The sequence below is a fragment of the Peromyscus leucopus genome, chromosome 4 (assembly GCF_004664715.2).
Source record: "Peromyscus leucopus breed LL Stock chromosome 4, UCI_PerLeu_2.1, whole genome shotgun sequence".
In the NCBI taxonomy this organism is placed as follows: domain Eukaryota; kingdom Metazoa; phylum Chordata; class Mammalia; order Rodentia; family Cricetidae; genus Peromyscus; species Peromyscus leucopus.
In genome coordinates, this window is record NC_051066.1 from 84933334 (window position 1) to 85077512 (window position 144179).

At 38.6% G+C, this 144179-nt stretch overlaps 2 protein-coding genes and 1 long non-coding RNA gene across 5 annotated transcripts; 1 reads left to right on the forward strand and 2 right to left on the reverse strand.

Annotated features, from left to right (window-relative positions):
• Positions 1 to 33255: 33255 nt before the first annotated feature.
• Positions 33256 to 70737, forward strand: LOC114702108. Of its 2 annotated transcripts, XR_005091371.1 has the most exons (4): positions 33256 to 34549; positions 41175 to 41223; positions 60148 to 60252; positions 70601 to 70737. It is a non-coding gene; the product is annotated as an uncharacterized LOC114702108 (long non-coding RNA). The 2 variants fall into 2 exon arrangements; XR_005091370.1 differs by lacking the exons at positions 33256 to 34549; positions 41175 to 41223 and adding an exon at positions 57928 to 57969.
• Bbox1 (gamma-butyrobetaine hydroxylase 1) lies at positions 41391 to 92037 on the reverse strand. 2 transcript variants are annotated; one of them, XM_028882383.2, is made up of 8 exons: positions 91514 to 92037; positions 82585 to 82838; positions 81298 to 81412; positions 66902 to 67100; positions 52734 to 52839; positions 46721 to 46917; positions 44588 to 44754; positions 41391 to 42113 (listed from the first exon to the last, which is right to left on the reverse strand). In XM_028882383.2, the coding sequence occupies exons 2-8, from the start codon at positions 82801 to 82803 to the stop codon at positions 41953 to 41955; spliced, it is 1164 nt and encodes a 387-aa protein (XP_028738216.1). In that variant the 5' UTR covers positions 82804 to 82838; positions 91514 to 92037; the 3' UTR covers positions 41391 to 41952. The 2 variants fall into 2 exon arrangements, with proteins under 2 accessions (XP_028738216.1, XP_028738217.1); XM_028882384.2 differs by having other exon boundaries at positions 82585 to 82841.
• A 42980-nt stretch (positions 92038 to 135017) lies between these two features.
• Positions 135018 to 136926, reverse strand: Fibin (fin bud initiation factor homolog). Its single transcript, XM_028882385.2, has one exon. It carries the CDS (start codon positions 136512 to 136514, stop codon positions 135861 to 135863), a length of 654 nt encoding a protein of 217 aa, XP_028738218.1. The 5' UTR covers positions 136515 to 136926; the 3' UTR covers positions 135018 to 135860.
• Between the last annotated feature and the right edge of the window lie 7253 nt (positions 136927 to 144179).

Here is a 144179-nt window from a genome sequence, read left to right on the forward strand (position 1 = left end):
CTTTTTTTTTTTTTTTTTTTTTTTTGGTTTTTCAAGACGGGGTTTCTCTGTGTAGCTTTGTGCCTTTCCTGGATCTCGCTCCGTAGACCAGGCTGGCCTCAAACTCATGAAGATCCGCCTGCCTCTGCTCCCAAGTGCTGGGATTGAAGGCGTGGGCCACCACCGCCTGGCCAGACACCATGCATTTTCACACAGCATGATGTGTCAGCATTGAAGAAGAAGCATCTCCTAAAATAACTCACAATAGAATAGGAAAACATTGGGATTGGGTTATTGAGCCCAGCTTATAAGCATGAATTTCACTTGGGTGATGTTAAATGCCTTCCCCTGTAATCTGCACAAAGACTAATGCTACTCAGATTTTATTCCCAGATGGCACCTATTCTTGAAGTTTGGAAGCTGTTTTTTGTTCTTTTTATACATCTAAAGTCAAAACAATGAGGTGAAACCACTGCCTGTTCTACAGTAGTTGTCAGATGAGGAGCAATCTCAGAGGTGTTCTGATGTTAAAAACAAAGAAACAAAGGTGTATCAGGCACTCATGCTGGCACAGGCCTATAATTTCTGCACTTGATTGAGGCTGAAGCAGGAGGATTGCTGTGAGTCTGAAGTCAGTCTCAGTTATAAAACAAGACCCTGTTTCAGAAAACAAAGCAAAACAAACAAAATAAAATGTGCATCTTGAATAATGAAATACGGATGAGTAGCGTGTGTGTGTGTGTGTGTGTGTGTGTGTGTGTGTGTGTGTGTGTGTGTGTGTGTGTTTCAGGGGACAGGGTTGGGTGAACAAGTAGCTGACCATTGTCAGTTCAAACATCTTTAAGACCTTTTTTCTTTACCTTTAAGGTGTTAATTAAGCTAGTAAGGATACCAATCAGAGGAAGGTTAGCTTTTGCTGATGGGATAACCTTCCATAATAAGTATGGAAGAGGCTGGATGGGAGCTAGATGAGGTTTAGAGAAGACAGGCCATAGAGGACTCCTACTTTGTGGATGGGTTTTCCATAACTGCAATCTTGGCTGCTAGCTCTGCCCTAGTTTCTAGGAAAATATGATGACCCAGGGAAATGACTGAACACAGACTCCAGGCTTTTCACCCTGAATAAGTATCTCATATAACCAAGATTTATTCATTGAATAGTTGCATTCTCTTTCTGATGATGGTATCTTTCAACTTTATACAAATGTACGTACTTTCTTACACTAAAGGCTGTTAAATATACAATGTTACTTTAAATTGAGGTATGTAGTTAACATTATCAGAATTAATCAAAGAACTGATGTGCTGAATTTCATAAGGTTATTATGAATTACTTAAAATTTGCACTTGTATTTTTAAAAGATAAAACTTAATATGTATTTCTCATCCTCTGATTTTCAAAGGATGTTTCTCTTTACGATTCCATTGTATTTTCACAGCATCCTTGTGTTTCCTGTCAGACTCCCCCTGAAGGAAATGCTAAGATGAAGTTAAAAGTTCCAGAAATTTATATTTATTGAGGGAAATTCCTGCCAAAGATGAAGTGGAAGATTTTATCTATATCTATCTACCTTTATCTATGTGTGTATTATTTCTTTGAGAATTTTATATAGTGTATATTGATTATATTCACCCCAACTCCTCCCCCTAACTCTCTCAGATTTACTCCTAACACATAACTTTATGTATTTTTTTTTTTAATTTTAAAACAACCCATCAACCCCAATTTGTGCTGGTCATATAGTTCTGAGTGGGGCCATGCGAGGAAGAGGGGAAGACTGCCAGGGGATACACCCTTAAACATAACTGATCTTCCCTGTCTAGAAGCCATTGGTTGTCCATAGCTAAGAGGAAGATGTGTTACAAAATCGTCAACATTTTTAGTCATCATAGAAAGACAATTGTGATGATTTGAAAGAAAATGGCCCCCAAAGAGAGTGGCACTATTAGGAGGTGTGGCCTTGTTGGAGGAAGTGTGTCACTGTGGAGGCCGGCTTTTAGGTCTCTTCTGCTCAAGCTTTCCTCAGTGTGACTGTCAGTCCCTCTCAGCTCCAGCACCACATCTGCCTGCACACTGCCATGCTCCCCTTCCTGATCATAATGGACTGAACCTCTGAAACTGTAAGCAAGCCAGCCCAGTTAAATGTTTTCTTTGTAAGAGCTGCAGTTTTCATGGTGTCTTTTCACAGCAGTAAGACAGCCAATTAAAGTCACAATAAAATATTACCTCACACCTGTTAGGTTGGCCTCTATCAAAAAGATGAGATTTGGTTGGAGTGACAGTTCGGTCAGCAAGCTTGAGGATCCAAGTTCAGTCCCGGGAACCTGAATAAGAAGCCAGGTGTGGCGGCTCACACTTGTAATTGTGTAATCCTAGCAACTGGGAAATAGTGACAGGAAGGTCTCTGGGGCCCCCTAGACAGCCAGCTTAGCCTCATCAGTGAGCCCCAGTTTCTGGTGAGAGACACTGTCTCAAAAAACAAGGTAGATGGTACCTAAGGTTGACCTTTAACCTACACATGCACGTGCACACAAGTATTCACAAATGAACACACACACACACACAAGATGAGGATCTAGAGAAAAGAAAAATCATGTAATACTTTTGTATTTGTTGAAATGAATATTGGTACAGACATTGTTTAGAAATCAATGTGAAGATTCCTCAAAACCCTTAGAATGACTACTATATGGTCCAGTATTCTCACCAGCAGCTCTTGAAGGGATCTCTGCACTCTGCACAATAGTCAAGATTGGAAAACAATCTAAATGTCCATAAAGAGATGAATAATTAATGTGCTGGTTAGGATTTTTTTTTTTGTGTGTGTGAATCTGGTACAAACTAGAGTCATCTGGGAATCTGAGAAGAAGAAAACTTAATTGAGCATTTTTCTCTATTGAATTGGTCTCTTGGCAAGTCCATGGAGCATTTTCTTTCTTTCTTTTTTAAAATTTATTTATTTTTAAAATAGTTTTTTTCATTCTACATACCAAACCAAGTTCCCCCTCCCTCCCCTTCTCCTGCCCCCACCTCTCCCCATCCCACCCCCATTCACTCCTCAGAAAGGGTAAGACCTCCCTTGAGGAGTCAACAAAGTCTGGCATACTAAGTTGAGGCAGGACCAAATAAACAAAAGAAGTGAGTGCCATGTGCTGGGGGAGACTCTGCCTCAAAAGGCATAGGTGATAAGTAATGAAAGAAGACACCCAATGCCCTCTTCTGGCCTGGGCATACAAACACATGTGCGCACACACACAGCAAACAGACAAATAAATAAATCCTTAAAAGTGCGAAGTGTGAAGGAGACCTCTACTTCTCCTTGGAAGTATTTTCTTTTTAAGGGAAATTTTTTAACCCACAGTTGTTCTCATCCATCTTACACGGTCACACAGAGCAGGCTCTATTATGTGATGTAGTGGCATATTTTAGTTTTCTTAGTTGTCTTTTTTTCAGGGGGGAGGGCACAAGTCTCTGTATAACTCTGGCTGGACTATGTAGACCAGGATGGCCTTGAATTCACAGAGATCAGCCTATCTCCTCCTCCCAAGTACTGGGATTAAAGGTGTTCACCCTCCATACCTGGTTTTGCTTGTCTTTTAATGTAGTTTTTGAAGTATTTTTGAAAAATCATTGGTGATGATGATTTAAACATGGATACCACCTATAACCTGCTTTGCTTTGGATCAGTCTGGGTCTCTGGACTAGAGGTGGAATACATTGGTCCTCTTCTGAAATCAAGCTAGCTCCATGCTTTACTTAGACCAATATGAACCAACTGAAGTATCATCCTATTGGCTTTAAGAGTTTAGGCAACTTCCACCCTTCCCTCTGATATTTCAATTATGACAGATCATCAGACAAAATCAAGTTTAGAAGCTGTGGTAGTTTGGATGAGAACACTCCTTACAGGTCCCATAGGTCCCCATATATTTTAATACTTGGTCCCTAGCTGGTAGAAATGTTTGGGAAGGATTAGAAGGTGTGCCTTGGGGGTGGGTTTTGTGGTTTCAAAAGCCTGGGCCATTCTCTGCATCATGCTTATGGATCAGCTACTTTGGCACCATGCCTCCATGCATGTTGCAATGCTCCCTGCTATGATGGTCATGGACTCTCATTAAACCTCAGAAACTGTGAGCCTCAAATAAACTCTTGGTTATTTAAGTTGACTTGGTCATGGTGGCTTTCACAGCAATAGAAAAGTTGGTAAGACAGAAGCATTCTGCAAAATAACTTACTAGTATTTGTTAGTTTTAAAACCACAAAAGACAAATTTGATGAACTATTGGAGATTGGACGAGATAAAGGGGGAAAACACTACTAAATGTAATGTGGGACCTTGAATGGGATTTTGGGATAGAAGAATGATCATTAGTAGATTAACCAGTGGATTAAAAAATGTCTGTAGTTAATAGTACTATGCCATCCTACTGTCTTAACTATGATGAGGTATTGAAGTGTTGAGGTATTAATATTAGTGAAATCTGAATGGTGTGTGTGTACAGAACTTCTATATTATTTTTGTAACTTTTGTTTTTTAAAGATTTATTTTTTTTAAATTATGTGTATGTCTGTATGTCTGTAGGAAGTATGTCCATGTGTGAGGATAGGTACCCAAAGAGTCCAGAAGAGGGAGCCAGATCACCTGGGGCTGGAGTTACAGGCTGTTGTGAGCCACCTGACTTGGTTACTGGGAACTGAACTCAGATTTTCTGCAGGAGCAGTATGTGCTTTTAACTGATGGGCTATCTCCCAAGTCTCTATTTTTGTACTTTTTTTTAAAGTCTAAAATTAGTTTAAAAAAAAAAAAGAGTTTAAAAAAATCCTGACTATCTTAATACTATAGTGCTAAGAAGCCTAAGTTAGGTTTAGAAAGAAAGCCTTAGAGAAATGAACCATGGGAGGTACCACATGGATGAGTGAAGCCTTTTTGGATCATCTAGCCCAATATAACCTACAAGTGACTCCACCCCTTGCAGTATGGGCCTCTCAGTTGAGCCTCACCTGAATTCTAGGCTGCAGAACCATGAGAATTTATGTGACAATTGCCAAGGTGCTGGTTTAGGGATGCTTTGTGGTGCCACTATAGATAGCTGGGTCATTAGGGGACCAGCGATAACAGCTCAGATAATCCCATAGAGTTCCTTCTCCATGGACTGGGGCTGTTGGAAAACACGGCTCATCTCAACATTTGAAAAATGATGGCTTTCGCTGTGATATTACTTGATGTGGTCAAAGGACTTTTGGTTTTCCAAGAGCATCTTTACTGACTTATCTCAAGCTAGGATGCCCATCCTTCAGGTAATTCATTAAGGCAGCACCAACTGAAGGAAGTATCTGTAGTGCCAGTAGCAATAGTTTTCAGAGGTCCTCTACAAATAAAAAGGTATGGTTAAGTCTGTTAATCAGTGAACAGATTCGTATCAGTCAAGATCCTTAGTTATAAATAGCAGAATCTATTGTAGGAAAAGGATGTATTAAAAAGACATCCCCATTTAAGAGAGCAGACCACTTCCTCTCTCCGGTCCTGGAAGACAGCCAGAGAACTTGTTTTGATGCAGGGATGGAGCAGGTCGTCAGGAGACCTTCCAACAGTAGTATGGATCAGCTACAGGAAATCCCACTGCTAATAATGTCTGGCTTGTACCTCCTGTGTTGCCTGAGCCTTAATCTTAGAAACAAGAACCTGGTTCTTGTCTTTAGAGCATGGCTTCTGCACTATGCCACACTATTTTGTATCTCCTCTGCTTCCTAAGATTTGGGTGAAAGTATGTCTCCAAACTACAAGATAGAAGATGCTGTCTGTAAGGAATTCTGGGAAATGTATTTTCCCCACTTTTGTAGCCAATACAGCCCATCAGAAAGTTTATTTATTTGTTTGTTCATGTATTTATTGTTTCAATATGAGGATAGAATCCAGGCTGTAGCATGAATCTTAAAAGTTCTTATTAATAAAATCAAACTTGAGCCAGGTATTGGGGTGAACACTGGAAGATCAAAGAGACACAACAAGCCACAGCTAACCTCACCTGGCCAACTTCTCAGCTGATCATGTTTCCTCAGACTGGAAGCCTCTGTGTCCTCATACCCAAATGGCTCTCAGCTGAACTGTGCTGCTCAAAACCTAAAAGCTTAACCAGCCAAATGCCTCTAGTTTCTGGTCCTCACACCTTATATACCTTTCTGCTTTCTACCACCACTCCCTGGGATTAAAGGCTCACTTTCTGGGATTAAAGGCTTGAGTCACCATGCTTGGCTGTATACTTGAACAGATGGATTTCTGCCTCTGGAATGCTAGGATTAAAGATGTGTACTACCACTGCCTATCCTAAGTATCTAGTGACTTTTCTGTTCTCTGACCCCAGATAAGTTTATTAGGGTACAAAATATTTTGGGGAACACAATACCACCACACCAGGCTTCACAGATTCTAGGCAACTCCTCTATGACTAAGCCACACCCATAGCCTGAAGTGGACCTCAGAACAGATTGTGGGTAAATCAGTTTGTGGCGGTGGTTGCTACATTGCCTTGTCTTCGTTTGACACATGGGGTTAATTTCACAAAATGATGACAATTTTCTTTCCCATTTCTTCATAAGACTTAAAAACCATTGTTTATATACTGACAAAATAGTGATAAAGTGTCTAAAACTATAATAGTAATAAATAGCACCATAAACCATCACACTATATAATATGTCCACCATGTTATTTATAAGACAACTATTGCATGCTAAAATTGAATGCTAAGGCAATACAAATCAATGCTAAAAATCCATTACTTAGGCAAAATAAAATTCAGTATTGATGTCAATAAAAGTTAACATTCTAATTGGACATAATAATATTTGTTTTTTTGTTGCATAATATGTAACAGTATTTGGGTTCAGTTCATTTCCTCTTAGTAGCCAAGAACTTACTCAGGAGATAGACTATCTGGCTCCACGCAGACTTTCTAAGTGATACCAGGTTAGTTTAACAATGTATTTGCATTTCTTCTTGCAAATCGAAGATGATAGTGCTATCTACCATGTAGAACTGTTATGAAGATTACATGAGCAAATACAGGAAAGTCAAGTGCATAAAGTATATGTACTTATCCTAGTCCATTTAGCATTGTTACAACAGAGATCTGACACTGGTTTGTTTATAAAGAATAGAAATTTGTTTCTCACCATTATGGAGCCTATAAAGTTCAAAGTCAAAGAATTGTCTGATGGCTACATCTTTCACACTGCAGAAGAAAGAGCCCATTCCCACAACTCCTCCTTGCAGAGGAATTAATCAGAGTCCTCAATATCTAACACCTCAAATACTGCCCTGCCTTCCAACAATGTTGCTTTGGGAGATTAAGTTTCAAACACGTAAGTATGCAGACACAGGTTTGGAGCACAGCAGCACTCCATAAATGGTAGTTTGCAGTTGGAGAGAATCGGAGACTGTCAGTGAAGTCCCTTATCTTCCTGAGGCAGGAGGCCTGCCTTTGTTACTCAGCTTTTTAGGGCCGATTCTTTGATCTCTCTATTTATTTCCTGCTGTGTAGTCATCTCTAATTAGAAGGATGTATGATTAATTTCCACTTTAGGATTGATCTCTACTTATGAACACACAGTTTAGGATTTGTGTTTTTGTAGGATCATGAAGTTCTTTCTACACTCTTGATTTTAGGAACTGGACTTCACTTGAGCTCAGGGGTCTGTCTTAATTACTACTTCTTGGTTGTGGCTTTACAAAGGATAGATACAGTCTTTAGTACTAGGCAGAGGTGGGATCAAATATTGTCTCCATCATTTACTGGGTTTGACTCTAAGTAAATAATGTTGCCTCTGCAAATCTTGCATTCACATGTGAAAGGGGGTTGTTAATACTCTGTTCAAAAGGCTTGAAAACCAAGTGATACTGGGTGATGTCCCACACCACCCTCAGGTCCTAACAGTGTATTTTTGTGAATTCCACCCCATGCACTGTTTTCTCTGCCAAGGTCAATGTTGCCTTTTTCTTTGTTCTAATATCATGAGGGATGGTAAGGAGTGGAGCCTGGACTTTGAGTTGGTTCTGGCCCCAGGAACCCCATGGATGTTGTTGTTTCAGTCTTTGTTTTAGGTCGAGGAAAATAAATTCACCTTGTTCTCACGTGTTTATTTTCTCAGAAGCTGACTTAGCTCAGATTCTTGGAACAGACTGTTCAGCTTAGTGATGTTCTGCTTGAGAAGTTTAGCTGTCTCTCTCCATTGAGCAGGTTCCTCCTAGGTCTCTTGCATGGGTAGATACTTAACTTCTTCCTAATAGGTTAACAAATACATTTCTCCCAGGGTGCTGAAAGACTTTGTATAACTTGCAAGACTCCAAATGGAACCCTAGTATGATTGCTTAATTAAAGCATAGTAATTATTATAGTGCTGGTGTTTACTATTTAGTTTTAGTGCAGAGACCTTGAGTTTTGGTGCCCAACAAATTTACATTTACATCCTAAACTGTGGAAAATGGAGAAAATTGTATCCAAAGTTTTAAATGTGCCTTGAAACTAGTCACCAGTGCCTTCAACTTTTGCTCCACTGAACAGTGCCAGAAATGGTGGTAACACCCTCTTATATGATTTCCTATGGTAGTAATGGCAGTATTTTCATAATGGTATCCTTTTATACTTGTACCTTGACATAAACCTTGTATTCTGTATTTATAGAATGATGATAACAATAACATTTCCCTCACAGTGTGCTATGAAAGCAGAAATAATGGGCATATACAAAGTGTTCATAACAGGACCTATCACAATAATCTAAATAAACAACTGTTGTTAGAAGCAATAATTTGAATGTAACTATTATCTATAAAGGGGGTTAATGGATATTTGTACTATGGATAATATTCAAATATTATATTATTTGTTGTTCACCTCAGCCGTGGCTGGTTAGTGCTCTTCCGGGGTGACTGCTGCATATTTTTAACATTATTTTGTTTTTTGTGCTCTCTCTTACTTTTTGCATCAAACTTAGCTCCAGGCTCACCTTGTGTTTTCTCTGCCCTAGCTCTCGAGTCAGCCAGTTTTTGAAAAATCTTCATTTCCTCTTTGGAGAATGCTGTTAGAAATCAAGGAATAAGTTCTGGATGACACTGTATGTTGTTTCAGAGACTTCTTTTATTATGTCAGCATTTGCTAAATAAATCATTGACCTGAGTTCGTCTGGGAGGCACCAAACAAAATGTGTGTACTGGATGGAGCTTGCTTGCTTATGCCCCAAAGGATACCCTGGGGAGAGGAATCAGTAGAAGAGATGGAGGGTAATTGTATAGATAGTGTGAGGCAAAGATTTTATAATGAGTAACAGTCAAATGATTCCTGGCTTGTTTAGAACTGTTTAGCCTTTCATTGTGTTTTTAGATACAGCTATGAAACAAATTGTCCCAGAACTGACTAGTTTATGGGATGATAGTTGTTTATCACTCTTTTGTTTAGAGTGGGTTAATGATGTAGGGAAAGGCTCAACTAGCGGGTTCTAGTGTCTTTCATGCAGTTTTAGGCATGGCTAGGTACAGTAGGATCTTACTTTGTTGGGTCCAGATACATATCTTTCCCTCATTTCCTTTCTTCCTGTAGTCTTAGGGCTTCTCCATGCATTCCTTTGTGTGGCTAGTTTGGCTTCCCTGTCACATGGCAGTCTCAGAACAGTTGGTTTGCTTGCTAGTAACTCAAGGCCCCAGTGCAGGCCTCCCACTGGATGAAGAAGGGGGGACTCCCACCTTTTCTGATCTAGCTTTGAAATGTGTTTGTACAGGAATCTGTTGGTGATAAGTGAGTCACAGGTGACTGCAGTTCAAGGAAGAGGGCACAGACTCATCTATTGATTGGTGGAAGATTTGAACAAGTGTGTGGGAAAGTCTTGTTTTAGTCATCTCTGGGGGAAAAGTTCTGACCCAAGTTCACCCATGCTTCCAAAACTTAACAGCATTTGGAAATGTTTTCTGGACTCGTAAACGTTGGAATCTGATGCCCTGAAAAGGAACAGTTGCTCTCTGCTGTCATTATCTAGGCCCATTTCTCCATCTTCACTCTCAATCCCTTTCCTGTACATAACCATTCTTCTGCTTCTTTGTCTCACTTTTTGTTTCCTATTGATTTGTGTATGAATTTTGGCACAGGCCTTTAATCTCAGCACTTGGGAAGCAGAGGCAAGTAGAACTCTATGAATTCCAGGGCAGCCTGGTCTACATATCAAGGTCTAGGCTAGCCAGGGTTACGTAGTGAGAGCCTGTCTCAAAACAAAACGACCAAAATGAAAAATAAAAAAAGCTGTTTGCACTTAGTCCGGTTAAAACATTCCAAGTAAACAAATAATAAGATGAAAAAACAGAGATCCAAGTGAATGAGAGCACAAGGGCAAATGGCCAACGGTGGGAAAGCCAGCCGGGGGCAGTGAGTGTGTGAGAGCACACACAGGGGACTAGAGAAGGTTGCAGAGTGACTATGGGAAGAGAGAAGAATGGGGAGCTGCCCTGGTGTGCAAGCGCTCACAGAACATGGAATGAGAGGTGAGTGTGGCTTAGGGGTATCCCTAAACCACCAAGAGTGCATATAAGAGGCTTCCACAGCACTTGTCAGACCTGTAGTGGGTCATGTGACCAAAAAAACCCCTCCCAGTCACATGCTAAAGAGACTTCTGGTTCTGGAAAACTTGCTCACAGCCACATTCAGGACTCTGGCAACTTGAGGCCACTCATTCATTACTATAAATTACCATAAACTAGACTTGATATCTGTGGCCTTTTGTCCACACTCTTGTTTCTGGTTCTGGGAACTATTATGGGGTTCCTTTCTTATAAGGGTGTCCCACTAGCATTAATTCATTCATTCCCCTTTTTTTGTGCCTTCATCCCCTCATCCTTAGTGTTTTCCAGTGACACACACACACACACCACACCCCTCAGAAAAAAAGAGAAGACCAGTGGGCTTTGTTCCTTTGATCCTTAGGAATCTCTGCTTATGGAAGCTTCATAAAGCCTCTGGGCTAATTTCCTACTGCAGCCGCTAGATGGCGACCCTGCCTAACGAACGCACTGAAAGGCTTGCACCTTCCAGTCTGTTCCTCTGTCAAATGCAAATATCACTTGCACTCCAGGCAAACCCCACCTCAGCCTATGCAAAGAAGCTTCCAAAACCCCTTTTGTCTGGGGGCACACAGCTTCAGTAGTTTCCATTTTCTTACCCAAGGACTGCCCACAATGGTTCTCTCTGTGTCCTTCCATCCCTTGCATTAAATAGCTATAGGATCATCCCCCCTTCCCTTTTTTCCCCTTTCCCTTTCCTGCTGAATGTCTGAATAGCTTTTTCATTATCTCCCAGTTCTCCAGCTTGCAGTGCTGTCTGTCCTCTCAAGTGCTGTTTGCTCCTTGATATAATTTGTTGTTGTTGTTGTTCCAGCAATTTATTATAAATTATAAACAAGTACTTCTGGAATGACATAAATTTAATGCTGTGGTTTGTAATTTGGAATATATATCTCTGTCCTAATAATTTATCATAGGCTACTGTAAATAAAACATGTAAGGGAATCTTGCAAATGCACGTACTGCTGGTGGCATGGGCTTTTGAACATACACAGGCAGTAAACACATACTGACAGGTCTGAAACGAGCTAGCCTTGCTCTCTGGAAGTAGAGTTGTTTTTCTAGCTGTTTTTTTTTTTTTTCCATCGTGGGTCAAGTCCTATTTTTATTCTGAGGACTACTGGTCACCAGTGTCCATTTACTCTGCAAGGAAAAGACCATTTGTGAAACCTAATGTATATCAACATAATGAACTATAAACTCACACATTTATTTGCAAACACAGCCTCAAACTTGAGATATATAGGCTGACTAATCATTCACAGGTTTTCCTTGGCTCGTTTTCTTTGTCTGTAAAAAAAGCAACAGATTTGCATTTGACAAAGAACGACTTGTTTTCTAGCTCAGCTAGATGGAACATTGAGCTAGCTTATGTTAGCCTTGGGAAAGCTAGATGTTGAATAGCCTCGGGTGTTTGCCTTTCTGGACTGGGGAAAGGTCAAGGCAGCTGAAGGAAAGTTTTCTCCACTACATCCTTAGCACTGGGGTATGGGGTCCTGCCGTTGTTTAGCTCTCCTTTGTCTCTGCACCTCTTGCATCTGGAACAGATGATGTTTGTCTGTCTGACTTCTTGCCCATATGCTGTTATCCACCCCCCAAACACACTCTCACCTCAAAGGGGAGGAGAGAATTTAATCTGGAGCCGAATATGCGTGGCCACAGCAATGCAGCCCAGGAACGCAGATTTAACTTGCTTCAAACTCCATATGATAACAGTTTGATGAAATTTCATAGTTAACAGAAAAAAACAACAAATTTCAAATGCATTGATAGAAACACCAGTAAAACGGGGCAATCTATTATAGGCTGCAAGGGCTATCTGACCACACTTTTGTTTGGTGGAAGTCAGTGGTCTGTGAAGTTAATACATCCCAAAGGGTTTCACCCAACGGTCACAAGGATGCTAGGTTAGACACAGGTTGAGCAAACAATGCCTACTAAGGAGGTTAAAGATAACCCAAGATAAGCTGTAATTAGGCTCTGGACCTGTAACATTCAAACCTCCACAAACATTGAGTTCTAATAGTCAATCAGCCTTACAGAAGGCTCAGTGTAAGGTTCATTCGGTTTCTGGGAATTTTTGTTCACATTGTCAAAGACTAGAGGAGGACAGTATACTGCCATCTGGCTGACTGGTCCAGGGGTGACTGTACCACTATTGACCATTTCTCATAACAAAGTAAATTAAAGCATGGGGAATTTAATACAGGTAATTAGAACTCAAGGAAGAGAAGAATTGTGAAAACTCAGAGGGCAATCAGGCAAACCAGAGATTTACAGGGGCCAGGGGTCATTATTTTCCCTAGGCTAGAGGGAACGAAGGAAAGAAGTAATATTTGAGCCCAGGAGCTGACATTCAGAGCGTGGGCACACTGGAAGACCTGACTTCATCAGCCTGGGCCACAGGAAAAGATGTTCTCTAGCTGAGATGCTCCAGGCACAGCAGGAGGGAGAAAGTCTGGCTTTCTGAGGCACTGGCTTTCTTTCTAGCCATCCAATAATGTCTCCATCAGCCACATTCACCAGAAAGTAGCCATGGGAGCTTGGGAAATACTTCCTACAGAGACTGCCCTAGATACAAAGTAACTAGTGTTGAGGCTGGAGTCCGAAGGTCCAGATTTACAGTTCTGCTTTACCGTTCACCAATCATATTAAACTCTAGGCCTTATCATCTTCCATCACAAATTCCTCACCTCTTGCACAGGGAAGTCGCACAGCTGTTAAGAGGTTTGGGAGACTGCTCTTAGCATTATTGTGTCCACTGCTGATTTCAGAGCTTCCCTCTTATCATTTTAAGCTAAAAACTGTCCTTTAAGTCAGAAATCACGTCACCATTTCTCGAACCTGTTGGATGCTTCCTAGGCCTCTACTCACCAAAGCCTGAGTAGAATCCACTTCCAAAGAGGTAGAAGCATTAAGTACTGTGGTGGTTTGAATGAGACTGTCCCCGATGAGCTCAGGCACTTGACTACTTAGTCCTCTGTAGATGGGATGTTTGGCCAGGCTGGGAAGGTGAGGCCTTGCTGGAGGAAGCATGTCACTGGAGGTGGGCTTTGAGAGTTTAAAGCCTCATGCTCTTCCAGTCCTCTCTCTGTCTACTCCAAGCTTGTAGTTAAGGGTGAGAACTCTCAGTTTCCCAAATAGATAACAAAGTTTATTTCACTCAGAAAATGAACTTCTTTTTATAAAAACTAGAAATTAATGGTGGTTGGAGACCCTCCTTTGTAATTAAAACAGGACAGTTCATCCACTTCTCTATTTCAGGACACGATGTGTCTTTGCAGGTGTAAATCCAATGTACCAACTGCTTCCGATGGAACCAGGAAAAAAAACTACTTCAACATCCATTTCTTAAGTTACAATAGTGCACATCAATTCTTAGAGTTTTTTTTATTGTTGTTAACTTGGAATATATATATCCAGGTAAAGTGTTATTGGAGTATAGTACTTTGGTCTAGTCCTATGTCACTGGTATGTTTCTACATATTTTCTCCATAGTCTTTTTTTTAAAATTTAATGAAAAATTCTTCATGGTCTTCAAAGTTGTATTTTATAGGTAACAATTATGACATCAGCTTTTACCTGATGCCCTCTTTATCATAACTGTGAGGTGATGTCTCTGTCCCCAGAACTTAAGCCCCCTGGTACTAAGAGAGACTGTTTTTGATCTTTTTATAGCTTCAAGACCAGTTCCTATGGATCGAATCTCGTACTTCCCATGCACTCTGCCAGTGAGCAATGAACCTGGCCATACCATTCCTAATGCTTACCACTACTTGGAAATTATTCAGGGGGCAAATTTATTGTTCTATTCTATTGCTTGGATTCTGGAGTTGCCTGTAGACTCTTTATTATTTTCCATTGTGTAACTTAGATTAACAGAGTACCAACAACAACCTCCACAAAACTTTGCCAGAGAAAAATTATAAAGCAATTAAATTAAAACATGAGAAGTTAAGTGGAATAGAATTAATACAAGAAAAATGGAATTTTTGAAGCAGTGTACATGATAAATAAAGAGGTGAGACAAACAGACAATAACAAACAAAAGAGTAGAAGATACTCTGAGTGTATCTAGCTGAAATGATTCTAAAGAAAGTATGAGTTTAGGTTCATAAAATGAAACCAATGAAAGAGAGTGTGACCTTGGCAGCGGCAAGAGTTTCATGCCTCACTTCATGATGTGAAAACAATCTTGGCTTTACTGGCCATGCCAGACTTGTAAACTCTAAAGGCTCCAGAGCCATCTGTGGGAAGAACTCCAGTGCAGAAGGCCTCACTGCTGTGAGATAAAGGGTGAGAACCAGCTTAAATCCATTTTCCTTAAAGCCTCCTCTTAGACATGAGTATTTAAGGCACAAATCACCACACAGTAGATGGTCCCTTAGAAAAAACAGAGTCCAATTTCCTTTCTTTAGATCTGTAAATTTAGATTTTGAGGAAAAGCTATAATTTGATGGTGTGATAGAGAGAGATGGAGTTATGGGGGTTCTTTCTTGGCAGCACATTCTAATGAGGAGGTCTATCCAACTAAAGATCGCACTCTCTAATTACTGAACAAGTCTCTTCCTTAAATATCTGGCTTAAGAATTGACACAGGTATATTTAATCTGTTCTAGGAAGTCACTTATCTTCCTTGGAACTATTCCTTAGTTTTTTTTTTTTTTGTATATTGTGGTCTGTCATGTCATGTGTATGTCATATATATACATATATATATATATATATATATATATATATATATATATATATGACTTCTTCAGTTGCTCTCCACATTTTTTTTCAAGATTTCCTTTATTTTTTAGCGATGGATGTTATCTTTGTGTATGTGAATATAGGTGTCCATGGAAGCCAGAGATACTGAATCTACCTGGGGCTGGAGTTGCAGGTGGATGCTTCCCTGATGTAGGTCCTAGCATCAAGCTCCAGTTCTCCATAAGAGTATTGCAGGCTTTTAACTGCTGAGCCGTCTTCTTAGCCTTCCACCTGACTTTCTGAGACAGGGTTTCTCACTGAACCTGGCACTCAATGATTTGGTTAGACTGGTGGGCCAGCAAGCCCCAGGAATCCTTTTGTATCTTCTGTGCTAATGGTAAGATGACAGGCACCACTGTGCCCAACTTTTGTGCAAATGCTGAAGATTAAACTCGTGTCTTCATGTCTGCACAGCAAGAACTTAGCCAGCTGAGACGTTTCCCCAGTCCCTGTTTGAACGAGCTGAGCTTCACGGCTGAGATGAGATGAATGGTTTCTCATTAAGGATGTAGGAAACATTGTTGACCTGGGATGAATCAAGGTGGATACACAGGAGATGGTACTCCTACAGTACCTTGTGGGGTTTGGTGAATAGCTGGGGAAGCTCAAAAGGAGGAAGAGAAGAGCAAATTGGACCACAGTCTTGGGTTGGCCCTATTTTCTGCTGGTTTCTGGGTGGTACCTAAGAATCTTTTTATAGCTCTCTTTGGGAAGAGGACACAAGCACTAAGATTGTGGTGTGAGTCAAGGCATCCTTGGTGAAACTCTGTGAAGCCTTTAAGACATCTTCAGTTGTGACAAGTATAAGTTTAATGACTTTAACCAATATAAATATATTGTCTTACAGATCTGGCTATCAAAAGTTTAAACTAGGTATTATGGTGCCCAATCAAGGTATCAACAGAACATAAGTTCCTTCTTTAGGATCACAGGAGCTCTATTCCTTGCCTTTTCAAGGCACAGTATATGTTCTTTGGCTCTTAGCATCTTTCTCCATCTTTGAGGTCAGTAACATTTTCACACTCTTCTTTTTGTATTAGGGTTTTTTTTTTTTTTTTTTTTTTTTTTTTTTTTTTTTTTTTTTTTTTGGTCAAGCTAGAGTTATTTGCAAGGAATAACCTTAGTTGTGAAAATTCCTCCATCACATTGCCTGTAGGAAAATTCTGTAGATCATTTTCTTAATTGATACTTGATGTGGGGGTATCCTAGCTCACAGGAGAGTGGTGCCACCCGAGTGCAGGTGCTGCCCCTGAATCTTATAAGAAAGCAGGCTGAAAAACCATGGGAAGTAAGCCAGTTAGCAGTACTCATCTATAGCCTCTACTTCAGTTCCTGCTTTCAGGTTCCTGCCTTGAGTTCCTGCCCTAGACTTCCATCAGTGATGGGATAGCCTGAGAGTTACAAGTTGAAACAAACCCCTTTCCCTCAAGTTACTTTTGATCTTGGTGTCTTATCACAGCAATAAAAACACTAACTAAGACACATTCATAGAACAGTTCATTATTCCCAACAGTGTCCTTGATGGACCACACATGATGATGGTTTCCAGCTCTGGTTCTGACCACTTGTGTGGTGGGATGTATAAGCATGTGCTGTCTTGTGGCTTTGCTAAATGATGAGTGTTTGAGGGAGCAACTTGAGGACTAACTGGAGAACATATTTTCTTTTGCACGTCTTACCAGCTTAGGCCTCTGGCTGGTCAGAAAGGAGGTTACAGGATGTATGAGAATCTCATAGTACCAGATAGTTTCTTTCAGCAATTGTATACTTACTGGGTGCAGAATACTGGGCAACACACCTTACTCATTGGTAACACCTACTGCTCTGGGATGTCCTTGACTTTGTTATTGACTGCTTTTCATCACCTTTATTAGAACCTAAGCTATTTCACCACCACATATATAAAACTAAGCTCTGTTGCTCAAACTCTTGAGAGTTGATGGTAAAATTCTCACACATTTTTGACAGCTAATAAGGACAGCTATAATATTTGACTTTAGTAAGCTTATTGTCTGAGGAGAAGATGACAAATTATAGACCTCTGCTTGTTTTCTTCACAAATAGCATTTTTTCCACAATACGACCATACACATTCATTTACTGTCTTTTGGTTATTTTGTGCCTAAGACAGCAGAGTTGCATGGCTGTGATGAGCTTCACTGGTTATAATTTGGGCCTAAATATTTACTGTCTATTCCTTACAGAAAAGATGCATTATCTTTTGGGCAGGTGGATAGCAACTATATATTAACATGACAGTATCCCAATAGATTAGGAGAAGGACTGTAGAGGCTGTAGAAGGAATGACGTATCTGTCAGTTGTGTCACTGAGAACCTGTTCCCCTGGACTTCATGTTCTTTTTTATCCTTCAGATTGATTTGGACCCTTTCTGGTCATCCATGAAAACAATTGCTAAGGTGGGAATTCTAGTACTGTTTGGGATTCAGATTCTTGGGGTGGGCCTGTACACAGAAGTTTCTCTGGTCCCACCCAGCCCCATGATCCAGAAGTCACTTATAAAATAATTACTCAGAGGCTTATTTTAATTATAAACTGTATGGCCTATGGCTTTCACTTCTTGCTAGCTAGCTCTTTCACTTTAAATTAACGCATTCCTATTAATCTGTATGTTGCCATGTGGCTGTGGCATTACTGGTCTGCTGGCATCTTCTTGATCCTTTAGCAGTGGGCTGTCATCTCTCCCGACTCTGTTCTTCTCTCTGTATCTCTGCTTGGATTTCTGGCCTGGCTGTAAGCTTTCTTGCCATAGACCAAAACAGCTTTATTCATATCCAAAGGGAGCCACACATATTCACAGCATAAAGAAAGACATCCTACAGCACTTCCCCTTTTCTGTCTAATCAAAAAGGAAGGTTTTAACTTTAACATAGTAAAATTATATATAACAAAACAGTTATCAAGCAAGAATCAAAGTTATAGTATCTAGTCTATTTGTATTTGGCAAAATTAAAGAAAATATTCTATCTATCCTATTTTTGTGAGTCTAAAGTTTTATATCTAATTTATCTTTTATCATGACTAAGGAAAATTATAGTTACAATTATCTAGTCTTGAACTCCATCAAAGACCTCAGAAGGGTATAATATTACCTAAGTAAACAGGAAGGGCATTGTAAGCAACTTCCAAAATTCTGGAAATGACAGAGACAGTAGGCTGTCTGGACAGTCACCCGAAGTTCCTCTGCAATGTTGAGGCATCTATCTTCAGCCTATATGGCTAGAGTCTTTGGCAAAGCTTTCAGTGAAGCAGGAAATTTTAAAGACTGTTTCACTCATTCTGGCAAAGTCTGTCAGTCGCTTCTCTCCATGTCCTGTAGCATGTCTGGCAGTTTCTTCTGTGAAGCAGGAACCTGAAGGACCATCTCACCCTGCAAAGTTCATTGGTTGCCTTCCTATGGGTCCTGCATGTCCAGTTTACACAGCATCCTGTCAAGCAGTCAAGACAAGGGCACTCTTTTGCCCAGTGGCTAACTTTTGCCACAAAGAAAGCAAACTCCATAATGAGTTTATTCAATTCCCATCATTCTTTTTGAAGTAATTGGTGGTGCCAGGAACAGATGTGTCTGACTGTCCAGAAATGTCTAAGTTCTTAAAACATTTTAAATGCCACATTCTGTAGGTCTTTGAAGTGTTTGAAGATTACCTATCTAATTGAAATATATCTATGTATACCTAGAAAACTTAATTAACATGACTGTAAGTTTAATTATCATAGGTGACTAATTATTAATCTGTATTTCTTAATTATATATTATAATTTTAAATGAGTTGCATAAACATAATACCTTAAACAAGAGTAAAAATTACATATAACAAGATTAACTTTAAATTTGTATCAATAAGCCAAAACCCATACCAATGTAAAATATTTTGAGATTAACAGTTGTTTTGTGGATTAAAGTAGATTCAATAATCTACCCTTTTTCTCATAATTTTTATATCATATCCCCCTTTCTTCTTTTAGAAAGAGATTGACTATGACCAATAACAATTTGTAACCCTAAACAAAGACAAATATCCATAATCCATTTTTTGGGGGAAATGTGGGCGTAGTCCTCCAGGCTACTTTCTGCTGATTGGAGGCACTGTTAATCTTTTGGGAATCCTGAGAAAATTTAGGACAATAGTCAAGTCCTGGGAAGACCAGCTATAACCTTTGCTGATAGATACCATCTGTCAAGGTTCAGCAGGTCTCACTTGATCAAATCTGATTCATTTTAACCTGGAACAAATCCACAGCCTCTTGCTTCCTGTGGAAACAAAAACAGAGCCTCCTTTCCAAAGCAACATATACTTAGATCAAAATTTTGAAGTCAAGATACACTTAAAAAATATATATATGTATATAGGTTTAACTCTGCAGCCTTTACAATCAAATGTCTCTCTCCAGTTAAAAACTCCAAAGACAATATAATCCAGACTCTGTGTAATTTCTATCTTTATGTGGCTTATTATAGTTTTTATATATTATTTTATTTTTTAAGATTTTATTTTATTTTTATGGCTCTCTATATTCTTTCTCTTCTCTTTCTCAAGCTGATGTATCTTTTACATACATTGTAAACCATTTAGAGGTTTATTCCATCTGAATCTGTCTTATTGTGTACCTATAATTTTTTCTGGCCAGGAGAGAATTTATATTGTTAAGCTTTGTGCCTAGGATGACAGCAGCAGCTCTGGCTGCTAATTCCGCCCTCCTCAGCTTCCCAACATGGCAGAGGTACACCTACTAGCAGTTCTGGGAGCCATACTTACCTCCAACTCTGTGAAGCAGTGGGTCTATGTCTCCATCAATCGGCGTGTAGCCCAGAAACCTTTTTTTTTTTTTTTTTTTTTTTTTGTCTGTATTAGCAAAAGCTAAATCCACCATGTAGTGTGCTGCATGGCTTGGAGATGTCACTGTATACCTCAGCTGGAATCTGCCATGCTGCTTAGCTCATGGAGGCTGGTGGCCAGCCCCATCTTATAGGCAGCTGTTGAAAGATGAGTCTCTGTGCTGCTGCTGGCATAATACTGTGATGCTAGGAAGCCCAGTGTGGCTCTGTTTCTGTGTGTTCAGAATCTTTAAGCTTTCTTTATAGGTCTATGTGGATCAATACCCAACAGTGAGTGCCAAAGGTAGACATAAGTTTCTCCAGTCCCGGCCCTGTGGTCCCACAGGGGCTTATATTAATTACAAACTGTGTGGCCTATGGCTTTAGCTTCTTGCTAGCTAGCTCTTTTATCTTAATTTAACCCACCCCTATTAATCTATATATTGCTATGTGGCTGTGGCATTACCGGTCTGCTGGCCTGCTGGCATCTTGTTAATCCTTTGGCAATGGGCTGGTGTCTCTCTTGACTTTGCCCTTCTTCTCCCTGTATGTCTGCTTGGATTTCTCACCTGGCTGCAAGCTTTCTTGCCATAAGCCAAAATAGCTTTATTTATTATCCAATGGGAGCCACACATATTCACAGCATACAGAAAGACATCCCACAGCATGGCCCATTTTGCCTTCCTTCTAAGGTCTCTCACTCTTCCTGCTAATGTTTTAGGTATAGAGTTTGGGTCCCTATCATTCATAAAGTTTTCTATTTCTTATCAATATTTTTATCAGCATTTCCTGTAACTTCTTCAGTCCTGCTGCTTCCAGGTCATCTAGGAATTAATATCTCCAAAGAAATTTGGAGACCTACAAAATATCTCAGATTCTAATTTTCTTTCTCTGGGCAAGGAATTCTAAACCGTGGCTACAGTTTGAAATGAGCACTAAATAGAAATGAATATAAAAGCAAGAATTGATTATCTTAGAATTGCATTGCCTTCTCTGTGTTGCTGAGCAGTTTGGATTATATCCTGAGAAGACACATTTTAAGTAAGATGGTGTTTTTAAATAAAGAGTGACAGGGTTAGCTATCAGGATATTTGATGCATAGTAGTATACTACTAACTCCAGAAGCAACCACAACTGGTGGACATACCTAAATACTGTTATAGTCAATTAGAGATAACCATATCTTCAACTCTGGTAACTTTTGGGGAATGAAAGAACCAGGATTATATGGTGTGTACTAAGATATTAGTTACTAGGGGAAAGAATGAAGGATAATGAACAAAGACTAGGGATTAGTATCAGAACAAAAGAGAACAATGAGGAAGGAAAAGACAATAGAAAAGGGGTTTTGGGATGCTTTCAATAAATGGAGTCTAAAGATGACTTATGCTATAGCCTATATCCTTTGTGAGGCACTAGGATACACCTGACTAACAGCTTGAAAAGAGGTTTCCCCATGGCCAGTACTGACCTGTTGCAGATGCTGTTGGTTACCTCCCAGAGTTTGAAGGTAAGGCCCTGTTGCTGAAGATAACACACATTTTGGACAGAGGATTTAGAGGACTTGAACTGGAATTGATATGGAGGCCTGAGGATTGGTGTTCATAATCTCAGAAAGTACTAAGGGAGAAGAGCAACTAATAGTCCTACTCAGTTGTGGAGCTATGAACCACAGCACTGACCAGCACACCAAACTATCTCCAAGGGTGCAACATTAACATTTATATCATGGGAGTAATCAACAGTTGTCAGATTGGAGTTAAGGTCAACTCAAAAAGAGGTAATTCATGCCTGCTTCTGTAAACCAAGCCAACTATCTATGACTGGCAGTATTATGGACTGTAGAGGAGAACCTGTTGGAGCCTCTTTTCTAAGCCAATACAATTTACAACTTCAGTTTAAATAACAATCTTTACATCCACAGATAAGTGTAGCTCTCACTAATCAACAAAGAGCCTCTTCTTACAGTAGACAGGTATTAAAAAAAATCCAGAACTGTCCAAATTCAGAGATCAAATTGATCATGGGGTGCCCATCTGTTATACATTTATAACAGAACCCCTACATCTAAGGCTCAAGGATCATCATAGAAAAAGGAGGAGAAAGATTTTAAGAGACAGGGACCAGGAAGTCTCCTGAGATAGTGTCTACTTTATATGATAGGGAGCCACACTCATGAAATCTTAACAATGTGGCTGTCCAAATAAGACTGACACTATAATAATACCAGTCGACATTCTAAACAGATGGGGGAAATCACAAGGCACCACTCTTAGATGAAGACCTATAGGCAGTTAATGGCTAGGCAGGGGGTGGTCTGAGAAAATGAATATCAGTCTTCTCTTAGGATAAGGCCCTCGGCAGGTTATCCAACCCCAAGTGATCAGTCTTAAACACATATGCATATGAGTGATATTGAATATTCTCAGCAGGTTGTATTTATATGTGTGTATGTGCAACAATAATAAAGAAGAGGTCATGAATTTGAGAGGGAGTTGGAGAATGTGAGAGGAATTGGTCAGAGGAGAGAGTGGGGTGGAAATGCTGTGTATATAGTTCTCGTATGAAATTCTTAAAAAATTAAAATACATATAAAAGGATCACTTATGCTACAGAAAGCATAGTTAAGAAGTAGTGGGACCAGGTCCTGTGCTCAGTGCATGAGTTGGCTGTTTGAAACCTGGGGCTTATGCAGGGACACTTGGCTCAGCCTGGGAGGAGGGGACTGGACCTGCCTGGACTGAGTCTACCAGGTTGATCTCAATCCTTGGGGGAATCTTTGCCCTGGAGGAGATAGGAATGGGTGGTGGGCTGGGGGGAAGGGGAGGGGGAGGGAGGGGAGAGAACAAGGGAATCCGTGGCTGATATGTAGAATTAAATTATATTGTAAAATAAAATAAAATAATAAAAATGTAAAAAAAAGTAGCTATAAGAAAGAATGGGGGCATGAGACAAAGGGAAAGTGAGGTAGAAATGAAAACTAAATTTTATGGGTTATAGGTAAGAAAAATAGTGGACAGAACAGAATAGAATGAGTGAAGAAACTGAGAGAAAAATCTTAAAGTTCGAATAAACAATATAAAATGGAAGCATGAAATATTTGTTCTTGAGTGCATTTTTAAAAATTAAAAGTTAAAGTAACATAAAAGTAAAATAAAAAGTGTTACTGTGTCAGCCTCTCTTTCTTCCTTGCTGGGATTCTTGTTAGATTCCTCCCCTTCCTGAAATGTTTGTGTTTCCAGATTGTATTAGTCAGGGTTCTAGAGTCACAGAGTTCATGGAATGAATCTCTCTCCATCTCTCTGTCTCTCTGTCTCTCTTTCTGTCTCTCTCTGTCTCTCTCTCTGTGTCTCTCTTTCTCTCTCTATATATGTATGTATGTATATGTATGTGTGTACATACATACATACATAATATATATGTACACATATAAAAATATAAATTTATTGAAATGACTAACAGGCTGCAGTCCAACAATGGCTAGTAATAAATGGAAAGCCCAAGAATCTAGTAGCTGCTCAGTCCCATGAGGCTAGGTGTCTCAGCTGGAGTGGCTGTGCTGACAAGGTGAGGGCAAGCTGGGAAAGAACAAACTGTTTCTTCTCCCATGTTCTTATATAGGCTTCCAGCAGAAACTAGATTAAAGGTGTGCCTTTCTGCCTCAAGGTCTGAGTTAAAGGTGTGTGTATTCCAGCCTCAACATTCAGATCAAAGGCATGTTGTCTTCTTGCTTCAAGATCCAGATCACAAGTGTGCCCTCCATTTCTGGATTGAAGTTCATTCCAGGTATAGTCAAGTTGACAACCAAGAGTACCAATCACATAGACCAAATCTTAGACATATCTTCAGATGTCTAGAGTTTCTCTGGAGTTCCAACAGGCTGTTGGCAAGGTTGAGTTCCTGTTAGGCATCAACAGGAGTCAGAACATGTGAGTTTCTTAGCATTCTAGGGAACTGGATACTTTGGAGTATCAATGTTTTGTTCCCCTGTGTGCCTGATGGGATGGTCACCTTTCCTCCACATGAATGTTAATGTTCAAGGCTGTCACATGGTTTTCTGGGTACATTCAGTATGCCTGTGCTCAGGTTGCCTGTTTGCCTGTGCCCATGGCCATCAGTAGATTTGTTCTATGAAGTCCTAGTTCCAGTCATTTCACAGGAGGTGTTCATACAGTTTTGTGGTTCTCTTGGTATTATGTTCTTGTGGGTGGAGGATGAGCTTTGGCCTTTGAAATGTGGTTGTAGAGTTTCTTTCTTCCCAGCCCTCTTCCCAGCAGTTTCTCTTGGGTTTTTCTTTCTTCTAACCACAGTAGTTTAGGCAATAATACTGGATGGCTGCCACTGGGTAATTTCGTGGCACTCATCCACTTTGTGGATGGTTTGGGTCTTTCAAGATTAACTTTACTTTAATTAACTACTTAATTACTTAATTTTTTCACTGTCTTTGCTTCTGGACTTTTCTTTTTTCTTTTTCTTTTTGAAAACTCAGAACAGGTAGTGTAGTTGGACTTTTTCTGTCCTGCCAGCCAGGTCCCAAATAACCACACGGAGATTTCTTATTAGTTATAAAAACTCAGTCGATAGCTTAGGCTTGTTTCTAACTAGCTCTTATAACATAAATCAACCCATTTCTATTAATTTACATGCTGACACGTGGCTTTATTACCTTTACTCTGCACTGTTCATGCCACTTCCTCTGAGTCCTGGCATCTCCTTGCAACTCTGCCCTTCTTCTTGCCAGCATTCTCTCTGCCCCAAAAATACTGCCTAGCTATTGCTCATTCAGCTTTTTATAAAACCAATCCAAGTGACACATATTCACAAAAAGATTATTACACAACAAGGTAGAGGAAGGATTTTCCCAGTATCCTCTGCCTTTGATTAGTGCTCTGGGATAGTCTGTTGTTTTTTCTTTCAAATATAGCATTCAGTATTCCTGTATTATCTAATTTCCCACAGTCTGTTGATGACTGTCATTTACCTTTCCATGCTTCTCCCTCTGTCTGGATTTAAAGATCAAATGTTTTCTTTCAGATTCTTGGTGATATAGAAGAGAGATGTTTGTCTATATTCTGTCATCTTTTTTTTCACAAACAAGAATTTTTAAATTTTTAATTGAAAAATAACACAATAAGATAATGTTAAAATACAACAAAAATTATTTTATCAAGAAAAAAGGGGAAAACATGTGAGGCACAAAGGAAGAGAAAGAAGTAAAGCAAAAGAATAAAATTGTTAATGAAAAATTGCACACAGAAAATTAGAGAAATGTACAAGGTGAATAAAAAATATGAAATGTAAAGACATTGTTAAAAGTATATAACATTCAAGGGATATGTGAGATAAAAGGGTAAAAAATGGAAAAAATATAACAGAAGAATAAAGGATGAGTTGTTGGACCATGTCTTTTTCTAGGTACTTGGAAATCTTGGTGCAAGAGATTACAGGTTGGAGCAGGAGAGAGGTCAGCTGCATTGTGGACTCCTATCTTGCCTACAATTATGCTGGTATTGAGCCTATATTGGACAAATGTTAGATGTCTACCAGATTGTGTTCTCTTTAGTAGCACACCTCCTTACTAAGCAGAGGTCACTGCTGGCCATTTTTAGCTTTGCAGTCTATGGATTGGACAGGTTTTTCCAGCCTTTCAAGGCTTCATCACAATGTGCAGCTCCCTGGGATATAGTTTAGGGCAGGGAAGTAGTCCAGCTGGAAGGTGTCTCTCACCCTTCTAAGACTCCCTCACACTGTCATACTTTCCAACCCCTCTAACTATTGATCAGACTGCCCGACAGATGCAGCTGTGGATGTTAAATGTTCCACTGGAGCATCAAAGTTCTGGGACTCTGTAACAGTGACTATAGACATGCTGTTATGAGGTTGATCAAACTGCTTATCTCAGGCTCAGCACTTTAAAAGTCCTGGGTGAATATCAGTTACTTGATGAGTCTGCCTTTCTCTGTGTGCATCACAGCCCTGGTGACTCCTGCTTCCTTAGTTTCTCAGTCTTCTCCCTTCCGACTCTCCACTAGTGCCTCTCAGGGCTATAGCAGGTTAAATTTGGCTTCTGTGGCTTGTGGTTGTTCCTCAGGGTAGCTCAGTTTTAAACAACAGATTTCTTCTTAAAATGGCTCCCAGACACTGTCCTCCTTGTCATACAGATTGACAAAGTAGATTCTTGTCTACAGTTGTCCCCTTGTGGGAGAAATCACTGTTTGACCCAGACTCACAAATGGGTTTGGAGTTTGTGAAGCTTATGGCTCCTTGTGTGTTTTTACTGGGGCTACATGGTTTATATTTTCAATGAGGCTTCTGCTTTCCCTTTTCAAACTGGGAACCCTTCGGCTGGAGCTGTGGTTGGCCTGATTTACTTGTTTTCTGTGTCTGTCTTCTCCTCTGTTGTTTTCAGGTAGCCTGTCACAACCTTCCTGAATTTGTAAAGCTCCTTCTCTTTGTTTTTTATAATCTGTTTCTTCTTATTTGAATGTCCTTCACTGGATGGCATGAGGACAGCTTCCTGTCCTTCATCTTTACCAATTCAACATAAATCACTGCCAACACTGCAGAATTCTGCCTCCTGCTTTAAGATGTGGAAGCATTTCTATTCATGTTTTCTTTTCTTTTTTTTTTTTTGCCACTTCAATTTCCATAGTATGTCTATGTCCCTGAGAGTTTGGATCTGCAGCACCTTTATTCTAAGTCAGGGTGCATCTATGATTACTTGAACTATAGAAAAGAATGGGATGGACGATTTCCTCCTCTTCTAAAATGTTTCTGGAAGGAAAATGGGTCAATTTGATAGGCAATAAGGCCTATCATTAATGAAGCAATATTCATTACCTCACAATATTTTGTTGTTGGAGTAACACTAGATCATATAATCTAAAGTCCAGGTAATTTCTATGTGAAAGTGATATGTTTTTATTTATTTGGCAGATATTTATCATATATTTAGTATAATTGAGGCATTCTGCTAGAGTAAAGTTTCACAGGGACTAGAATGTGGATATTCATGTGCCAGGCTAACAATTGCTCACAGGAAGGCAGCCACGCTAGATGAAAGGGGCTAAGGAAGTTTTAGTCCGAGTTAAGAGGCTAAGAGTAGTTTTCCAAGGAAAGATGGGACAATAACTTTCCAATTGAAAGAATAGAAGCAACATGGAGACCAAGTCAGGTACAGACTTCCCACTGAGGAGAGCTGACTGTCACTGCAGTAGAAGTTGGATGCTTGGCCTTAAATCAGTATAGTAACATCATCATGGTATTTGGACAAATAAGTGACCTACCTTTCTATATTGACCTCCACTAGTGAGTCTCATAACAGCACTTATTTCATTAAACATTATGAAGATTAAATGAATGTATAAACATACAGCAGTGTTTCCCCAAATTTCTCAGATGATAAGTCACACACCCATGGAACTTGGAAAAAGTACAGCTTTCTAGACAACTCCCTGAAGATTATGATTCAAAAGGTCTGGGATGAGGACCAGACTTTGTACTTTTAGCAAGCACCCCAGGTGATATGTATCATTAGTAAAATTTGGAAAATGCTGATACATAACATTAGCATAGTTCCAGGCTCAGGGTAAGGACTCAATATTTTTATAATGACAGAGGTTATATAGGAAGAGAATGCATGAGGGTGATAAGGGTATATGAGACTAGAGATGAGACAAAGCCAGGTCACTAAAAGACTAAATGCATTCTACACTATGGGACTAGTATTTTATCTTAAAAGAGAGGAGAAGTCATTTAAAAGTCTAAAGTAATGAAGTTCCTTGACCTGACACTCATTTTTAAAAGATCCATGTGTCTTCATTGAAGAAAGAGTTGTAAATGAACGAATTCAAAGCCATAAATCTACTTAAAAGATTGCTTCAGGAAGCTGGATTTAAAAATCAAGAACTGAATTCAAATGCTGGGAAATGGAATGGAGAGATACTGGAGGTCCAAACAGAGACTTGGCTCACTGTGTATAAGCATGAGGGAGACATCTAGGCTCTCACTCAGGTCAGGTTAGGGCAAAACTGTTGTACAGAAAGAAAGAATTCACAATGGCAGAGTGACAGTTGTCCAGTGAGAAATAATTACATTTTGAACAAACTGAGCTCAAATCATTCTTGTCTGAGCCCATTGGGCAGCTGGAGATTAAACATATGGAGCTTGGGACAGAGGTTTGCATTGGGGATCTACATGTAGAAAACTTAGAGATGAGATGGTAGTTGAAATCATCACTTTTCCTCATGACATTTAGTCACCATCCAAATGATCTGACAATAAACTGATGTTATTGGCCTAGCTTATGGAATCAATGAAAGGAAGAACATATTCAGTGTGGGCTCATGTTAAAAAAAACATACTAATATCTGACATATTGTATTGTGTCTCCAGAAGATGGTTTTCTAAGCTACCACTCCATAACCTTGTGCTTTCCTCCTGGCTAAATATTCCTGCTCTGGAAAAGAGAGATAGAGAGATTGAATGTAGTTGCAAGCATTTTCAAAGTGTTATATACGACATGACATATTGTGGGCTATAGCAGTTGGTTCTGAGTAAAGATGATTAGGTTTCCTGGATATAATCATCTAAAGAGTTGACTTCCCTCCAAACTCTTAATAGATTTGATGTAGCTTGGATTAGACTTCACCCCTATTGGCAATAGAGATGCTCACTGTATTCCATTTCTCTTCTTTGACTTGGAGAATGTTAACTGCTTGGCTAGTTAATTGGAATGAATCCACAGGTTACCAAAGTGCTAGACCATATGATCCCCTCATCGGTCTCTATTTCTTCTTCCAGCCAACCACTAAAAGGTGAGTAAATGAATACTTGTAGAGGAAATTTAAGAGAAAGAAATTATATACAAAGCTAATCATCACTGACAGGAGTTTTTCCTTGGGAGACTATGAAACAGAAGATATTTTATATTTGTAAACTCTGTGTGTTAAACATCATTTGGGAGATAGACCTGAACAGAATGTTCTTACAATTAAAATATTATGTGTTGGACTTTGCAATCAGTGCATACTTCTAAGTCTCTGCACATTTTTCCAGCTATCTGAAATACCCCTTTCTATTAATTTTTATGTCTAAAAATTCCCATTCTTCCTTTTAAATTCAGTTCCAGATTGGCCAACAAGGTGGGGGATAAGGTCTTCCATTCATTTCCATCAAAGTGTAATACTTTTACAGACATCATAGACCAAAGTGCCTTCCTAAGAAGTTTCGAAACCATGTAGAAGATAGCAAAGTCCCAATGAAGCTCAAGACCAAATGGAACTATTTGAGAAGGTAGATTTAAACCAGATGACACGATTACCAACTATGACTCTAGCTACAGACCCAGAAACAAACCCATCACCTTTTTGACTCCAATATGAACCTGTGTGACTTTGATTCTGCCATGAGTATCATATGCAACTGGATCAAGAATGTTTCATTCTCCTCTCTCCCATGCATTAGAAAGCAGGCCTGCCAAACTTGATCCATAGGAGGATCGGAAATGGCTCTCAGCTACAGTCCAAGGGCTTTGCCTACGCAGTGACTCAAGAGGAGAAGCACTTGCCCTGCTCCTCAGTGTAGACATGCTCATCTCAGAGTTACACAGTCAATCCTGAAACAGTTTTCTTATTTAGCTTCCCAAATGCAAAAATAACCATCAACAATTTCACCAAAGTGTCAGGATACAAAAACAACTAAAAAATCAGTAGTCTTTCTGTACACCACCAACAAACACATGGAGAGAGATAATGGAAACACTTCCATCTGCAATAGCCTCAAAGATTATAAAATATCTTGGAATAAACCTAACTAACGAGGTGAAAGGCCTCTAAGAGGAACACTCCAAATCTCTGAAGAAAGAGATAGAGGCAGACTTTAGAAAATGGAAGGACATATCCCCACATGTTAATGGATCAGTAGAATTAATATTGTGAGAATGACAATCCTACCAGAAGAAATTTACATATTCAATGCAATCCCAATAAAAACACAGCAAGATTCTTCACATAAATAGAAAAAAAGATCCTAAAATTCATATGGCATTAGAGAAGACCCTGCACAGCTGAAACAATTAGTAAAATGGATAATACTGGAGGGATTACCACTCCAGATTTCAAGATATATTATGGAGTTATAGTAATAAAACCAGTATGGTACTGTTACAAAATCATAAATGTAGACCAATGGAACAAAATAGAAAACCCAAACTGTATTTTACTCTAGTAAAAGACTTAAATGTTATGAACATTGACTGTAATAACTATAGTCATATGATATTCTACAAAGATGCCATGAACACACATGGGAGAAAAGAAAGCATCTTCAACAAATAGCACTGGAAAACTTTATGTCTACACACAGAAGAATGAAACTGTAATTGCATCTATCACCCTGAACAGAAATTAACTCCAGGTGGAACAAAGACCTCAATTTGAAACCCCAAACACTGAAACTGCAAGAAGAAAACATACAGTACCCTACAAGATACAGGTGTAGTAATGGACTTTCAAAATAGGACTTCACTACCCAGGCCAACAATTGACAATTAGGACCTCATAAAACCAAAAAGCTTCTGTACAATTGAGGATAAAAAATTTGTTGAGTAGAGACAAATTTTTGGAATAATTAGAACAGAAAATCTTTGAACCTATGATCACTATATGGAAGAACATGTCATGCAAGACCAAATGGATGATGTGCTGGCTAGTTTTATGTCAGCTTTATACAAACTAGAATCATTTTGAAGGAGGAAACCAAATTGAGAAAATTTCCACCTAAAATTGGCCTGTGGACAAACCTATGGTTCATTTTTAAAATTAGTGGTTGATGTGGGAGGGCCCAGCCCATTGTGGGTGGTACCATTTTAGGGGAGGTGGTTCTGGGGTATATAGGAAAGCAAGCTGAGCAAGCTATGGGGAGCAAGCCAGTAAGCAGCATTCCTCCACAGCCTCTGCATCAGCTCCTGCCTCCAAGTTCCTGCCTTGAGTTTCTGCCCAGACGTTCCTCAGTAATAAGAGTGTCACCTGAGTGTTGTAAGATGAAATAAGCCCTTTTCTCCTAGGTTTCTTTTGACCATGGTGTTTTATCACAGCAAGAGAAACCCTAACTAAAATAGATGACATAATCAGAAAGATGGAAACTCACAGAAAGAATCAAATAGAAATGCTGGAAATAAAAATCACTACATAACAGAAATCAAAAGCCTCATGAGTTAACAGCAGACATGACTGGGGGAGAAATCTCTCATGTACAGATATGACAATAGAAATTCTCCAAATGAAAATGAAAGAAAGGAAAAAATCAAAACAGGAACTGTGGAACAACTGAAGCAATGCTTGAAGCAACAATTACTGATAACTCTAAAGTGAATGTCAGACATTAGAGGCAAGATGCTCAGAGACCTACCAAAGTAGGACTGATAGCAAAACCAGAACCAAAAGAAAATCTGGACACAGCATATTGAAGCTTCAGAAAAATAATAACATTAAAAGCATAGTGAGTAGATGCACCCTCACTACAGAGAACTAATGATGAGCTTCCTCTCAGATTTAAGAAACCATACAAGCAAATAAAGACAGTAGGACATTACTCGAGTAAAATATTTAAGACATTAGAACAAACTCCTACCAATCTGGTATTCCACACTCTAAAAGAATAATTTTTCAAATGTGTGAGAGAGAACTAGACTTTTTTTCAGACAAATGAAAACTAGAGGAATGCTATGTAAAAATATGTGTTCTGTGCAGTCTACTGTGGAGACCCACCGGGAACTTAGGTCACCTGTGAAGAGGTGGCCTGGAATGGAGGAAAGGTAAGTGCATGCTGCTCGCCCATTCCCCAGCCTCCCTCTTACCCAGAGACAATCTGCAGTGGGGAGTCAAGTCAAGCAAGAACTCATTTATTGATAGGCAGTAAGCTTCTTTTATACTAGAAAACCTCAGAACCCTAGGAGGGGGTGAAGGAACCAACCAATCATTTTAAAGGTCACCCTATTTACAAGTTGTTTATGTCCTGACACCATCTCTTGTTTTTTAGTATCTTATCTTAGCATAAATAACTTGAGCTAACTTCCTTTCTCACCATTTGTCTTTAATCTCCATACAAACAACCCAAGCTAACTTTCTTTTAGCCATCCTTTGTATCTATTCTCTGTACAAACAGCTTAAACTAACTTCCTCTCCACATCATCTTTTGTATCTACTCTGTTCATAAACACCTTAAAGCTTAAGCTCTATTTGTCTCAATTTCTCTTAGCACCCTCTTTGCAGCCCATGTATGCCCCACAGTCTTCTTAGGAGACCATGATACAGCAGATTCTCAGTTAACTGAGATGGCCTATAAACAGGTTAATAACTTGATTTTGTTAGATATTAGGATAGCTACACCAGCTTGCTTCTAGGCTGAGCTTCAGGAATGCTGCTGAAGGAAGGGAGGAAGGAGGGATCAAGGACATCACAAGAAAATCCACAGAAACAACTAACCTGGCTCATAGGAACTCACAGAGTATGAACCAACAACCAGGGAACCTGCATGGGACTGATCTAAGCCCTCTACGTATATGTGATATTTGTGTAGCTTCGTCTATTTGTGGAACTCCTAACAGTGGGAGCAGGGGCTGTCCCTAATGATTTGGCTGGCTCTTGGGAACTTGCTTCTCATGCTGGATTGCCTTACCTAGCCTAAATGCAAGAGAAGTGATCAGTCTTACCATAACTTGATATTTCATACTTTATTGGTATTCATGGGAAGCCTTCCCCTTTCTGAATAGGAACAGAGGAAGAGTGGATTGAGGGAGTGCTGGTGGGGAGATGGGGAAAGGAATGGAGGAGAGGAGGGAGGGGAAACCGCAGTCAGGATGTAAAATTATAAACAAAAAGGTTGATAACTCTTTCTCTAAAGTTCATGATATGCTCTGAGAGGAGAAAAAACCAAAAACCAAAGCAAAAACTACCACCTTTTGTGTTTTCTCCTTTTTAAGCCTTTCAAAAAAAAAAAAAATCCAATCCACTGAGTATTGTGGCATATGCCTTTAACCCCAGTACTTGGGGGGGGGCAGAGTTGGGGGGGAATCTCTGTGAGTTCAAGGCCAGCCTGGTCTACAAAGCGAGTGCCTGGACAGCCAGGACTATGCAGTGAAATGCCTGTTTCAAAACCCCACAAACTAAAACTTCTAAATCCATTACCAAGATCTTGCTTATTTTTATTACGGGTGTCTGGTAGAGGCAAGGTTTGCTCAACCAACCGTGTTCTCAGTAGAAGAGACACTATTTTCTTCCTGTTTGTGGAGCACTGTATTTCAATGAGAGGGGGCTTTTATCCATTTTGAATACTCCTGGTAAACAAGGAAATAAATCTTTTACACAGCAGGAGTTATTCTTTATGGTAGCCAGCTTTTATACCCTCACCATGAATGAACCAGTTATTTTCTTATTCTGTACACAGAACCACAGCATTATTCCATTACTGATAATCACTGTGGCTAATCTTGGTGGAAACTGTTCTCATTTTTCTTCAAAGGTAAGCAGTGTGACTAGAATAGCTTGAGACCTAGACAGCAGCCCCAAATTAGAAAGCTCTTCTAGAAGGTACTGCTGTGAAATTACTCACCACAAACACCCACTTCCCAATATTTTTCCAACACCAACAACCAGTAGCCAATGTACAATGTGTGTAATGTGAGCTGACAGAGAATTGCACTTGTACTAAAACTGTAATTTTTGCCTAATTCTAATTTAGTTTTAAAGGTTTGAAAAAGGAACAGATGGGACTGGCAGATGTAATTAAGGGAGAAAGATATCCATTGCTTTAGACTGTGTACATAGCAGAATCATTTAACTAAATTGTTGAGTACCATTAAAGGCTAATTTTTGGGAGGAAGCACCCTTATTATTTTTTTTTAATAACTGTTATGCTGGGAGTTTTGCCTGATAATTACCAAAAGCTGAGTTTTCAGAAACTGCTTTAAAGTCTGGACTCCATTTGCTCCTTCCAAAAATAATGAAACAGCACCGCAATAAGCACTCTGATTTATTTTTAAAAAGTTGTCCCACACAGCATTCAATTCCCTATTTCCTACAGTACAAATAGCAATGGTATCTTCAACAGTAGATGAGATTATTTGAGAGCTTCTGAGATAGGCTTTAAGAATGTTATACTGTTTGTAACTCATTATGGTAAGTGGTGTTGATATTCCACTTCTGGAAATCCAGGGTTTGCTTGCAGGCAGTTCATGAAGCACACTTTGCTCTGATCTCCCGGACCAAAGGAAGCATTCCCTCCTGCCTGAAGCACCTCAGAGATGTTCAACACAAATGCGCTATCCATTCTCGCTTCATTCAGTGATGATTTCCCCTATTTTCCTGTGGTTCTTCAGTAAGTACCAAAGAGAAGACTTAGAAATGGTCTCTCTACCTTATTCTGCCTAATTAGGACTTGGCAAACAGATCCCTCAGTCAGCCCCAGTAAAGTATTTCTTTCTCAGCGTCTTGCCTTCCTCATGTTTTCCTTATAAACTAAATCTTTCCTGGAATCACTGGGCACAATTGTGTTAAAATTTTTCTGCATTATTAATTTCCTGTCTTTTTTTCCTCCATGGGTAAATATATGAACATTTGTGACATTATAGTCACAGTGCATTGTGTGCATGGTACCCAGCCAACAGTCATCAAGGAGTTGCCAAATTAAACAAGCAAAACATCATTTTGGGGTGCAGATATTTTTTATTTGGAAATTATCCAAAAATTGTAATTTCTGAATAGAAGAGAATGAATTTTCCCGTACTTTTATTCTTGGAGAAAGTGACATTTCCAGTGTTCATCCTGTTATATGGCCAGATATATACTAGTTATAAATGTTTTCAAATAATTGAAATCAGTATGATGAGAAGACATTAGCAGTGAGTACAAAAATATACTAAGGGCTTATTTTATTTTATTTTTCCCTTATATATTACATCCCTTGACTCCTTCCAGCCTTCCATATGGGAAGCCTTCCATCCACTCCTCCATTTCCCTTCAAAAAAAAAGCAGGCCTCCCATTGATATCTACTGAACAATGCCTAACAAGTTAAAATAAGACTAGGCACAAACCCTCATATCAAAGCTGGATGAGGCAACTCAGTAGGAGGAAAAGGGTCTCATGAGCAGGCAAAAGAGTCAGAGATACCCCCCTGACTCCCACTGTTAGGAGTCTCAAAAGAACACCTAGTTACACAATCATACCATATATGAAGAGGACCTAGCTCAGACCCATACAGGGTCCCTGGTTGTTGTCTCAGTCTCTGTGATCCCCTATGAGCCCTGTTGAATTGATTTTGTGGTCCTTGTTCTGGAGGCCATTCCTCTGGCTCCTATAATCCTCCCTTCCCTTCAGGGTTTGTTTATATATAGGGCAAGTGAAAGTTTGAGTTAAACTTTCCATTCTTAGGAAGCCACACTGAAAACAACCATTGTCATTGATGCTTTGTGTACCCAGTTGTCACTGTGGTTTTCCTAAGAATTTGTACATATCTACAGATGTAAATCACAAGGTTTCTCTTTCACTAGTTTGATGTAGGTTTGCCAGTTTTTACTTCAAGAGTTGCTCTGGGTTAGTCATAGAGAGATATACATCTGTTTGACTGATGGGAGATGCACAGATACAGAAGATTCAATAAACATGGATATGCCATTTTATTTTAGGACACAAACGTCTTATTTCCTGTTTCATACACCTATAACAAATTTTAATTCTTACCACCAAAATTGATTTGAAATACACCATGCATGGGAAGATCTCATAGTCCACTGGTGGGGCTACTCCATCTGACAGAGGGCAGATCTCCAAAATACATAAAGAACTCAAGAAACTAGACATCAAAATACCAAATAATTCAATTGAAAAATGGGGCACAGATCTAAACAGAGAATTCTCAACAGGAGACTCTCAAATGGCCGGAAGACAAAGAATTACTCAACATCCATAGTTACCAGGGAAATGTAAATCAAAACAACTCTGAGATACTATCTTATACCTGTCAGAATGGCTAAGATAAAAAAAACAAAAAAAAAAAAAAAAAAAAAAACCAAAAAAAAACAGTGATGACAGCCTATGCCAGAGAGGATGTGAAGTAAGGGGAACACTCCTCCATTGCTGGTGGGAGTGCAAACTTGTACAACCACTTTGGACATCAGTATGGTGGTTTCTCAGAAAACTGGGACTCAATCTACATCATGATCCAGTAATACCACTCCTGGGCATATACCCAAATAATACACATTCATACCACAAGGACATTTGGTCAGCTATGTTCATAGCAGCATTATTCGTAATAGCCAGAACCTCAAAACAACCTAGATGCCTCTTAACAAAAGAATGGAAAAAGAAAATGTGGTACATTTACACGATGCAGTATTACTCAGTGGGGAAGAAACAATGACATCATGAAATTTGCAGGTAAATGGACGGAACTAGAAAAAAAATCATCCCAAGTGAGGTAACCCAGACTCAGAAAGACAAACATGGTATGTACTCACTCATAAGTGGATATTAGATGCAAAACAAAGGATAATCAGGCAATAATCCACAACTCCAGAGAAGCTAGGTAACAAGGAGAACCCTAAGAGAGACATGCAAGGATTCCCCTAGGAAGGGCAAGTAGACAAGATCTCCTGAGTAAATTGGAAGCATGGGCTCGGGCCGGGGGAGGAGATAAAGGAAGGTAGCAAGAGAACATAAGGGAACAGGATGGTTGAGTTGGAGAAGGGACAGAGAGGGAGAGCAGGGAAAGAGATATCTTGATAGAGGGAGCCATTATGGGGTTAGGGAGAAACCTGGTGCTAGGGAAATTCCCACGAACTCATAAGGATGACCCCAGCTAAGACTCCTAACAATAGTGCAGAGGGTCCCTGAGCTGGCTTTGCCCTGTAATCAGATCAATGACTACTCTAATTGTCATCATAGAACCTTCATCCAGTAACTGACAGAAGCAGATGCAGAGATCCACAGCTAAGTACTGGGTAGAGCTCCCAGAGTCCAGTTGAAGAGAGGATGGAGGGATTATATGAGCAAAGGGGTCAAAATCATGATGGAGGAGCCCACAGAGATAGCTGACCTGAGCTAGTTGGAGCTCACTGACTCTGGACTGGCATGGGACTGAACTAGGCCCTCTGAATGTGGGAGACAATTGTGTGGCTTGGGCAGTATGTGGGGCCACTGGTAGTGGGACCAGGATTTATCTCTAGTGCATGAACTGGCTTTTAGGAGCCTATTCCTTATAGAGGGATACCTTGCTCAGTCTCATTACGGGGGAGGGGCTTGGTCCTGCCTCTACTTGATATGCCAGACTTTGTTGACTCCCCATGGAAGGCCTTACCTTCTCTGAGGAGTGAATGGGTGGTGGGGTGGAGGGAATGTGGGGGAAGTGAGCAGGAGGAGGGGAGGGAGGGGAAACTGTAGATGGTATGTAAAATGAAAAAGAAACCTCTTTTAAATAAAAATAAAAATAAAAAACTAACAAAAAGAATGCAATGATTCTAAATATACACATAAAAAGAGAACATATTTCCCTATTTCTATTCCACTCCCTGTACAAATTTGCTTTCAGACTTCAGGCTGTGTATTTAAAATGTCGGATGCACTAGAATGACATTGGAATGCTTGTGACAGCTATCCGTAAATGATGTCTGAAAAGTTTTGACCTTGTTCCTGATCACAGCGGGAAGTATTGATGGTAGAAAGTAATGTTCCTTCTTTCCAAGAATCAAAGCAAGTCTTGATGCTGTCTTAAAGAACACATGCCCAGAGTGATAGGAATTCCTGTAGGAGTTACCTACTAAAGAAACAGAATCATTACCCACTCCTCAATTTTCTTTAGATAAGACAGTATCAGATATGATTTGCTTTCATGTATTAGTTACTGTTAACTATGTGGCTTTTAAAAACAATGAAGCAGTCATGTCACACAGAAGATGGGGGGTAGGAGAAATCACGGTTCTCTTCACTCCTTTTCAAAAACGTAGATAGCTAGCCACACAAATGTTCAGCTCTGGGGGAGCTGAGGAATGCTGTGAAGAACACAGGGGGCCAGAGGAAGAGAATAACTTCAGACAAAGAACCACTGGGCACCCACCCACACAGCAGAAGTCTAGAGATGGATAGAAAGAGCAAGAATGCCAGTGACTGCATGTGCCGCAGGAAGAGTGCCGTCATGGTAGGTCACATGTCGTCTGCTCTGTGGAGGCAGATGTGTCTTAATAGCCCCATAAACTTCATGGACTCCCCATACTTCTCACGGTGTTCAACGGTGTTGTCCCCATGGCTTGCCCTGTATAAAGTACCAGGAGCTTTCACCAGTGAACCCCTTCTGCACCTCCCTGGAGAAGGAGATGCCATTGTTCCCCCTTCACACAGAAATGTTCCATGACCAGGACTACCTGCCATCGACAACTACACTCATGCTCCAGATGCCATGGCGGCACACTAAGCATGTGCATTTCAGATGATTTTACAGCCACCTCTAAAACAGAGCATATTCTGGGCTACAAGTCTTAACAACTACACAATAATTAAAATAATTTCTTATAATTCATCAGACTAAACTAAAACTAGAAACTAATAGAAGAAAAACTATAAAAACTATGCAAGTATTCAAGGATTGAATAATGCAATTTGAATATCCAATTGATTATTGAAGAAATTGGGGAAGAGATTAAAAAAATAATCCTAGAGGCAAATGAAAAAAGTACAATTTAGGAGAACATTTGAGATATGACTAAGGCATTCTAAGAGAAAAGTTTATATATGTAAGTGCTCACGTTTAAAAAAAACAGAAAATGTTTCAAATAAATAGGCTAATGATGCACCTTAAGGGTCTAAAAGGCAAAGAAAAGCCAAGTCTGAAAAATGCAGTAGAAAAGGGGTTGCAATATGGCTCAGCAGTTAAGAGCACTTCCTACTATTTCAGAGGACCTGAGTTCAGTTCTTAGTACCCATGTCAAATGGCTCACAGCAGCCTATAACTCCAGCTCTAGAGAATCTGACTTCCTCTTCTGGACTCCAAGAGTATGGACATGCACTTACATGAGCACATATTCACAAATAGATACATACCATAGAAAACAAAATAAAGATCAGGGTAGGAATTAATGAATTGGGCACTACTCAAATTCATAACACTAGAGATGGAAAGAGGATTGTTACAATAGATTCCAATGAAATCAAATATTGCAATACCTTTGGCATTGTGTCAGACATTTGTGGCCTTTTGTGCTTCCATATCAATTTTAGGATCCTGGTGAAATTTTGATAATTCATAATCCAAAAATACCTTGAAAATTTAAAAGAAATGGATGAATTCTGAGACATATATGACATACCCAAATTAGATCAATAGGATATGAAGGTAATAAGTTATGAGGACCTTAAACAGATCCATAGGAAGGAAACGGTTGAAGTGGTAATAACAAGTGTCCCTGTAAAGAAGAGCTCAGGGCTAGAAGGCTCTGCTGAATTCGACCAGAAGCGAACACTAGCATGTCTCAGACTGTAGCCAGGTTACAAAAGGAAGGCAAGCTAAAAAACTCCTACTAAGCCAGCACTATCCTGATGGCAGAACCAGCTAAGAACACAGTAACAACAGATACATAAACGACCAAACAACAACAACAAAAACACCTAGAGACTAATTTTCTTGATGAACATAGATGCAACTTATTAATAAGATAATTATAAACTGAATTCAAGTACTTTTAAGAAGATCATACATTTGGATGAAGCTGGTTTTGTTGTGGGGATACAAGGATGCTTCCAACATACACAAATTGATAAAATGTTAATACAGCACACAAATAAGCTATGGCAGAAATCACAGGATCAACTTATTAGATTCAGAAAAAGGCCTATGTATTCCCTCATGATCAAAAGCTGGAAGGAACTAGGAACAGAAGAAATGTACCCCTGCATATTAAAGGCTAGATATGATGACCTATAGCTAACATCATATTTAATGGAGAAAGACTGAATATCTTCTAAAATCAGAAATGAGGCAAAGGTGGTCAGTCTTTCCATTCTTACTCAATATCGTGCTCAAAGCCTTAAACAGCAAGATGGGAGATGAGACAAGACATCGGGAAAGCAAATAAGGAGAAATATGTGTAAAGATGGTGTTATCACAATGAAACCCCCTATTTTGTATGCTAACTGAAATTAATTTAAAAAGAAATTCAAGAAATGGCCCCAGCTAAGACACCTGGCAGCAGTGAATACACAGTGTGAAACAGCCATTCCCTGTGCTCAAATTGGTGACTACCCCAATTGTCAGTGGAGATCCTTCATCCAGTGACTTATGGAGGCATATTCAAAGCCAAACATTGGGCCTAGCTCAGGGAGCCCTGCTGAGGAGAGGGAAGACAGATTGTAGGAACCAGGGGTATCAGGAACATTGGAGGAAAACCCACAGAAATGGCTAGCCTGGCTCATGGGGACTCACAGAGTCTGAACCAACAACCAGGAAGCCTGCATGAGACTGACCTAGGCCCTCTGCATGTATATGTCAGTTGTGTAGCTTGGTCTATTTGTGGAACTCCTGGCAATGGGAGCAGTGGTATCCCTGGTGCTTTGGCTGTCTCTTGGGAACCTACTCCTCATGCTGGATTGCCTTGCCCAGCTTGAATTCAGAGGAAATGTTTGCCATGCTTTGCTTTTGCCCATGGAGGCCTGCCCCTTTCTGTTCAAATACAGAGGTGAGGTAGATGGAGGGAGTTTGATGGAGTGGATACAGAGGTGGGGAGAAGGAGTAGGAGGAGAGGAGGGAGGGGAGCCTGTGGTTGGGATGTAACATAAATAAATAATTTGTAGAAACGAGAAGTTCACACAGATTCAAGTGCATACAAAATGAAATCTGTAGGTGATATCAGAACCTCTGCAAATTGGAATTTCAAAGCTCGTTATTCCACTGGAGTGGGAGGCTCAATAGGCTACAGCTTCATGCTGCACTATGATTTCAGTGTTTCATCACCAGGGCAGTGGCCATGCAGGAAGCTGAGACCAGCAGGTGAGGCTGTCCAGAGGTGAGTGAACGTCTTGTCCACTGAAGTAGGTTGCTTGCATCTCTGAAGAATTTATGAGTTGAAGGCAAGGAGGGAGGAGGAATGACCCGTCCTTAGGTGACAGTAATGCTGAAAGTCCATGGGGACATTTCTTTAGCCAAGACAAATTTAGGGAGACTAGACTTTTATTTTAATTTGACATACTTGGGTTTATTATCTCGACTTAAGTATTACAAATAATGTCAGGACTGTCAAGTGAGTGGATCTCTGCAAGCATGGGCAACAAAATCCTGCAGTATGAGTGAATCAAACAGATCTTTGAAAATATGAAGACTTTTCCAAGCATGCTAAGGATCATGATATGCAGTCATGAAAAATGAGACCATGTAGGCAACTGAGCAGGACATGTTTTAGCACCTTTTATTTAAAACACTATATATATAAAGCTTTATTTGTCAGAAAGAGTTGTTTGATACTAAACTATCTGCAGGTGTTCTGGTGACACCCTTGAAAGCAAAAGAAGTCAGAACACACATCCCACAGAAGGGATGCTTTAAAACAGCCCCCTATCATGACATCTAACAAGTTGACATTGAATGTGATTCCAAGGAAGAATACTCTGATGAGAAAAATCGCATGTTCAGTTTTAAATTAACATGTAAATGATGTTGATTACAATAAGAGAATAACCAGGTTATAACTAGTAACATTCAGTCATTGACCTTGCACTAAAATCTAAGGTCAGGAAATTTAGATCCCATTCTTGACCCTCTGTCTTAGAATACGAAGCCTTGACATCACTACATCCCAGTCAGCATAAGCTCCTTCCAGATGGCGGGATATCTCAGTTCCTGCCTCATAGCTACGTCGTCCGTGGAGCAAGCGCCAGTTGTCAAAGATAATCACATCACCTAATTAGGAGAAATTTTCAACATGAATAATTTGTGTTTAAATGATTTACAAAGATAGGAATTATTATTTACAAGATAGAAATTATGCTTTTTGTTGCAAATAACAAAATTTCCATGGTCAGATTGGTTGCTTACCATAGTGACTATAATTAGTAATAATGTACTATATTCATTAAGAAAACAAATACCAAGAAAATGCAATATGCGAGATGTCACCACTACTCAGTTCACACCAAAATAGAACATTTCTTTTGTAAACAAAATTACACACCTACTTTTTTTTAACTAATTAATTTTGTTCCTGGACAATTGTGTACATGTAGATAATGTATTCTAATTACTCTCTCCCTCCACTTTCTCATATTTCCTTTCCATGCCTATCACTTCTCACCCCCATCACATCCAGTCCCTTTCCTAGGTTCTTGACTTTTGATTTCGTGACCTCTCTAGTTTTTCCAAGGTCATCTGTATGACTACTGGGTTGGAAACAGATGACTACTGGGTTGGAAATATCCACTGGAGTTTGTTAGGACCATCTGTGGGCACACAACCATAGGAAGTGGCTCCCCATATGCACAACATTTAAACTTCATAGCTTGACAGGCTATCGTGGACATGGTTACATAAAAGTTTTCTTTGTGTAAAGCTTTTGTATTGTTCTACTTTGGAAACATCAATAACAGATATTTCTTCTCAGTGTAAGAGCTTCAAGTAATTATAAGGATAGTGCAGTTTTTGGCCGATATCCTACATTCTTCATATTTTATATACACCTTTTTAAAAAGGAAATACTGAAAAGACAGCAGAATTTCATCTCTTCATCTATGAGAAAACTCAATTTGAGGCATTTATCCAAAGCTACTCTGTTACTAAATGGTGAAGCTTGGATTCCAACCCCTATTATTATTTTTTCCCATAGTATTTCTGTTTTATATGGTGTCACTCTTAAGATCAATGCACTTTGACCGCATGCCAAAAGCTTTAAGGAGTTATCTAGTTCTATTTATTTATTTATTTTGTCAAAGAGTGTTTCTAAAAATAACTCAACTAGGTGTGGTATGTGTGTGTGTCTGTAGGCCCATCTACTTAGGAGAAAGAGGTAGGAGTATTGCTAAAGTCTAGCTCAGGAGCTAAAGATGAGGTTTTATGATCTAGCAAGAAGGGTAGGGTAGGGGGTTTGTGTACGTGTGTGTGTGTGTGTGGGGGTCAGGGGCTGGAGAGATGGATCATCAGTGAAGAGTATGCTCTTCCAGAGGATGTTTATTCAATATCCAGCACCCACATGGTGGCTTACAACTGCCTGTTACTCTGCTCCCAAGAGATTTGATGTCCCTTTCTGGACTGTGTGGGCATTGTATGTGTTTAGTGCACATAAATACATTCAGGCAAATACTCATATGCATAAAAAACAGAAATAATAAAATCTCAAAAATTAAAACAATAAAAAGTTCAAATTGGCCAAACCAACAGCAAAGAGAAATTATGCCTTTTATTGCAAATAACATGCAGAACTTCATGTTCAGATCTATTGTTCAATATGGTAACTATAACCAATAAGGATATGCTGTAATCACTAAAAAGGTAGTTCTTATGTGTTTCCTTCATGAAAACTGATAGATATGTAAAATAATGTATGTACATTGTTAATTAACTAAATTTAGCCATTCCATAATATATACATATCTCAAAATATACACATGATAAACACAATTTTATTGTTAATAAAAAAGCCAATAACAAGAAAAATTTCTACATTTTGATGACACTTTAATTAGTAGAGATTGTCTAGAAAAATTATCCATGTTTCCTTATTCATTTTAAGCCACTGGAATAGTCTGAGTCCTGCTTTATTTTACTATTACTATCTTTGTGAGTAAGTTTTATCAATAAACATTACCCATGTATTTTAGAGTGGGAATTACAAAGATAATTTTGTTTAGCAAGACAGAAGAATTTAAAACAAACTTCATTTGTACTCTCTATAGTTTTCACTATCTCGAGAGGAAGTGATGCCTTTTTAGGATGGTGGGTGATTTTCATGTTGTAATTTCTATACTATCTCTTAGAATCTAACTTGTAGATTAGATGATACTGTAATATAACACAGCATTTGTTGTAAGGGAAGATAGCATCCTTTTTTGGATTGGAGCCATGATAGCTTTAATAAGATAAGGAAAATCACACAGATGACAAGAGTTTTCAAAAAGCTTATTAGGAAGGTGACTATCAGTACAGAAATGTAAAACAGTCTTAATATTAGACATAAGCTTCATCCAGCCTCTCTTTAAAGTATCCTTGGATTGGAAGCTTTTAAATTTCATGTGCTAGGATTTCCATGACAGTTTGCAAAAAGGACTATTTTTTAAGTCTGGGGAGTCCACAGCCTAGAAGTGGAGATGGCAGGAATCTTCTACTTAGGCTAATCAGTGCTCATTAACAGTAGGACAGTCTGGATGTCATTTTCTTCCACTCACCTGGATTCATCTTGAAAGTATACTTGTATTCTTTGCTGCTCATGAGGTCCACAAACTCTTTCAGAGCAGAATAGAAAGGCTGAACTCTTTCAATGGGGACATCGAAGACCGTATCTCTGGTTGCATTGTTGAAGTTGATGCGAATCACTTGGCCTTTATCATCCAACCTGTTTTATTCAATAGGCAAAATTAACATCTAATAAGGGTCAATTTATCTTAGAAGATATGTCTGAAATATAGCATGCATAAAAACATACAAATTAAACATAATGTGATGTTTAGATGTATGCATAATTATGCATGTTGTAACTGTTTATATCAAATTAAAATCCCAAATAGCATTTTTTAAAAGTAATGTTTGAATTTAACTGTGAAGTTATACCTAAGACTCTTGTGTTGCTGAGGACAGCCGTACATGCTTGTCAGAAGTCTGAGGCATGAGTATCTCAGGGTGAACACAACATGAGCTGTATAGAGATACCTTATCTCCAAAGGGGATAAAGTCTCATCTCACAGTTACCAAGGAACTCCTTAGATTTATTTTTATTTAAAATTTATTCCTGAAACTTATCTTTTCTCCACATTTTCCACTCACCTCCTCCAGAAAATCATCTAGTTCTACCCATAAAATATAGGTCAGGCAGTTTGCTGAAATCTCAGTCAGGAAAGTTTGACAACCCAAGTTTCATCCTTAGAAAGTCACATTTTTTTAAACATCAATTATAATTTGGCCAAAAAATTTAAAGACCCCCCCCCATTAAATCTAAGTTCTATAAAGCTTTTTTTTTTTTCCCAGTGATGCTTCCCAAATACTGAGCAGTTCCCTGGTTCCAATAAACATTTGCTGAAAGAAGGAATGAAATATGTATGTGTATATAAATGTCATCTGAAGGATTTGATATCTACTAAATGACTTTATTTCTATACTATTTAGTTATTTCTTCTGAAATAATACAGATTGATTCTAAAGTGTAACCCTCCCCAGTTTTGACTGAGATATAATTAAATGCATGACATCCTAAAAACACAACAATAAGGGAATTCTCAAATGAAAAGTTAAATCAGTATCCTTTTTATGTTCAAGAAAATCATGATTAAATAATGTTAAAAGAAAAAAATAGGATGGAGGACATAGCTCAGATGGTAGTAAAGTGCTTTTTGCATAAGTGTGAGGTTCAAGGAGAGACTCTGTCTCAAAATACAAGGTGAAGAACAATTGAGAAATATGCTCTAGCCTTCTCATGAGCATTCACATATATGCATCTGTATACACAGGCACATACATACATACATACGGAGAGGAAGAAAGTTAATTGAGTATGTGAAAAAGAAAAAGAAAACACAAAGAAAAGCATTATAATTAAGAATGAAGGACCAACCTTGTCAAGGAAAATAAGATGTTTCTTACTTATCATGTACTCACACCGAAGTCAGAACAAGGATAGTATAAAATGGTCTATGTAAGACCATTTTATGATTAAAATGATTTCTATTGACTTGGCACTTTCTGAGCAATGTTTCATTCTTAGTCCATGTGGCTAAAATAAGACAGATTCTGCTCTAGAGATGCACATGGGATCTAGCTATGGCCAAGCAGCATTCTGCAATCCCCTGGTAGGTCATCCTGGTGATTGTCTCATGGACAGACTTAGACAGCACTGGGCAGGGAGTCATTCAGATGTGCCATAGTTTTTGAAAAACAAATGCTATCCTTGTGATGTGGTTGCTAGCACGAAGGATGATGAAATATTTGGAGCATGTGAGAATTCTTTGAAAATGAAGCCAAAACAAGATGACAAAGTTAAGAAGAAAAAACCGACAGCTTCTGGGTGTCAGGACTTAATTCCTGGACCTATCTATTCCCCCTTATATTCTTTCACTCCCAGCTGTAAACTTTCTAATAGCTATAATCACATTGAGAAGGCAGAGTTTATACTTAATAATGAAGTATGGATGAATTCTTAGTTACCCAAAAATCTAATATTGATTGATAAAAAATTTCATGTCATTTGGTAACTTTTTTATGCATTTTTTTCTTCTAGCAATATATTAAAGCAAAGCTTCAGAGTTAATCAAAACTTTCTGCTGTTTAAACCTCAGTTTCAACTATAGGAAATTTATAGGACTACTCACTCTATAATCTTGTGTTTAGATTGCACAGAGAAATCACAGTAATCCACTCCAATGTCTGTAAAATCCACGAAGGTGGAGGATAGAATGTGGAATGCCTGAGGATTCTTCTCCTTGAGCTTTTGGCATACATTAAACCCATCTACAATTTCAGAATCACCTCCTGTGACTGTTTGCTTTATACAGTGCAGAAGCTGAACCTATAAGGAGAAACAGAGAAATAGGTAAAGATAATGGCACTCACTTAAAAAAAACTACTATGTTAAATATTCAAAAAGATACAAGTAGATAAAAATTAATAAAACAAAAAACATCTATTCTCTGATTCAGTATGGAGAGGAAGTAGGGATGAAGAAGTTGCCTACAATAATGTGACATAATTCGAGTCTGCTGCAGTTGAAGACATGGACGTAGGAATAAGGTTCACAGATTATTTACACCAGCCGTAGGCAGGGAGCAGAGCATGCTGCTACAGGCAGGGAAGGCAACAGAAGAGACAGTTTTAACCTGGGCAGAGGAGTGTGGGTAAGTCTTGAGTTCCATAAAAGAATGAGGACATAAATAGGTGACTGTGCTGATAGGTCTGAAAAATATATAGCTTACTGAATAATGAAAAGATTGGCTATAACAGAGGGTTATAATGGGTGGATTGAAAGGATACCTGGGCTTTTGTCATAAACAATCTGAAATGTGAGATGAAGGATTCTTGTACTTTCTGTTGTGCATAAAGGACATTGACTCTGGAGATCACATGGGCTGAGCTGAAGAATAATGTGTCAGTCCAGTGGTGTCCCACAGGCACTCTAATTTTAAGATGGGACCAAGTTAGGCCATAGCTACCTGCGCCTCTAATGAGACAGTTCAGGCTTGAAGACGTCAAGAGACTGAAGTAGGCTGTGACTGGGGGAGGAGGATGAGTAAATACAAGAAACATTGTAAACGGTGACCAAATGGGGAAAGCTTTAATGTAACTATGTTTTAGCAGAACATGGTGAGCATATTACAATTTGACAATCAAATCAGAAAAACTGAAAGAGTTGTTTTGTGAGTAGAGTTTTCATGGATTTTGTGACTTCTTTTGGTAGGTTAGTTTGAGTGATTCTAGATACCTAAATTTAGTGCCTGGTTTTCTGCTTGAAGGAACTAATGGTGTTCTCTTGGGAAAACTTCACTTTTACTGGTTATAATACACTTTAAATTATTTTCTCACTGATTTCTCATAGAATAAAAGAATAAAATGTGATATCTATACTTGGGTGGATATCAGTTTTAGTGAGAAAATATTCATTTAGCTTGGTTTTTCCTCCATAGCTGGTCTAGAACAGTGGTTGTCAAGACTTTCTGCAGTGATGGACTTGCTCTTCTTTGTTATGTAATACAGTAACCACCAGTTCCACATGGCCATTGTACACTTGAAATATAGTTATTGTAACTAAATAATGTAATTTGAAATTGTATTTAATATTTATTTTTTGTACATGTCTATGTGGTGTGTGTGTGTGTGTGTGTGTGTGCATGTTTGCATGCATGTGGGTACATATGCATGTGGTATATATGAGCATGTGCACATGTGTGCAGAGACACAAGGCTAGCATTGGGGATTTCCCTCCATGGCTCTCCACTTTATTCATTGAAGCAACATTTCTTAGTTGAACCCAGGTCTCACCAATAAGGCTAGCTAACAATGTAGGTTGATCAGGAGATCCCGTGTGTATGTTTTATAAGTGCTGAAATTACAGGAGGGCTGCAACATGGGGATCCAAACTCTGGCCCTCACACATGCCTGGCAGGTGTTTTATCCACTGAGCCACAGGGGTGTTTGCAATTTTTATGATTTTATACACAAGTTGTTCTCAAATGATAATTGTGTAATGTATGTTACTATTTTATAATAGTACTTAGAATTTGATAAATTTATCTTAATTTTGTAGATGGAGTGATTGAAATACAGAGGTGTCAAAGTTCACAATTAAAAATTCAGTTAATATGTGATAAAGATGTCATTCAAACTTTGACACATTGGTCACAAGTCCCAAACACAGAAAATTCCTTTCCTTTCAGGGAATCCATTTATAGAGCTCTTAGAAATCCAGTCTCACTAGGTGGTGGTGGTGCACGCCTTTAATCCCAGCACTTGGGAGGCAGAGGCAGGCAGATATCTGTGAGTTCAAGGCCAGCCTGGTCTGCAGAGTGAGTTCCAGGACACCAGGGCTACACACAGAAACCCTGTCTCGAAAAAAAAAAATCCAGTCTTAGGTGTTCATTTATATACATATATATGCAAAAAGTCAATTGTTATTTCCCAATGTTGCACAATAACTCAAACAGATTAACAATGACTACATCTTTAAATGAAGGTAAATTTTAACATTGAAAAATACGTGCCTTAACTGATCAAACCATTTTAGAAAATCTCAGTAGGTCAGGAAGAGATCAGGCTACACTGACGAAACAAAGGAGAAAGAGCCATGTCAGCTGCAAGTCTGCAGAGTTCCAGCAAACAAGGACACAGCATTGTCCTCAGGGGAATCACAGCAGTTAAATTATTTTGGATTTTGCCATAATGATCCCACTGATTCAAATGTTAGTTTTAAGATGGCCAATTGGTATCTTTTTACATCTGGCTAGGCCAAATAATATCTCCTTTTGTATAGTTATATTTTAACACAATCTTATAAAAGAAAATAGATTATGAAGCCTGACAATATTTTTACCACTAATTCAAAGGCTAAATATACTCCTGTCATGTATAAAACCCAATTTTATTTCACATAAATCATTCAGAATAAAAAAATTCCTTTCTAAATATTTCCTTATGGAAGCATGTGACTTTTGGCCCAGAGAAAAAAGTGAGCAAAGTCACATCTGTGTATCATTTAAGATATGTTTCCTCATGCTGATCAAGCTGAACCCTCACTAGGAAACTCATTTTCCAGATCATTTTAAATATACTGAAAAGGACATTTACCTTTTCCATTTGTTAAAGCAAAGATCAAACTTTGGTATTAAAAATTCTTCATAATTTAAAATGGAAGCTGCACAATAAGACAGACAGCCTATGTGTGTTTATCTGTTAGGATGAAAACATACCAGGGTTCATTACTTAAAGACCATAGAAAGTCATTGGCTCTGGACACCTCCTTTGCCATTCCACACTTCATGGCTTCTCTAGAGCAGATCTCTCATGTCTCTATTTGTGCACAAGATGCTTTAAATTTTGACATATAAAGAAGTACCAGGTCCAGTTACTGTCCTTGAAGAGTTTTGTAAAATATGACAGTGTATGCAAATAACCTATCACACCACATACTATGGAAGTTAGTAACTCCAGTTCTGGATCATACTGGTGTGTTAAAAATGTAGGCAGAGATGCATGTCCAAGTCCAGGTTCCTCATTAATTAGTTGTCATCCTAGAAAAGCCTTCTGCTTTATGTCCTCATCTACCACTGCAGGGCATGATCAAGCTTGTCAACCTTAAAGGACTTCTAGGAGAGATCACGTAAAGAAACTGAAAACTCTGAGAAAGTGTAAAATGCTTTGTTGTTATACTTCAGTTATATTTAGGAAGCCATTTAATCATTTTTCCTTGGGATTTCAGTTTTAGCTTAGATTAAATTCAGAAAGAGCAAAGCACAATTTAAAAGTTCAAGTAAGACATGTAGTTATTCAGCTCCATTTTTAAAGTTGCTCTACATTCAATATCTCCAAGCAATCGTTAGCAGGCAGGATGTGTTGAGTGGTTTGGCCTCCCTGATCCATGTTCAGAACAAGCCTCACTGTTCCTCTCCTTCTCCATCTCCCACCCATAAAGGTGATCAGAGGAGTCATCTCTCTGTCATCATTTGGTTCAGAGAAACCATGTGGTGTTTTACAATCAGTATAATAATTTAAAACATATGAAGCCAAATACTAGACCATCTTAGCTAACTTATTCTGGCAAGAACAATGTGTAAGAAGCAGGGCACAGGGAAAACACGTTCAGTTAAGATGATGACCAAAAGGAATTCATTTTGAGTTTTGGCCCATTTATGCTTAATTAACTTGAGAATTGTCCAACTTCTTATCTACATCTGAGGATACAGATTTGTATGCGGTTGTTTTAGCTCAGTTCAATTTAGCTAAAAATGGAGAGCTACACTCTCTTTAGTCTCCTGACCATCTGCTTTTTGGTTTAAGAAAATAATGATTTTGTAAAAATGTATTTGGTTTGAAAGATGATGATTTGTAAAGATGGAGACAGAAAGTGTCCAGTCAGGATTCTCCTGGGTAAAACTGCTATGCACAATGCATCTTCTTTGGCAAGGAAACTTGTGGGTAGGATAGGAGAGGACTTCCAATACTAGCATGGTTAATTTGCTCCTTTGCCGATATCCCTTTACAGTGCATTTTTGCAGCTTTTCATGTGAGCATCCCACTTTCTTATCCCCTCTGTCTGGGCTAGCCTCACTAATTGCTTAGATCAATAAAACTTCAGGGACCTTATGTTGATTTCTGGCCAAGGTCCCAAGAACTCACAATGCTTTGGCTTCCCCATGGAAAATGTTGCCAGTTGCCATGTGAGAAAGCCTAGGCTAGCCTGTTGGAAGATGATAGACTAGGGGGAACAGAGGCAAACCATCTCAGCATCATCTGAAGTGAGCTCTTTTCTAGCCAACCTAGCAGCTGCCAAGAGCCAGATGATTGAAAACAATAACTGCTTAGCCGAGTGCAGCCCAAATAGTAAAAACACATGTGCTGAGTATCTAGCTGTTTATTATAATAATAATAAGTATTCATTATTATTCTTTGTCACTACCAAAGATTGAATACAGAGCCTGATGTATGCTGGTCAAGAACTCTTACCATTGAGATACATCCTCCCCAGTAGTATTTTGTTAAACTTTTAATTTCATATGTACTGTTCATCAATTCAACTTCATGCTTGCATGATGCATGCATTCGATGTGAAGGTGTACACATGCCCATGTGTGTGCATGAGTAGGCTGGATCAGGATGCCAAGTAGTCTTTAGTGAATAGGTGTGTGTGTGTGTGTGTGTGTGTGTGTGTGTGTGTGTGTGTGTGTGTGTGTACACCACAGGTCAACATTGGTTTCTTCCTCAATTACTCTCCTGTAGTGGGTAGCCGTTCCAGCTTTGACCTGGAAATACCACCCCCTTTGAGGCTTCGGTAATTGTCATGCCTAAAAGGTGGAGCCGAGAGAGGACCCCTGAAGACCCGAGATCCGATGGGAGAGCTCGCTTGGTTCTTGGACCCTGGACTCTGGAGGTAGACCCAGCAGAGTTCTCCAGAGAACACCGCTGGACTAAGCTACACCTGTTCCAGATCCTGTAACCAATCCGTTCACTTGTAAGTTATCCCACAAAATAAACCTCCCTTTTAAATATGTGGAGTTGCCTTAATAGTTTCACCAATACTCTCCACCTTATTTTAGGGACAGGGTTCCTCACTGAACTTGGAGCTCACCATTCAGTTGCACTGGCTGTCTTGCATGCCCCAGAGCTGGGATTACAGACACACATACATACCTACACCTTTTCACCTGGGTGACAGGCATCTAATGCAGACCCTTACATTTGTGTAGCAAACACTTTTATCAATTGAGTCAGCTCAAAAACCCTGAACTTGAAAAGGTTTTAATTCATTTGCTGATACAAATGATGGGCATGTGACTTCACACTGTGTTTTCACAGTTCATTCTTTTTTAACTCTTGTGGGAGTGATATATGTACAGAAACATCTCAAGATCTGTCTTGGCAAAGCAAAAGTGCTCCAATAATTATTTCCAAGAAGAAATAAAGAACTGATTTTCAAAAAGATGAGTGAAAATATCCCTTTCCTTTTAAAAAGTGAGGATGTTCAGGACTTAGGCATGAGATGTTGGTGAGTTCAGATTGTTTTTCAGAAAAGAAGATGTACGTAAGACAAATCCAGTGGTGAGTTATATAATCTAGACAGTCCAGAAGAACATTTTCCTTTGGCCTGGCTTGTGGAAAATGTGATGAAGCTCACCTTACCCCAGGTGGATGGTGGAGAGCTGGGTAGTCAGTGTGGAAGCTGAGCTTCCCAGTTGTATAAGCCACATTGTTGGCATCAATTTTGTCCTGCACTTGCCAAGTGTGTCTGCAAAATACAAGAAACATGTGTTTTAAAAGGTTGACACTAAGCCAGAGGAAATGTGTTACAATGCATTTGCCCTGTGAGGGGAAATGGAAACTTTCCATTTTATGAAATAATTAACATAATGACTGAGAGCCAGAAAAAGTTTAGCCTTTCTTTCTCTTAAGTGACTCTTTCAGAACCAGCATTTCTATATTTCTCCTGTCAAGACACAAAAGAACAATGCACAAACTAGTCTCTCCTAGAGGATTGGTAGAGAGGTGTATATGTGATTATGAGTCATTTTTAAAAGCTTAACCCATATGAGTCACTACAGAAAATTCATACAATATAAAATGAACAATCAAAAATGAACGAGTTCTTGGCACTTAGTACCTCTAAATGGTAGCAACACTATTGTGCAGAGCTAGTCTAAAAACATTAGGTCATTCATAGCTGAAACTGTGTAGTGGTTTGAATGAGAATGTCCCCCATAGGCACAGATATCAGAACACTTGGTCCCTCATTGGTGGTGATATTTGTGAGGTTTATGAGGTATGGTCTCATTGAAGGAATTGTTACTGTGGTAGACTTTGAGAGCTTAAGACCTCACTCTACTTACAATTTTCTCTAAGCTCTCAGCTTCTTGTTCCTAATACCATACCTGCTCATGCTGTCACAATGGATTATTAACTCTCTAGAACTGTAAGTCCAAATAAACCTCTCCTTCTATAAGTTGCTTTGGTCATGTTTTTTATTATTACAGCCATAGAAAAGTAGCAGTTTAAAGCTTTTATTTAGTGAATAGTTTCTTCCCATTCTGCTCTCCTCTAGATCCTTGAGAATCACTGATCTGCTCTCTGTCTTTATGAGTTTACCTATTTTGAATATTTGATATATGTGAGGTTGTACAGTGTTTGTCCTTTTGTGCCTGACTTCTTTCACTCTGATAATGTTTTCAAGATTCACTCATGGTGTTAAAGTACATCTTATCACATCAATTCCCTTTATACCTGAAACATTCTACTGTGTTCTGCTGGGTGGTTGAATTCTGTACTGTTTGTATGCAGAGAACATAATGTGCTTATCTATTTTTCATTGGTGTGTCCATTTGGGCTGTTTCTACTTTTTGGTTGTTACAAGTAGTGCCAGTCTGGATGTATGTAATGTACTTATTTGAGCACCTGTTTCTATTTTTAAAATATATCCATAAGAGTACAATGGAAGGTCATACACTTGTTCTGTGTTATATTGTTTGAAGAATGGCCAAACTGTTTTCCATAACAGCCGTACCATTTTAATTTTGACTAGCAAGGTTTGGGGTTTTCAAGTCCCTCACACCCACACTTAGACTTTACAGTGTCTGGTTTTAGAAACATTGTTATTATCGTATACCCAGTTAATGTTGTGTGATTATGGTTTTGATTTTTATCTTCCTAATGACCAATTATATTGACTATATCACAATGTGTTTGCTGGGCATTCATGTGTCTTTGTAGAATTATCTACCCAAATTCCTTATTTTTAGATTGAGTTTATATTTTTGGTTGAATGACAATAGTTCATTATATAGCTAGGATATCAGACTATTGTCATGATCTGATTTGTGAAAACCATGTATTTTATAGTTTTTTCATTTTCTTGTAATTTTGAAGATGACTGATTTATATTACACATATGAATGCATTCCTGAGTATGAGCATCATATGCATGTGGTGCCAGAAGTGGATATCAGGTACCCTGGAATTTGAGTCACAGGTCGTTGGGAACCTCCTAATGTGAATGCTAGGAACTGAATCTGGCTCCTTGGCCAGAGCTGCTACTATTCCTTACTGTACTGCTCTCCAGCCCCATGAGAATGAGTGTCTTTTGATGCTCATAGGCCTTTAATTTTTGTGAAATCCAACTCTTCTGTGTTGGGCATGCTTTCGGTGTAATAGTTACAAACCCATTACCCAAGCCATGATCACTAAAATTTACCTGTGTTTTTTTTCTAAGAATTGTATTGATTTATAGCTTTTTTTTTTTTTTAGCTCATTGATTCATTTCAGTTAATTTTTTTGTATGTAGTCTGATGTAGAGGATCCAATTTCATTCTCTTACTGGTGGACACCAGGTGTCTAAGCACCCTTTACTGGAGACACAGTTATTTCCACATTGAATATCCTTGATATCTCTGACGGGAGTCAGTTGGCTATAAGGAATAGGTTTATTTCTGAACTCAATAATTCATCTGATTTATTTGTCTGCCCTTATTCCAGCAGCACCCCCATCCATAGTGATTATTGCAAATTAATTTTGTCTACTTGTAGCCCCTTGAAATTTATATAAACTGGGTTTTCAATTTATAAAAGAGAAGGGTAATTTTGGTGGAGATTTAATTGATTCTGAGACAGGCTTGGGTAGAATTAACATCTTACTGATATTACATATTTCTATAAGAGCACAAGTTGTTTTTTTCATTTATTTAAGACAATTTATTTCAAGGATGCTTTATATTTTAATTGTATGATTTTTTCTACCCCTTGATTGCATTTATTATTTGATATTTTATTCATCTGGATTCTATCCTAAATTTCAGTAGTCTTAATTTACTCTTCATATTGCTCGTTGTTGGTATATGTAGCTACAAATAAGTTTTACTTGTTCGTGTACCCTGCAACTTTGCTGCTTTGAGTTATTAGTTGTGGCAGCAGTTTTTGTATCTATCTATCTATCTCTAATCTATCTATCTATCTATCTATCTATCTATCTATCTATCTATCTATGTAATCTGTTCTAGTCTACCTATCAACATCTATTATTGATTTATCTATTTATTTATAATCTACCTACCTATCATCTATCATCTATCAGTATATATGTATATATCATCTATCTGTATATATCTATATTCTATTTATCTGAAGCTACCCAAACTATATTTAATAGTGGTGGCAATAGCTAGCATCTTTGATTTATTCCTTTCCAAATGGAAAATGATCAACTTTTATTACACTACTGGAATTACTACTTAGGAGATGAAATAAAAATTGAAACTCTTACACATACCCTGTCTCAATAATAATCATTTTTCTTCTTTCCAGACCACAACTTTAATAGTTATCACTTTTTGCATTTTACTATAGTATCATCACCCAAATATACATCCATCAACACTGTGCTTAACCTTTCTCAGAAAAATACTTGTTATGTTGATTGTATCTTTTAAGTATCTTTCATTTTTTTGCATGTGTGTCATTTGTGTATGTGTGCATACATATTCAAGTGCACGTGGGTGGACATATTGTGCAAGTGCATGTATATATGTAGAAGCAAGAGGTTGACACAGGGAGTCTTCCTTGACCACGTTCTGCCTTGTTCATTGTGGAAGGGTATCTTACTTGAGCCCATAGCTTGTTGATTTTGCTGATCAAGTTGCCAGCTTGCTCCTGACTTCACCTTCTGAGCATCAGAATTGCTGAGCCATTGTGGCTACCCAACATTCATGTGGATGCTGGGATCTGAACTCTGGCCCTTGTGCTTACACAACAAGAGCTTTATCTACTGAGCTGTCATCCTTGCCCCTCTTTTAAGTCTCTTAATCCACAGGTTTTCTCTTCAAACTGTTCTCTCAGTTTAGTGTTTGAAGAACTATGGGATTTTGACCTATAGAGCACCCCAGTTTGGACTGGAATTTAACTGCATCGTCGAGGTGAATTCATGCTGCCATTCAGCACATTCCCTTGTTTTCTGTGCCACTGGAAAATTAATGACTAAATACAGAGGCTTGGGATTTAAGACAAAAGCATAGGCTGACATGGGAAATGTATGGCAAGAAACACAGTATCTGGCTTTCTTTTGGGGTGCAGCCTTGTCTGCATAGATCACTAACAGATATTCACTGTTAATGAGGTAAGTCAGTGCAGAGGGATGGCAGTAAAATGGGGGGAATCCTCTTTCCAGAATACTTGAACTTAAGAGGTCCACAGCATGGTACAGGGTCAAGTAATCATGAATTTTAGAAATTAACTCAACAAATCTCCAGGCATGACACAGCTTCTTTCTGAAGAGTGGTCTCCACATTGAGCAATGCATCATCCACAATGGCAAAGTGGTGACAGTTCAGGAGAAGAACAAGCGATTCTACAGAGCTGTGAGTTATAGCATTGAAATGGAGCTTTAAAACCATAAGTTCAGGTTTCTAGAGTATCTCTCTTTGTCATTGTTTTTTTTTTTTTAAATGCTTTGTTTTGTATGAAACTAGCCACAGAATATTGTGAGATTTCTTAGGAAGAAGCAGTAAGATAACAGAGTACTGACAATCTCTGCCAGGTGGATATGGCCTCCCAAAGGTGGAAAATTTCATATTTTCCTATTTTTAAAAAAGTTTTATTTTAGCCAGGCATGGTGGCATACATCTTTAATCACTGGACTTTAAAATCAAAACCAGAATCTCTGAGTTGAAGGTCAGTTTGGTCTACATAAGTGAGATCATTTCTCAAAAGGGAAAAAAAAAAAAAATACTTGTTTTAAATAAGTAATAATTTTTTTTATTTATAGATTTACTGGACATTTTAATATATATATTTTTATTGAATTGTCAAATGTTAATGGACTAGACATCATTAATGTAAGTTTTGGCTGTATATATATATTGTATATATTGATAGTTTTTCTTGTATAGTTATAAGCTTTAATTTAGACAAAAAGAGAGGAAATGTGGTGGTATTGTGTTCCCCAAAATATTGTGTACTCTAATAAATTTATCTGGGGTCAGAGAACAGACAGCCACTAGATACAAAGGCTAGAAAATGGTGGCACTCACACCTTTAATCCTAGCATTCCAGAGATAGAAATCCCTCTGGATCTCTGTGAGTTCAAGGCCACATTGGAAATAGTCAAACATGGTGACACACACCTTTAATCCAGAAAGCCAGCCTTTAATCCCAGGGAGTGGTGGTAGAAAACAGAAAGATATATAAGGCGCGAGGACCAGAAACTAGAAGCATTTGGCTGGTTAAGCATTTGGCTGGTTAAGCATTTTGGCTGGTTAAGATTTTGGCTGGTTAAGCATTCAGGGCTTTTGAGCAGTAATTCAGCTGAGACCCATTCTGGATGAGGACTCAGAGGCCTCCAGTCTGAGGAGACAAGACCAGCTGAGGATCTGGCGAGGTGAGATAGCTGTGGCTTGTTCTGTCTCTCTGATCTACCAGCATTGACCCCAATAACTCGCCTTAGGTTTGATTTTATTAATAAGAACTTTTAAGATTCCTGCTACAAAAGTGATCTATTTTTATAATCCCTGTGCATGTGTGCATGGATGTATGTGTGTGCAGGGACCTTCAGAGACCAGAAGAAGGTGTCAGATCCTCTGGAGCTGGAGTTACATGAACTTGTGTGCCTGTGAGGGAGGTGCTGGAACTGAACACTGGTCCTTTGGAAGAGCTAAAGCTCTTAATCTTATCACTGTCTCTCCAGATCCACATTTTTGTATTTTGCCTTTTTTTTTTTTTTTTTTACTACTTATAACCCCTTCTAATGAGTCCAGTAGTCTTTTATGAAGAGGTTCAATATGTGAAGAATAACTTCCATCAGAAATAGAAATTCAAATACGGAATGGTCTATTTAGGAATGAAAAAAACAATCCATAAGTGAAGACTAAACTAGAAGCAATGAGAAATTGAATATATACAGCAGGTAATGTGTTTAGGTGGCTAGGAGATTAAAAAAAAGAGGTAAATTAAAAAAATATGTAAAGGGAGCTAGAGAGATAACTCCTCGGTGGTTCAGAGCACTGACTGCTCCTGCAGAAGACCTGGGTTCAGCTCCCAACACCCACATCTGGTGGTGAACAACTCCATTTCCAGGAGATCTGATGCCCTTCTGTGGCCTCCAAGGGCAAGTGGTGTACATACACACACACACACACACACACACAAATAGGTAAGCAAATAAATAAATAAATAAATAATAAAATTAAGCAAAGAAAGAATGACAGAGGTGAGGTGAGGGAGATTGGAGAGCGAGCAGCAGGAGGGCAGTAAGGAGGGCTGAACACATGCGTGACTGGAGACCCATTAGGAAGAACTCAAGACAAAGGAACAGGACAAATAGAAAAGCTTCACACACACACACACACACACACACACACACACACACAAAAAAAAAAAAAAACCTTAAAATTTTAAAAGGAAAAGTTGTAGCTGCTCACCGAAGAACTGACCCCAGAACAACCCACAACAAAACGTGGCAGACTTCAAAGAAAAAAAAAAACCTCCTGCCATCCAGGTAGAGATATTTATGACATTACTCATAAGGAAACAAAATCTGATCACCAATAAAACTCTCATGACTTGTTAAACACGAGTGAACCAAGAATTCTTTACTTAGCCAGGCCAATTTGCAAGTCGAAGGGAAAGCCTTAAGCTTCTGTCAACATGGAAGAATTCAGACAATATTGTTCCCATGGGTCCTTCCTGAGACATTTACAAGAGGCTAGGGTTCCCGACAAGCAAGATAAAAACAGGCCCGATGACATAGGAGTTGTGCTAAGGAGCAAATTTGTATTTGCTCAAACCGATGACATCAGGTAAAAAGAGATAAAAACAAACAAGCAAACCAACCTAGGAAATTGAGACATTGAAGAGTCGTGCCAGGGTGTGCACACATGGGTTGGCAACACTAAACCAGGACATCAAGGAAGCAAGCATTGTGGTCCCAGAAGTCTGGTTTGGCTCAGGACATGTGGCTGGGGTTTGAAGTTGCCATAGGGTTCTACTTTTTGACTTGCACTGTGTTTAAGAACATTTGCATGATAATAATTCATTTAGGTGCACATTTCTTTTATGTGACTTTTCTATGCCTATGTTATCTTACACCAAGAGAACTCCATAATGGGGAGTGGATGATGGTTACTATGGAAGGAAAGGGGAGACACTGGTTCAAAGTACAAAACTGCTGAGAGATGGTCTAGCAGTGAGGAGGAGCCCTGGCTGCTCTTGCAGAGAACCCAGGCATGTGTGAGTGTGTGTGAGTGTGAGAGAGTGTGTGTGAGTGTTTGTATGCGTGTGTGAGTGTGGGTATAGATATGTGTAGAGGCCAGAAGTCAAAGTCAGGCATCATCCTCAATTATTTTCCATCTGTTTTACTGAAAAAGAGTCTTCCATTAAACCTTGAGCTCCAAGCTTCAGCTGGATGGACTAGCAAGCAAACTTCAGGACAGCCTTGTATCTCTGCCTTTCCAATACTAGCATTACCGGTGTGAGCTTTCATACTTGGGTTTTGTATGTGGGATCTAGGGATCTGAGCTCAGGTCCTCATGCTTCTTCAACAACTTTACTGTCTCTCCAGCCCCAGAAACCAGATTTGACAGCCAAAAATTCCAACAGTGCAAACCATAAAGGAAACCAAACTGCCATGGTAGCATGTGCAAAGGAAAAAGCATGGGCTGTTGAGGTAAGTAACTCTGTTTGCAACCCAGTTTGTGTGCCTCAGATTCTTACCTGTAAAATGGGGATAATAATTATTATTAGATTTGTGAGGACTCAAAATACTGATGGCAGAGAACTGAGTTTAATACTTAAAATGATAAAAAATGCTTAATCATTTATCTTGCCTCAGTGGCAACAGCTTGTCCTGGCTGCATAGAATGTAACTGAAGTGGCCATGGGCACCAGAGGATTTGTTGAGAAGTGGCCGCCTAAACAGACTATTTCACACATTTCCTCAAATGATTTCTAAGGAGCATGAGGTACAGAAATTACTTTTCCTTCCATTCATGAGATGACCTCATAGTCAAGTGGTTTTGCTGGCAGCAGCATTAATTACTGTGAAACTTAATACCACAAAGGGAACCCCAGGGACTGGCTCTTGGCAAATAACACGAGCTGGGGGGTCACAATGGCTGTAGGAACAGGACTCATTGTTATCCTGCCTGAGAAACCCTAGTACTTACTAGAATGCTCATTTTCAAGGCTTTCCTCCTACTCAAACGCTGCAGTCAGTGCTACATTTAAAACAACTCATTACAAAGTTGCAGTGGTTCAGTTTTTTTCAAAGTAGCATAGGATTACAAACTAAATTCAGAACTCAGACAAGTTTTCTTTGTTTTTTTCTCAAGTCTGAATCACTTCTCGGTTGGTTTCCATACCCCACAAACCATTTTTTACTCAAGACAGGCTATGACCCACCCACCCCCGCACCCCCTCCCGTGTCCCCAAGTTGTTTCTTGGCGAGACATTTCAATAAAATGGGTTAGCTTGTTTTTTCTTTGCCTGTTTCACCCCCACACTTCAGAAATATTTTCTGGTAACAAGCGTGTCAAACAAGTAGCTGCTTCAAAGTCAGATTTGGAGGCAGTGCTAATGATGGGGATGATTTATAAAGGGATGGATGCCAGGGACTGTGACTAGTCCACTCATGCATCCACAATCTCTAACATACACTGGTGCGTGAACTGTTGCTGGGCTGGTTTACAGATGTCCTTTGAAACACCAGCATAAGTCCAGTGGATGCTGGGAAGGTTCTTCAGTTGTAATCCCCAGACGCCATTTCAGTGTTCTAGTTCCTAGCTGCTCTGGCTGGTGTGCTTGACAGATAGCCCACGAGAAACTTGTTTGATTTTATTCAGCTGATGAGGTCTGCACGCAAGGCGCTCGTGCAGATGTGAAACTGGGCAGTACTCACAGTGTTTTATTCCCTTTCCAGCAAACTTTCATCCCAGGATCTCAGAAGGCATCGTGGGGATTAAAACCCTCAGCAGTGGAGAAACAGAGATATGGGAAGTTATATGACAGGCTTAGCTGGGCTTCTCACTTAAGTAGCCAAGAGCAAATCCATGATTAAACTCTGTTTTGGGGACCGCTCTTTGGGAACTAATTTAATATGAATGCCCTAGAATGTCCAGGTCTTCTTTTGTTTCTAAAGTCTTTGGAGAAAGCATTGCAAAGTATTTATTTATATTTTTTGACTATGATGGGTCCTTGTAAGTGTTATTTGGCAATAAGATAACATTTGACAAGCCTGTTTATTTAAGCACTTTTCTCTCTGTGCCTCATATCTTAATCTTATTCCTGAAGTTAATTTCAGAATGTTTTCACTTTAAATTCATTGTTCACACGGTCTAGACCTTGCTATGTGTGCTAGATACGAAACCCAGGCAATAAAATAGTTTTAGAAAACCAAACATCAAAAGCTAGAAATCTGCAATTCTGGCCTCACTCTGGAAAGAAAATAGTTTGTTTAGCTAGTTGTGGTCGCAAGCCTTTGCCTCTTCTGCTCGACTTTCTGATGAAGAGTTACTATGAGTTCCTCACAAGGTTAACTTTTGAAATAAAGATAGATAGTCATCAATAAGGTTAACTTTTGAAATAAAGATAGATAGTCATCAATAATGCTTGGAAAGAAATTCCAAAATCTTGACTTGATGAAAGTCTTTAGGACCGAAAATTCACTTAGCAGTAACTTGTGCATCACACATTGAATTGTTACTGATGGTATGATCCTGACCAGGTCACCATTTTGACTAGCAAAATGCTCAATATGAACAGAGCAGTGATATCTACATCTTTATTTCAAAGGTGACCCAGTCACAAGCAGGTTGACTGGTTTATTGCTCGAACTGGATGACTTTCCTCTTTATTCTTCTCCTATCTTGCTTTGTAACATATAAATGCATTTAGGTAATAAGTGACATCTTGGCATAGCCAGACAGTTTATGTAGAGTCACACAATTAGTAAGAAAATGAATTCTGAGGGTTTCATTTTCTTTTCCCCTATTTGAGGTCATTGGGATTTCTCAGTATTGTGTTAATAAAATTATAGTTTTTTTTTTTTTTTTTTTGAGACAGGGTTTCTCTGTGTAGAAAATTATAGTTTTAAACACTGACAAACTAGCAAATAATCAATAGGGGTCATTTACAACTGTGTTCATTTTCTTTCATACTGAGCTTGTTATAATTAAAATCAGACTGTTCAATAAAAAAGCAAAAATTATTTTATGTTACATATTAGTGGAGGAGAGAATTCACATTTTTTCCTTCCTCATTGGTCACTGAGAATACAAAACTGTTCATTTGTGTGAGAAGTAAATAGATGCTGTTTTGCATCATAATGCCTGGACTTGGGAGGAAAGTACCAGTAATAATCTCACAGAGCAGGCTTGGCTGAGGGAGATTGCTTCCCTGCAGCTTCCAGATCAAGGACCATGAACCAGGAAAGGTTGTTGGAAGGGAGAATGAAAAAGCTTAGTTGACTAAGTCAGAAAGACAAGAAAAACAAAAGCAAGCAAACAAACAAAACAAAACAAAAAACAAAACTAGCTCTAAACAGGCTTAGCACAAGTTGTCTGTCAAGAGAATAAGATAGGGGATGGAAAATCAAAGGCCATGTGTTATGTGCAAAAGGGTTTATAAAGAAGGGATGGAAGCAATTCTGAGCAAACAACTGAGAAAGGGACCATGGCTACAGTCATCTCTCACAGGCTCTCTGTAGCATAGGCACTAAGCTAGACCTAAAAACTGAACCTTGATTACCCACCACTTTCATTGTTCAGGAGCTCTGAATGATAATGGCAATGAGATACAGATGTCTTAGTTTCGTCTGTGGCAGGCATGAGGAGGAATGGTATGTGCCTAAGTTGGATTAATGTAGGGGTAAGGAAGACATGACACATAACATCGAGTGGTCACTTAAATAGGTATCTATACATGTCATACATACTTATATATGGTTGCATATATGAATTAAGTTATGAGTATTTGTGTGTCTATTTGTGAGTTTGTGCATATGAGTACAGGTGCCCATGGAGACTAGAAGTGGCTGTTGGATCTCTTGGAGGTGGAGTTACAGATGGTAGTGAGTTGCCCAACAACATAGGTGCTAGGAAGCAAATTCTGGTCCTGTTCAAGAACAACCTTACCACCCCCTAAATTAGTTTCTTTAAAGGCCATCTTGTCAGTTAGATACTGCTCCATTTTGATTCTACTTTGCATTACTTTCACTATGTTAAGGGAACATTTGTCCCCTTGGAACTTTTTTTTTGGCATATTGTGTCAATTGAAATACTACTTCATTTGCAATGTCAAATGTCCCTGGCTTCTTTGAAGTCTTCTGTTTGTTTTCAGTGGAATTTTTATTTGTTTAGATTATTTAGAGGAAGCCAATTGAAGTGTTTATATTCATCAATATATAGTAACCCACAAACATCAGTTTCTATAAAATAAAAACTCAAGCCCAGTTTTAAAAAATGCCTAGCATAGTTTCTTACAAACACTGATATTCAAGAAAGACATTCGGTTTAATTGGCAGCAATTGTTTCTTTACGATTTACTCTGTAGGATACATTCTCCACATTCTAATTTGTAATCATAGAAGATGGTGCTCTTCAGGAAAAGGGTAGCTTAGAATGACTGGGTTCAATTATATGATAAAGTTAAAATATTTTTTTCAATAATAATTTCTTGAGAAATAATAATTTCCCAAAGGGTTTCCATAAATTCAATAATTTATTTTTATTGGTATAGGAGGAGTGAGAGTTTTTGTCTCTATTCTTGATAAAATGTATTGCTCTAAATCAAGGTATAAATCTTGAAAACATTTATCCTTCTCTTCACATCCATATGTAAATGACAAAACTGACAGTGTGTTTGTTTACCAGCTCTTATTCTTTATTCCAGGAAAGCTTTCACCATAGGGGCATTAGTGCTGTTGAGTGTTGCACATAGTTGCATAAAAACAATATTGTCTAGAAGATTCAGACTGACTGGCAGAATAATGACAAGCCTCTGAGAAAATGTAGATGTAGAAGCTGATTGTACTTTGTCCTCAAATTGATTACCATTTTGATTTAGTTTAACGTAAGTTTATAATTAACAAATGCTACAATGTTTACTATACTCATCTGCTATTTGGTAGCCCTTTAAAAATATCTAGGCATGCATTTGTCCATTAAGCATTTATTTCTGCCTACTATACATGAAGAATGCATGAAAAACTGTAATCTATTGTTTTTATTTTACAAATCAATTAACCATTGCAATGATAGCTAGGAACTAAAACTAGCTACTCTCAATGTTCTCTAAAATAGCTATTCTAAATGTTTCTTAAGCTTTTAAAATTCTCCAAGCTAATAACTCAATTTAAGTGTAAAAGAACAGGTGGGTACTTATTTCCTAAGAATATAATAAGGGACTTTTGGGGCATGCATCCATGAGAGTTCAGAGGTTGTGGACACCCAAAGTTCTACTCTATGTCTAGAAGGGTCCCTTCCTCTGAACCAGAAGTTCTCAATTTTGATTGCACATGAGAATCATCTTAAAATCCCAATGCAGAGATCAAATATCACTCATGCTAAAGAAAATCTCTGAAGATGGGAGCCAGATATCTGTAATTTTAAAATGGCCTACTCCAACATGTTGCCTAGGCTGAGATATACTATTTTAGGTGCCCTTTAGAATGCTAATGAAAGTCTCTACATATTTTCTTTTAAATCTCATGTTACCCAATTTCAATGATCTCTTTCCCACATTACCTAGGAGAAGGAGAGCAGAAAAGAAGGATAACTTCAAAGAAAACACTTAATTTATCCCATTCTTTTAACACCAACAGTAATAACCAAGTCCAGAAAAGGCAAGCAAAACAAAAACAGCATGACAACAAAACCCTGAGCTAGTTATTGAGTTTAGAGAATTAAACACTGCAGAAAATGTGTAGGAAACTCGGCAGGGATAGCTATGAGGTGGTGAGCAAGGGTTATCTTGACATATGTGCAGTGTGAGAGATCTTGGGCAGATTTTTTGATCTGCCAGGGAACGTGTGGTGGGATAGGATAAACCACTCTGGTTGGGTGGGAAGGCCTTGGAAAAATGGAACCAGAAGGTGTAGAAGGTCTGATTTATTTTGACAATGGACCTTGACTATTTATTCTAAAAATTTCACAATATTAGATCAGTGGCCAAGTTATTAAGCCCCTTTATAGGACCTGTAGAAACAAAACAAACGTCAAACCGTAAATCAGGATTAAGATTCTGACCCCCCAGTTAGATGGATGAGTGGTTTGGGTGGAGCTAAGAACCTCTGAAAAGAGCACCCAAACTGGCCACTATTATGAAATTGGGAAGTGCATTGGAATAGACTCCAGTGTTTGTTGTTCGTAAATGAAAACTAAGTGAAATGACTCGCAAGAGATTTAGTTCGAGGTGTTCTGTTTAGTTTAGTCTCAGCATTTTTCATGTATTTCTTTGTGTTATTAACAGTGAAGTAGAGACAAGCCTAGATTTATACTTTGCCTCCTTTATTATTACTCATGTGAATCTGCATTACAAATTAATTCTTTAAGCTTCATATTGCTTACCTACAAACTGGAGGATAATCACTATTTCAGAAACTTTAAAGGAATAAAAAAAAATATACCTGAGGCTCTTAATTTCAAATATCTTCTCACTCATTGGTCTGTGATTATGGCAATCTCTACAGCAGTGTATGTTCTTTCATATGAAAAGACTATATACATTTATATAAAGTAAATCTACTAATAGTGTAAGTAAATCCATATGCTAAGGGTCGGGAATAGGTTGCCTATGTCCAACATGACACAGTCTTTTGCTATAATAAAACTCACTAAAATGATTGAGGGTTGATGATTAAATGTTCCTGATCATCTGTGCATCTTATTCCCCTCTAGGGACAACATAATCCTATGATATCACAGCCTTGCAGGTCTGCAGAGGGAGACTTCAGCAAATGACACAAGGTGTAGCCTGTTTATGCTCAGTTGATTGTTGGCATGCTAGACTTAGGCTGTAGTGTTGCTAGACCTGTTTTTTCAAGAAAAGATACGTCTATGTATATTTCAGGCCTCCTAGTTTTAAAGTGTTGACAACTAATTCTATTTTCTTTCAACATCTTATGAGCCAAACCAAACATCTGAGTAAGACTATGTGCTACTAGTGTGTTAACTTTGGCTTGTGAAGGTTTCATTCATGTCTAATGTTCTCTATCATATTAGCACAAAAATAATTGTATTTATCTTATAACCAAAGCCCCCTCTTGGGAATAGATCCAACTGCATTTGTGATGACAGAATCCAAACCAACTGAAGACTCACCCATAGAATGTGAGGTACAAGAAGCCAATCCTTTTTCCAAGTTTGGTGATCTCTCCGTGTTTGTCAGCTGCTCCGACGAGTCTCACAATGCCTACTTTCTTGAGGCTGGAGAGCCATTTGTATGCATGCTCATCATCTTTTAACACATCTTCGAAGTTCAGAGTAGGCATCTGAAGCTCTGAGCCCCAGTACTCACATTCTGTCAATTAAGAAAATAAAACAAAAAATTCTGGATTATCTTGTTTTTAGAACACAAACCTTAAAGGAAAACACAATTCATTGGAGTTGACCTTTGATTTATCATGGGGTTTATTGAATGTTGGTCATATCAGGAATTCTGGTCACCAGGTCCTTCTTCTTTGGGGTTGTGCCTATTATATGCCTCTTGCTTACAATATGTCTGGCCTAAACTGGTATTCAGTATGTTCCATTTATTCAAAGAATGTTGATTAGAAGATGACAGGACAGCCCTTGATATCTGTGTCCTTAAGACTACTTAGAAACAACCATGAGATACTGTGTGCAGAGCAGGCAGGTTACATCGTCTGATTCCAAGTAGATAAAATTAGGTTTCTGCACTAGAACAACATTATGACTATTCTGGCAGGAAGGTAGGTACAGATTCTTTATCTTTTCAGTTCTTTTACTAGGAAGCTGTCTTGTGATCAAGCTGTTGTTTGGGGTCAGCACCACGATGAAAGTGTGTTCTTGGGATGCACAGAGCTGTGGGTGGCAGTGCCAAAGGAGATAAGGCCAGATGCCGTTCTTTGTTCTCTTATTCATGATGATGAAATGCTTGTAAATATGTTTGCTTGAGAAAACAGAAAGGTAAACAGAAATAAAAAAATTATAGGCTTGCAAACCACAATTTCTAAAGGAAGTAGAACTCAGAGGAAATGCTCGCTGACCCATTCATGCTTTCTTAACTGGGAAGGAAACAGTTTCAGCACAGCAATCCTTTCTAACAAGTAAAAGGATAAGAGCTCTCCTTATCATGAGTGATGCTATTTCTTCTAACTAGGGAATGTGTTATACATGGAAGCCATCCCCAAAGCCTCTAGCTTAAGAATGAAGAACAGGTCAATGGTTGTTTCTTACAGTAGTTCTCGTCTGGCAGTCATTTCCTCTTTGAGGTCAACATGGCTATTTCTATTGTAATAGAAAACTTCTTAGAAGATAGTAGCTCTGACTGTGAGAAGATATATACAGATGTAGAGAGCCTTCCTCCAGCAGTTACAGGAGAGTATTTGCAGGAATAAGTCATATAGTGCCCAAATATTTGGGTTATTAAGCATAAAACTTTATATACTGAGCCAGATTTTCTAAGAACTAAATTAAAACTATGAATTGGGTGTTTCTAGTGGCTGTATTAATTCTATTGGGCTATGTTAGTATTATTTAGTATTAGTAGGTTGTGGTATATACCTTTGATCCCAGTTCTCAGGAGGGAAGCAGACATAAGTAGATTGTGTGAATGCAAGGCTAGCCTGGTCTATATAGTGAGCCACACTATGTGTCTAAACATAGAGAGACCATGTATTAAAACAACAAAAACAAACAAACAAACAAACAAACATTTGACAAGCACGCTACCACTGAAATATTTTCCTGGTCCCCTCCTTTTTCTCGTCTGTCTATCTATCTATCTATCTATCTATCTATCTATCTATCTATCTATCTATCTATCTATCTATCTACCTATTTGTTTATTTATATTTATTTGTGAGGCGATGGTATCATTCTACTGAACTTGTTGTTCTCCAGACTCAGCCTCTGGAGCAGCTCAGGTACAGGACTAAGCAATCAGATTCTGTTTAGCATCATGGTGGTATTTCTTGAGTGTATTAGCTACTCAGTAGCTATTTCTTAGCTTACTTTTCCCAACCCTAAAATGTATTTTAGGTCACAAGGCTCTCCAAAGATCTCAGAGTCTATGGAAAACTTGGCCATTGGGGATTATATTTTTGGTTGTGAGCATAACCTTTAACAGCTGAGCTATCCCTTCAACCCAGCCATTGATGATTATAACACAGTATGGTTGAAGCTATCGTTGAAATATGTTCAAGATACTGCAGAGGACCTTATCTCATCCCCATCTGATGCTTCCTATGATTCTTAATGATTCTTTTACCACACATGGTGTTTCCTAGGTCTATTCCTTAGGTTCCAAGTATTCTAAAACCAAAGTTGGCTCTATGTGAAAGACATTCTTTGCAAATAAGCAATGTACTTAGTTTTGTTTTGAATAGTGAATTATGTGGCTATCTGTTTAGCCATTATCATTTGTTTATTGCATTTTAAATTTCCAGACTGTAGTAATTGAGAAGTCTCCAGAAAGAGGGTGATGCCTGTCATTAGTATTGCATAGAAAGGCTATCTGTTTTCAGTGAGGAGAAATTTTTACAAGGCAAAATCATTAGTGTTATGGTCATAGATAATGAAGCTTACCTGGATTATATACAGAAACTGAGAATAAACATTGAAAACACTTTAAAGCTTGATGAGCCTCAGAGGACAGTCAGGGAAGTATAGAAATATCAACAGTTGGTGAAAGTAGAGATTACTGGACATTTTCATATTGTCTTTGGTATTCTAATTACTACTTGACTATTCCTATTACTGCCTCAACTACAAGGGATGAGTCCCCTAGTTTCCATCTCTGTGAAAAATCCCCACAGAGGTTAAGTAATTTATACATGAAGATTTATTTTAATGTTTAGAAAAAAATGCTTTGTATTGTATTTGTATTGTAACTAAAGCAACATAGGCAGACACATGATACCGTCCAGTAGAACATTCAGAAGTGATGGAAGTATCTGTGTGTGCCAGTACCACAGCTACTACTAATGTATTGACCATTGATATATGGGTGATGGAGCAGAGAAATATTTGTTCATTTATTTGCTTTTAATTTTTAGGTAGAATTTGAATACTTGTATGAAACTTGTATTAGACAGATCATGATGGGGAGGAAATAGAGGCAGAATGGTCTGGCTTTGAATCATTGTTCTGCCTTTTATCTGTGTGTTCCTGGGAGTCTGAGTTTCAGTTTAATTTCTATTTAATTTTTTTATTTTTATTTTTCTTTATTAAGAATTTTTTTATTCGTTTTACATACCAACTGCAGATTCCCTTCTCTTTCCTCCTCCTGTCCCCCGCCCTCCAGTTTAATTTCTTAAACAAGGACTATTATACTTTCTCTGCAGGCCATTTATAACTCTGTCACGAGACTGTACAGAGACTCTATCATAACACATGGCACATATTAACATATAATGATCACGCAACAGCTATTTGCTAATAGTTTCTAGGAATTGTACAGAAGGCTTGATGCTTTACAATTTTATTTCTTTTAATCTCCATAACAAAAATGTGTGGTAGATACTTTTAGTACTAATGAATTCTAAAGAAGGGGATAGTAGCCCAAGGAATGCAGCTAACAATTTTCAGTGCTAGTCAAAAAACTTATTCCAATGGCTACTTGACCATAATGAACATTTTTTGAGATTGTAATTACATTTCACTCCTCTTTCCTCCCTCCAGACCTTCCCATTGGCCCCTCCTTACTCTCCTTCAAAGTAATTGCCTCTTTTTTCAATAATTATTATTGCATGTATACATGTATATATGTATATACATATATGTTCTTAAATATAACTTGTTCATTCCATATAATGTTACTTGTATGCATGTTTTTAGGGCTGTCACTTGGCATTGGACAACCAATTGGTATGCCTTTTCTTGGGAAGACTGTTGCACAGATCCTAATTGGTCTTAATAAAAACCCGGAGCCAGATAACAGGGTGAAAGCTGAAATTTCAGAGAAGCAGAGCAAGCCACAGCCACCACCTCTTAACTCACGAACTCCTCAGCCTGAATGAAGCCAGAGTTCCTGTCTCCTCCTGCCTTATATTCCTTTCTCTGCCCAGCCATATCACTTCCGGTCTCAACCTTCCTAGTGCTGGGATTAAAGGTATGTTATCCCAAGTGCTGGAAGTAAAGATGTATGCCCCCACTGCCTGGCTCTGTTTTTCTTTTAGATTGGATTAATCTCATGTAGCCCAGTGTGGCCTTGAAATCACAGAAATCCAGATGGATCTCTGCCTCTGCCTCCCTAGTGCTAGGATTAAAGGTGTGTGCCACCATTGCCTGACCTCCAGGGCTTACTCTGTGGCTAGCTCTGTCCTCTGATCTTCAGGCAAACTTCATTTCCTAGATTACAAATAATATATCACCACAGAAGACCACTTCTCCTACTCCCAGCTTTCTTCAGTTGCCTATAGTTTTTTGTGTAAGGTTGAGACCTCATGAACATTTTTTTATGTTGTCTATTGGAATGTTCATAGATTATCCTGTTATTTACAAAAGAAATCTAACAGATAACAAAGAAATCAGGGTAAGTTATACTGAGGAATAACTTTGAACTCATTTAGGCATGAGTGTTTAAAGATAATCCTGGAAACTAGTCAGGCTTTTAAACACAGAGAAAACATTAGGAAAAGGCCTCAGTTGCACAGTATATAACATCACTCTTCACTTTGGATGAACTCAACAAAAGTTTTTCGTATTTAAAAGCAGTTTCCCTTCTGTAACTCCTGCCAGTGTATTCAGACCTTTTTTTTTTTTTATTTTAATAAAGGTTAATATCATGCTCAGAAAATTTCAGTTATTATGGGAAAAGGAAATAAAACTGAAATTAAAATCGTTTTCACACCTGCATTTTGATTGGGGGTTGTTTTTTTTTTAATATAATGTTCTATGTATGCTACAAATAGATGTTTCTTTCATAGGGAACGGTTGACATTTATTTGTGGGTAGGGAACAAATATTTAGAATGTACTTAGGGATTATACAGGTTTAGTGAAGTAGTAGTTGTAGGTTCTCTCCCAAGATCCATGAATTCTCTAGCTCTAGCGAATTGGCTAGGTTTCAGTACCTGGCATAACTTCCCTCTTGTTGAATGGGTCATAAATCCAATTGGAGAGCTGTTGGTTACTGCCAAGGTATGATTGCTACTACTGCACTCTTAGGGTGATGGTGTCATGTTGGCTGTTGTTGTGGTTCATCTATAAAGCATCTCCCATACCTAAGGCTCAAGGATCATTGCAGAAAAGGGAGCAGAAAGACAGTAATAGCCAGAGGATAATGGAGTTTGCTATAAGATTGTGTCTCCTAGTAATGTCAGAAGCTATAGATCATCTCACCAATAAGAGCTAAACAAGGACAATAACAACAGACATGCTAAAGTGGAAGGGGAGAAAGACCATGAGGCCTCAGAACTTCTGACAACTAAGAGATGCTAAGAGCAGGAGGAACAAATTTCCCTGGGGAAAACACATCAATTTTTTATCCAATACCAAGTGGTTGGGCCTGAAAACATACATACAAGTAGCATTATACAGATTGAGCAGGTTACTTTTAGAAATTATATATGTATATATATATATATATATCACAACAATTAATAAAAAAAGGATATGAATTTAGAAGAGTTTGGAGGGAGGAACGGGGAAATGATGTAATTATATTATAATATCAATAAATAAATACTTAAAAAAGAAATTTCAAAGATATAAACTGCACCCAAGAAGGATTTATTTAAGATGCATACTATATATATTTAAAGGATTTTGATTTATTTATTTATTTTTTTGGTTTTTTGAGACAGGGTTTCTCTGTGTAGCTTTGGTGCCTGTCTTAGATCTCTCTCTGTAGCCCAGGCTGGCCTCAAACTCAACAGAGATCTGCCTGCCTCTGCCTCCTGAGTGCTGGGATTAAAGGTGTGTGCCACCACCATCACCACCACCACCACCACCACCACCACCACCACCACCACCACCACCTGGCTTTAAAGGATGTTTTAATGAAAATTTGTTTTTGTATGAGTCATTTTACCATTGTAAATGTGCATACTACACTGTTGTTTATCAATATGGAAAGCTGTAGATTTTTGTGTTATTCTTGATATATTACATAGACTTCAGTAAAAACCCACAGTCAGCACAACCCCAACACAGTCCAAGCTACCAACAATTTTTATTTTCAAGTTTTTATTATCATAGTGTAACGATTTTTTTCCTGTGGTGCTGAGATTTAGCCCAGAGCTCTTATAGGATAGGGAAATGCTTCATCTATCTTTTAAGTTCTACAGAGTTAAAAATTTTAAAACCAGATCTCTCATTTTGGAGTCCCTGCAATGCCTTCCTCAAGCCAGAGACCAAAGGCTAAAGGCCATAGCAGATTGGGTAACAGAAAATAAACCACTAACACACTTCATTGTTTAGAATGTGACTTGCAAAGATGATGCTATGAAGGACTGGTTGCCAAATCCGACCTTTGATCTGGAACACAAATCACTCTAATTATCAGCAAGAATTAATACTGTCTTTCACTAAACCTGCCTTATGAAGCATTCAGTGATGTCTGCACAGAATATTAAACGTCAACATCCAGAGAGTGATTTCAAAACGTGTTCCCATTTTCCTCCAACAGCAAAAGAGAACTATCAGGGGACTTAAAAGAAAATACATCTGACGAGCGTAAAACATTTGTCAGGAGAATATATTAAGAACAAATTTAGGCTTCACACTTGCGTCTGGATATATAAGCAGAATGGAAATGATGGAATATGTAAGGTATGACCACCCTTCCTCATTTAACTTATGGCCTTACTAATGAATACTTCCTCAAACATGCGCTTCACACATCATAAAGTTTATGATTGGGCTACATGCCAGATTTCAAGGAACTGTTTGTGTAAGGGTTCCTACTGAGGGCTAAACATCACATTCCTGGACCCTGAGCTATATTTCAGAAAGGAAAAGACACAAAGAAGGTCTTTAGTTAAAGATTCATGAGCATAGAAAGTGGGTTTTCAAAGTGTTATTTCAAAAATCAAGGACCTCCTGGCTACCCGCACCATGCTGGGCCTTTGGCTCTGAGATGGCTTATCTAATGTACATAGCATCAGTTAAATTTTTACTCTTTTCTTAATGTCTTCATAGTCTGTTAATTACATTTCATTTTATAATAATTACATATAGTCATATAAATGCCATTTTATTATTTTCAGTATTTTATTATGAATAACTTCTAAGGGCTCCACTAAAACCCAATTCTGATCCCTAATAGAGGAGAGAAGGCAGAGGAAAGAAACAGGGCTTTGGGTCTCCTTCCTTCACTGGATGGAGGTTGTGGTCCTTTATCTCTTGTCTGGTGAACTCTATATGGCTTTTAAGATCCTGGTTACCTGCCCTTCTTTAATGTTCATATGAGACGAGGATCTGAAGACGAGAAGTTTGTGTGTGGGAAACCCTGGCAGCAGGAAGAGGGAAGAAAGCCTCAGGAAGAACTGTTGGTGTATGGCTCACTGCTGCTGGCAATGGTGTTCACCAGTATGGGACTATATGAGACACGACAGTACACATTTTCAGTGTCTTGGATATGGAGTGAGGAATCTGAGGACATCACACTACTCTACAGTGATTGAGGGCTGCTCTTCCTGGCATCCAACTCTGGGTCTTTCCAGCTGAGATTGTTTCCTCATGCAGGGAGGGAGACTGTTAGTCTCACAGTTGTGGATTGAAATGTGGCAAGAGCCTCTGAAAACCAGCCTGCTTCTGGAAACCTGCTTGGGTTGCTAGGCAAGGGTGAGGTGTCTCTCCTCTTGGCTCAGCCTTGATGCATACCATAGTGCTTATCTCTTCATGTCGAAATCTTCTTCAACATGTATTTGTTGAAAAAAGATTACATTCATGAATAAAGATAGGTATTATGATTGAGTTCCTTGCTTGGAAATTTGGGTAGATAGGTAAAGAAACAAACACAAATATGTACTAGTAAAATGATTGTGTCAAGTGCCCGTGAAGCTTGCAACAGTGATAAACAGCTGCTGGGAGTGGAGAGGGAACTTGTTCAGACACATCACCTTATCTCTGCCACTCCCACTAGATGGCAAGAACCTCACAAACAATGGAGACCACACTATTTGTTTTTATGTCCCCACTAATAATGAGTTTTTCTCCTGTTTCCCCCAGTGGACATGCTAGGGAGAGTACAAAGTAGGTCTTACAGAGCAAATTGTGCTCTGCACCTTAAATCTTTCCTTACTTTACTTTGACTCATACATAATTATTCTATTTTAAAGATTTATTTTTTTATGTGCGCAGATGTTTTATCTCTGTGTAAGTGTACCATGTGTGTGCAGTGCCTGCAGAGGCCAATTGAAGGCATCAGATCCTTTAGAACTGGAGTTACAGATGGTTGTGAACTACCATGCTGGTTATGAGAATTGAACCCTGGTTCTCTGGAAGAGCAGCCAGACCTTTCAAGCACTGAGCTATCTCTCCAGCCCAACTCTAAAAGTCTAGAGTGGATTGTATGTGAATATATAAATGAGGCTCTAAACAAGTTTGAGCTTCTGAGAAGAGAAACACATTTTCATTTTCATGACACTGGAATATCTTAGACCCATAGGCCTTTGCCGAGAATGGTTACCACGCTGGAGAATGCAACACAGAAAGAGTGAGGTGGCTTGTGTAAGATGTTTAATGGCGAAACAAGCACTTAGAATTCCAGGGACTCTTCTAAGCACTAGACATTGATTAATTCAGGAAGCCCTTACAACAACTCTATAATGTATGCACTGAGTTGTACGTTTAGAATCACAGAGAATACAGAAGTCCTAGAGATATCATAAAGATGACTAACTCCCTTTCTCCCCAACTGCTTCATAGATTGTGAGACCCCCATCCACAGACTTCTCTGTTTTCCTCTGAATGTTGTGTTTCAGCATGTGAAAGTCCCCTGAATTCCTCAGTGGAACATAACAGTAACTGGTCTGATTCATGCCTCCTTGGTGAGCTCACTGATATATTTTTACTAATAAGCTCATATCTCTTTTGGCAGCTTTAACTTCATTACCTCATATTTGCTCTCCCATTAACCAGAAAGATAGGAATTGAATGTTATCTGAGTATTCTCCCTCTATTACTCACATGCTTTATTTCTGAAGCTGGTTTACTGCAAAATTCACAAGTTCTCCTATAAATGAAAATGCAGGTCCCACCTGCCAGGAAACTTGTGTCAAAGCTAATAACTTGAGATTTGAATGGTCATTTTGGGTTCAATGCTTTTCCATCAGCATGGGCTTTGAGAAACAAGAAACTCTATGTTCAGCCTCTATCGAGATAACATAGCATGAAGATAACCTATCAAGCTATGAAAATAGAATGAGACAATGTTAGTGAAGAACACAGTGGCTCCACTGCCTGATTGCTCTGCCTTCGAGCTGCAGTACTGAATATGTCTAGATGAAAACAGACCGAGTGACTGCTCTCCCTCTATGGCCATGAATCTATAGTGAAAAAATACACAGACTCTTCTAGCTATTTCTCACATTTTCTAGTCTCAAGTTTTCACAGTCCTCCTCTATTTTAGTCTCAGATGATTTTCCTCATCTTAGTGTAAAAAATACAAGAACTCAGAAAAGGAATTCATCTACTCTCATTGTCACACTTACCAATTAGCTTGTGTCTGTTTGCTTCTCATTCTTTGAGGAACTGCAGATAAGTGTACACTTTTGGGGGGTCTCTTTCACGACAAAAATGTAAATGCCTAAGGGCTAAAGCCTTTTCCTGTTTTTTTTTTCTCCTATTATATTTTCAACCCCAATATATGGCACCCGTTATTCAATAGTACCCATCAGGATGATGAATGTATAAATTCCCAATGTGTGGTAGATATTTACTCAGCTAAATAAGTGACTGAAATGATTATTTTTTTTAGATTAAAATCTAGTGGAGCAGATAATGACCATTTAATGCAACATATGTAGTGTCAGATGGGTGCACACACACAGATCACTGTGAGCACAGAACGAGGAGGGGTACTCATTAGTGCAGATGCTCTCTAGTCAACTCTTGGCTCTGTTACTCTTTGAACTAGTTTTAAGTTTTTATTAGCCTCATTTATTGCTGGGATTAAATAGGTCAACACTTAATCTCACTGATTCGTACAGTAAATGATTAAACAAGTGAAGATGAAAGAGAGGCCTGGGTTGGGGGAAAAGGTTCAGGAAGAAGGACATTTGGTGGCAGTAGATTCTACGTAGGGTTGATAGTAGAGCAGGTAAGATGTGGTGATGATGGATTATTTTGATGACAGAGCAAATACAATAAGCTTAGTAGGTAGATAAAAACAGTCATAGATGGTACAAATGCCTATATTTCATCACAGACTCCCACAAAGGTTAAGAATGGATTTGAACTCTTATCACATGAGTTAGACAACTGTGCTATGAGCATTTCCTGCTAATTAAAAAGAAAATCTCACATCTGTGAGTCTTGCTTTTGGCTAAAGTTTCATAAAAGCATTCTCTGCACCAAACCAACTATATTTCTGGTACTATAAGAAAATTAATTAAATGCCCAGTTCTCCTTGAGAAAAGCAGCTCTATACAGTTCTCTTGCTATGTGAAAGGCAAATTGATTTGAGAGGGATCTCACAGTTACCTGTGAGTTTTCACTTCTTGAGACATGTGCTTTTCAAACAAAGAGGGGATTCTAGTTATGGATTGAGAACTTACAATCTGATGAAAGTGCATGGCAAAGAAAGGTTCAGCTATAAAAAGGGAATATGTAGTTGAGAGTAAATGACTTTTGGTTTGCAATGTTCTCTGTTTTTGTTGCTGAAAAAATGAAATAGACTAGCTCAATGGAGAGATTTTAAGTTCTCTCTTTTAAAAATCTCAGTTTTCAATAACAAATGTCATTAAATTCAGAGAGTAATATGAAATATATTTAGCAACAAAGAGATAGGAAAAACAAGGATTCATTCACTTTGAAACTGTGGTGGTTTGGAAAAAAAATGGCCCCCAAAGGGAATGGCACTATTAGGAGGTGTGGCCTTATTGGAGTAGGTGTGGTCTTGTTGGAGGAAGTGTGTCATTGTGGAGGTGGGCTTTGAGGTCTAATATATGCTCAAGCCATGCCCAGTGAGACAGTCTACTTCCTGTGCCAGCATATTAACATTTAGCAGCTCCTTCTTTGGTACCATGTTTGCCTGTATGCCACCATGCTCCCCACCATGATGATAATGGACTAAAGCTCTGAAACTATAAGTAGTTAGGTCAATTAAATGTTTCCCTTTATAAGAGTTACTGTGGTCATGGTATCTCTTCACAGAAATAGAAACCCTAAGACAGAAACTAATAATAAAAATGAGAAATACATAGGTTCCTATATATGTTTGTATTATGTAGCATTTCTTTTTTCAATTTTACCTCTGTCAGTTAAGTCTTGAGAAGTTTACAGCTCACAAAATAAAAAAGAATGAATAATTATGGCAAATTTTATGTGGAAGTTAAAATATGATTACCTAAAAACTTTGTATTTTATTAAATTAAAGAAAATTTAAATGTATTTTTTTTTGTGTGTATAGAGTCTATATGTCATGTGTGTACCACAGTGCTCTGTGGACAGGCTATAATAAAAGAAAATTGAAGAGTAGGAGATGTCCATGGACTTGGAGGCACTTATGATAATATATTACTTTAATCAAAAGCAGGCAGACAAACTCAAAAGTAAACAATGAAAAGGAAAACCTTGCAGCAATCATCTGAAACCTGTAAAGGTCTTGAACTCATTTGTCTGGTTTGTCAATTGAGAATCAGCTTAGAGATGAATGGAATGGTATACTTGAACCCTATGTTGGAAAAAACTCATCGTTGCCTCTAGCCTATGGACCAAGCAGTATATGCAAACTATTTTTTACTTTGGCCCTTGACATCTCCTCTGTTGCTTAGCAATTTCAATGTCTAGCTCATTGTACTTTCCTGAATTCATCCTTCTGTTTTCTACTTCTGTGGTTTTCTGCATGTCCTTTTCTCTGTGGAATTTTCTTCTTTCTGTCTGTGCCTACAAACTCTTCCCCAAAATTCAGTGTGAATAGCAACTTCTCATTTCTACATATCCTTTGCTTTATGTCATCATTAACCTTTAGCACATGGTCTTAATGTACTTAACGTGTTACATGTCCAGGCTTCCTTCTTTTTCACCTTGGCATTTCCTTACACCTTGGTATTCCCTGCACAAAATAGATACCAAATCTTTGTGCAGCTAAATGGTTGTCCACAAGGGAAAGGTTGTTCTCCACATCTTCCTTTCAGTTTAGAGGGACAGTCTGGTCCTGTCCACAGCTGACTGTCATTTATCCTTTCATTTTGTGTTTGGCAACCTGTGCCAAGAGGAAGAAAGTGGTGTGCATCTGGACTCCAGATTTTCTAAGCACCATAGCTCTCATCCCAAGGGAGAACAGAGGAGGAACATTGCAATTGAGTCTAAAGCAAAGCGCTTTCACAAGTTGAAACTCACGTTGTTTACATGCTTTGGAGTACTAATGTTTGAAAACACACATTGGAGCAGGATATCAAGTTCTACAGGCAAAAAGCCATCCAACCAGGGCCCTAAAAATGGCCCATCTATTTCTTCTTTTACCCATAACTGCACAGCTTGAGAATATATTTTAAAGATGAATCTTACTTTAAAGCATTAAAATATTTTCCAGTGTCTACCTAGCAGCCAGTTTTTCTTATGTTATTCATGTTCGCAAGCTGTCATTGTGACCGGCTTTTTCCACTACTTAATGGAGGGTACTATCATTTCCATTTTGCTACTGCCTGATAATACTGAGCAATGTAAGCTATAAAAACTTCACTTGTCAGGAAATATTAATGGAAGAGGTGTGGCCATTCCTCTTCCAGCATTTAAAAGCTTAAGCTGTGGTAATAAAAAATGTTGACTTTTACTTCCTGAAATGACACAGAGAAGAACTTGATGGCAATGAAAGCAAAATCCAAATGGATTACAAAACTAGGGCAGAGTTAAAGAAAAAGAAGAATACCAGAAAACACATTTAAGACATTGCTATTTACCCAGACCATGGCTGTGAAATTATGTTGTTGGAGACCGCCAAGAATCCAGAAACACACTCTTTGAAAAAAAGAAGCAAGTATAGTTTCCTCTGTATACTCATCTACATCCAACCACCCAACAGAGCTAGATAAAGGGGATTGGATCCTTGGTTCAAACATAACAGTGGAACAAATCCTTATTAGCTGTCACAGTGGTGAAACCAAGCTCTTAGAGGAGTTTAATTCCTGACAAGACTGGTTGGTTTGTGCTTGAAGAGAAGAGGAAACTACAGTACCTTGTTAGTGAAAGCTGCCTGACAAGTTGCTTGTTAAGTAACATCTCCACTTCCAGTGAACTTTTGTAAGACTAGTTTAAAAATCCCACACAATATCACATGCGAGGTTTGAAAGGGTAAAGAAGAACCGCCTTTAGTAAAGACTTAGAGTTCCCCAAAGAGGTGTCACAGAATTCACCCAGGTGGTCATTTACTGAAAGGGATGGTAGTCTGATAAATGTTGACAGTGAAAAAGAAGATTCAGGGAAATGTGCTGGGCTAGTGTGCCTGTGGAAGTCAGGGTTCCAACAGACAGGCAAAACTCATGTATATTACAGTTTGCCTTTGACCTACACAATCATATGTAATGATCTATAGAACAATATAAAAGAAATCAGAGACTTTCCCACCTCCCACAACATTTCCACTTGGCCTGTATTATTGTGAATTTCTTAGAAGTTTTATTTTAAAGTATCCATTTGTTTTCAGCATTTATTTTACCTATTATCTGTGAGATAACACCCCCAACCCTTTGCTACAGAATCTATCTTTTGGTTATCTCTAAACGTACTTTTGCTCAGAGATCCTCTGAGACTTGTATAAATGCTCTCCAGAGAAACAGGCATGCACACACAGTCATAGGCAAGCTCAGTTCTGGTCTCATTGTTTCCCAGTTTTACTCACATTGTCTCATGATGAATACCAGGGTAGGAATTTGTGCTTTGTTATTTTTTTGCTGTTCTGACTTTATACATTGTTAAGAATGACACGCTATCTCTGATTTACTCTGCTCCTTTGCAAAGGCATAGAGGGAGCGTCTTGGATCCCCAGTCATCTGAAGTAAAGTAACTTCAGATGAGAAGGGCTCAAGCCCATTGTCCTTTCTCCTGCTAATGCTTTAGAATGTTTCTGTTCTCTTTTTCAGTTTAGCCCAAATGACCTGTGTTACTAAGACACTGAACATTCCTCATAAACTACAATATTGTTTTAACGAAGATACAAGGGCTTGAATTTTCTCCTGAGCAAATCCTTAGGAAGTGAGAAAGAGATATAAATACTGATTACATTGATTTGATTATTTTGTAGTATATGTATGTATAAGATCATTAAACAGTGTCCTGTAAATACACCCAGTTCAAATAATACTATTTCTCTTCAAGTAATTCCTACTATAAGATTTTAGTATAGACTGAAGATGATGGCAATGTTACCTGGTAAGAACAATTCTTCTTGGAGTCTTGCTCTGGCCTGTTGGGAAAAACATCTTTTCTTCAGCCAGTTCGCTTCAAATTCACTGTAATGCTCATTGGGCCATGTGATATAAACCTTATAACACAGAAAGCAATTATCATCTATTTGTGCATTGCACAGCTATACACTTCTGCCTTCTGAAGTTGCTTTTCTTTGGAATGTTATTTAAAATGATCAGGGAATTCAATTAAACATTACTCTCCCTTTCCCCAACAAGTTGAAGATCTACTTCTGGTGCCTAAGGATGATGAGACAATGTGTAAGAAATAGAATTCTGCTAACCTGACATTTCTGCTTTACATACTCTAAATATGTGATCCTCAAACTTCCTAGGAGAGGGCATGACTACTAAGAGTGAGAATTGGGAATAGAGAACTTAAGCTGAGAGGAGGACAGACTAATGGGGAAAGGATGGGTTTTCTGATCACATTTGTTCTTTGGTGAGAATTTGGAAACAAGGAAGAAAGAAAGATGGTGAATGCCACATCTGGTTGACTTTGAGAGTGACGCTCTTAGGACATCACTTCTTACACACCTACTCACTAGTTTGGATAAATAATACCAATCAGTGTGATTTCTATGTGAGTGCACTATGCTGGACAGTATGATAAACATTTCCATCCAGATTAGCTCATTGAATTCTGACATTGATGTGAACAAATTCTGTACTTTTCTAGTTTGATGGAAGAGTAAATGTGAGTACCAGATGCACTATTTTTGTGATATAAATTGAATGATTGTATTTCAAGGCTGCTACACACTGAAAGTAAACAAGGCAATTTGCATGCTTTATTAAAGTTGTAGTAGTAAAAGGTAAAAAAAAATTATACAATTTGAAGGGAAACCATAATATATCAGCAGGCTGTACTTACATATTTATATGTGCACATATATATGTAACAATATTAAAGAGAAATAGGCCACCAGTTTGAGAGAGAGAGAGGGAGGGGGATATGGGAGGGGTTGGAGGAAGGAAAGGGAAAGGCACAGGTGATGTAATTAAATTTCAGTTAAAATAAACAATATACACATTAAAGAGAAAAAGTAAAGGAAAGCATTGTAGTTATGATAGCAACAGCCCATTCTTCCACTAAGTATGCCTACTCTGTACCAAGTGCTCCACAAACATGTCCATGGAGATGGCTTGTTCTATATATGATAAGTTAAAAAAGATTGATTTACATTATTATAAACTAACTCCTTGATTTAACTCAAAAGAGAAGGTAAAGTTCACTAGAGATAATTACCTTTTTCCGGTCAAATGTCAAGTCTTTGATTCTAATGTTCACATCGAGAGCTTCCAGGAGAAGTTTCCGAGCTTTTGCAGAATGCAGGTAGCATTCAGAACACTGGCAGTTGTCTCTCAGCCATACTGCTGGGTAGAGGGACTCTGCCCCATCATGCCAGAAGATCTGCATCAGATGAGCCCCATCCACTGCTTCCGCCTTTAGGATGGCACAGTGCATGTTTCTGGTCTTTGAAGGTAAATCCTACCAGCTCCCTGCTATGACAAGTCAATGTTAAAAGTAATAGGCAGGCAGATTGGACCTCAACCTGACCTCTACAATAATACAAGCGAACTCTGGCCTCTGCTATCTGCTCAGCAGTGTAAGCCTGCTGTTTGACCAATGCTGGGACCTTTGTTCTGATTAGAGTATTTCACATGTTGTAAACAGAAACAGAGTGACTAGCTTGAAGATAAAAATGCCACACCAGAATCCAATGGAAAGAATTCCCTGTTCTTTTAGGAGAAATTTTAGATGATAAAGTGAGAACCAATGATACCCCCATTTATACAACTGTGTTTTCAGAAGAATTGCTTGGCAAATGGAAAATGTAATGTTTGCCTCCTTGTTTTGGTTTTTCAGTGCTGAAGATTTAGCCCAGGGCTTTACACTGGCCAGATAGGTACTCTACTGTTGAGCTTCAGCACCAGCTCACATGGCTGCTGTTTTAACTGATGACAGCTCCACCTGGCTTTTGAAACACAACATGCTTCCATGATTCTCAATGACTACCAAGAGACTAGTATTGCAATTAATTTGCTTAAAGGTTAGCGTGACTCAGAATATGGTGATATTTCTGTTCTTTTTTTTTTTTTATTTTTTGGTTTTTCGAGACAGGGTTTCTCTGTGTTGTTTTGGTGCCTGTTCTGGATCTTGCTCTGTAGACCAGGCTGGCCTTAAACTCACAGAGATCTGCCTGCCTCTGCCTCCCGAGTGCTGGGATTAAAGGCGTGTACCACCACCACCCAGCTCTATTATTTTCTTTTTACTTGTACAGTATATTTTCTCACTGGAATATCAAAATACCAAAGTCCTTCTAAAAGCTTATTGGGTTTGTTTTCTGACATTATCTTCCTGTGCTCATTTGGAATGTCTTACTTTACCCTGAGAGTTTATGGGGTAGTTTTACATATCTACATTTTTCCTGGGAATGTATGACTTCTTTTTTATTACAAAATCCACCAAATTTATAGCAATGCAATAATTTCAGGAAAAGAAATAAAGTGAAAGAAAGGAGCCGTGCTACTTGTCCTGTGCAACTCAGTGTCAATCCTTATTTCACTAGTAAGGATATACCTGACCTCCAGAAATGATACAGTGTTAGAGACTTAACTTTCTGCATATGTTTTTCTGAGATTCTCCAGATGTGTACAAAGAGTAGAACTTAGTTACAAACTTTACATGAAAGAACCAGGGTGTTTTCAGTGTTTTCATGGGACAGTTGACACCTTTAGCTATCCTAACAGAAGGTGACAGGGCAGCAGAGATGACACTGTTACCTTGTGATGATGACATGATCAAGACCCCCGTCACACAGTGCAGTGTCTGCCCATACAACCTCTTCAGTGTATCGGGAACCAAAACAGCACCAGGGACTTAGCAAGCAAGGCAAAGGCACTTACTGAGTTTCTTGAAATTATAGGAACATTTTGTAGTGTATTAAAATAAATTTACAGTCTTTTCATGGTTTTTAAGTAATAAACTTTTAGGTGATTGTGTTGTATGTTGTTTCACAAATCAAATAGCTTTAATGATTTCTTCTGATTATAGAGCTGAGTCAATGCAGGAAAGTTTGCTTTCTCTATTTAATTCACGTACACTGGGTTTACCTAGTCACTAAACAGGAGAGAGACAACTCATTGGGCCTCAAGTGCATATTCTTGCTTGGGAACACATGCCCAAGCATTTCTTAAATGCTAACAACAGAAGAGCATTACTATGCAAACTATTCATTACAATTATAATTTAGTTTAAACTTGGAAAGTTAGCATGTGAGTTTGAAGAGAGCTGTATCAAGTCTGGAACCAGCTCCTCTGTGGAATAGATAGCATACAGTGTTCCAGATGGGAGGTGGTGAATGCTGCAGGGATTCCCACAGCACAGTTTCAAAGAAGAGTGGTGATTCCAGTCAACAACTCTGAGATAGCACAATTAGACATTTTAGCAACATATAACACAAAGACGAGAGAGAGAGAGAGAGAGAGAGAGAGAGAGAGAGAGAGAGAGAGAGAGAGAGGAGGGGGAGGGGGAGGGGGAAGGAGAGGGAGAGGGAGAGGGAGAAAGCCTAAAGAGATGGCTCAATGGTTAAGAGTGCATACTGCTTTTGCAGAGGATCTTGGTTCAGTTCCTGGTACCCAAATCAGGTCGTTCATAACAACCTGTAATTCCAGCTCCAGGGAACACAACAGCTCTGGTTTTCTCGGTAACTTGCACATACCCACTCACAGACATACACACATACACATAATTAAAATTAAACTTTTATAAAAGAGGGAAATGACACAATTTTTTTTTTAAATCTCTGTCAGGAGTCACCAAATAGTTTCTACAATAAGGCTGAAAGGCTGTTAGGTTTGTAGGGCACATATATTTTCTCTTTTCTATTCTTAATTTTTAAACTCCATTCAAAACATAACAGCTATTCTTAGCTCAGGACATGCATAAAAGTGGCCTGCAGGATATTTCTGGCCAAGAGCAGTAGTGTAGCTGTCCTTTTTAAATTTATTCTTTCTTTCAGTGCAGTGGTATGCTGTGATGGATTCAGTGCAGTGGTATGCTGTGAGGCTTTCAGTGCAGTGGTATACTGTGAGGCTTTGATGCAGAAGGAAGTGCTCTTTTATTTCCTTGGGTATGGAGCAAAAGTTAGTGCTCACATATAATAATATCTTCTTTGTACACATGAATTAGAAGATACGAAGACAACCATGAAGTTCTATGCCACAAGGGCAACTGAGAGGATGACAAAGTAAACAAAATAAATCTGGTGTCAAATGGTCTCAATATTTGTTAGAGAACATCATTTAATTTACTCTATGAGGATCTGTGACTGATATTGCTTTATATACCTCAATTCTAGCTTATTTTGCTTCCTCACTAATATAATACTGATTTTTCAGTATAAACTTGGGACATAGTTACTACACTTCCAGCTTTCTCTATAGCTGAGATTAGTGTGTGTTATGTGAGTCTAGCCAGTGAAATATTTTGGCTGTTTCCACATAGGGAATATCTGTTAAAAAGAGATAGTAAGATTTCAGGATAGGGGCTAGAGAAATGGCTTAGAGGTTAAGAGCACCGACTACTCTTCCAGAGGTCCTGAGTTCAATTCCCAGCAACCACATGGTGGCTCACAACCATCTGTAATAAGGTCTGGTGCCCTCTTCTGGTCGTACATGCTGTATACATAATAAATAAATAAATCTTTAAAAAAAAAGATTTCAGGATACAAAATAAGCATATGAATATTCATAATGTAAGAGCACAGTCTTACTTACAATACCATCAATGAAAAGACTTGGGATTAATTTAACCAAGGAGATGAAATCTATACATTGAACTGTAAGACAACTGTGAAATTATTTGAAGGTAATTGTAGCTAGTGGAAAGAAATAGCATGTACTCATGAGTTGGAAGAATCAATATTGTTAAAATGCCCATAGTACCAAAATGATTTACAGATTCAGTGAAATGTATGTAATAATACCAATAGCATGATTCAGAGCAATAGAAAAGTCACTCTTTGACATTTGTATGACAGTACAACAGTTTCTAAATAGTCAAAGCAAGCAACCAGGAAAGAGACACAAAACTAGAGGTGTCATGCCACATGATTTCAGAATACATTTTTAAAAAGATATATTTATTTATTATGTATACAGCATGTTTGCCTGCAGGCCAGAAGAGGGCACCAGATCTCATTACAGATGGTTGTGAGCCACCGTGTGGTTGCTGGGAATTGAACTCAGGACCTCTGGAAGAGCATTCAGTGCTCTTAACCTCTGAGCCATCTCTCCAGCCCTCAGAATACATTGTAAAGTTATTGTGGCAAAGTAAAACAGCACTGATATGAAAACTGAAAAACTAGTGAGACCAGAAGTAAACCCATATGTCTAATGTCAATATAGTTTTGTAAAATTTCTAAGACACTCAGTGAAGAACTGATGGCCTCTTCAATAATCTTGGGAGTGCTGCTTGTCCATATTTGGAAGACTGAAACTGGACTCTTCTTCCAGAACACAGATAAAAGTAATTTTATATAACTTAGACTGAGACTAAGATTCAAAACTGTAAAGCTACTAGAATGGCATAAAATATTTGCAAATGATACCTCAGACAAGGGTCTACCAACCAAAAAGTTTAAGAAGGCACACAATACAGCAGGAACAAATCAGTTTCCTTTAATAAGAGGACATGCATAGACATTTCTCAAAAGAAGACACAAACATGGCCAGTATGTATGTGAAAAAATGGGCAATTATGTTCAGAGACTACAAACCCAAACCACCATGAGAAATCTCTTGTCCTTATTACAGTCAACATGATAGAACGACGTTAAGCGTTGGCAAAGATAAGAGAATGAAGAACACTGAGGGGATATAAATCAGTACAGCTATTAAGCAAAATCATGTAGAATCTGCTTTTCAAAACAAAACAAAACAAGAATTGAACTTCCTGTGATTCAGCTTTCCACTGCTAGGTATACGTCTAGATAGTGTCCTCTGCTTTTGATTGCTGTGAAAAAGATCATGACCAAATGCAGCTTGAAGAGGAAAGGGTTTATTGCATCTTACAGTCCATTGTGAAGGTATGTCAGGGCAAGAACTCAAGGCAGAAACTGAAACACAGCAATGGAGGAATGCTTCTCACTGGTTTGTTCTCCATGGCTTGTTCTGCTTACTTAAAAATAATCTATCTCAAAACAACGGGCCTAGATAGGCTGAATCCTCCCACATCAATCAGTAATCAAGAAAATCCTCCACTGACTCGCCCATAGGCATCTTCTCAGTTGAAGTTCCATCTTCCCAGGTGACTCTAGCTCATGTTAAGTTGGCAAACAGCTAGCCAGCAGATTGTATGTATCACAATGTCAAAAATTTGGACACTCTTGCATGATAGTAGAATCTACCTTTAGAATAAATTTTTTTTCTTGTTCTATCAACTAGGTTTCATGTGTGTTGGCATGTGTTCTAAACTTAGCTCATCTCTATTACATGTTCATTTATATACTCACTTAAAAAGATTTATTTTTTATTTATGTGTATTGCTGATGGTCATGGAGGTCAGAAAGGGGCATTATATCCCTCAGAGCTGGAGCTACAGGTATTTGTGAGTTGTCTGATGTCAGGGTCCTGGGATGTATTTCCTGTCCTCAGGTGGAGCAGTAAGCTCTCTTATGTGCCAAGCTATGTCTGGAGCTCCTTTTTAAGAGTCCCTGGTTGAAATGATAGTTATTTCATTTGGCATTTGAAACATTGTTACTTAATGGATGTTCATGTAAGACAGATTTTTCCATCATGATGAACACGGTTTCCGTACTTAAAGATGGCGTTATGCCCCGATGTCAACTTCTTCAAAAACTGAGAAAATGCCCTGGTGGAGTGATCACAACTGCAGACATCTGTGCCAACATGTAGTGATTTCATTTCAGCCCATTCTTAAAACTTCATCTATCTCTTTTAATTTTTTTCCTTTTCCTCTATTTAGAGCATTTGGGCTAAAGAGGTAAAACTGTGTTTCCAGTCATTAAAGAAACCTGAGCTTTGCCTGGAACCCATCTGGTTAAATAATACATAACATGGGGAGAGAAGAGCCCTAGACATCAGTATTGTGCAGAATGGAGAATACTTGGGGGAGTGCATGGGAGAATCACTAGGACTTAGGTTTTCCTAAAATAAAACAATTTGGACATCTATACAAGAACTTTGTAGGACATTTCTACAATTCGTAGTCTCCTTCTTAGCTTCACAATGAATATAAATGATAATTCAAACAAAAACATGTTGAGATGGGCAACTCACTCCCTATTTTAACTTTTCTTGGCTAATTTTGAGTATTTACTGGGGTAAATATGAAAAATTGAAAAGAAAAAGGCCATTAAGGATCATAAATATTTAAAAGAAAACTTCCTGAAAAGCCACAGGCTTGCTACGCACAGGATTTGTTGACCTCTGTTTCTAACTCACCCAACTTCCAATTGAACTTAGAAAAGCATCGTGGGAATTTGTAGTGACACATTATTATGTTTCTAAGAAGAAAAGGAAAACAGTAGACATTCTACTTGTAAAATGAAAATATTTATTTTATGCTTATTATTATTTTGGTTTTTGAGAAAGTATTATTAGCTTTAGAAGCATTATATTGGGTGTGGTGGGAAAGAACAGTCCTGCCTGGCCTGTAAAACAGCCCTTGAGTCCTGGCAGCTTCTTATCTGATGGAGGAGTTTGCTTTCCACTCTACAGTGTTACCATGTATATGTTCCCTTCTTAATCATCTGCTGAAGTTTGCCTCTCCACGGCTAGGGACTTTACCTGGGAACTCTTTTTGGTATAACTAAGTTGTTTTTGACATGATCCTCCTTTAGAAATAGGTGTGAGTTTTGTCATTTTTCTGTTTCTTAATTTTATGTGTAGAAATTTATCACCAATTTCTCTTACTCTCTTTGGAAACAAAGGACAAGAAAACAGCCATGAAGCTTAGTTTGTGTACTGGTCTTTAAAAAAAGCTAGTACTAGGACTCTTGGAGGCAGGAAGAAATCATCTATGATGTCCCTGCATTCAGTGCCCTGGTTAGATACAGAGCCAGGCAGGAAAATGGAGGCAAAGAGATCTTCTGCACCACACCCACTGTTAGTGGGCAAGACTACCTCAAACCTGTGTTCATTAGTCTGATGCATACTCACTAGGTAAAAAATGTCTATTGTGAAAAAACAGAATACAGAAATCAAATATCTAATTTGAGCAATTGTCTCTAAAGAGGATTGACAGTATGATACAGGGATGTGACAGTAACCATACATAAAGTTAGAACTGCAGGTTACTACTATAGACCACTAATCCCACAGAATATTTTAGTAGCATCAGATGAGAACACCATGAACACATCAACTGTCAATGTCTGTGAATTTCCATCTGCTCATTCTCAGGGTAGTTTTGACATACTATTTCATCATGGAAAATTAATGTTTGTATCATCTTCCAGGGAATAATTTCAGTTTATTAACACGATACTATTAAAGCAGCGACTCATTCTCAAGGTCTTTGCTTAGCCAACTTCAACATTTGACATTTTATTTTTGTTTTATATTTGTAGAAAAGAGTAGGAAAAAGTTTTTTTTGTTTTTTTTCCCTAAACTTTATATCACTAAAGACTTAAAAATATTATTCACTTGTAGCTCAATCTTTAAATCAGTTTGTATGTGGAAAAGTTACTGCTGGCTGGGTTGGGCTCATGGTGCCTAAATAATATTAAAGCTTAATAACATTGGAGTACATACTCTCTCTAACTCATGATATCTGTTACCTATATACTTTTAACTTAAGGGCTTTAAATTTGTCAAAACTTATTTTTAATTTTAACTTGCTTGAATAAAGTGGCTGAGGCACATGATCTTTGCTGACTGTATTCTCATACAAATAATGAATTCTATGGAACCATTAGAAAAAAACTACTTGGTGCTCTTGAAGAAGTTCACTGTTTTGCTTGCTATCTTGTTGAAAGTACCAGATTTCATTCAAAAACTTCCTTCATACTTGGTCAAAAGGAAATGTGATCTTCACCATAGTGGAGTTACCAACAAGTCAATGAGAACTGAAATTATGAATCCTCTTGTTTACTGATGTAATGAGAATACAAAAAATTCTAAATTCTTTGAACTGCATCACACATTGATTATGAAAAATCTTATGTTTTTAATTAAATCTATTCAAATTACATGCAATATTTTTTTTCTTGAGCTGCATTCAGGGAACAAAGTAAAACAGCAGGCTGGCCTTAATTGACCAGCATTTTAGAAAAGTGTGCTACTTTTGGCTCTTTTGGTTCAACAAAGGTCCAAGGAATAGTATGCATCGCCTTCCTTTTGGCTGGATTGTGGATTATTCAAAGAACATTTCAAAAAATTTCATTAGAGCTTTCCTTCCATCATAGGCAATCAGCTTTGTATACAGAGTTGTCTCTGTCCCCTCTACAGACATCCTAGATCAATTTGGGGATTGCAAAGTAATTTGACAATCAGACTAAGCCAAATATAATTGGAAAAGACTAGCTGCCAAGAAGCAATCAGATCCACTACATTCCAGAAATCGAGCCTATTCCAGATGCCTGATGGTTTATCCTACTGCAGCCCAGGATTGTGAATGACATGCTCCTGGAGTTTGATGTAGATGTTCCTTTCCCCCCCTGTTCACAGAGTTTAATCTAGGGGCTGGTCAATCATCAGAGTTGAGTCCAATCATCCCCGTTATCAAATATTCTGTGGGTACCAAAACACACAGAACATATCAAATAAAGGAAACCAGCTTCGGTCCTAGATATCCTTTGCAGCAGAAACCTTCTTGCTCCAGACACGTCTGCCTCGTTTCCACTGTGCTGATGTGCTTTCCTTGGAAGCCACTGTGCTCCTTGCTGCTCTGCTTTGACCCTGCCCCAGACACAGTTGAGGCTGGCAAAAGAGGAAGGCTAGCTTGATATGAAGGTGCAGTCACTTCCTTGATTGAACATTTAACAACAAAAACAACAGCAACACTAAAACAAAGAGCTTTCATCGTCCACAGAGGAAGCAGTTAGCAAGAGAAAGTACTCTAACAGGTTTCTGGAAACCATAAACTCCCACAGCTCAAGCAAAGCTTTGCCCCAGTTCCGAATCAACAGAGGAAGAGAAGCATTTCTCACCTGTCTTTTCTCCTGTGCCTGAGCCAGCTGCAGCAACAGGAACAAGCAGACAGGCGCTTTTACTTCGTTTCCACCTGTTCACAGTGACAGCTCTTCTATTGCAAAACTCACTTGGAGAAGAAGTCTATGCATTTAGCAGGGAGGAGCTGTCGGCTCTCACCTGAGCACAGGCGCAGTAGCGTCTACTTGGTCATTGAATATTCCAACAGAAATGTTTTTAAGAGAGATCTTTGTATAGGTCTGCTCTGAAGGCTGGGATTGGACTTCCTTTGCTAGATATTCTCCTTTTGTCCAGTTTTGTCTGGAGTAAATAGTAGCAGCTAGAGAGCCTCGGGCTTGTCTGAAGATACTTGGTTGCCCAGTGATTTGACTCACAACACAGAGCCCTTAGGGCAACAAAAGGGAAAATCCAGGGTGGGCCATATGCCAGGGATCCAGAGCTTGGCTGACAAACTTTTTACTTTTGGGAGGGCCTAGTACACGGAGGATTTGTTGGACAGTTCCCAAGACCCAGTTCCTTACAATGTAGTCATTATGTTAAAACAGAATCTTTGAGTGGTAACTAAAATCTAGAAAGTGATCAGCAGTCCTCTGGTCTCCTCCTGCCAACGTCAGACTTCCCAAGAAGATATAGTTCACTCCAGCTTGCAACTTGTTGCATCTTGTCTCAAGGACTCAGTGCTGGGAGACTGATGTAAAAATAAACAAAAGCCTTAATCGAAGAGGGAAGTCATGCTGCCTAGCTCCCAGGTGACCTCCAGTAAGGTAATGTCTCCCACAACCACCAGTTATGCTTTGTCAGCCGATTTCACAGTAAAGTGTCAACCGTGCCCTTGTCTCACTTGCTCCGTTTAACTTCCGTCTTCAAGTTAAGTTACTGACACCCAGTGCCCTGGAAAATAACAGCAGGTTCTGTTTTCACCCACGGAAGGAGGGTGTAGACGTGGGTGCAATCCTAAATGCTGTCAGCGCTGAAAACCCCATGGGAGCAGAAGTTCTAGAGATGCCAGAATCAATTAATTATGCCTTAATAATTCAGGACACAAATGAAAGAGACATAAGCAACTTTTACTTCATCTTGTGTGCTGTAGTGACTATTAGTGGGATAAATTAAGTAAATTCAGCTCCAGTTTAAAAAAAAAAGTTGCTAATGATAAAAGAGGCCAAGAATTTGAAAAGGAGAAAGAAAGGGTATATAGGAAGCGTTAGAGGGAGGAAATCATGTAATTAGAATCTCAAAGCATAAACAATATTAAAAATATGGTATAAAAATACTTATATATGAAAAAGTTGTTGAAAAACATTAAGTCACATGACCATGGCATCTAACGTTATGAGTAAATAAAAGAAACAACAAATTTATCAATAGGTAAAGCTTAAAAATTTTTAAATAAAGAAGGCAAGGTGGTGGTGGCACACACCTTTAATCCCAGCACTTGGGAAGCAGAGGCAGACGGATGGCTGTGATTTGGTGGTCACCCTGGTCTTCATAGCTAGTTCTAGGACAGCCAAGGCTACACAAATAAACTCTGTCTCAAAAAACAAAAACGGAAAAAAAAATCCAAAAAACTTAAAGAGTTAGTTTCCATCAGCAGATAGGCAAATAAATGAAATAAGCAGGTAAATGAAGCATCACTCTTCCCTGGAAGGGTTCTCTCAACGTAACCCTTGGACTTAATGAGTTTCTATCAGTTGGCTGTTCACCCAGTGGTGGTGTTGCTGCGTCATGTAGCAGCTCTTTGTTTAATTTTTAATCACCTCTATCCTGTTTACGCAATAGTTGAACTTACTCACATCCTGCCTCCCAAAAGTGTCCAACAGACCCCTTTTACCCGTGTCCTGTCAAACACTAATTTTTAAATCTTCTGGACAAACACCTCTAACAACATGAAATGATGCATTTGTGGCTTGATTTTTATATCTTTAATTATTGGGCATTTTTGAAGCAATGTTCACCTGCCTAGTGTCCTTTTGTGTGTCTCCTTTTGATGAAATTCTATCCAAGTCTTTTCTCTCTATATTTAATCAGAGTACTTGCTTTCTTGCAATTGAGTTGAGGTCATGTATATTTTGCATATTAACCCTTAATTAGATATATGTTGATCTAGTTTTCCTTTTGTTGTTGAGATAAATGCCATGACCAAAAGCAGCTTGGTTTATTTCGACCTACACTTACAGGAAAAATTCATCATCAAGGGAAGCGAGGACAGGAACTCAAGCAGAAACCATGGAGGAGTGCTGCCTGCTGGTTCATGCTGTGGCTCATGCTCAGCTAACTTACTTCTACAGCCCAGGTCCACCTACCTTGGGATGGAACCACCCTATGGTTGGCTGGGACTTTGCACATCACTTGTCAATCAGGACAGTCTCTCAATGGCCTGGTTTTCTAGTGTGCTTTCTATTGCTGTAGTAAAATACTAACCAAAAGCAACTTGGGAAAGAAAGGGTTTATTTCACCTTACAGGTAACAACAGTTAGTCACTGAAAGAAACTCAAGCAGGAACTCAAGCAGGGCAGACACCTGCAGGCAGCTGCTGAAACAGAGACCACTGAGGAACGCTTCTTACTGGCTTGCTTTCATGGCTTGTTCAGCCTGCTTTCTTATAAAACCCACGGTGACCTGCCTAGAGGTGGCACCTCCCACTGTGGGCTAGACGTTCCCATATAAACCATTAATCAAGAAAATTCAGACTTTGCCTAGAGACAAATCTGATGGGAGCATCTTCTCAGTTGAGATTCCTCTTTCTGGATTACTAGCTTGTGTGAAATTGACAGAAAGTTAATAGGGACACAAAGTAACAGACCAGTTCTATCAAAACAGTTATTCAACTAAGACTCCCTCTTCCCAGGGACCCTTTGTTTAGAGTGTGTCAAGTTGACAATAAAAACTAACCAGGACCTGCTTACAAATATTTTATCTTGTTCCATTGGTCATCTCTTCACTTTTTAAAATTGTGTTTTGTGGCTCTGCAGAAAAATTTTAGTTTGATATTCTTGGTTTTGTTGATTATTTTCTGTGTTGTATCAGGAAATTATTGTTAGGACAAATGGTGTTGCAGCACTTATTTAAAATGGTTAAGGTAAGGAATTAATCTAAATGTCCGTCAATAGATGCCTGGATTAATAAAATGTGTCACACACCATAGACTACTAAAAAATGAGATCTGTGTGAAAGGATTTGTAGAACTCTGTGTTAAATGAAATCAACCAGACACACAGAAATAACCATAATCTCACTTATACATGGGACCTAAAATGGCCAAGATCATGGAAGCAGAGAGTAAAGAATGATGGTCGCCCTTAGATGGAGGTTGTAGTAGGGACTTATATTTAGGAGGTAGTTATATTTAGTAGGCATGAGTAAGTTCAGGAGCTCAATTACACAGGTAACTCTAGTTAATAAAAGGTGATCTACTTGAAGATAGCTACGATCTTAAATGTTCTCACAACCAAAAGTAAATACAAGAGGTAGTGGACAGCTTAGTTTAACAATTTCACAATATATACATATATCAAAACAAAACAGTATATACCAAACAATACACAGATGCAGACACACACAAAGGCACACACACACACACACACACACACACACACACACACACACACACCATTTGTATTCTAACCAATGCCTTAACTAAAATAAGTGATTTAGTACTTCTTGGGATTAAAAAGTATACTTTCTAAGGGCTTGGTTCTTTCTGCATTAACTCTTTCAAGTCTTTAACTTGATTTCATATGTGCCTTTTAGTTCCTCTCCTGCTGTCAGTTCTGTGAATTTTAGAAGGAGTAGATGAGCACAATGGTTCATGATCTAAAGGAGGAACAAAACACGTGAGTGCTGCCATTGGCATCAGAGCACCACTGTTGTCATGTTGTCCACAAGCTTTTATCAGGAAATAGGGTGATGCCCTCAGTAGCCACGGTGACATGAGTAAACAGCAAGGCCAGTCCAGAATTTGCCACAGGATTCTGCTTGAACAGTGGAAGAGGCCCACATGGTAAGCATCCTCGAGTCTTTCCAATAACATTTACTTTGTGATCAATAACTATTAGAATTTTTTTGTGAATTAAAACTAATGAACAGGTTCTGAAATTGTAGTCATTTCAACATCAATAATTTAGTGAGAAGAAAAAACCCAGAAAGCTGCTGATAAATGAAAATTATTAATATTATGGTTAACACAGACAATTTGATGTTTAAAATAATATTTGTTTGTATGTAAAAAGGTTTGTGTATATCATCTCTCAGTGGACCAGGACTTCCATAAGGACCTCGGAAGTTCTGCATTTGGCGTGATTCTTAGATCAGGCACTAGGGACTAGTACCGTAGGCCTTGTGCTTTAGCAGGCCTCCATCATACCATGAACCAAAGGACCTAGCCAGAGTCTATAGCATCCTTCTACTCTGGGTAATGTTATGGAATCCAGAACAAGATGTATTAGGTATCTAAAGATGTGGGTCTGCTTCTCAGGTCTGAGTGTATCCATCCCCTTCTTCCTGTCCACTGAAGCTGTCCTGCACTTCTACCACATGTGTCTAAGTGGATGGTCAAGGACACCTCTAGATTAATGTGGTATATTGATCAGTGAGATTAGAGGAATATACTAGAACACCCCGTCAGCTCACCTGAACTTCTTAGTGCATACCTGGGATATGAGGAGAAGAGTCCAGGCTTTCAGTCTGCAGTTTGGGGACTGGGATATGAGGAGAAGAGTCCAGGCTTTCAGCCTGCAGTCTGGGGACTGGGATATGAGGAGAAGAGTCCAGGCTTTCAGCCTGCAGCCTGGGGACTGGGTCTAGAGAACTGCTTCTTCCCCACTCCACTCTGCCAACTTTTGATCTGCAATAAAAAAGAATCTGGGAATAAATCTAAACTCTGCCTTCTTGGTTATATGAAGATACTTATTCAAGTCTAGATGATGGAAATAACTTGATAGTCAGACTTTATAAGCAATGCCATGCTAGTAAATGCTTAACTAAAGTCTCTTGGAAAGCAAAAAACAACAACAACAACAACAAAAAAACCCATAAAAGCCAATGTTCACTCCATGGTAGTGTTTGCGTTGATTGTGGTCAAAGGTCAAAATGAAGTTAGGCTGACCTATTTCAGTCTACTAACGAAATGTTACGAAATGGGAATTTGGGAAGCTTGACATACAATCAGCTTTCTCAAGTACATGAGAATTGACTCCAGAATATTAATGTTTATAATTCTAAGCTTTTGTCCATTTGGTATAATGACCTTAATTATTACTCCTACCCTGAACTTCTTATGGTCTACCCTAGTGTATATAAAAGTCCCAGCACACAGCACACTCTTAAATGCCTCTTGTATAAAGGCTCTGTTAATCCTGTGACTCTAGGCACATCACCAGTCTACAAATTAATCTGTACTTCTCATCATGTTTGACTAAAGGAGACAGTTCATATGAAAGCATTGAACACAATTCTTGGCACTTTATTTACAACCAATAAATGTTGCTGAAAGAACGAATCATAGGTATTCAATAAATTTTAATTTTTTTATTATTATCTTTAGGGAAAACTCAAGTTTTAGGCTTTTCTTAAGATGTCTGCAATTTTCTGCATTTGCCTTTAACTCAGGGATTTTTCTTAGAGAACCCTAGTGGTAGACATCTCATTTTCATGAAGTCCCCAGGGGAATGGCACTCACATTTTGTTACTCAATTTTAGAAGGTTTGGTAAAATTCCATTTGGCTGCACGTCTGTTATCTGAGCCCAGAGAAGGAAAGTTTGTTTTTATGCTCTGACTTTATTCTCAGCTGTGTTTTGTATCCTGGGACAGTAACAGAAAAATGGTTCTGGATTAAAATTTGAGATGCAGTTATTCCATATGTTGTCCTCAGTGAGGAATATTTTGAATTTTGAATATGAACATGTACAGAACAAGGAAGTACAAAAGATTTATTAGTCTTTTAGGCTATTTGTCTAATTACATGAAAGTTCTTTGGTGAGCAGCAATTTCTATATGTAATTTCTATGTCTCATGAACATATCCCATTGGTTGGTGATTTATACACTTCATATAAGCATTACTATTGTCTCAGTTTAAAGTAGTTTAGATGGCAGGTATCTAACTTTCAGGAGGATGTTTTCCCTCCTAAACTGTATATTTCATTGCTCTTTTTAAATCGTATATGAACTGCTTTTTCATCCTTGATATTTTAGTAGATTCATTCAGGAAGAATGGCTTATAAACATGGCAATGATCATACCTTTGAGTCTTACACTGCTAGCAAAAACTGGTCATTTCTCCAAAAGAGCTTCATAAGAGGAAAACCTATAATGAGAAAATAAATGTATTGAAAAGTCATTTGGATAGCTGGCTGAATGGAAAGACAGATTTGTAAATATGAACATCATTTTGAAGAAAAGTCAGGGGAAAATCTTCAGTATGTTCATAAATACAATTTGTGACTTGGAAAAACTTAAAACATTTTCTGATTCAATGATCTGATCTTATAAATAATGAACATGAAACACTTTCAAGCTAGCATAAAACCAGATGTCATCAGAGGACAATGTAGACATTTCTTTTTTAAAAAAAATATTTATTATAATAGCTTGGGATGTGGTGATAACTATAATACTGAAGTAGATAAGGAGCTTACCACAGTGAGGACATTGCTCACATAAACCTCATTCCCATCACAGGAAGCCTCAGGAACCTGCAGGATAACTAAGGTTGATGAGGTCCCTGCTACTTGTGACAGAGTTTAGAGAGCAAGCATGAGCAATAAAACATGAAATTTATAGACTCTTACTTGCAAGTGACCCATCACAAATCCATCCTTAGCTAAACGTGCTTTTCTTCAAGGAGATTATGACTCTTCCTTGTGTTTTTAGATGGGGGAAATATGGAATATTTTTAAATGGTCATTATATCTGAAAACCCTTAATAATCATATAATCATGGACAGATTTCAAATGTGTTAAGTCATAGATACCAATAATAAACATGGAATACAGTGAGATGTAGCAAGATTTATCTTTAAAATAAGATGCTTTGATAATTCAAAAGCTACAGCTAGTCAAAGCACAGTCATCAACTTACCATGGGTACCCACCCCTATTAATACATTTGTAACACAACTCCTACATCAAAGGATCAGAAAGCATCATAGAAGAGGGGGTGCAAAGATTGTAAGAGGACATCTGCTGTGAGGCACTCTATTCTAAGAAATGGAAGGACATAAAATAGGGGGGTGCTAGGGAGGAGAAGGTGGATTTAGGAGGAGTTGGGTGGTTGAATGTAAATAATACACCTTGTATTAATTTTCTCAAAAAATTAATAAAATATATTATTTTAAAAGATATATTGATAATTTTATTAGATAAATTAATTTTAGAAAACACATTCTGGAATAGTGACTGAGTAGTCAAATAGTTTCTTCCTGTCCTAGAGACTACATGGTTACCTGACTCAATTAGTAAGCACCATGTCGTCATAGAATATTAATATATTTAAGGGAAGGCCTAGTTGGGATATGAAAAAACATTGACAAAAAAAAAGTTGAGAGGAATATGACAGAATTTCTCCTGCACTATTGCAAGAATGTGGCAATACAGATGGAAGCATTATTCTTTACAGCACATGTCCAATGGCAGTTTTCTTTGATTAAGCCATTAACTGAATCCAGATCTGACTTCTATGGATTTTTTCTTAGAGAAAAGAATGAACTTACCAGCTTATAATGAGTATTTGACATTCATGCATTAGAATTCTCATCACAATTGAATAAACTGCCATCTATTTTACATACTTCAGATTAGATATTACAAGGCAGTCCCGCAGTCCCAGTAAATGTCATCAACTCTAGGAGACTGATGTTTTCTGTTCTTCACATAGACAGTACTTGATTGTGGTCAATTCACCCAGGAAAGGTTACTGAACAAGTCCTTCTATTCATCAGCTTGAGGACTTTCTCTTGGTAAACTTTGATCTCTCTGACCCTGCCAAAGATCTATTATTGCTTGGCTTCTCCATTGGTGAAGCTATCTTCGAAAATCCGAATGACAACTGCTAGTTAGATTCACTTCTTAATGAGCTCTTAAATACATAGAAAGCTCAAAAAATATACACTGAAAACCTGAATAATCAAATCAATAAATGGATAAGTGAACTGATAAAATTTGAAATGAAGAAATACAAGTATACAATAGACATATGAAAAATATTCAGTAACTATAGGCATCAGAAAAATTAAAATTGAAACTACATTGAGATTCCATGGCATCCTGGTTCCAATGGCTGTCATCAAGAAAACAAATGGATGCCCCAACGTTGCAGAGAAACCTCAGGTGACTGTCCAGGCAGCTGGCTGTTTCCGTCGTAACTCACATTTTTTGGAAGTTGCTTTTTGCACTTCCTGTTTTACTGGTAATAGTATTTCTTTCTCAGGTCTCTGAGGGAGTTGAAGATTATATAGTTATAGTTTTCCTTGTTAAGAAATACAAAAAAGAAACTTACTAAGAGGTGTAAAGTGTGTAAATTTGAAAGATATCATAAGATAGTTTTCTGTTGGTAATACAAGATAGGGTAGAAAGTGAATTAGGTACATTTTGGACTCACCAAAATAGGATAGAAAATGGAATATTTTTCACTGAATTTGTCAAATGCAAATGGACTAGACATTGTTGATGGATTTATTGCTTATACATATTGTATATAGTTATTGTACTTAGATTATATATAGTTTTTCTTATATTAGTTATACCTTTTTTCTTATTTAAACAAAAAAAGGGAAAACGTAGTAATATTTTATTTGTGTCCTCCAATAAAGTTTATCTGAGGATCAGAGGAAAAAACCATCCACTATATTAAACATAAAAGTCAGGCAATTATAGCATACACCTTTAATCCTATCACTCGGGAGGCAGGGATCGGTCTGGATCTCTATGAATTCAAGGCCACACTGGGAACAGAGCCAGGTATGGTGGCACATGCCTTAAATTCCAACACTAGTTAACCATGAACATCTGGAGGTCTGTACAGACAGACAGGAAGTGACAGAGCTGGGCTGGAAGAGGAAGTGATGTAGCTGGGCAGAGAGGAAATGAGATGGCAGAATAGAAAGGCATGTAAGTGTGGGTATACAGGAAGTATGTCTCTTTAGCTGAGGATCTCCAAATGTGAAAACAAGGCTGGCTTCTTTCTGCTTTTCTGATCACTCAGCTTTTTACCCCAATATCTGGCTCCAGGTTTTTATTAATAAGACCATTTAGCAATTTATCCTCCAGGAAGCTATGAAACTAATAAGGTGCTAGAATTGAACAAGCTGGGTTTTAAATTAGTTTAAGTGAAGAAAATGCTGAAGGTAAATGTGTGAGGAGCAGGGCTCCATCTTTGGAAGCTGGGAAACATTGCAGATAGAGAGGACAGCAAGATTAGAGAGAGGATGAGAACGGTCCAAAGTAGAGTGACACAGAAACCTTTGAGCAGATGTCAGCCTGGCATATGTGAGGGTCAGACCAGCCATGATGACAAAGGGGTGAAGTGAGAGAGATTAAGGTAGACAAAAATCAAATCATTTAAAATCTAGTAGAACATGAAAAGGAAACACCAACATCTACCCATGAATTCAAATAACATACAGTGTGGTGGTGGTGGTGGTAGCAGATTTAAACAGTCTTGAAAGACAGAAACTTTTCTTCCTAACTCTCCCTTCTAAGAGTTGTATCTCTGTCCAAGTTATTCTCCCCAAGACCTGGTGACATACAGACTTAATTTTAGATATGAAAACTACTGCATACATTTAGCTATATTTAGCACCTGCTAACCATAAAACTAGCTATTCTCTGTAAAATGGACTGAAGTTGTAGCAGGCATGCCTTCTCACCAGCAGCTGACCTCAACAGTTCCAACATTTCCAGAAGTCAGTGTGCAGAATTTTGACCATCAGAAAGATGTGTAACAAACGTTTGATGGCCCAGGAACCTCAGTATGCTAGAAACGAGGCAGAAAAAATGTTATCTGTGAATTACAGGACATGATACATTATGTGATCTAAGGGGTTTCTTAGTCTGCTCTGGAACATTGGCCTGGATTCTATAGGATCATCTCAAGGGTCATTCGTTTCTTCTGTGTCTTCAAGCAAAGGGTCAAAGGATCAACGAAGAAAGGAACTTATATTTAGGATTTGATGATAAGATGTACATGTTGAATTTTGAATATGACAAGAAGAAAATATTCTCTATAGAGAAACCTAACAACCAGGGCCCAATGCATGCAATGTATTTGTGGAAGCTACTCATGCCCTTTGACCATTTGAATCTAGATTCTAAGTCTCATGTTCTTTCCTTTTGAAGATAGATTTATAATTCTTTTTATTTGTTTTTAGTTTTAAAGAGCTTTATAACCTTCTCCCCCACAATTGTTTTCCTAACAAGCACCCAGAACTCTTGGAATAAAGAGAGTAACTTACTCTTTACCTCATGCCATAAACAGTGGGAACAAATACTGGCATACTTTCTATAAGAATTTGAAAAAGGCTGATCCATGAGCTCACTATTTGTCTAGCCACATCTAAGTTCCTCAAAATATTCTTTATATTTTTTCCAAATCTGGACAGTCATTCTATATGGATAATGAAAAGCCACTCAAAGATGTTTTATCCAGATATGTATTGACTTGCAAACGCAGAGTTAAGTTTAATGTTGTGATGCCTTAGAGAGAAAGTGAAGATAAGAAAATATCCCAGTGGTAAAAATGTTTGTTCTCTCAATAAATTACTTAAGAGGATTTAGACTGGTCTATTAATGTCTCTGACAATTTGAGAATCACAGGCATCTGGGACTGAGAACCTCATGAAATGCTAATGGAAACCTGGAGTACATTTCTTTTGGAGAATACTAACATTACTTGGCTACTTTTACGAACTCAGTAATAGATAAACTTGGTGGGAATTTTCCTTCATTCCTTTTCTCTTTAATTAGTAAGAGGCAATATCAATGTCTGCCATATTAAAATTGTGTTTAAATGTTTTTTATTTTTCACTTATAATATTTGATATTACTAAGCTAAATAAAATTAGTGGTAGGCACTAGGCACACAGAAAAATAAGAAATAACACTTCTTCCATTTGTTATTCTTGGTGAAACTGGAAACAAAAGAAATTAAGAGGGAGATGTGTCTGTATAATGTGAGATAGCGAACATCTTTGTGTTATATGTAAATCATTTTTATCTGTTTCATTTTTCTTATATTATAAATTATTACATGGTCATAAAAATTTAAACAACACAGACACGTATAAAGTAAACAAAATTCTCCTCATCCTGTCTGACCACTAGTTTGTCTAAGAGAATAATGGTAACAGTTTAGGAGGTGTATTTACAAAGCAGTATATGGCAAAGTTTTAATGTCATTGGTTCAGAAATTCTACTTTTTAAGTTTTTTGTTTGTTTGTTTTTTGAGACAGGGTTTCTCTGTGAAACAGTCCTGGCTGTCCTGGAATTCACTCTGTAGACCAGGCTGGCCTGAACTTATAGAGATCTGCCTGCCTCTGCCTCCTGAGTGCTGGGATTAAAGGTGTGCACCACCACTGCCCTGCTATTTTTTAAGTTTATAGAATTAATTTCTCAGATACATAATGGCATATGGAAAAATATGTACCATGTAGTACTCTAAGCTACAAAAATGAAAAGATAAATAGTCCAATACTTATACATAGGACAGAATGACTGAATTAGTTTATATTTGCCTGTGCACTTGCTACATGTGAAGCAGTTGGTTAGAATTCAGTTGGTCTAGGTTGGGCATGGCTGAAGTTTGTGAATTGGGTTCATGCTTACTCCACATAATTTCCATTTTCTCAATACTAGAGTCTGTTGGAAGAAGTATGTTTCTCTCATGGTGAAAAGCAGGAATGCAAGAGGGCTAGTCAACCCAGCAAGTACTTTTAAAGCCTTGAATACATCAGGCCTGACATCCTATGTGTCCAAACAAGTCATATGGCCAGGCCCAACATAAATTGGCAAGACATTTACTCTTCTTGATGGAGGAATTAAAGGGTGAGGGGGAAATGATAACTATTTGTCTATAATAAAATGGCATTTAATCACTAATATTTCATCATCTTAGAAATATTAGACATATCCATAAATTCAGGCACAAGTTCAAGCCATGGTAATTTAATGTTTCAAAGTCATATCCTGAGTTTACGGCTCACATCCTGTTCTGCATCTAACTTTGGATGTGACATTCTTTCTTCTTTCCCTTCCTTTCCTTGGCTTTTCTATTATGAAAGTAGATATGTGATGATGATCATCTCTAACATAGCAGGTCACAGCAATTCTACACCTGTCGTTTGGCAGCCTCTGCAAGCAGACTAAGACTGACTGCTAGTGTCATTCTATGACTAACATGAACAGGCTATTTCTTTGGGTGCTACTGTAGGGTTCTGTAAGATTTTTCTTGTTGTAGATTCTACAATATGAAATTCTTCCTAGCCTAATGTTCTTGAATCCTTTCAGCTTAGACTCTCATTATCCATCCCACAGTCTCTTGATGCTCTTTCCTGTTCTTAGTTATGTCTGTATAATCCGGGCCGGTTGGGTGTGTCCTGCACAAGATGTTTCCTGTTTAACTACTCTTTGTAGCCTCACTTTACCTGGAACAATTGAACACCTTTTTATAGCACCACTATTTCTGCCCCTTCCTCCAATCCATTCCCTCCTGCTTCAGCAGTCATAGCAGGAAGATGACCACCTGTGACCCCTAAGTACAGGCTGAACTATGGAATGAAATGGAGGTGCATTGCTAGTACAAAAAGCTCTGAGACCTTCAAGTGGTCACTGAGGGTCTTTGTTCACTGGGTATGACTTGGAGTTAAGGGCATCTTTCTCCATCTCACAGGAAGGAGAAGTTAAGGAAAAGACACTAACCCCGGACCACCGAATCCCACTCCTGGGCCCTTATGGTTCTCTTAACTTTCTGTTTACATAGGTTAAGACTATGTAATAAGACATATAATTTAGACATAATTAAGACATATAATAAGACTATGGAGGGATAAAGAAAAAGCTAGAGACATAATTAGAGTTAGAAAGGACAGTTCTATTAAATAAGCTTCAGGCTGGCAGTGGTGTACGCCTTTAATCCCAGCACTTGGGAGATAGAGCCAGGCGGATCTCTGTGAGTTCAAGGCCAGCCTGGTCTACAGAGCAAGCTCTAGGACAGGCATCAAAACTACACAGAGAAACCCTGTCTGGAAAAGCAAAACAAAACAAAAAAGCAATAAGCTTAGGTCAGATCCTGGCCCATGGTTGTTCTGCCTTTAAAACAACAGTAAGGACAACAAAATCACATTAGCACTAGATAGCAAGAGTGAACTTGAAATAGATAGGAAAAGTTTCACATTAGTTCCCTGTTATGTAATATTTAGTTAACTGGAGCTTCCAGTCAAGACCAGTCATGCTACTAAAAACTTGTTGTGTCTGCAGGGTGTAATATGAGTGGACTGCCTTGGTTAAAAATGGACACCCTTAAATTTTTTTAAATAGGCAAGAACCTAGGAATAAGCTTATGTCTACAGCGACTAAATCAAGAAAACCTTAATCTTTTGTATTTATTAGTTCAACTTCCTGCCACTTGTGCTGTGGTGAGCCAAAATTGGGTTAGGTATTGGGACCGCAGGCTTCCTATTGGAAATGTTCTAGCCAAACTCAGGACATCTTCACTCTGATTGACATTGTGAATGACAGAATTGACTCTGAGCTATACTCCTGCTGCTCATCATAGTAAAAAAGAAAAGTGTTGGTAAAAGAGGAATTCATGTTTTGTTACTTCCTAGGTACATGCTCTTAGGAAGTTTAAATGTTCCAAATTCTGTATTTCTGTATGAGAATTGAGAATACCAACAACTACCTTATATTATCAATGTGAATGAATAACTGGTTTTCTATAGCAGATACATAGTAGGTATTCAATAGCTGTGTGTTGTAATCTGTTCTATTGCTTAACTATTAACTTAGTCTATTCTATTTGTCTTAACTATTCTATTGCTGTGAAGAGACATTATGACCAAGACTGCTCTTATAAAAGAAAGCATTTAATTAGGGGCTTGTTTAGAGTTTGAGAGGGTTAGTCCATTCTAATCCTGGTGGGGACCATGGTGGCAGATTGGCATGGTGAAGTAGCTGAGAAGTAGCTAAGAGCTACATCCTGATCTGCAAGGAGAGAGGGAGGGGAGTGAGGGAGAGAGAGAGAGAGAGAGAGAGAGAGAGAGAGAGAGAGAGAGAGAGAGAGAGAGAAAGAGAGAGAGAGAGAGAGAGAAGAGAGAGAGAGAGAGAGAGGAGAGAGAGAAGAGGGGAGGGGAGGGGAGGGGAGAGGAGGAGAGAAGAGGAGAGGAGAGAGAGTAGAGGAGAGGAGAGGAGAGGAGAGGAGAGGAGAGGAGAGGAGAGGAGAGGAGAGGAGAGGAGAGGAGAGGAGAGGAGAGGAGAGGAGAGGAGATTGGGCTTGGCATGGGCTTTTGAAACCCTGAAGCCCATCCCAGAGACACATTTCCTACAAAAAGCCCACACCAATGCAAGCCTATATGGACCATTCTAGTATAAACATGCTTAGCTGTGGAATATTTGCCACAGTTCTCTAATAACCTAGCCACACTCTGTGCCAAAACTCCTTTGTTTGAATAGGCTTTGCTTTTTTTAAGTCTTAGTTTTGGAGAATATGGTGAGGGGATTGATTGTCAATGTTTTGGATTATAATTGCTGTTTAATCAAAATAGAAAATAAATAAAGAAAGTGCTCTATTTGGAGAAACAAGACCCAGAAAAGATTTTGGACAACATCCAAAATATACTGGTTTTTAATATAGTAATTGCTTCTACAATTTGTTGTTTCCTCTTCCTTGTCTTAATGAGTACACAGACTCTATCAGCACATCCCTCTTTTCCATAATTACCAGTTGAAGAACAGTTAACTCTGTGGATGATGCAGGTGTTTTGTGGAGGATTGTCAATAGAGTTAGCATCATCAGGAGGAACTTCATACTGATTTGCTTGGGATATTATGATCTCAAGGTAAAATATCTGAACAGGATCCTGTGTTGGAACTTTTGGTCTCCAGTGGGTAGTATTCTTCTGGAAGATTTTGGTTGACTTTTGAGATACTTATTGGCTATGGAAGATCCCTTCAGGCTTTACACTTGGCAAGGAAAATGATCCAGGTGAGGGAAAAATGAAACCTAGTTCAGCCTGATTTAGGTTACTAGTACGAGGCCAAAACTTCTTGGATCCGACATCAGTTCATATATTTTTGCCATATTTAAACATAGCAATTTTGAAAAAAAAAGTTTTTCAGGTAACAATTAAATCAGCCCCGTGAGTACAACAAAACCTAAGACATGATTACATTGAAGCTCTTTATGGCTTTGTCCATAACATAGGTTTTTGTTGACTTAGAAATAACACCCAAGATAAGGGTCTGGGGAGAATGGCTGAGGTCAACATAATCCCTGTGTAGTCAGGATTTGGCCTGGCCCTAACAAAACATAGAAGTCACTTAGACTGTTGTAAAATGAAAAGGACATCTCTCACAAGGATGAGTTTTATGGCCTAGAAGCAATGCTTAAGGTTTGAGGGGTAAAGGGTCTGGGATAAGTAAAACAACTTCTGGAAGATATGGGCAGAGCCTGGTTCACCAGACAGCCAAGGATCACCAGGTGATAAACTATATCCATTCCCAGCATTCCAGGAGGAAGACAGGTCGATCCTCTCTTTCCTTTGAAGGATGCCTTCGAATTCAAATTTCCTGGCATCTCTAGTGCTTATCTGTGTGCATCTCAAGCACAGTTAATGAAAAAGAGGTCATGTATTTGAAGGAGAGCATGGAGAGGTATACAGGAGGGTTTGGAGGGAGGAAAGAGGAGGTAGAACAGTTGTAATTAAAATACAATTTCAAAAATATACAAACAAAACATGTAACTCTGCTTTTCTTTATCCAGTTCTTTCATGAGCAGATATTGTGGGACTATGAAGCCATGTGTGAGTTCCACATTGTATAGCTTTTTGACATTTTTAGTGTTCTTATAGTAAAAATGTATTATATAATAAAAATACTATAACATTACAATATATTTTATGGAAATATCTTTTTATAAATGTTACACAGTCAAATTATTTTCTCCTGAAACAGGACACATATCACGTTATATTAAGTCACTGTGAAGTTAAAAAAAAAAAAAAAGAAAAGAAAGAGTCCATTTCTGCCATAAGGTCAGAAGAAAGTTACCTGTATTTTCCACTAGAATCTTTCCTTCTCATATTAGGCCTCAAGTTTGTGCTAAATTGACTTATTTTTAGAACATCTGGAAATCCAGTTTTATATTTTCCTATGTAGATTACTAACTCCCAGTGCTTTTTACAGCACATCACATGATTTTTGGCATGTAGGTTTGGTATTCTACCTAGACAAAGGTCTTGTATGGAGCCTCACCGACCTGCATCATTTCTTGTCTGAGATACATGTACCATCATTACTGCTACAGTCTTGTATTTGTATTCTTCACTCCACAATTCACATGTTAAGACTTGGTCATCAGTGGGATGGTCTTGGAAAGTGGGGCTGTTCAGTGTAGATAGTGCCTTTATAGAACGAAGACGAGGGACATCCCTTCTGCACTTTACCACATGAAGAGGCAGAAAAGTGCCATTTGTAAATCAGGGAATAGCTTCTACCAGACACTGCCCTGAGCTGAAGTGATTAGTTTGTGCCATTATAAACGCCAATGTTTGTACAATGATGAAATTGTCTAAGGGCACGTTTCTCAGGATGGCATCCCCATCTGAAGCATCACATGATTCAGGTTTGAGTGTTCTCTGGAGCTGGATGGAGCAGGGCAAACTTTGTCAATATCAAGACTGCCGAGATGCCCTTATCTTCATGATAGAGGTTTGCTCAGTAGATGTTTGGGGACTCACTGATTAAATCCAGACTTACTTACTGTGGTTAGCAGTGACTCCTGGTTTCAATGGTGTGTCTCCCCACAGAGAGGTTTACTGCTTGACAAAGCCTGTAATCTTGTTTTGTTAAGCCTTTAGCTACTAGCTATTGTTTAAAAATCAGAGTCCATTCTTACTTACTTAAGGATCACCTTATTCAATAGCTTTCTTAAGAGGAAGAGTTGCCCAGAAGCACAACATGTTGTGTCTCAGTTTTGTTTAACAGATTTCAATGGCTGCCAAATACGATTGACATAATCTAGGATTAAAGAGGTATAATCTGGGTTCTGTAAAGAACCCACAGACAAAGCAAGAAAGGAGATTTTCCCCTTGGTCCCCAGAAGAAAAGATCTCAACTCACAGCATTGTCTGCAGTTGCTCTTTAGTAAGTGTCCCTCCATTTTCCTCTGTAAATCAGTGCAGCCGCTGATTGTGGGCTGTCATTAACTCAGTGGCTTGAACCAGCACTGCAGTCAACTTCAGTCCCTCTTGATGACTCACCACCTATAAACATGGGCCCTTGGTTTTGTGTGTTTCACTTGCAGTGACCTGCCAGGACATCTAGTAATACAGTGTGACATGTGATTTCTCTAGGATGCACTTAGTAAGGAGTTGCTGAAATCTTATTTGTTAAGAATCCAGAATTTTATCTTGAGACCACAGTTCTTTGAATGTGTGTAAAATGTTGCAGCTTTATGTGAATAGAAGAAAGGTCTGTTCAGTTCTTTTGAATTAAGTTCAACCCAACTATAGATGGTAAGTATTTAATTATTTAATGCCTCATATAGTTCAGTTATGCTGACTTTAAGGAGCGTTTTTATGTATAAAGTATAGTTGGGCAGAGATGATGAAATTCTTTTTTTTTTTTTTTTTTTTTTTTTCTGCTTACAATCTACTTAGAAAGAAAAATCTTCTTGGTAATGGGTAGTAAAAACTCTCCTGACTGTGTTAAACAACTGGTAGGATTTCAGGGGCTAACTGAATCAAAGGGTAGCAGTGAGATGTTATGTTTTATCTTTGCAGTGGTCTGAATTGAGGCCGTCCTCCATAGGCTTATATATTTGAATACAAGGTCTCAGATTGGTGCTTCTATTTGGGAAGGTTAAGGAAAAATAAAGCCTTGCTGGAGGATGTACATCACTGTGGATAGATGTTGAAAGTTTTTTTTTTTTTTTTTTTTTTTAAAAAAAAAAAAACCTAAACTTTCTTATTAAAAATCTCTTGCATATAAATAAAAACAGTACATACCCCATTTGAACAGATCCAAAGTCTATACAGCTAGAATTGGCTTTGAGAGTTCAGAGCTTCACACCAGGGCTAGCTCGTGCTCTGCTTCACTTGTGGTTGCAAATATGATCTCTCAGCTTCCCAGCCGTCTGCTTCTGTGCCTTCCTTGTCATTATGGACTTCTCTCTGGAACAGGTAAGCCAAATAAACTGTCTTCTCTCAGTCACTTCTGGCAATGGCATTCTATCTCAACAATAGAAAAATAATGAATAAAATCTTCATTGTCAACTTGCCTGGACTTGGAGTCACCTAGAAGACACGTCTTTGGGATGTCTGTGATGAAGTTTCCAGAGAAGTTTAACTGAGGGCAAAAGACCCACCTTGAATTTGGGAGGCACCAGGCAATGGGCTGAGATCCCAATCTAAATAAAAAGGGGAAAGTGAAGAGCAGCATATCCTGCTCTTTGCTTCCAGGTTTCCTCCTATATTCTGTCATATCTTCCTTATGATAATGACTGGACTCTGACAAACCATTAGCCAAAGCATATGGTTTTTATATTGTGTACCCCAATAAACTTATCTGGGGGTCAGAGAACAGAACAGCCACTATACTAAGCATAGATTTAGTATAGTGCGGTGGTAGCACATGCCTTTAATCCTAGCATTCAGGAGGCAGAGATTTGTCTGGATCTCTGTGAGTTCAAAGCTACACTGGAAACAGCCCGTCATGGTGACACATGCCTTTAATCACAGGAAGTGATGGCAGAAAGCAGAAAGGTATGTAAGGTGTGAGGACCAGAAACTAGAGGCTTTTTTAAGCTTTTAGCTTTTTGCAGCAGTTCAGCTGAGATCCATTCAGATGAGAATTTAGAGGCTTTCAGTCTGAGGAAACAAGATCAGCTGAAGAATTGGCAAGGTGAGGTTGAATGTGACTTGTTCTGTTTCTCTAATCTTTCAGCGTTTACCCCAATACCTGAATCCAGGTTTGTTTTTATTAATAAGACCTTTTAAGATTCATGCTACAAATGCAAATCTTTCTTCCCTTATGTATCTTTTTGTTATTTTGTCACAGAAATTATGACAGTATCTAACTTAGGATGTCAAGGACCAAATGAAAGGAAACAAAAATATCTACCTATCTATCATCTAATATATATTGTATGTATGTATATGTATTGATATATATATATGTACATTTATAAATTATATATAAACATCTAAAAAGATCAATTTAAATATAAATGATCACTTCAGGTTAGAGAGATAAAAAAGAGATAGAATTTCAAGAAAGATGGAATGTTCTTCAGGTCAGTAAGATGGGGATAAAACTAAATTGAATGATATTATCTTACTAAAAAAAAAATGTGTGATTCAAAAGGAACATTGGTCAATACAAGAAGACAGACACAAGCCAGGGGAGGGAGTGCACTGATAGATAGGTCAACACACATTTCTCCCAGGCAGTTCGGTGTTATCGCACAGAGGCAGGCATGAATATTAATGAGGATTCCAGTCCTCAGAGCTTAATAGCATTAGATAAAAGTCTTTGCCTGCCATGGGTCTCCCAAACTTGGTAACCTCTGGTTTCTACATCACTCTTACTTAGGAAAAAATGAACAACCCAGAGAAATAACTTAATAGCTTCATTCTTTTCTGGTAAACATAATAAGACACTGTTACTAACATGACTCCACATTTAAAGTATGATCTGTTCTGTAGAACTGTTTTTGTCTAGTTTCTAGGGATGCTATCCTGAGAGTCAGAACGTGCACTTTATTGAGGCCATGAAAGTAAACTATACAGGGAGATGCCTCTTAATAGTTACCTGGATGATTTTCTCTAGCAACAAGTCTATTTACTGCCTGCTTTATTTAGAACATCTTTAAGAAGTAACTCTTGAGAGGAGCCTTAGAGAACAGATTGTTGGACAAAACTTCATGGCAGGGGTTTACAACATGGAGTATCTTGATAGTCTTTATACTTGTGTTATGTTTTATATTTTTATTTAATATTTTAAATCCATTTTACATATCAACCACAGATCCCCCACTCATCCCTCCTTCTGCTCCCCTCCAGCCTTCCCCCCACTCTGTTTACCCACCCCCACCCTCCTTCTCCAAAAGGTTAAGGGCTACCACGGGGAGTCAGCAAAGCCTGGTACATTTAGTTGAGGCAGGACCAAGCCCATCCCCACTGCATCTAGGCTGAGCAAGGCGTCCCACCATAGGTAATGGGCTCCAAAAAGCCAATTCATGCACGAGGCCAGGGGCCTCTTAAACAGACCAAGCTGCTCAACTGTCTCCTGTGTGCAGAGGGCCTAGTCCAGTCCCATGCAGGTTCCACAGCTGTCGGTCTAAAGTTCATGAGTTCCTATGAGCTTGGTTCAGTTGTCTCTGTAGATTTCCCTATCATGATCTTGCCCCCTTCCTCCTTGTTCATATAATCTCTCTTCTCTTTCTTTGACTGGACTCCAGGAGCTTGGCCTAGTGCTTGACTATGGATCTCTGCATTTGCCTATATCAGTTACTGGATGAAGGCTCTATGATGAAGGTTAGGGTATTCACCAATCTGATTACCAGGCACCCTCTTCACTATTGCTAGTAGTCTAGGCTGGGGTCGTCCTTGTGGATTTCTGGGAATTTCTCTAGCTCCAGGTTTCTCCCTAACCCCATAATGTCTCCCTCTATCAAGAAATCTCTTTCCTTGCTATCTCACTCAGTTCCTCCCCCAGCTCAACTATCCTGTTCCCTCATGTACTCATCCCTCATCCCTTCCCCCTATGGTTCCCCCCTTACCCCATGTTTACTCATGGAGATCTCATCTATTTCTCCTTCCCAAGGTGATCCATTTGTCCCTCTCAGGGTCCTCCTTGTTACCTACCTTCTCTGGAGATATTTTATCTTTTTTTTTTTTTTTTTTTTTTTTTTTTTTTTTTTTTTTTTTTTTTTTTTTTTAGCTACCTGTTTTATTTGTACTCTCTCATGTGAGTATTTTCTAAAGGAAGCAATGGTTTCAGAATCCACTCAATGACAGAGATAACAGTATTTGGGGATTTTGTGATTTACAGGCAAGAAGTGTATGGGCAGTGTCCTTTTCATAGCATTCTAGGGTTTTATGATTGGTTGTCACTTTTGATATTTTATTTAGCACTGTGCTGCTCTCCAAGGGATTGTAAAAGATGAGGTGTTGTTCTGGCCATTCAAGAGCAGTCAGTGGTAGAAAGCTCTGTTCTTATTTGGTAACAAACTGTGAAGAAGGATTAACTCTGGCATTTAGTATCTCTGTGTGGGCACCAGAACTGTGAGAGAATAAGCAGACACAGTACATGCCCTGTCATCCTTTGAAATCCAGGACATACTGGGTGTTAATTTTCTGTTTGCTAAATGCCAAAGAACTGGAAAACTTCAGCTTGCTGTGTACATACTGTGCAAAGTACAGGGCCTGGGATTTTATATGCATTGTTTTAGAAGCTCACTTCAGCCACACTGTAAGGGAGCTTTGTTAATCAGACTGTTTCTAGTGGGTTCTCAGCTCATTTACAATTTACTTTATAGGTAGCTCCTTCCCTAGATGAACCATAAGTTCCCATAGCACAACAGAGATGAATGTTCTTAAATGTTTCTCAACTTAGTAGAAGAATCTGTTCTGTAATCATATACACATACACACATAGACATCACACATACATACAAACAGAACACACATACACACACAAATACATATATATATATACATACACAACACAACCTTATACCACACACATACACACCACACACACACTGATATTGGCCTTGTCTCTACTAGTCACTGTCCTCATTTGAACTCTTTTCCTCTTCCCGACCTTCATGTCTCATTTTCATGCTTTGACTTAAAAGGAGAGTCTTAGCTGCTTGCTCAGTGATTCTCATGGCCTCACAATAATGTGTCTGGCTGCTAGTCTCTCAGTGTTCAACCTTTCTACTTTACTCTTTCCCAGTAAGAAAGCATTTGCCTGAAGCCAAGAAAGAATTCCCCACCCCACCCTGTTTCTCTCTCAGTGGCTTATTCCTTTATGACCACTACTTATGGTGGGATACCTTGCACAGCCTTGATGCAGGGGGAGAGGCTTGGATCTGCCTCTGTTGAATGTACCAGGCTCTGCTGACTCTCCATGGGAGGCCTTACCTTGTTGAAAGAGGGAATGAGGGATGGGTTGGGGAGGGAAGACTGGAGGGGTGAGAGGAGGGAAGAGAGGGGGATCTGTGATTGGTATGTAAAATGAATAAAACATTCCCTAATTTAAAAAAAGGAAAAGAAAGAACTCTAATGGAGTTTGTGCTTAGGAATACAAAATACAATATATTAGAAAATCTAATTTATGAGGAGATACTTCTTCAGATTGAGATAGAAGAATTATCCCTCTAGTGTAGGGCTCTGGCAGAAGCACAGGTTAGATCCTATTTCTTCCTATCTTCAGTTTTTTTTTTTTTTTAGAAATGTTCTAGAAATTTAGAAGATTCTTAATTCAGTTAACTATTTAAGTAAATAAGCAATTGCTAGGCCCTCAGTATACTGTTCTAAAATATTTTGATATAAATTGTATTCTGCAAACACAGAAAAATTTAAATGATAATGTCATTTGTAAGAGAAGACTCAATGGAGTAATTATTAGAAGTATATTTTGTGGTGGTATTGTGTTCCTCAAAATATTGTGCATCCTAATAAACTTATCTGGGGTCAGAGAACAGAACAGCCACTAGATACAGAGACTGAAAAATGGTGGCACACACGCCTTTAATCCTAGCATTCCAGAGGCAGAAATCCGTCTGGATCTCTGTGAGTTCAAAGGCCACATTGGAAACAGCCAGGCATGGTGACACATGCCTTTAATCCCAGAAAGTGAGCCTTTAATCCCAGGGAGTGATGGCAGAAAGCAGAAAGGTATATAAGGCGTGAAGACCAGAAACTAGAAGCTTTTATCTGGTTAAGCTTTCAGGCTTTGGAGCAGCAGTTTAGCTGAGATTCATTCTGGATGAGGACTCAGAGGTTTCCAGTCTGAGGAAACAGGATCAGCTGAGGAAATGGTGAGGTGAGGTGGCTGTGGCCTGTTCTGCTTCTCTGATCTTCCAGCATTCACCCCAATAACTGGCCTTGGATTTGATTTTATTAATCAGTACCTTTAAGATTCATACTACAATATTTTCTTTGTATTTATCCTAGACAGCACATAGGCAACCTTCATCAGTAGAAGCATTTTTCTCCCTAAACTCTCATTGAGAACTTGTTCACGATGAACTGCTATAGCAGCATCTATTTTTGACTTGCTAACTCTGCTCCACTCAGCTCTAGTCTTTATTTGCATTGTACATTACTCCAAGTGAGGTATGGCAACAGGAAATAGCATCAATAAAGTCCCAGCTGTCACAATTTTTTTCTCCTATTGGGCAGCATAGACAAAAGATGATTAAATAAGTAATTTCAGACTATGAAAGCTATAAAGAAAATAGAACAGGATAATATGAGAGAAGGGAGGACATGGGGAGGTCTGTTATATACAAAGGACCACTGTATTTTGTGCCTTAAAAAGTTATAATTTAAATGTCTTTCAGTCCTTTGGGTTAGTTTAGTATGTCAGGCTGATGTGCCTACTCACATTGTGAGGACTAAGGTGGCTTGCAGATGTCTGTCTTCTGTCTTTTCAGAGTCTATATGCATGTGAGTTTTTCCATTCAATAATCCAGACCATCATGCCTCATACCTTACTGGCTAGCACCCACTGAGTAAAAATGGAAACTTTTGGCCTTTTAAAGTTGGACTCAGAATTAACTCAGTGACACTTTCCTAACATTATATTGATCAGACAAGCCACAGATAATGTAGATTCCAGGAAAGAAAGTACATGATAGTTCTTTATGGATGAAGTAATTAGTGTCTGTCTTAGTTCATCACCAATTAGATGATACTTGCTAAATGAGCCTTTTAACTAGATGTTAAGCTTTACGAAAGTATGGATATCTATTGCTTCTCAATATTTTTTATATAATTGTGTACTGGTAACAAAAAGTAGGATCCAGGACAATGATTGCATATAGGTAGTCTCTCAGAATCTCCTAGAAATAAACTGAAGAAAGCCAAATAGCAACTAATGGAAGAGGTGGACAATTGTTGAAATTTTTTTTTTTTTAATCTAATGGCAAAGCAAAATAGGACATTTAAAAAACAGAACAGGAGAAAACATTCATCTGCCTCAAAGAGATTGGCAGGTCTGGAAAACAAACCTCTCCCAGTGAGAGGGAGTGACTGAAGCTATACTTAAGATAGATAGCGGGTGTGGGGTGGGGGAGCCTAATAAATTAGCAATCTGGACTCTGTTAGTGTTCAGAGTAAACAGATATTTTATAGAGGAAAAAAATAGGGAGTAAGGTAGTCCAAAGTCAGAGTGGCATCAAAAGCTGAAAGAGAGACTGGGAAAACATGTTTCTGGGTGCTAGACTGGAACAGTAGTGAGATGACGACTCTTGCTGAATTGGTAGCTTGGAGGCCCCAGAAAATCATTGTGTCCTGTGGCTGGATGCTGAACATGGTCAGTAGAATGCATCCAGAAGAAACATTAAGTCAGAACTGCACAATATTCATCCCAGTGGTGGGAGACAGTGCCATCAGGGGAATATAGAGTAAGGTTTCATGCAGTACAGCCAACATCAGGAAGGACACTCAGCGGCCAGTGTTTAAAACTAGATTCTTGTAGGCCTACCTAGATTTGTTACCAGCATCTGTGCCCTGACCTCTACAAAGGACCAAGAAACTCTGAGTGTTGAGACTGAAACCAGCAAGTAGGCATGACTACATTCAGATTATCTCCATCCAGTGCCCCCTTCATACCTACTCCTCTGTTATTAATATCCAATGTCAATTTTGCAAGATAGTTATATCCTGTTATATTCTTACCCTATCTTTTTTTTTTTTTTTTTTTTTTTTTTTGTTTTTCATTTCTCTGTGTACGAGCCTTTCTCACAGAGGCCTCAACTAAGAATCGCTGGCTCTGCTGAGTGCTGGGATTAAAGGCGTGCGCCACCACCGCCCGGCTGCTTACCCTATCTTTTCTTTTTCTTTATTATTTTCTTTTGACAGCCTTTCTCAAAGAGCATAGACTAGCCTAGCTTACAGAATCTCCTTGTTTAGCTTCCCGAGACCTGAGAATCTTTAGTTACCTAATTCCATTTCTTTAGTTCTCTCTTTTCTTTCTACTTTAAGCTAAAATTACCTCATTTCTACTCCTATCCCTATTGTTTCTCCTTGCATATTCTTTTCCTTATTCTATTTTCCCTTATTCTTACTGTTTTCTCCTGTATATTCATACCCAAAATAGCCACAATGTTACTTCACATTATATTATCAGTGCTCTTTACTTCCTAGAATGATTGGAACTTAAAGGGTGATTTTTTAAATTAATTAATTAAATCTATCTATCTATCTATCTATCTATCTATCTATCTATCTATTTATTTTATATCCAGGCCTCAATTTTCCCCTGCTCCTCTACTTCCAGTCCTTCCTCCCACATCCCCTCTCCACCCCCGCCCCATCTACTCCTTATCTGTTTCTGTTCAGAAAGGGGCAGGCCTCCCATGGATATCAACAAAACAGCATATCAAGTTGTGGTAAGACTAAACACCTCCCCTTGTATTAAGGCTGGGCAATGCAACTCAGTATGAGGAATAGAGTCCCCAAAGTCAACCAAAGCACTGGCGACAGCCTGTGCTCCTATTGGTAGGAGTCCAAAAAATAGACCAAGCTATATAACTGTCATATCTATGTAGAGGTCTTGGGTTAATCTCATGAAGGCTCCCTGGCTATTGATTTTGACTCTGTGAGCTCCTATGAGCCCAGGTTAGTTGATTCTGTGGGTTTTCTTGTGATGTCTTGACCCCTCTGACTCCTACAATCCTTCCTTCTTTTCAACAGCATTCCTGAGCTCATCCTAATGTTTGGCTGTGGGTCTCTGCATCTATTTCTATCAGTTACTGGATGAAGTTTCTCTGATGATAGTTGGGGTGGCAATCTATGAGTACAGAAGAGTATTACTAAGCACCATTATATTGACTCCCCCCCCTCAATTATGTTTGGTTCTATCCTAGGTCTCTGAGCCATTCAGCCTCTGGGTCCTGGCACTCCAGGCAGTGTCAGGAGATGGCCTCACTCTCATGGCATGAGTCTCAGACTGGACCAGTCATTAGTTGGCCACTCCCACAATCTCTGTGCCACCCTTACCCAAGCACATCCCATAGGTAGGACAGACTGTAGGCCAAAGGTTATGTGGCTGGGTTGCTGGAAGTCTTGCCTGGTCACAAGTGGATAGCTAGTTCAGGCTGTGTATCCACTATTGGTAAGAGTCTTAGCTGTAGTCATCTTTGTAGATTCCTGGGAGTTTCCCTTGTCCTAGGCTTTGACTAACTGACCCCCAAATGCCCTCCTTTTCCAGTCTTCTTTTTCAGTACTCTCACCCTTCCATCCAACCCTCCAACCTGACCCCTAACGTTCCCATCCCCACCTGCCCTCAGTCCATCCACAAGATCTCTTTTATTCCCCCTTTCCAGGGAGATCTCAGCATTCCCCTTTGAACCCTCCTTATTACCTAGCTTCTCTGGGTCTGTGGATTGTAGCATGGTTATCTAAAGGGTGACTAATATTGGACTATTACTGTATGTTCATAGCAGGCCTACCCTTTAATAGTCATTATTCAGACAGAAGCCTACTTTCAGGAAGTACTGAGAATTGAGCCTGGTGTCCTGAATACTAGTTTACCATAGCAAAATGAAACCTCAACCCTAGTACAATTCAGTTTCTCTTAAACATTGTAAGCATGAAAGAATAAGATGAGTACAAAGTCAGTGACCTAACACAAGATGCTTAAGTACCAAGACAAACCACAAGAAATAAGAAAACAAAGGCAACATGACTCATTGAAAAATTACTAAGCCATAGTAATAGCTCCAATGACAGGGAAAATTAGATGAAATCCTCCAAAAATCCCAGACAAAACTTTAAATCAAAAAAGACATAAATAAACTTGAATGAATTTTAAGAGAACACAAACAGCTGAATAAGGTAACCGCATGACAATAGAACTCAGTAAAGACATAAACACTGAAATAAATAAAACCAAAATACTGAAAAGAAAGATAACAATTTAAATTTAAAAGTTTCACAGAAATCCTCACTAACTGAATGTATCTACAGAAGGATAGACTATCAGGCTTAAGATGAGACAGAGGAGTTGGGACTTTCCGACAGTGACAAGGGTCTATGAAGGAAAGAACAGAACATTTCAGATCAACACTGAAAAGACTAAATCTATGAATCTTGGGTATAGCAGAAAAATTCCCTTATCTCTGCAAAGATATCATCCAGATACAGGAGACATTTAGGGCATCAAGCGAACTAGAATAACCTCCCTTGGTCATTTCATTGTCAAAACATTAGATGTACAGAACAAGCAAGAAACGCCAAATGACACACAAATATAAGGTTAGTAGAATAACAGCAGATTTCTCAAGAGGAACTTTAAAAGTCAGAACAGGTTAAAAATATTTATTTTAAGTTCTCAAAAGCAGTAACTGCCAGCCTGGACCCAGGAAAATTATGTGGCACAACTGGAGGAAAAAAAACTTTCATGATAAACATTAGGCGATTGGAATCATGACTAGTAAAGCTCTACAGACAGTTCACAGAATCCCTTGGATTGAATAGAAATATAAGCATGTGCAGAAGCTACAAGAATTAAACTGCTGGAACAGTAGTTCAGCAAATGAAGAATAAGAGGAAAATACCCAAACTGAAAAACATCAACACAATAGGCTTTAACAGTCACCTTTCAATAATTCTAAATATTCATGACCTAAATTACCCAATGAAAAGGCACAGACTATCATATTTGATTAAAAAGCAGAGTAGCATCAATTTGTTGCCTCTAAGAAACATACTTCCTCATTAAAGAGGCAACTTTAAGGTAGTTTTACCCTAGAGAATGGACAAACATCCGAAGCAAATGGCACCAGTTGAGCAAGAATTGCTGTTCTAATCTGTCAAAATAGTTTTCAAACCAAAGTAATTAGAAAAGACAAAGAAAATCACTTCATACTGATTAAAGAGATAATCTGCCAAAACGTCATTATCATATAACTTTAAGCTCTGAAACACAGATTCATCTAATTTCATAAACAAATGTTATTAGATATAAAGTCATGGATTAGCTCACCATAGTGCTAGTATGTGACTTCAGCATTCTACCCCCATCAATAGATAAATTATCCCAGCAAAATATAAACAGAAACTTCTGAATTAAATGATGTCATAGGTCAAGTGAACCTAATAAATATCAATAGAGCATTTCATCCAAACACTTTAGATTATATACTCTTTTTCAGCAGCCTATGGAACCTTTTCTAAAATATATCATATAATACAGCACACAAATCCAGAGAAAACAGGAACATATAAACAAATGCCCAGCTATAAACCAGCTATAGCCACCTAAATTTTGACAAAAAATGTCTAAGGTACACACACATTCGAGAAAAAGACAGCCTCTTCAATAAATGGTGCAAGAAAAACTGGACATGCAGAAGAATGGAACTGGATCTCTATCTCCAACCCTGTATAGAACACAAGTCTAAATGGATCAAATATCTTCATGTAAGACCGCCCCCCCCCCAAATCTCAAACTGCAAGGCCTCCAAATTTTAAACTGTTAGAGGGAAAAAAAAATGAAGAAAACATATCAAGATGCAGGCACAGAAAAGGATTTTTTGAATAAGACTCCGGTCATTCAGGAAATAATTCCAACAGGTGACAAATGAGACCTCATGAACTCAAAGAGCTTCTGCTGAGCAAAGGGAACAGCTAAATGAGTGGAACAGCAGCCTATAGCATGGAAGAAAATCTTTCTTAACTATAACACAACAGAAAATTGATATATAAGCATAAAAGATCCCCTACAATGATACAAAAAGTTAAGCAACCCATTTAATAAATAAGTTAATGAAACTAACAGACAAGTCTCAAAACATGAACCAAAAATGACCAATAAGCAAGTAAAACAAATGTCCAGCCTCACTAGCCATTAAGAGAACTCTCAACGGAAATGACACTTAGATTTTATCTTGCCCCAGTCAGATCGATAGTGACTAAGAAAACAAACTGAGGACAGCTTTAGCACATGGCCCATCTCTATCAGCCCCGGGTACCTGAAGGACTCGAAGTCAACACATCACAGAGAAACTTCGCTCAATGTTTACTGCAGCACTATTCACAATAGCTAAGTATGGAAACTAGATGTCCAATGGAAGAGGGAGAGAGAAGTAAATGTGGTATATATGCACACAATTTTTTTTCAGCCATGAAGAATAATGTGGTTATGTGATTTGTAGAAAATAGATGCTACTGGAGGCAGTCATATTAAGAGAATTTATCTAGTCTTAGGAAGATAGTATCATACATTTTCTCTAATATGTTTTCCCCATGCTTTCTATACAAATCATGTGTAAATATGACATAAAAGTAAAAACATATCATCTTGGTGTACAAAATAGACTAATGACAAGAGGAGGGATAAGAGAAAGAATGGAGAGGTGGTGTGGAGATACGCTCAGTTACAATATGTATTTGTATGAAAGTGTCTTATGTGACATAGTGCTGTGTACAATGAATATATACAATGATTTTTTTAAGACTGCCACGGCAATAAAGATCAAGAGTGGATGAAGAAAGGAAACACAGACCCCCTCATGGCGTCATTCTCCCAGAAAGCAGAGTTAATACACTATAGAGCTCTTTCTGATGGAGCTGTGATTAAGAGCTCAAGATTCCATTTTGCATAATCAAATATCTTTTACTAATATTGTCATGTATTAAATCACTGTGGGCAGTAGCTCTGAGAAGGAGAGGCAAGATAGGCTTGGAAATATATGTAGGATTTGAAAGGGCAGAAACCAAATCTTTCATTGTCTGGCATTGTTTCATTACAATAAATTTTTAAATGGTATACTTTTTGTCCAGGTAATTTAAAAGACAAAATATGAAGTTCCCTTTTGGTGTAGATGTCATCTCTTGAGCATAGTTGAATTTGTGACTATGTAGAACTTCCCATTCTTTAAGAAGATAGAGCTCTGGTCTGGTGACATAACTTGACCCAATCCTATGAGGTATTGAGCACACAAAGTTTCAGGGACAATAGGCAGCTTTGATAGAATAGTTGAACTTGAATAATTATAATGAGACATAACAGGAGTATCTGTTTAAATTAATCATTTCTAATTTAGAGATCTTACTTTTTATTAAGCAGTGGTCTTTTGGGCTGCATGATGTTCCTGCAATTTCCTTCCTTTAGAGCCATTTAAATTTCCTGTGTCATCAGCTGGGTTTGCAGTGGTGACAAGTCAGCACACAGCCACGATTATGTTTTGTCCACGTCAAAACCACCAAGTGAAAATTGAAAGGACAAGTCAACCAGATGTTTTGTCTGCATCATGTGAGACTATCAGTTAGACTAAACTGACTCTTTACATCCCTTTAATCATCTTACCAACGTATACAGAAGGCCATAATCAATGGGAAAACCAGTTTTGTTGTTGTTGCTTATGCCAAAGAGATGAAATTAGCCCATTTATAGAAGAAGCCTTTGTTTTAATCTAGATGTTGGTGCACTGTATCTCCTTTGTTATATTAGACATGTGAATTTTCATGAAGATGCCCAGTCTTCCATATATTTCAGCACTTTAAACACACCTTGTAATATCAATCTTCCACAGATTTTGTTTTCTTCATACATGTTAGAATATATTCATTATCTTTGGGAAGAAATTTTATCCTTATAGTCAAGATCCTCAATATAACCACCCTTGTCTTTTATATATTTGAGACCAGGTTTTTCTTGGCTTTGGAACTACTGACAATTTGGGATAGAAAATCTTTATTGTAGGTGATTTTCCTATGCACTGAAGGATACTTAGCAACATCCCTGGTTTCTTACCATTTTCTTTCACATTATGCTCCATCCTTCTTGCATTTTGTGGTTCTTCATCTTGAATAAGCATTTTTCTCCCTTAGGAAGTAGGTAGATAATATGACCCTCCCTACTGCTTCTCCCAAGTTCCCAGGAGGGAGAGCATAGGAGTAGAGACAAAGCAAGGCAGGGGGAGGGGAAGGACTGTGGACCTTAGCTGTTCATCCTTTATCTCCATGTATTAATGGGACAGATACTGTTCATTATTCAATGTGTCATAAATAAAGCAGCCATTTTAATATATGTGCCGGGAGTACAGAAAGCTAGATTTTATCATTTAGTCATCAAAATAATATGCAGTGGGGGTTGTTATTTCTATATTACAAAGTAGGAAACGGGGACCTTGGCAGCTTCATTCACATGTCACATTGCAAAGAATCAAGAGAGGAATCACGATTTAAGGTGAGACAGACAGTCCCTGGACTCTGTTTTTCACTGTGTTTAAAGTTGTAATAATTTAGCTGTCAACCTTGGGGCAGTTCGCTTGGTCTCATCTTCCTGTTATTGAAAGATGGATCACCTGGGACCAAAAGCCAATGAAATTTCCATGGTCTCTGTGCATTTGCATTCCAGAGCTCTCACTTGCCTTTAATGAGTTTCTCAGACCTTCCTCACTGTACGGAGCTTCCAGGACTGAGCTCAGCCCAAACATGAAGCTATTGAGAATGAATTAGGAAAGTCTATTCAGTTGTTTTTTTGGGAGGAAAAAATGATACATAGTACCTTTTTGACTTTCCCCAAATAAAGCAGTATTGGGGCTTTCAAATTTGCATGTGGTCAGACCTTTATGACAAAGTCCAGAGTAAGTATGAAGAGACATACACTTAGAAATCTTTCCTTTCCAAGTAGAACACTGGGTTTGAAGGCCAGCAGTCATTTGGTGACTGGCAAACTACTTACAAAGAAAAGATCATCAATTTTGAGTGTGTTGGGTTCTTATTTGGGCCTTTCCCATTCATTGCTTTTTTTATCCATCTGGCACACAGCGTTTTTTCAGGATTTGCCATTTGTTGTACAAAATTCACTTATTACTGAGTTTAGAGAAGTTGCCCAACTAGGAGTTCATCCACATATACATTCAAATGTGTTCTAAACAGGGTACTAAGGATGTTATGTATATTATTGCATTTATTTAACCACAGACCCTGTAAAGTGGATGTTAACATTGCTGATTTGTATAAAGGGAATTCAGGATATGGCTGTATAAGGATCCTGGACGTTAGTGTAAGCACTGGTGCTGAGCCCATGAGCTGGTCTATCTGTGAGGCCTTCCACACATTGTAAAGACAGAGCCTGGCAAGCTGAGTTATTGTTTATGTTACATAAGAAAAGCTCAAAGGAACTAGGCATGTGATGCCCAGGGAAGGAGTTACCAGTTATTTGATCAAGTTCCTACGGGAAAGGAATAAATGAGGGCTGAGGGTCCTTGGGTGGTAAAAGATATTATGAAGAGAGACTCCTGTTAATTTAACAAAGAAATTAAGGAGGACACACACACACACACACACACACACACACACACACACACACACACACACACACACACACACACACACGACATCCTATGTTTATGGCTTTGGAGAATCAGTGTTGTTAAAATGGCTGTACTGCTCAAAGTGATTTACAGATTACATGTGGTAACTTTATTACCCATGATATTCTTTGTAGTCTGAGAAAAAAAGTCACCCTAAAATTAGTATAAAACCATGAAGCAGGCAAAGAAATCTTGATCAAAATGAATACTGAGAAAATTAAAACAGAAACAGGAGCAGCATACTGACCAACAGATTAGATTAGAGAGTATAGCTAGAAATCCATGCATCTACAGCCAACCGACTCTTCACAAAGGCATCAATAGCACCCCTGGGGACAGGACAGTATTTTCCACAAGTGATTCTGTGAACGTTGAATATTTATGTCCAAATAATGCAGTCAGACTCTAATGTTTCCCGTTATTAAAACAACAAACAAACAAACAAATAAACAAAAAAACAGCAAAAATCCCTCAAAATGGATTAAAGCCTTCTAATCCAACACCAAACTAGGAAATTACTAGAAGGAGATAAAGGATAAGTTTTGCTGGATATTGGAATGGATACATTTATTATTTGTTTGCTTTTGCTTTCCTTTTGGCCAGATCCAACACTTAGGAAATAAAAATGAAAATAAATGGAGTGTCATCAAAGTGAAGAACAAAGAAAGAGCAGAATGAAGGTAAAAGCCACATCATAGAAGAAAATATTTACAAACTGTACATCTGAAAATGGACCAATATCCAAATACATAAGAAACAACAACCAAAAATTAAAATGGAGAGAAACGAATAATCGATGAGTAGCCAGTAGGCTAAATAGACATTTTTCAAAAGAAGACAGTAAAATGGCAAAAACAAAAGCAGAGGCCCAGGATCACCTATGTATGATCTAGGATGCGCTAATCAGAGCTGCTGTTAGCTTTCACCTAATCCCAGCAGGAATGTGCAGTATCAAAAAGGTTAACAAGATATGGAGAAGGGGAACGCTATCATACTGAGTCTGGTCATTTAAACATATGGACGTGGAAAATAGAATGTTGGTACTTTAAAAACAGAGAGTAGAAATCCCCTGCAATCTGACAACTTCACTACTGGCATAAACCCAAAGAAAATGAATTCCAAATGTTAGAAAGTCTTCTCAGTTTTAATGCTTATTGCAGCACAATTCCCAATAGATAAGAAAGGGGGGGAATCTAAATGTTCATCATTGACAAATGGATAAAGAAAAAGTGGGCTACATACATCATGGAATTGTATTCAGCCACAAAAGAATTAGACCTCTGTCTTGTTATTTGCCTCAACATGGTAGGAACAGATCAACGCATAAAGTAAAACAAGCTGAGAATAGAACAACTAATTCCACATGGTTCACTCACAAGAAAAGAAAGCTGATCTCAGAAGTTGAGGAGAGTGGTGGTTACCAGTAGAGAGAGGGTGCTGGACAAAGGTTGACTAGTTGTTGCTAAGTGAGAGTTACATAGGAATGAGAAGTTCTGTATGTATGCACAGTCAGGTGTGTATGGAAAACAATAAGTGGTGCACACTTCAAAAAGCTAGAAGAAAGCATTCTGAATATTCTTACTTGGCAAAAAGGATATGTATTCAAGGATATAAATATGTTTAATGTGATTTAAATGCTAAATAATATATATGTGTACAAAAATGTCACACCATATCTCATAAGTATATATAATTTTGTATGTATATTTGTCAATGAAAATATTTTTATAGTAAAAGTGCAAAATATCCCCTTAGGAGTTAATCTTCCTAATGAGTGAGTGATTCTCCTTGCCCAGAGAAAATTGTCTTTTAACTTGATTAATTCCTGTGCTATAGTCATGTGGCAGGCTGTGCTACACTGAGGACAGGGTGTGCTGGCCATCTAGGTCTGTGATTGTGTGTCTTTTTTCTTTCTACTAGGAGTTATTTATATTACTTAGAATAAGTTTCTTCATTCCTAGGCCTTAGCGGCTCCATTTATTATTTCTGACTTACTAGTAAGGAGTGTAATTACTACAATTTCTTTTCTTTTTTCTCCTCCCACCTCTCTCTCTCTCTCTCTCTCTCTCTCTCTCTCTCTCTCTCTCTCTCTCTCTCTCTCTCTCTCTCTCTCTCTCTCAGCATGGCTTTATTACTAGTTTTGCCTGTCATGGATTAGTTATCACAATGCTCATGTTCCATTGCACTCCTAGGCTGGCTGACTCTATACCAAAAACTTTTCCTAACTTATTACATTCTCATTTAATCCAATATTTGTTTCATTTGGCTCCTGGGACCACTGAACAAAAGCCATACACTCCTGAGTTCTAATTTGAAGATGTACTGGTCATTTGGTGAAGATGTTTCTGTTAGGGTGTAGCATGGGCCAGATCAGCAGAGGCCACTAGCCGGTGATGGGGAAGCATGACTGCAGGTCACAGAGTACAAAGGGGCTGGCCAGTCTTTGGTGATCTACATGAGTAGCAGAGCAGCATAGATGCAACTCTTGGAAAGAGCTGTTATGTGGATTGCTGGTGTTTAACGTGGGTGGCATGCTTAGAATGGCATTCCTGGCAAATACTAAGTAGCATAAACTATTTTATCCTTCATAATTGTAATTATCATCTGAATGTAGCACAATGACTGTACAGTACTGGATGCTCAGTAAAGGTTTGTTGAGTGAATATGGAAATGAATTAATAGCTTCTCTTATAAATAATCATGTCTCAACAGTTTAAAGGCGAAAGTGGCATTGCGTGTTTTTGTAATGGTAAGATTTTTACAGAGGAAATGGGAAAAGCCTCTAAATGCTGGCAGCCTGGTAATGTTGGGTCACTACTGTGGGCTGTCTGTTCAGCTCTTGTACTGTGCTTCTTTTTCTGTGGTAAAACTCTTGGAAATTAGAGGGTTTGTGGAAAATGTGATTGTGGGATAAGCATTTATCATAGTATAGCCTTTGCCAGTTTCTAAGCCTGAATGAGTTTTTGTTTTAGCCAAACAGTTAAAAGTTGTGCTATTTTGAAAGTGTTTCAAACGACCAAAATGTCTTTAATTTAGAAAAGAAACATGCTTCTCAACTCCTTGTATTTGTAGTTAAATATACACACATATTAGCTTTCATTGGACCAGATTGTGTGCCCTCGTTTTCAGCAGAATACAGGTTCAAACATTTTTTGGGCTTATGTTAGAGAGACCATGTCTGTTCCCAGTCCTAATTTAGCTAAACCATGGACCCCTTCCTTGCAGCCCAGCTAAAGGGCATACGAATAGAAACAGCCAGTTTACAGAACAGTTGGACTGCCTCCTAATGCAAGAAGTCTGCAAAGCTTCATGCTACTGCCTCTAGGCCCTCACTGGAAACCACTGCCATCACTGCCGAAATAGGGATTCACTGGTCCAGGTCCTTCTTCCCAGTGAAGACCACTGCCAACAGATCCAAAATAAGGCTGGATTGGTCCACTCAAGTCCTGGAAGAGTCAGTCCTGAAGGCCAGAGAGGCTGCTAGGCTATGAGGTGCAGCAAATACCACCAGTATTTCTAAAGTTGCATAAAGGAATCATGTTGTCACCTTAATTCTTTCCATATTGAGAGTATATGGAGACTGTCACCTCAGCTGAGACCTGGACTTCGTCTGAGGGCCTAAAAGCTGTACTTTTCTAGGGTAGCCAGGAAATCATGATTCTTATTCTTGCCCTTTCTTGTCATTATTGCCAGGCTTGTGGGCTTCCTTAATTCTCCATTTCCTATGATGCTAAATTTCTTCTATGTGTGTCACCACAAGGCATAGAGCAAAAACATCCGGAGGTGGAGGGCAAGCACATTTCCCAACTGTATTTTCCTATTGTACCTTCATTCTCTTCAGCCAAATAAGGCAGGAATGTTTGTGGTGTAAACACATCTATAAGAACTTCTCTCATGTGTTTGGGTATAAAACATCTTCGGCTTCTGAGAAACTTTCTTGAAATGAAGAGGTAAAGACTAGTTTATAGAAAACACATAGACCAGTGGTTCTCAATCTTCCTAATTCTGTGCCCTTTTAGTACAGTTCCTCATTCTGTAATGACTCCTAATCATAAAATTACATTTTTGCTACTTCATAACTGTAATTTTGCTACTGTTATGAATCATACTGTAAATATCTGCTTTTTCTAATGGTCTTTTGGGGTTGCGACCCACAGGTTGAGAACTGCTGGTAGAGAATATTTGAAATATTTTCATTTAATTTGAAGAACACACAAAGTGCCTGTCCTTAAAACAAGTTTTTCTTGGTGAGCTATACATTACAGCATCTCAATGAGAATAATGTTACTTTTGCTTGGTATTATTGCAAACCCCTTTCATAGACAGGTTTATCAAATCCTCACATGAACCTAAAAAAAAATCCTCTCAGTGGTGGAGGAATAAGAGGCTCCAAAAGGTTTCTTAATTTGCTCTGATTTCTAAGCTAACACGTTGTAGAGTTGCAGTGTGAACCAGACTCTGCCACTACTTCCCATAATTCTAAGGGTGAATGAATCTGTATGGCAAGGGTAGGGGGTACAAGGGCAAGGAATTTGGGAGGAGCAAGGGAGAAAGCACTGGGACGGGATCAAAGCGACACTTGTCAGGAAAAATACAATTTGGAGGGAAGACAACTTGTAGCTCATGCTCTTCCTGGTTGAAATGGTCATAAAATCTTATGGAGGTATCAATGGTTGACCCTGGCTGGCAGCAAAACTTACACTTTTGAAGTAGCTTGGTCTTGGGATGAGAGCTGGGTGAAAACCAAAGCTATAAAAGACACCCATGACATACATTTCTTTAATAGTTTGCAGAATGAGAATTTCACAACTAGAAAATGCAAGCCATATTGACAGTCTTGGAGTAAGCAGACTTTACCTTGTTAAATATAACAGTCAGTTTCCTTTCCATAAACAGTAGACTGTTGACATACAAAATATCCTTCAGTTTTCAAAGAAATATTTTAAAAGGGCTGATGGTATGATGTATAAGCCACCTAAGCAAATGTGAGCTGAGTCAAAGCTGTGTTCTATGCCTGCCTGTGCTGAGTCCAAAACAATACAGCTTTTTAAAGTCGTATTGGGATCCCAGTTACCACAGGGAGAAGCCCATGAAGCAAGTGTCTTTGCCAGTGGTACATGTATAGAAATTTGCTATGGTCAAAATGTGAGAATATGCATGCAGGTTCTTGAAGAATGTAATATTTAATACAATGTCAACTGCTTCTAAGCAAAGAATCACAGATTGATTCTTGCAGAGGCAAGAAGTTTATATTTCACCCAGTATAAAATCAAACTGACAAACCCCCAAACAACAAAATAAAAACTACCCCAAAAAATTAGAAAAGCTATTAGATAAAAATTTTGTTTAAATTTTACTCATTTATTTATCTATTTATTTTATGTATACATATCTATTTATTTTATGTATACATATCATTTATTTTATGTATACATATGATACATGCATGTATGTGTGTGTGTCTTGTGCATGTGCGCATGTGTGCATGAATGTGTGTGCTTGTGAAGGTCAGAGGTTGAGGTTGGTTTTTTTTTTTTTTTTTTTTTTTTTTTTTGTGACAAGGTCTCTTATTGAACCCGGAGGTCCCTGTTTCTGCTGACTGGCTAGTCAGTGAGCCCTGAGGGATCCCATATCTCCTCTCCTCCTACTCTAGTTCTCTGGTTACAGGCAGGACTTGTGTGCCTTCCAGCTCGCACTCGACCTTTGAAATGGGTGCTGGGCACCAGAACTCAGGTCTTCCTGCTTATGCAGCAAGCACATTACCCACTGAGCCATCTTCCCAGATCAGGTGTGAATTTTTTTCAATTAAGAGAATTGTGTAAGCACCATTTTCACTTCACAGGCTATTTATTATATAATCTTAGGACAGGATGTGACCTGGCAAGTCCTTCTGCTCAATCTCCTGCCTGCAGAAAGAGAAAAAATAATTTGGAGGTTGTTATGGAAATGCAATAGTCATATTACCTGTTTTTTTTTTTTTTTTTTTTTTTTTTTTTTTTTTAAATTGGCTACGTTCTTAGATGGCTCTGAGTTCTGGGACAAGTCACTCTACCCCCTTGTTACTTAGTTTCCTTATCCGAGAAATTAATAAAATACAGTGTTTGTCTGAAACATAATCCTGAGAAGATTACTTTTAAACAGATGGGGAAACATGCTGAGTCATGTCTGTTTAATAAGTTCTGGCTATTGTAGTCTTCATTTTGCAAATAAGTTGACTGACTTTCAGAATATTTAAGGGAATCTTTCAAAGTTGTATGGCTAATGTTAGATAAAATTTAGAATCATGAATGGAATCCATTGTGAGAAGATCTAAGATTTTTAAACTTAAAAAGATATTTATTTGTTCATGAGTATGAAGAGGAATGAGTTGTAGTCCGAGGCCAGCGTGTGGGAATTGGCTTTCTCTCCTTCAGCATGTCAGTTCTGGAGGGTAGACTCAGGCTGCCAGTCTTCTGTAGAAAACAGTTTTATCTGGTGATCTATCTCAATGGGCCAGATCTAAGACTTCTGGAAACATTTTTGAGGCTAAACATATTTAATGTGTACATTGGTTATAAAACAGTAGATTGTTTCCTAATTAAAAATTTACAAGTCTGTGGGTATATCGGTTATAGATAGCTTCCTGGTTAGGGGTTGAATCCATGCTTATTTCCCCCTTCAAGTGATAGATGGGACCCTAGAACCTACACGGGTCTTGTGAGTGCTCCGAAGTCTCTCACTCTCTGTACATCATTCATTTGTGGGTCTCTCGTGTTAACTCCCATCTAATTCAAGAAGAAGCATTTCTAATGCTATATCCACTAATCTATGGGTATAGCAGTATGCCATTTTATTGCTATATTCCTTCAGCAGAATAATTGAATTAGGGTTTTCCTTAGGCCATGGCTTATCTAGTCTCAGATTTATGGCCACTTTAGCAATGTCAGGAATGGCTTCTGTCTCATGGAGTGGGAATTAGATCCAATAAAAAGTGGTTGGTTCCTCTCACAACATTTATGCCACTATAATACCAGTACATCTTGCAGACAGATCACTGTTGTAATCTGTAATGTTTGTAGCTAAGAGATGTTGATGATCACCTTACTCCTTCAGTGGTGTGCAGAGTACCTTATAGTACCATGAATACTAGTCAGCAGCGCTGAAGCTTTATACCTGTACACAAAAAGTACTGAAAAGATATGCAGTAAATGCAAATACTATGTATGGAGAAAGTTTAGAGTTGTGAATGGTTTTGTCTTATTTGTGTTTATTATGTTTTCCATATAACTAACTTGAGAATATATGATTTTCTTGTAATCAGAAAAAAATAGAAACTACATTAACAGAAATAACAAAAATCATGCATCTCTTGAATGTATAACTATGACAAATCCTTTATTCACTGTGTCTTATGTTTATAGATAATTGTGACTTATGCTTTGGAGCAATCTTCAATCCCCACGTTGTTATACTACCATGGTAGTTTTCCTCCCTCATGTGTCTATGCCATTTCTGTCCTAGTTATCTCACATTGTGGCAAACCAAGAATGTTTGATAAGGAACATACCCTCAAACAGTCCGACTTTAGATACAGTATTCCCCAAAGATCAGCCTAATGCTAAAATTACTAAAATAATTTACAAAGTCCACTCCTGTGTTTTGGTGAATTATTTTCACAAATTTCTGTATGCTATTTAGAACTAAGACTTATGATACCTCTAATTGTTTCCTTTACTATATTAAAACATTTTAGAAGCTTATTTATTATTTCTATTTTCTAATCAAGTAACATTTCATATCAAGAAGATTTTAATATTTAGTTTTCTGAAAATTTCCCAAGGCAGTTTGACCACATAATTATTTCGGGTGATTTCATATTACTAATGAATTTTATGGATGTCTTCATAATTTATTAAAATGTTTTATAATCTGAGTTTTAAAGCATCTATCATAACATGTTGTGCCTGTTTCCTTAGTGGGTTGTAAATAAGAGTTTAAAAGGCAATGTGCAGCATGTAAGCTATTGGACAGCTTCTTGGTATCACCATACAAAGTGCCCTGTGGCTTCTGGTGGTCATGATTACATCTATCAGCCTGATTTGTTCATTGCAGAAGATAAACACCTTTTGTTTTTTATTATGAAAACCCAAATACATAGATACCTACAAAATGATTCAAAATAGAATATGGAACTGTTTAAGTGGTCAGATCGAGAGAGTGATACTTGGTGGTATTAGGCTATACACCTCACAGAAAAATTACCAATGAATGATTCAATACACAGATGATCCAGGCATCTTCTGACATCAAGATAGCATCAGCTATTTGAACTATTAAGGAGTAGATGGCTATGAGATTCCCTTACTTGAACACATACCCACTTACATAATCATGAATGAAAGGCAACAGTTTGTTTGATTATATGATCACATGTTTTAACTTAGGGGAGTGCCTAGCATTTCTGGGCCTCAGTTATAAAATTTTTGATAATATCTGAAACAGTAGTAAAAACCTCAGGTAATATTTGAGGTATTTGAAATGTATTATATTTTTTTCGGGGAGCCTATTATTTCCTGTTATGGTTTAGATCTGGAATTGCCACCAAAGGCTTGTTAAAAGCCTTTGTAGTGTAGTAAGATCATCAGAGACAGACTGGGAAAGTGACAGGATCATAAGGAGTCTGACCTTGCTAGTAGATTAAACTTTTGATAGGTTTTTGTAACTTGAGGATTCAGAGCATGAAGAAAACTTGTAATGTGATGAAAACTTTGATGAGGTCTAGGTAAAGCTTGGGATATGTGACTACTGGGGCCTAGATCTTATACACAGCCCCACCCCCATTTCTTGCTATCTTTGGGGGGGGGTTGTGGCCATCATGAGGAGAGAAACCTTGCTTAATCACCCTCCTGCCATTGTACTGTGCCCCAAGTGCACAGTAACAGAGACTAAGGATCATGGACTGATACCTCTAAAAACATGATCCTTTCACTTTTAAGTGGGTGTCCTCAAGTATTTTATCACAGCAATGTAACATGACTAACTTAACTGTTTAATTGAATAAAATTCCTCACATAGTTTGCTATTACAAGGAGAAGAAATAACTTACTTCTTAATGTTTGCCCTTACTAATAATATTGACTTTTCAAAAATGTCAGTCATTTTTTTTTACTGTGTCTAATAATAGCTAGAATAAAAATGTGATTGCTTTCTGTTTTAAACAACAATCCAAAAGATGTTTGGCTGATAGGTGAAGTCCCATGGTTTTGTAATTTTTAAGAATTATTCAGAGCTCAGTACCTGGCACAGAATAAGTGGTCAGCAAATACTGGCAACAAACAAACAAAAATCCTAAATTGTATGGATGTGTTTGTAAGTGGATTTCTCAGGGAAGAAAGTATGTGATTTACTTCAGATTCTCAAGACATTTCATTGTCTAAGAAATAAAATCCTATTGCTTTGAGTGAATATTTATCACTATGTGAGTAACCAAGTCTAATATCCAATGACAAAGTAGTGAGGAAAGGGTCTGGGTCCCTGCCTTAAGAAGGTTAGACAGGGCCAAGTGATGTCACCACCTGGGGTGTCTGTTGAGGACTGTTCCCATCATCTCTTCCTACCTGGAAATTCCCCTTTGCTCTCTGGGATTATCTCCACAAGACTCTGGCTCACAGGCTGCTTAGCTAGCCATGAATGGAACATTTTGGTTTAGTTGGAATAAAGAATATTAGTGCTGAAAAGGAGCTCACCCATAATCTATTTCAGCTTTCAATTCTGTAGCAGACATGTCACTATGCCTATTCCTGCACCCAGAGGAATGCTGGACAGCAAGTTTCTGTGCCTGTTGAGTTCTTCTTAACACAATCCAGTGCAGACACTACCAGCTGATTGAAATTGTCATGCAGGAGGAAAACAGTTTTCCAGCCTCATCACCGTCCAATATCCTGTTACCACTGGATAACTGTAAAGTTAAGAAGATGCCATTTGATTTGTCTGTGTGCTGTCGCTGAGTGCTCTGGAGTGATATGTCATTTTGGGTCGGGAAGCCATGTGACCTTCCATACATTTAAATACCAAATATCATATTTATTTTGATTATTTCTCCTCATTTTTTGCCAAATAAAGAAGTAACCTCTTTAAAGTGAAAATTTAATTATCCCCTGATACAAATCTACACAGCAGATAAATGCTGATGTTTTGCTCATATAGAGGGCAGAATAAAGGTTCTCTGACAAAGAGAAGAATGTGAACTCATATGCACTTTGTGGTGGATGCTTGTGAAAAGTAAGCATACTTAAGGTGGTGGTGAGTATTGGGCCAGGGGAGAATTGAAACGAGATGCATTTTCACATTTTAAGCCATTTAATTTGAGAGCACAGAACTAGCTTTCAAATTGTTAAACAACCCCTAACACAGAATGTATACAATGCTGCCTCTCTAAGATGAGAGCACAAGAGGTGTGGCCCTTTCTTATACTCTTCCATTGAAGTCTATGAAAAAATGGAGAAATTTAAGACTTTCCAGCAGAAGAGTAGAAATCAAATGTACAATTCTGGTACAGGATAAATTTCTATCCTCTTTACTGGGATGATGTCTGTGAGCAGAGAGGGTCAGACTATCCCAAATATACTACCATCCTTTATTTCATTCTTATCATGTAGTCTGGTAAACTGGCTTCACTCAGGTCTTCTCTCTCTTTTGCACTTGTCCCTCTTTGAAATACGAAGGTTAAAGATGCGAATCAGAAAATGAGACAGTACTATATGAAAACATATTTATTGGCTGAATAATAAAACTTAGATTAGGGGGTTTCTAGAATTAGACCCTCCTCCTTAAAATACAAGTTTCCAATAAGCAAAAGTAAGCAATATTTCCCCACCCCAAGAAGAAAGAATACACTGGCAGCCTAAATCATAGACACTGAGGGGTGTGTTCAAACCATCTGTTCTTTTGATGGTACAGTGAAAGACGCAGCAAATCCACATCATGAATGAACAACAGCCCCAAAGCTTTGCGGCCTTAAATGCTGCATCCTCAACTTACACAAACCCTCAGGGGGGAAACTTGAGCATCTTAATGCTGGCGATTTGTATATAAACTTTCAATAACACTCTTACAACAAAATAAAACAACCCAGAACATGGTAAATAAATAAGAGCGAGAGGAGAAGCAAGCATTTTCCTTGGCTGGCAAACGTGCAACACACCTGGGACTTCATTTGCAAAGCAGGCACCTCAGCCTTCAGAGAAGGCTGAAGAAGCTGTGAAGCCATCCACCATGTCTCCCTCGGTGTGTCAACACAGTCTTCAGGGTGAAGAAGGTTAATCAGTCTTTCCACACCAAATACATCCTTTAGATGGGGCTGAAAGACATGATTCTGTAGAGCTATGAAGCCCCTTAGGAAATACCCCAGGGGTTACTTTAAAACTTTTTTTTTAAAACCGGTGAAAAATCCTCAGTAATGACATAAATAATGCACAAACTAAACCAAAATCAAAATAACTCAACCTCTTAAAGTTTTCTTTCGTTTGAAAAAGACGACTTCAGACGCATTCTGAAAGTGCAAATCTGGATAAAATAAAACAGCTACAATGGAAAATTTAGCCAGTCCTCTGTCCCCCACCCTCCAGATAGTCGCTTTTCAGTCGACCGAGCCGGCTCCCATGGCTCCTGATGGTGAGTGCCAGCAGCTCGTATTTGTCTCTGAGCCCCACAGAGATGTCCAGCGTCTCCTTCAGCAAGGACTTGGTGTGGACCAGCATCCCCAGGAAGTCCTCATTGAGTCTGCTTTCCTGCCGGCTCTCCTGCTCCTGGCCCTGCTTGAACTTGCTTTCCAGCTCAGTGAGGGACTTGTCAGAGTTGGAGTAGGCATCCCCAATCTGGTGGGACTCCCGCCTCAGGTACTTGCCATAGCTCTCTTCCCCATCCAGGTCGTAGGAGATGCTTTTGCTGATGCCCTCCAGGACGCGCCCAGCATCCTCCACCTGGCGGCCCAGCACCGTGAACTCCTCTCGAAGGGTGAGGCTCAGTAAGCTACTGGCTTGGCCCCCTTCCCCCTGGGAGCAGCGCCGGCGATCACTCACCCTGAAGAGCAGCTGGCACTTCTCTGGGTCATCATTCTCCTCATAGTCTCCATCAGGCACGAAGTAATGATGCAGAGTCCCATTAGACATTTCTGGGTACAGGGGACCATCAAAATAGCCTCGACACAGGTGGCAGAAGAAACCCATCCAGATCAACTTCGGGAACACCATTCTGGATATTTGGGAGAAGAGTTTTAGTTCAGGAACAAGGAATGGGGTCCCCCCTGGGAGTCAGTGGCTCGGGGTGACCGCGCCCTCCTCAGGCGCAGCAGCAGCAGCCGGCTTGCCGCACTCCCGTCCTGGTTCCCAGGCAGGCTTCATGTGGCTCTGCTCAGCGCTCTGTACCAGTTCCTCTCTGTCCCTGCTCTTTCTGCTGGGCTGCTGGACCTCAGCCTTGGCTTTTCCAGCAGGATCGCCCTCCCCAGCAGTGGGGACCTGCCGTTCCAGGTCCTGGCTCTGCGGCCACCTTCGGAGTTCCCTCTGGCTCCAGGGAGATGGAGCTAGTAGCTAAGAGAAGCTGTTCTTGTGTTCTGATACTATTTCAACCCCTGGACTGGGTGGGAATTCAGAGAGCTTTCCCTTTGGCTAAAGATATCCTGAGGATTGCAGGGTTCTCAAATTACAGCTCATTTCACTTGGAAGCCAGGGAACAAGTTTGGAAAGAAAGCTCTCACCAGGTCCCTTATTAAAGGTACAGGGTATCTTTTTCAAGGTTGGAAGAGGAGAGAGAGAGAGCCTGTACAATAGGACTTAGTTTGAATGAGGATATTAGAGGATGACTAGAAACATCAAATCCAACTGCTATTAGTGTATTTAGGCAAGAGGTGATTGCTTTAAAGAAATGGCATCTCACACATTTAATTACTAGGTAAGATATATTTGTACTCATTTTCAAAACGTTTTTCTTTGAGCATAAAACTTGAAGTATTAGAAATAATAATTTTGTTTGGAAATAGTTTAAAGCTTTTTTTTTTTTTGGTTTTTCGAGACAGGGTTTCTCTGCGTAGTTTTGCGCCTTTCCTGGAGCTCACTTGGTAGTCCAGGCTGGCCTTGAACTCACAGTGATCCGCCTGGCTCTGCCTCCTGAGTGCTGGGATTAAAGGCGTGCGCCACCACCGCCCAGCTAAAGCTTATTTTTAGCAATCAATGTTTCAGAAATAACATGAATATAGAAAATGTATTTTCTATATTCATAGTGCCTAGTTGCTAATACAAATAAAAGTAGAAGTTTTCAGTTTATCAATCAAAGGACAACTGAGACTGAGGTGCAATCTATTAAACAAAGTCCTGCTGAGCCTGACTGAGTCTATTTACTCCTTGACTGCTGGGGCCTCCTTTCAGATACAGACAGAGCTGGTGTATTTATCCACAAGTAGAATGCTAAGGAAGTTGTTACTGTCTTAGAGTTAGATTGCAGTTCAGCTGCTAAGGTAAAGGATTTAAAATTAAGTTTAAAAAATCCCATTCTAATTAATTTATGAATACTAACATTACCACAGTGGGTTTAAAGAAGCAACCCAGACATCTGTCCAGCTTCTGGTTCTAGAGCATCTCCATAAACATATACGTACTCAGAACACCAAGTCCCATGGCCATTCCAAAACAATGGAGATCCTAGTGATGTTTAAGTTGTGGGTTCATACTTTGCACTTTCTCCATCAAGTGCTTTTCTCTTTTTAATACTTATATAACTTGTCCATCACAGCCAATTTCTTCAACTTGTACTTCTTGATTGAACTAATCCATTTGGAAGTCTACACTGTGTTTAGCACCCCATGGATATCCTTAGAGAGTTTGTCTCTCTGGTTCTGGACATGTTCCCCAAATTGTTTTGTATCATGAAAGCAAGGGCCACCAGATTGCTGCTGTGACTGCCCAGTTCCTCTCGACTTCTGGTAAGTGATGCCAAGGTTTTGCAGGCTCAGCACTACCATACTGACTGAAGGTCCAATGATGGGATAACCCAATGTGTGCCTCAGAAGGGAGCGTACAGTCACACAGGGCACAGTGGCTGCCATCTGGGTCATCAGCCCCAGCCTTGGGAACAACAGCAGATAGCGGGCTGCTGTTGCCAGTAGAGCTTTGGGTGCTGAGCTGGGTGGAACTCTCTTCAGAAGGGCCTGATGGACACCAGGGCCTTGTGGGACTTGTGATACCAGCTTCCATGTGGCCTAGAAATGTGAAACTGTGAAAAGACTACCAGTTTCTTAAAAAAAAAAATCTCTTTTTCCCACCAGGCCATTTTAGGTTTTGATTTATAAATTGTTAAATAGCCATTTGATGAGCCATCCATTTGTTCAAATGTTTATTGAGCATTTATTATACATTGAATTCCGTCTCCAGCATTGAAAATACAACATTGAACAAAACTAGAAACAAACCATTGCTTTCCAAGAGCTTTTAATTTTTGGAAGTGCAGGGAGAATTAAAGTAAAATAAATAAACTTATATTATATATTGAATGATTTCAGGATTGTGGAGAAAAGAAACAAGAAGTAGGTGGAAAAATAGAAGCAGGAAGCTATTTTCATAGCTATTTGCTATTTCTGCCTTGAAATGTAACTGAGCCCCTCGCACTGAGTGTCCACGGTTCTGCAGAGTCCTCCTTGGCACCACAAGGGGCGGCTTTCATTCAGATGCACACGGCCATGCTGTTGACAGGGCTGTCATCACTGTCACCGTCACAGGCAATCCAAACTTCTAGACAGACCATGAAAAACCTAACTAAGTAACTAGTTATTTATTTAATGTAAAATCACACATACTTTCCAAAGCACGTTCTGATGGCCTCACATCTTAGTTTTTCTCTAGACATTTGACATCATGAAAATGTAGACCAAAGCAACGTTTCCTCAGTCTTTAGGTCAAGTAGAAGACCAAGGCTCATTTTCATTCTGTCCCAGGAGAAAACTCCAACCTTCTCTAATTTAGAGACTGAGCTGTGGGGCTCGCAAGACATTGCCTCATTCCATTTCCCTGGGACATTCACAAATGACAGCTGATGAATTTAAATTGCCTATTTGGCCAAAGAAAAGACCAAGGATTTACTCAGCTCCACTCTGCTTCTTGCACAATCCACCCCCTCTGACTTACAGACCAATTCAATCATGCAAAGTTGTATTAATGACTCATTACCACTTTCCTACTTACAGGATGTGGCTTTAATTAAACATATATACCAAAACATACAATAAAATATTTTAGCCTGTAACCAGTTGTTCTCCAGCCAAAGAGTCAGACACATAGAGTCATAGAGTCATAAATAGAAGAGATGGGAGCATTTACTTTCTTCCTGTAATAATTTTATCTAAAGATACAAACACTGTACCTTGAATCAGTAAAGAACTATTTCTGTGCCAGTGAGTTCATGCAAATTTCACTCTTACTAGACATAAAGGAAAAGTCATTGACTTAAATACACTTTTAGATTACGTTTTCAGACAGACTTGGTCAAAAACCTAGTTTTCTTTTATTATCTCTTGGTCCCACTACTGTAGTGGGTAGTTGTTCCAGCTTTGACCTGAAAGTATTGCCCCTAGTGAGGCTTCCAGTAACTGCCATGTCTACCTATGACCTGACCCTGGGGTGGGGCCCAGAAGGGAGCCCTGAAGACGGGAGATCAGGACGTGCAGGGCCTCTTGGTTCCTTGTGATCCTGGGTGCTGGATGGTAGACCAAACAGAGTTCTCCAGAGAACACCACTGGACTGCACCTCACCTCTCCCGGATCCTGTAACCAACCCCTTTACTGGCTGTAAGTTACCCCAAATAAACCTCCTTTTTAACTACATAGAGTTGCCTTAATAAACCCCCCAATACACTACATTAGTTTTTATTCATTGTTGGGCAGTACCATTCACTTGTGTTTCCAAAATTAGCAATCTCTTCGAGAGTTATACGCCACTTTGTTTGTATCTAACAGGAACAGCAGATGGATTTTCTGTAGTTCAATCCAGACCTCTTGCATCAGCATTGGTGCCCATGACTGGTCTCACTGGATTTATCTATAAATTAAGATGATGATAGCCTAAGTCTTGGGATAGTCCTTTTGGTTTAGGAAAATAAGAGCTCTGTGTGTCAGCTAAAGGTCTATAATATGAACTGAATGGCTGGGTAATTTTGGGTCCTGTTTAGAAAAGGGCCAGTATGGAGATAGACTCAAGAAAACTGTCTATGAATGGTCTCCCCACACCATAGCTCATTTTTGTGAAGCACACCTGGGAGACACTGCCACCTTTTGCAATAGTGTGCCTACAAGTGTTTAGCAGCTGGCTAATGGGGCAGGGCTTCCATATGCTGCATTTGCTGATTTTCATGTGTAAATATACCAATAAAGAAAAAAGTTCCTCCTTATTTATGGCCAGCATTATTGAATGTAGAGGTGGGGAAATGAATACATTAGTATATCACCACACAGCGTTCCTCTCATACAGACACATTAGATGAGCTGAGTTCAAGAGAACAGGAAGTAGTAAAAGCCTTGCAACACTAAGTGATAAGTTCTACATACATGTCCCCTTTGTTATAGTTTTTAAGTTACCAATTTAAATGGTGCAGATTTCTAAAATGGTAGTATTTTTAACAATTGCCTTGTAAAATTCCTGGAAACCTAACAATCAACTCTCAATAAGCAGTGCAAGCCATTTCCAACAAGCTGTCTTCAGCACACCATGATCTTTTGAAGAAACACTTCATTTTTTTTTAACCTCATAACAGTTTTTATTGCTTAATATTTAATATGTGCCAGATTCCATCCTGGGCTAGTCTGCTAGGGTCAGAGCTAAGGTGGCTTTTGGGAGTTTGCCTAGGAGAAGTGAAGCCAGAGGTAAAGTCCAAACACAGCATAAGGACAGAGTCTTCTAGAGTAAAACTGAGGTGTGTTATCTGCTGATAGAGAAAACATTTGAGTCTAGACAGAACATGAAGACAAGTGAGAAAAGCAGACATCAAGTAATTTAGGAATATTGGAGACCTTAGGAGTCCTCTCTGGAGTAACACAGGTAAGCAAATGAATCCTTCTGCCCAACCCCAACTATTTATAAATGCTAAATTTCCAGCATACAACATCAGCAAAATTGGCTCACCTGAAACTTACATATTCCTTTTCATTTTAGTATACTTTAAAAATCTCTTGATCAATTATGACTTTGGAAATGATAGCAGGAATTTAGGTTAACATTGTGAACTTAAAACTCTGTAACTTCACTTTTTCAAAGGCTTTCTGATCTCCTGCCTATTCTTGATCATAATAACAGTAAAACTTTTATAAAAGAGAGGCTCACATTCATGAAGAGTTTATTAGTTACTTATCCTGTTGCTGTGGTAAAATACCCAATGAGAATAAACTGAGTGGATGGAAGATTTACTTTGGTTTACAGTTCAAGAGTAAAGGTCATTATAGTGGATATGCTATGGTGGTAAGTGCTTGAGGCAGCTAGTCACAATACATTTATAGCCAGTACTGGGGAGAGAGGGAGGGAGGGAGGGAGAGAGAGAGGGGGGGATCAGTCAGTACTTAGTTTGTCTTCTGTTTGTATTCAGTATAGGACCCTTGTCCATGAAATGGTGTTGCCCACAGTTGAAGTATGTCTTTTCATCATAACTAACCTAATCTAGATAATCCAATGCAGACAGGGCCGGAGACTTGTCTTCTAGATGATTCTTGATCCTATTGAGTTAGCAAGTTAGTTATATTCACCACCAGAAAGTTTAGAATGATTGGGTCACCAAAATGTACCTTGAGATCCTAGAAAGAGACACTATTACATTCCCAATATCACAAACTGGACCACATCAAAAGGAATGAAAGACAAAGGGTGCTGCCTGGGGACATAGTAGATAGAGGTCCTGAGGTGAGAGGATCAAGGTTATTGAGTAGATGGGGACAACACAGACAATAGATAAACTATTAGCCACCTTGGGGATGCTTTAGTCAACTAAAAGTTAGTAGCATTAATTGAGCAGTGTTTGTTTAGAGAATGCAGGAAGAAGAGAGAAAGAAAATGAGAAGGAGGGGCAATGGAAATGACACAGTTGGTAAAGGGCTTACTGTGCAAGCATAGGCACTGAGTGTGATCTCTGGAACCCATGTAAAAGTGAAGCATGCCAAATGCTTCTTATGCCAGCAATGGAAAAGTAGAGATAACCTTTTATCTCAACTTTCTGGGGTTCATCTGGGGTTCTCTGGCTAGTCAACCAAGCTCAATAAATGAGCTTCAAGTTCAGTGAGAGACCTTGTCTCAAAAGTAAGGTAGATAGCACCTGAGGAATGATACCTAAGATTGTCCTTGGGCCTCTATGCATGCACACACACACACACACACACACACACACACACACACACACGCACACACGCACGCACGCATGCACGCACACGCCACACACACACACACACACACACACAGAAATAGAAAGAGGAGAAAAAGATGAGCAAGAACTGGGGAAGGAAGGTAGCAAGGAAAAAGGAAGAACAGAAATAAAAAGTTAAATAAATTTTATATAGTTTCTGTTACATACGTATTTACTACATTAACTGTTTTCTATAACACCATTGGTTAAGGATGGGAAGGAAGCCATTAGAGTCTCAAAAGGGATATGGTTATTCTAAGTAATGTGAATATTTCATATATTGTATCTAGCTAGAATACACAAAGCAAAAATCTACTGTTAGTAAGGGTATTCTAGGAATATAATTGATAGAATAAATCTACATATTTATTAAAAGGGGATTTATTATAGTGATTTACAGACTATAATCTGGCTATTCAACAGTGGCTGTCTCCTGATGGAAATGCTAAGAATCTAGTAGGTATTCAGTCCCTGATGTAGATATCTGTTTGTCTTCAGTTTACATTGGAATCCCAAAGAAATAGACTCAAATACTAATGAAGAAACTCCTTGGTAGCAGAATAGATGGACTTGCCATCGAGAGTGAGAACAATCAGGATAAAAGCAGAGCTTCTTCCTCCCATGTCTGTTTATGTGGGCTGCTACCAGAAGGTATGTCCCAGATTTAGGGTGGGTCTTTTGATCTCAAATGATTTGTCTTAGTTAGGGTTTCCATTGCTGTCAAAAGATACCATGACCACAGCAACTCTTATAAAGGAAGAATATTTAATTGAGGGGCTTACATTTTCAGAAGTTTAGTCTATTATCATCATGGTGTGACATAGTGGCATGCAGGCAGACACGGTGTTGGAACAAGAGCTGAGAGTCCTTATATCTTGACTCACAGGCAACAGGAAGTGGCCTGAGACACTGGGTGGTATCTTAAGCATATAAAAGACTTTAAAGCCTGCCTCACAGTGACACACTTCCTCCAGCAAGACCACACCTACTCCAACAATGCCACACTTCTATAGTGCCACTCCCTTGGGAGGCCCTTTTCTTTCAAACCACCATGTTCCACTCCCTGGCCCCTAAAGGCTTGTAGCCATATCATAATGCAAAATGCATTCAGTCCAACTTCAAAAGTCCCCATAGTATACAACAATCTCAAATTTATTTAAAAGTCTAAATATTTAAGTATAAATTAAAAGTCTAATTAAGTCTAAATATAAAAGTTTAAATTATTTCAAAGTCTCTTCTAGGACTCATACAATCTCTTAACTGTAATCCCCTGTAAAATGAAAATAAAAAGCAGATCACGTATGTCCAACAAATAATGGCACAGGGTATATATTATCATTCCAAAATGTAGGGAAGGGAGCATAGTCAGGAAATACTGAACTAAATCAAGACCAAAATCCAGCTAGACAAACTCCAAACTCTGCATCTCCATGTCAAACTCCCCATCGGATGTCAAAATGCTCTTCAGATCTCCAACTTCTTTCAGCTTT

Coding starts and splice junctions, on each gene's coding strand:
- Bbox1 (XM_028882383.2), bottom strand. CDS start 82,803: ATGCACTGTGCCATCCTAAAGGCGGAAGCAGTGGATGGGGCTCATCTG. Junction 81,413..82,584: donor TGACATTTGACCGGAAAAAG/GTAATTATCTCT, acceptor CTGTGTTATAAG/GTTTATATCACATGGCCCAA. Junction 42,114..44,587: donor TACTTTCAAGATGAATCCAG/GTGAGTGGAAGA, acceptor TCTCCTAATTAG/GTGATGTGATTATCTTTGAC.
- Fibin (XM_028882385.2), bottom strand. CDS start 136,514: ATGGTGTTCCCGAAGTTGATCTGGATGGGTTTCTTCTGCCACCTGTGT.